Below are 144,179 nucleotides of genomic sequence, written 5' to 3' on the forward strand. Positions count from 1 at the left end.
CCTCTTTTCCTCAAAATCGTTTTTAAGAAAATTTTCTCGAGGCTATCAGTCAATATTTATATTTTTATTAAAAGTTATGGTATTGATGCACTAAATGAAGGTTTCCAGCGTTGATTTTAAACTTGAATTTTTGACCTTTTCTTCCTCAAAATCGATTGTAAGGAATTTTTCTCGAGACTTTTATCTTTAAATATATTTTTATATAGAAAATTATGGTATTGATGCACTAAGCGAAGCTTTCCAGAGTTGATTTGAAACTTGAAACTTTGACCTCTTTTCCTCAAAATCGTTTTTAAGTAACTTTTTTCGAGACTTTTATATTTTAATATTTTTATTTTCAGTAAAAATTAGGGTCTTGATGCACTAAGCGAAGTTGATTTGAAACTTTGACCTCTTTTCCTCAAAATCATTTTTAAGAAACTTTTCTCGAGACTTTATCTATTAATATCTTTATATTCATTAATACACTGAAGGAAGCTTTGCAGTGTTGATTTGAAACTTGAAACATTGAAAATCTTTTCGTCAAAATCGTTTTTAAGAAAATTTTCTCGAGCCTTTATCAGTTAATATTTTTATTTTTTTAAGTATAGTATTGTTGCGTTGACCAAATCGCGAAGGGAAGAGTTTTTCTGGAAAATTGAAGAATTTGGTTTTTTTCTCTTTGGCTAAGATCTTATAGATCACATCTCCTGAATTATCCACCTCTTTGAAGATTGCCAGATCCACAGTGAAGTCACTGTTAGAAGTTTTTAGTCCATCTTCTGGGTAGTTGTTACTACAGATTACCGACTTTTTATACTCAAATAATTTAAAAAAATTGGTGACATAATAATAAAGCGCACTAAATGAAGAAAAACGATTTCGAAAATGGTTTTAATACGGCAAATGTAATTAATATCAACTACATAAAGTTTTAATAAAAAAATAGATATATTCACGTTACTACCAATTCCACATTTTCGCTATTCTCAATATATTCACTTTTGTAAGTCTCAAAGATTTCACGTACAGCTTCGACGACTTTTGCGTGTATCTCTGCGACATATGCTGGATCCGGATTGGTAGTACGCTTGACATCAATCGGACTGCCGACTGCGTAAATAAAAATGAAAAATATTTAATTATATTTAGCGTACACTTTATAAATTACAGCACAGCTACTTCATTATGCATTAACTTACCCACAAGCGTTACACGCTTTTTGTAAGGCAAAACGAAATTGAAACGACCCTTCATTAAGACAGGTACATAGCCGAAATATTTTTTGTGAAACCTTTGTATTGGTCGAAACCAGGATTTGTCCAGTATCGTATATAAATCATTTTCGCCGAATCCAAAGGATGGCACAATTGGTGAACTACATATGAGAAAATAAATATATAATTTTGGGAAATCGCGTGATATGAATAATGACAGCTTACCCCGTTTGTATGGCCAATTTCACAAAGCCGAAACGTTTCTTCAACAGAATCGTATACTTGCCCGGTTCGGTAAGCTGCGATTCTTGTGCGCCGCCCACTGACAAGCCCACCATATACGATGTGTAACCGTCGGCGTTATCCGGATGTTCGGCATCATTTGATTTATTTAAATAGTATAGCAATGACTGCTTCGATACTGGTATATAGCCAAACCAACGCCATATTTCACGTAGCACCGGTGTCCAGAAATTAACATTCAAAGTGGCGACCTTCGGCCGTATGCCGGGGAATAAACGCAGAAATGGTTGTATATCGTGCAATAAATTTATGGATAAACCGATGCTGAAATGTGTAATAATAATAATAATGATGGATATCAAATTGTTGCTGTAGAAAATATCGTTTATATTATAGAAATATTCAAAAAAATATTTTTTTTTTTGTTTTTTGCTGTGTGCTTTATTGTTTCATAGGTAGATCAGTGTAAAATGTTCTCTAAAATATATTATGTGCTATATTTATATACTTACGTCAGCAGTCCATGCGGAAAATATGCTAGGATATAATTTCGATTTGGTGGAATCTCTGCGGTCTTCCGTATTTCTACAGGAAAATATCCACGCATGAAGCCAAAAAAGTACTTCGAACGTAAAAATACGGGACTAGCACATGGAAAAAACATAAAAATGATAAAATAACTCAAAACGGTTATAAAAACGATTTAAAAATTTGTATGAATAAAATAAAAAAATATAAACTATGTTTTATTACTTATATTAGAAAACATATATATTAATATATAAATAATATATAAAAATATATAAATTTTATTTTATTATTTTTAATAAAAAAAAATTTTTAATAAAATGTTCTAATAAAATAAAAAAACATTTTATTAGAAAAAAAAAATCATTTTTGAACAAAAAACATTCAAAACTGTTTCGATTACGGCATTCTAACCTTAAAAATGTAATTAATATTTGATAAAAATAATACTTTTAAACAAAAAAAAAATGATTCTAAAATATTTATATATTTTAAATTATATTGATTTTTGTACGTAAACCTTACCCATTGCCATCGTAGGCGCTGTGGTATACATGGTAGTTAATCAGTATATATATTATATATACACAGATCACTGTTTTAACAAGTAAACTGCCAAAGATCTGCACAAGGATATTAAAAAAAATATTTATTAATATTAAAAAATAACTAAAAATATTAAGGATTATTTATAAAAATGTATTTCTTTTCAAGCCTTAATCTTACAAAGTCTTACCAATCCTTTAATTATATACCAATAGAAAATGAATGCCGAGGAGTAAAATAGAAAGAAGCTTGCATGGATTACGATTATTTGCACTAATTCCTTTAATGACATCATTTTGAGTATATTTCCTTAATTATTTAAATTCGAATTAGGCAGCCTAGAATAGCGACTGGAACGTATGAAATCGTTAATAACACTGAAAGCAATAAACGGATATTCGCAGCTGAAAGGAAGTGGTTACATACTTTGTAAGCAATAAAAATAAAAATAAAAACAATCGTTGGCATATGTTTAAAGGTGAATATCTGTAGCCATTTTTTTATTATAATTGCATTATTTTTCTTATTAGTTCGTTTTGCTGTTAACGCAATTAACTACACTAAACTGAGTAACTGTGAAGGAGAAAAAGTTCAGCAACAATAATGTACTGAGCAATTTCTTTAATTCAATAATTGTTGAAGCTCGACCTGACTCCATTTTTTATAAGCTTTCAGTGATTCTCAGTAATAGCCGTAAAGTCTTCCAAAGGTTATTTTTCTTTAAAAGGTAACATTTTAATTGCATTTTTATATGTTTATACACATTTCTAGAGAGAACATTTTTTCAAGTGGCGCACAAAATTCTACATTGCTCCGATCTGAACCGGACCAAAGTGCATTAATATTCTTTAGAAAATAATATATATACTATATATTTAAATACACTCATACAAATATGTGGCCAGACAAAAACAGTAACGCTTGTAATACAATAATAGTAATATTCATTTAATAATTACATTTTTTCGATTGAGTTTAAGTCTTCAGTGAATTTCTATATTTATATTTTTAATACACCTTCTTTATTTACTTAGGTATACACCATTCAAATAATAGAAGAAGGTGAATTATACCTACATTTTTATATTGTTTTCATATAAACTTTCATAGTATAACTAATAATGTTGTTTTTCAATAAAAACTAAATTCGATTTTGAATGCTTATTTTGAAAAACGGTTACATTTTTTCAGATATAACTCAAAATTTTGAAAAAAAAATTGATTTGAATACTCAGAAAAAATCGATTTTGTCGTGTGGTGTATGTGCCCTCCACTTACAATTCAAGCAGCTAAATAAAATCAGATTATTCGCGCTTAAAAATTCGCTCCAAAAAATTGACTCTATTCAATAAAGTTGTGTAGTTTTCAAAGTCTTTGATAAACCCTGTTAAACACTCTCAAGCACAGGGAGAAAAACTAAATATGTATAATACCACAAACATAATTGATATTAAATTGGTTTTAATATATTTTGACTTCTACTTTTACTAACAATAAAAATAACAATATTATTAAATTTATTATTTCATAACGAAAAATAAGTTTTTGCATAAATATTTTTGTTTTCAAATGCACCACCCTCTGCCACTTTGTATTTCATTTTTAATGCAACTATTTTTAATTTCACGCAACGCAGCACTGGCTGGCAACGCTACAATTGCGCCAGTCACAAACGTCAAGTGTCAGTCATTGGATGAAAACGAAAAGTAATCGGCGGAAAAATTTAGACGGAGCAAACGAATTGTATGAATATATACAATTGTTGCAGAAAATAAAAAGAAATTTTATTTCTTAAGTGTTGTTTACTACAAATGCGGTAGTTATATTTAGTAAATAATCAGCGAAACGAATATGTGCGCCTGGTGAAAAGTGTTTTAACTGGTAAGGAGAGTTTAGCCAGTTGATTTTATATGGCACAACTTTAGAAAATTGTGTGTGTTTTGCAAGTAGTAATGTACACGTACAAATGTATGCGAAAAGCCTGGCGACCAGTCAGGTAACAAATGCAAGTGTACTATTCATTTGATCGCGCAAGGCTATCCACTTAACTTGCTAATCAGAAATCACGTTACATACCAATTGGAAATCGCTTAGCTGGCATTGTAAATGATATCAAAAATATTGTTTTTTTTGTATGTAAATGGTTAATGAAAATATTGCTTGGGTTTGTGCGCAACTTCCGGTGCGGTATTTAACAAGTGGCGAGAATTGATACTTTATGCATATTTGTAATGTGCGCTTTTGTAAAGATACAATGCATGCTGTGGTGATGGCAGATGGCTGTTTAAGAAATCAGTATTTGCGCTTATAAAGAAAACAAGTTTAAATATATGCAGTTTCTTCTAGTAAACGCCAAAATAAATAGAAATATTGTGATTACATGTGCACAAAAATGTCAATGAGGGACGCACGTCAAGCGGTATAAAGGAGATGCAATTATAACTTACAACATTTTGCACTGAATGAGGTAAGTGAGCTGTGTTGATTATATTTTAACTTAGTTGTCATCAATGGTTTTCATTTATTGCATATATTTCAGAAATTTTGGATAATTATCCTGATATTTTTATATTGTGACAGCAATATTTATTTTAACTCAGCAGTTTATAACAAAAGCTTTAAAATATCACAATTTATGTGTCAAGAAAAGTGTTTTCAAATATTTGACCAATAGTTATTTGTTAGTTTATTCGATTTTTGTTTGTTGCAATGCGCAATGTTAGGTCCGGCTAATAATTTACTTGCTACATTTATACGAAGGCACTATGCTCTTTTCGAGTTGCATGGTCAGCTAACATATCCAGTATAAACTATTTGTATTTATACGGGGTGGTAGAATGCTGTATGAGTGTATGCGATATCGCATGAGCCACAAAAAAACCGGTTAATCGGCATTACACATAAATAATAAAGCCACTTCAGCGAGTCACAGTTTTTTTTTGTTAGTAGCGTAGTTGTAATTTCTATTAGCGTTATTATATCTTATGCTTTTATTGGGTTTATTCTTTCGAAGCCTTGGCTTTGTATGATGAATTGCTAGACTTGACTTCGACTTATAAGCGCATACATATATACTTTTTTGTATACTTAGTTATGTATATACTTCCTTATCGTTGAATATTTCTTTGTGCTGTGCTTTTATAAATACAAATTGATACGCCGTATACTTTTGCCTATACATATGTACATGAATGTATGTTTTTGTACGTATTTTGGCTTCAATATATAATTTCTTCAATATTTATTTATATATGTAAGCATGTATGTAGTTATAACTCCATTTTTCTACCTCACCTTGAAATTGTGAGTTTGCTAGTTCGCAAGTTATAGCCAAGGGTCTCAGCATGTCTTCTCCGCCTACTTGTCAAGTACATACCTTTTAAATATACGCAACTGTTGGACTTGAAACAAACGAAATTCTTTTATTTCCTTAAAAAGTGCACTTCTCAATGCGAAATGCAATAAAATTGCCAGCGTCAACACGTCAAACCACTGTATCGCCATACCATATACTTATTGGTAGTTGCGAGTATCAGCAACATGTTGCTTGCTGTCTTTTGCCCCAATTGGTAGCAAGTACAAAAAAGGCTATTGCCTGCTATAAGTAAACAATGCAATGCCACTGCAACTAGAATGCCGTCGAACTGGCTTGTTGCAAGGTTAGCATCGGTAATTTATGTTGGATGCGCCTAGACTGGATGCAGTATTCCGGTTACCATGTTATTACTTATGCGGGCATGCCACACACGCAATAGTAGACGACACTGCAATTTAAGAGTTGTGTTGCGTTTAGGCTACAGTCTTGCAGAAATCGTGCAGTTATAGAACGCTTAGTATTATTCCATGAATTCTTGATCTACAACTGTATATATGTATGTGCATATGGTCTTATTATATATTTTTATGGTTTACAGAAATAGCAACTTTCGCAGCTCCATTAAAGCGTGTATTTCATTATAAAAATCACTTAATTGTTATTTTCTATTTTTTATCTTTTCTATGAATTAATTTTGTTATATACTTTTGAGTTTTTCTTTACCGCAAAGCGGCAATAATAAAGTTTCTATGACAATTCACATCATCGCGTCTTTTTACGCCAATCCCACTTGACACTTTTCCGGCTCTCCAAGCACATGGTAGACACACACTCAAACATACGCCGGTTCGTCGTAGCGCACACAACTAAAAAGTGCCGCATTTCAAGCATAAAAAATGTTGATGACTTTCGAATGATGCTGTCGGACACATGCTCAACCAACACCAAATGACCAAACAATGAACCAACCACGACCAGTCAACCAAGTAATCGTCCAACCGACTGAGTTGTTTTCATGGTGAATCTGGCTTTAACGAATGTTACATTTCACGCTGGCTTTTCTAGTTGGAAGATTTTTAGCTTTTTTTTAATTTTTTTTTTCTATTTTTGGCTTCAAAATAGATATTTATCACTGAAGCATACATTTTCAGATTTTACAGTACTATTTTAATGTTGTCATCAACATCTCCGCTGCACAGGAAATGCTTCCCATTTCTTCTCTGCTTCTACTTGTGCTTGTGCTTCGATTCTTTATTTTTATGCTTTGTTGCCTAAACTTTGTGTGTTTGTGGTGTTAGTGCTCTAGTGCTTGCTGCGCTGTGCTGTGAATGTGGTGGAGTAGTGTTAGCGCTGGGTAAGCGTTGTAAGCAGCGTTGTGCAGCGTCATTGCGGACAAGCTGCCGCAACGTAGAGAACATGGCCACTTGTACGGTCTGTCAAATAATGCAAAGTGTTAGTGGCGGTGCTGTTTTAAGCTTGAAAACTTAGCGCGCTGGACAAGAGCAATGTCATCGAAGTTGAGTACGTGTACAAGTAGCAGAGGCACTTTTTAAAATTTATAGTTTTTTCTATGATTTACTTCTTTGTTGTGCAACCGGGCAATTGTCAGTCACTTGTTGGTTACAATGTGCCGGTGTTAGTACACTAACTGCTATTTGATTTTGTGTTGCACCATTTTTATTTCATTTTTTTCTCAAATCTATTTATTCTGATTATTTAAGTGAAATCTTCTCTACTTGGTTTTATTCAACAAATTCCGCTACAAAGCATTCTTACATCCCACATTGTTGTTGTTTATTTTGTATTTTGCTTTCCAGCAGTATTTTTATATTCGTGGCATAGCATTTTGTCTGCTACTGTCTCAAATCGTCATGCGATTTAGTGTTGTTGTTGGTGTTGTTGTTGTATTTTTATTTTGTGATTTTAAATAGACTCTTCGTTTCTTTGAGTAATGCTTTCGAAATGTGTGTGCGTGTGCTTTTGTTGATTTTTATTTCCCCTCAATCGTTCTTACTTGCAATGCCAATAAGCGCACTCACTGTCTCTGTCGCCGACGCTCAACTGCCACAAAATCACCTCCTCGCCGCTTTTTTTCAATCATATTTACATTCATTTATGCGCATGTGAGCTGTCTGTCGTCTTCATGTGTCCCACATTTTTGCTGATTTCGATTTACTTAATCATAACGGCATACAATTTCGAGTTGAAATTTCGAAATCTCTCATACTTGCACGTAATTTCATACACATTACACTAGTTAACATGAAAAAATGTTCCTACCTTGTTATTATTATTATTAGAATCAAATTTTGTTGTTAATAAATTTTGTACAAAATTAAAATTTTTTTTTATAAAATTTTTCTAACTTTTATTTTTTTTTTGTCAGAAACTTGTAGTACAGTGTTATCACTCATTACACTTTGATTCCAAATGCCGTTTTTTTGTTGAATGTTTCTGTTTAGCTTCAAAATATTCATCCACAATTTGTTCATTTGTTTTTATTAAAACTGCAATCAATCGCTTGTCTGCCCTCCAACAGTGATAACCTTTTATTCCATATAATTTACAGCTAAAAACTCAGTAAAGCAAACATTTAATACTAATTATAAACACATCATAACAAATGAAATATAACAGTATTTTTCGATTATATACAAATACCCAGATTTTTCACGTTCAAGGTCACGGCAGTGGCCTTTCCTTAGCAAATCGAAATCTTTCATTCATATTTGTTCATTTCTGAACACTCACTTTTCGGCTTTAAACAAAGCAACGTCTTTCAAAAATATTCTACTTCATGCCTCTAACGAAAGCAGCAAGTCTCAGCGTCTTCACTAGTTCTCTTGTTTTCCTAAGACAAATATTTGTCGATAAACTTAAATCCAGCTTTGCGTTTGGTGTTCGAGCGCATCTTTCGGCCGCTGGCTATTGATATTAAAGATTTTGTTTTGCTTTCTATCCACGCTTAGTCGATTTTATGTATTTTACAGTTAATATTATTGTAATTATACAAAAGTCAACAGTGAAATTACTAATTTATGTGGTTTTTAACGTTAAATGCTCAATTACATGCAAAGTAAGCAATTAATTTCTGGTGGTTCGCTTTGTGTTGGAATTTTGGTGATTTCACTCTTATTCTAAGCCATAAATAAAGCTAAAGAAGTAAATTTTGGAACAAGGGATTGCATATTTGGAAGTAACTTTTTTGGAAAAGTGGGAGTGATCCCGCCCTCAAATAGGTTATTTGTATATATCTTGCAAACCAATAAAGCTATATAAACCTTTTTGTAGTAAATTCCCTTACGTACCCCATTACACACAAAAATGGGTGAAATCGGTTAATAACCACGCCCACTATGGTTATGTTGAAAATTACTTAAAGTGCGTTATCTCTAACGGAAAACACCAGAAAAACTAAATTTTACAGAAGAAATGACAAAAGGAAGCTACACTCAGTTTTTTTAATAAGAAATGGGCGTACGGTCGGACACTTATGGATCAAAAACCATATATCAGAAACTACTCGACCGATTTTAATAAAATTCGGTATATAATATTTTCTTAACACCCTGATGATACGGACGGAATATGGTTGAAGTCGGCTTACTACCACACCTACTTTCCATATAACTCAGTTTTGTATTCCATCTGATTCCTTCACTTTATAAAATATACATTAGGAACCAATGAAGATAGCGGAATAAAACTTTACACAAATACTGTATATCATCTGTTGCTTCACATATGGAAAAATTGTCGAGATCGGGCTATATCTTTTCAAGGCCTCCGGATATTGAACATGAAAACCTCAGTGCAAGGGTAATTTTTTACCTAAAATATCGGTAAATCTCTAAGAAATTTTCATGTAATTCATTACCAAAAATGATTAAAATCGGGTTATAAGTTCCCCTAGCTCACATATATCTAATTATAGGTTTTTCAAAAATACGGTGGGCTTTATTCCGCATATATCGGTTAATATGTGAGATATCTTAGCAAAATTGAGCATATAGTCTTGGATATAGTGTTCCTTGACGGTGAAAATGAGTGAAATCGGTTAAGGAATTACCTCAGCCCTCATATACTATATATGACGATTTTCGTTATTCTATGGGACTTTATGTTATGTTATAAATTACGAAAATATAAAATGCTCGGTTGCACCCGAACTTAACCTTTCCTTACTTATTTTCTTCGCGTTTTTTTTTAAATTTCTAGTCCTGAAATGAAAATAATACTGGTTAGGGTACTAATTAAAGATTTTTCTATATTCTATCAAAAATTCCCAAAAATCTATGCGAAACTCAACAAAATTGTTTCGTTATAGATTCGTGTCAAGGTTTTGTTATCTATTTCTGATATACAGAGCCACATTTTTCGAGTGAGTTATATTATATTAACTGTGTACCAATAATACAGATAATCCTCCAAAATATCCCACGCACCCCACTCACCACCCTTCAATAATTATTATTTATATTTTATCGACTAAGATAAGTAACTTATTGGATTGGCCGGTTGAAATGACATTTGCCCCAATTTGTTGCTGATTTATAGAACGGCAAATTCTAAATAAATTTCAAAAGTAAATTAAGCGGTATTTCTAATTAAAACTTATCTCAACTCAAGTGACTTTATCTACTCAATTAAGCCTACGGAAATTATTATTATTTTTTATTAAAATTAGAACTAATAATATTGGTAGATATGCTGTGTGGAACTAATTTACTCATCCCACCTGTACGAGTGTGTGTTTTCATATACGTACAGATACATTTTTTATCTACTATGTAGTAAACTATCTCACAAGTTATTTATTGCCTTGCATTAACTGTAATGAGAACTTAAGTCAGTGCAAAAGCCTTTCATGCTCACATTTTCAATTATATTTATGCAAATTAATTTTTTTTTACAAATTTTATGACTACAATTTTGTATTGTCAACTTATTGTATTGCTAATTGCAAAGAGTTACAAGCTTGTAGTTATATGACGGACGACCTACATATTAAATTGAATGGTTTTGGTTAAGTGCCGGCATTGTTTGTTTAAATATTGAATAGAAATTATTATCGGAAGATCTTAACTACTTAATTGAAATGTTGATAGTTTGCGGTTGCGGTCCAATGAAATTTCTTATTGTTTTTTACTAACTTTTGATAATATTTTATTTTATGTGATTAAAATCAGATCAAATCTGAAATTGTAAGAGTGAAAAGTACACGTTTTTTATTATAACAAAGGTTCTATCTGAATCTTATCATCGAGTATTCAATGAAATAATTTAAATATTTTTAAATACGCCAGAAACCCGAATTTCACTATCGATGAGATGCGATTTTTTTAATCGTTATAAAAATCAGCTCTCGAATTTCAGTTTTCGAACTTTAATGATAATGAGATTTTTTTAATCTGACTTAACTGGAGACAAACGCTATAAAATCAATTTTCGAACTTTCATGAAAATTAGATTTTTATATCTGGCTTAACTGGAAATCAACTTTAAAAGTTGTTGAAAATCAATTTTCTAATTTCCGTTTTCGAACTTCGATTTTCGAACTTTATGATGATGCGATTTTTCTTAATTTGACTTAACTGTAAAGAAAATTTTTAAAAATCAGTTTTTTAAACTCAGTTTTCGAACTTCGAATTTCGAGCTTTAATGATGATGAGATTTTTCTTAATTTGAGTTAACTGTAAACAAAATTTATAAAAATCAGTTTTTTAAACTCAGTTTTCGAACTTCGAATTTTAATGAGAATGAGAGTTTTTTTAATTTGGCTTGACTTGAGACATACGTTATCAAAGTCAATTTTCGAACTTCAGTTTCGAATATCAATTTTCGAGCTTCGACTTTCGAACATTATTTCAAACTGCCAGATTTGAGAGTTTGCAACGCTGTTTTTACCAAAATAAACTATCCATTATTTTAGAAACAGAAGAATAAATCGCCTTCGTGCTTAATACTGCTTTTAATCTTCTAATTCAAATTACATTTTTTCCTTAACACAATAGCTAGCACTATGACTGCTTAGTTACTCTCAACACATTGCGCAAAACCTACACTTTAATTCATTGAATAAATTACAAGCAAGCAGTCAGACAATCTTTGTGCGCTACTAATTATCAAAGTAAATGATTTGTACTATTTACATTGAAAGCATTTTGCTTGCAAATTGCAAATCCTCGAATAATTCAACAAACTCGTAATTCCCTAAATCAACATTTTCGCCATTTTTCTTTCACTGCATTGCAGCTGAAAACACTACATCCATAGATTATAGCGTAAAATTGAATTTATGGCCAAGTTGGCTGTGGGAATAATTAAATTGTATGCAGGCAATTTAACCATTTAGTTGTGAGAGCAAAACAGTGTTCAACTGGCAGACACGACGTTGCTGTTGCCCATTTCCGACATTAACTAAAATTACGATCTACATACCTATTGTATATGGTTGTATCATGTATCCGTATGTACCGTTGTACCAAACTATATGTAGATCGATATCGATAACGTGCGCCAAACAAAATGTGCCAACACAGAGATAAGTTTTGTTTAATAATAGCTAATGGTGTCAGCAACATTTCTCTAATCATTTTAAGTGAATGCCTGCGAGCGAGCGAGCTTGCGAAGTTTGCTGAAGAAGGGTTCCATTGCCTACTTTGTATATGTACCATATGTACAGTGTGGGGGAATATTGTTCGGATGCTTGGAATGTCCTTAACTTAACACCATATCGAGAGTTTTTCCTTTAAAATAATTTTTTAAATCGTGATTTTAAAGAAGACCTCCTAATTAATATATATAAATTGTAGATTAACATGGCCTATGTCGCTTTTCCATAGTTTATTAACTTTGGAGCTTATATTCACTCAAGAGAAGGGTTTCTTTTAGATTTTATAATTTCCTCTAACGTTTTTTTTTTAATTTCTTCCTCCTGTTTCTTGGATCTACTCCTTTTTACAAAAAATAATTGAAGAAAGCTATCTGGTAAACAATATTGTAATTGCTAATCAAGTGTAAGAGATCCAAAAGTAAATGCTTCGTCTAACCTGTCCTCCAAAATTGTGCTTTTTGAAATCTTTAACGAGTTCGGCAGTAGTTTACGTACCTTTTTCATCCTCCTTCCTAAATCAGTTCGTGTAGAAGTGAAAAGTGTTCAAACTAGAGAAACTTTCAACCACCTAAGGCATCTTTAACAGTTCATATGTTATCTCCAGTATTATTCTTCTCTTTATGTAAGGATTCCACTATCTTCAAGAGAAACTAGTACGAGATTTGAGTTTTCCATAACCTAAACAGTAGAACTGTTTACTGTAAAAAGACTTGAAAAAATGTAACAAGTTTCTCAGTAGAGGCCGGTTAATTATGGCTTTTCCGTACCTTTTTCGTCCTCCTTCATATTTAAGAGTCCAAATGTGATCCACAATAGTCTTCTTCATCTCTCTGTGTAGGGATCTCACCATCTTACAGAAAAATTGGTAACAGATTTGAGTTTTCCCACAATCTTTTCATGTTGTTTACTGTAAATACACTCGAAAAATCGTTATTACTTATTTCAAATAAGATCTAACCATCTTGGAATTGCCAACCCTTCCTGTTGACCAATTCGGGACGCTTCTGGTCGATCGCCATAGTTGATAATTCCCTTCCAATCCCACCAAACACACAGCAAAACTTTCCTCTTCGTCAATCCCGGCTATGCCACTATTTGGGACGATTCACCGGCCTTCGACCACGACCGTCTTCGTTTGATATTGTCATATGTGATCCACTTTTCGTCGCCAGTCGTCATCCGCTTAAAAAATGGGTCGAGTTCGTTCCGTTTCAGCAGCATATCTCAGGCGTTGATTCGGTCAAGAAGATTTTTTTGTGTCAAATCATTCGGCACCCAAACATCAAACTTTTTTATTATCCAGCCTTCTTCAGATGGTTTAAAATGGCTTGGTGACTAACTCCTGTCTCCTGGGCGATGTCACGAGATGCCATATGCCGGTCTAACTCGATATTTTCCATCATTTGATCGGTATTCGTCGTCACAGGTCTTCCGCCAGCTGGCTTATACCTGGTGTCGTTTTCACCCGCTCTGAATCATTCCTACGCAGTTCGAAGTGATACAGTACCAAGGGAGATATTTGCCAACCTAATATTAAATAGTCTGGCATATTCAAAAAGGGAAGATATTTCCCAATTTCATTATTGAATAGCTTTGCTGTTGCTTTCAAAGGTAAATTTGTTTGAAATGTGTGTGAAGCATACGAATATTATTTTGAGATACTGTACCGTACACAGTAACCAAGCATATATAATACTATTTAGTGCGTTACTAATTTCGACTCCCTTGACAACAATTAAATCGAATGCGTTCATTTAGTTGGCATATCTAAAGATGATATTTAATTGCGTACATTCGGTTGCGTGTAGAAAATATTGAATATTTATTTGGCATATCTTGTTGCCAATTTACGATGCCACCTACACCATGGGAAACGCATACACACGTGGCGATCTCTGTGTTTACAACTGTATAAACAAATATACACATTTCACAAATTGGCTGACGCCAATGGCCTTTACCGGCTGCAACACGCTTTGTCAATTTTAATTTACTGCAGTAACTATAGTGCGCTATAGCTACAAACATATTCATATGTATGTATGTATGTATGTAGATAGGCGTATATGGAAGAGTTGAATGAACATGCACACGTGGCTTGTTCACACATTGGTCTTAATTGTTGGCGGAAATCTGTGGATGCACAGAACTTCACATATGTCTATGGCTTAGTGAGAGCCTTGCTATCAAATTCAGTTTCCATGAGTGCATAAATAGACACCTCAGTATGTATGTGCGTGTAAGAATAATTGTGTAATAAGAACATAACTTCTGTTTACATATGTACATACATATCTACATACTCGTAGATAGCCTGGTAAGTGTAAAACAGCTGTCAGTAGATACAGCTACCAGCTGCTCTGCATCTAAATTACTACACAAATCCTCTGCTGACTGACTGCCAGTGTCGTCTCTACATAGTAAGGTGCCTGTGTGTATGTGGAGTAGCGCATGTAGAAGTGCGAAATTTATGCATAACCGTACGTGCATGTATTGTAAATTCTCTTTGTAGTGTACATTTTTTTCTTCATTTGCCATACCATTGTGGACCAAAACCAGCGGCAGCAAAGTTCTTCCTGCCGCCACCACCCACAAACCCAACCTGCTCGCGCACACAAAAGCACATACATAGAAGCATGTGCCTTACCTCACACTCTACTTCAAATGCTTTGAATACCATTAAAAACATCCGCACCAACAACAACAAACACTACCAGTTGTGCATGTAAAGGGTGGATTTTTAGACGAAGAGATGCGACTTAAGAGGACTATTCTGTCGGCCCGTTTGGGTGTCATTTTTTAGATGATTTTCCATAAAAAGTTGTCAAATCACATGAACTAGGTGACCTAATGCCAATCTCATTTATTGCAAAGTTTGTTTCAATACATTAAATAAAATAGGCCCTATAAAAAATAAAATACCCCTATACCCCATGAAGACTTTTCTGTCAACGGACTGTCGCATCTATTGCAAAAAAAATATCCCTCTAAAAAGTAAAATAACCCCCTAAAAAGTAAAACAACACTCTAAAAAATAAAATATCTCTAAAAACACCCTTTATATATTTTGTATTTTTCCTGCTGCCTTGCAACAAACACTATACCCAATATCCCTAAAGCTCCCTGTCACTGCCGCACTACGCATTGGCCTCAGGGGAACAAGAAATGGAACACTAATGTTTTTTCCGTGCCACCATTTTTCCCAATTTTTTTTTCTTTCGAATGCTTTTTGTTTCCTTCAACTTTAATGCTATTTGGTCGAGTCTTTGCGAGCTGAGGGATATCCCATTCCTTCAAAAGCAAATGTGCGTGGAAAAATGTGCTCGAAATGTACAAAATAAGAAATGGAATATGTGAGATACTTCGGTGTTTCGGCACATTTTTTTGTTGTATTTGAATTTTTTTCCCCTACAAATGCGTATTCAGAGCAAAAAACGAATTTGATGGCATATTTGTGCAGTTTTTCTTGAAATTTCAATACTTTTTTCGTTGTATGTCGTTCAAAAGTCAAGTAGTTTTTATTATTTTGAAGGCAATAAATAATTTTTACATTTAAAGTTGGAAGAAATAAATGTCAACTAAAAGTAAAATGAATTTTTCGAAAATTACTTTTTAATCTGTGTTCACACACGTCAACTTTTCTTGCGAAAATTGGTTGAACTGTTTGTACTTTTTCAGCTTAACTAAAAAACTATTGAAAAATTGTCTGAAAAAGATATTTTAAATTAATTTGAGTCGATACAATTTAGACATAAGTGTGTAGTGATACCTTAAGGGAACTTTTAGAACTTTTAGTAAACCAACCATTGTGGCCTTAAATATATATTTATAACAAGACTACGGCATCTAATATTTTTAATGAAGCTCTAAATGACATTCGCTTTTTCAATATTTGCTATTTCAATTTCATACTTATGACAAATGGTACTGCTGTTTAAATATTTACCTTACCTTTCATATATGATCATATGTACAAAACACATGTCCGTATTAAAAAGTTCACCAAAATAGGTTATTTATACAGTTGTGTTGCAAAAAAAAAAAAGTTCATGTTTCTCTAAGAATTTTAAAATAGCACTATAATCAACTAGTTAGTGAACTAATAAGACTTAAACTTAAGTTGGAGTCTTCTGCAATTTTTCGAAGTTTAAACTGTAGATAGATCTAAATTGTTGTAATTATAGTTATAAAATACGAAAAATTAAGTAAAATAACAGTTTGAACTATAAAGAATCTGACATATTTTCGAAGATCTCAAAAACACTTTATTTGTTAAGCTCAAACCTCCACCTCAGCCAACTTCATGTTACAGTAATTATGTACTTCCGCTGAAGTACAGCATATTTCAATCCATGACTTTCTGGCATTCTATTTTGAGCGTCTTTGATTTTTACCGCTGTGCATCGATCTTGCAGACTCTTCAATTAAATGAAAATCACAAGTACATGCATTTTGGGTGTTTCAGCATAGTTAGATGATATCAGCAATTTTCTATCTAACCTTCAACAATTTCTTCATGATAATTATCAAGAAAAAACATCAAATCACAAGACAAAATAATACAATGTGAGAGCGTCAACTTTCTTAAAATATCATTGAATGTGTTATTGTTGTTGCTACAACAGACAATGCAAAAGTAAGCAACACTTTGAAAATGCTTATTGTTGTTACGCTCTTCTTTTGACATACACACCGTATCGGAGTTGAATGAAAGCTCAAAGCAATATATTGTATAAGTATGTACATATGGATGAAGAAGTTAATGTCACGTGATGCTTTCATTAAAAAATCCAAATAATTAAAAATGAAACGTATTTAGCTTGTTTAGAGCAGAAGTGGCATAACTCAAAAATATGAAAAATTAAAAAAGTCATTATCTTTCAAGAATTTCATGCTTTTTCCATATTTAAATATTACAACGGTATTTTAAAACTAGTTTTTACTTCATTCATCATCTCATTTACTATTCACTCTCAAGTATTTTCCTTAGTTGCCATCTTTGAGTGCAATTTTCTTCATTTTTGACATTTGTGAGTTACGGCATTCTTTGTGTCAACAAACTTTTTGTTCAAATATGTATGCATCTATATATGTTCAACTTCGTGTAATCATAAGAATAATGCTAATTTTGCAGAATTTGGCTTTTGTCGTAATAAGTTTACTTTTCGCTGTCACGTCGCGCTTAATGAAATCTAAATTTTCTTTCCACATATACTTTTCTCTTATTATTAAAATGTAATCGTTCAGACTTTGCAGACATGTCACAAATAAAATAAATAATATTATTTTTGCACTAGCAATATCTTGCTACATATGTATGTATAAATATGTAACTAAGTAAATCTTTGCAGTGCAACTTGGCTCGATAACAAATACATAGCACAAGTTAAATATTTCACTATGTCATACAATAGTATAATATAATAATTTTCATATGAGAATATGATGTGCTTTATGACAGCTTACATACATATTTGCTTACTCCAGCAGAAGCGCTGAGCTGTAAGCAGTAAAGTAGAGTCATTGCTATCGTTGAATTCACTGTCAACAATGTATCTTTCGCATATCATAAATGACCACAATGCGTATGTCGTATATGGTAGATATGTAAATAGTTAACTTTGTTGGTAAATATGTATGCATTTTTATTCGAAAACAAATGGAGACTGTTGCTTGTGTATTAGGATGGATAGTTCTGTGAAAATGACAGCAAAATTTATAACTAATAATCCTTTTTTCGAAAGATTTCCGGATACTTTTTTTTTTTTTTTTAAATATAATTCATTCCTAGAACGTTTTCTGAAACCTTCACGGACATTGGCATATAATTTATTTTTCAAAATCGATGTGACTTTGTTGGATGTTAGACTAGGTTGAAGAAGGCAATGATAAAGTTTTTTCACTCATGAAATCAGCTCAAGTTCAAGTACATAGTACTTTTATGGATGTTAGACTAGGTTGAAGAAGGCAATGATAAAGTTTTTTCACTCATGAAATTAGCTCAAGTTCAAGTGCATAGTAATTTTATTGAAAATCAAGTCCCATCTTCAGTTCAATTTTTGTACGTTATTACCATTATATCGACCGTTTTCTTCTGTGTGCTGAGTCAGAGTTAGACTTCTCGTTTTCGAAGTTTAATTTCGACGGCACTTCTCTGATATTTATTTTTGATTTCGTCGAAGACTTTGAGCTTAATTCCTTGTTTCAGCGTTGTTAAACTTGACGTTGGAATTGTTCTATTTTCTTCTGCTTCTTGATTACTTAATCTCGATTTTTTCAAAAATCCAAAAAAAAAAATATTTCTCCGTTCTCGAAGTTAGATCTCAAAATCGAAAATTTTCGATTAAAAATTTTCGAAATTCGAACTAGTATTTTTGGAAATATAAAAATTTGTACTTTTTCTCGAAAATTAGACTTTGACGCTTTATACCAGGTGTCATAAAAGCTTGACTAATGGTTATACATCATTGAAATAAGAGAGAAACGTGGATGATGCCCAAATTTGTGCTTTTCAGTAACCTCCATCCAATCCAATAATTTTTAAAGTGATGTTAATTTTTTAAGATATATTTGAAGGTAATACAAGAAGCTTCATTGAATGCAGTGCAGGACTCGCTCACCTTCCACATACCTCTGTATCGATTCTTATAGAATTTCTAGGTTAATTTCTTGTTGATTTCAGTTATTGATTGTCGATTAGTATGTACGATTGACTGGAAAAATTATTCCACACTAGTATACACTTCTACAGATAAATTTTTACACATTCATATATGTACATATATTTACGCGTAAGAGTGAGTATAAGCGCTTTCATGTGCCTTAAGACCTTCGTCAGGCATTCAACAAAGGCTTTATTTTGTGCAATGAAACTTACTCTTCCTGTAAACACATTCAGAACTCATACAAAACAAAACGATTAGTGTGAAAATAATAAGAGAATAACATCTTTAATACCATTACGAATGAAGGATGACAGCAATGTATATACGCACACAATGCCAGTAATGCTGCGCTCAAATCCCTTGTAGTAATGAAAACCACAACAACAACTATAACAATAACGATGACAAACAATATTCAAGATGATTTGGTTTGTTTGTTGTTGTGTATTTAAGTATTTATTTCGTTTGCAAGCAAGCAAAAAATTATAATAATAATAATGCACAAAAGAAATGAAAGGAATAAAACGAAAATCTACAACAACAACAAAAATGAATATAATAAGCCGAAGAAGCGCCAACGACATGGATACCAATACACATTTGAACGTATGTAAATATGGATATGCACGTAACTAGCTTGTTGCATTTGTAGTTGTAGTTGTTATTGTTGTAGGTTGAATATTTGGCTGGGACCACAAACTGCGGCGAAATGAGCACAAATTGTATTGTAGTCAAGCGTAAACAGGCAGTGTAGAAGTGAGGGGTGGGGGGATGTGAGCTCTGAGCTGTGAGGAGCGTCAACGAAGTAGCTGCAAGTACGATTTACACAATGGGAAAAGTCAAACCTTAAAATGCAAACAACACCGTAAAGGCACTCACACACACACGTACTCACACCGGCGCACAAAAGTATACGTTTATTTGTATCTTTGAAGTTGCGAGAGTACATGAAATACATGAAATGTTGCCGCATAGACATACAGACATTCAAACAAACAACAACGAAGTGCAGATGATGCGAATAATCACGACGCAGATGCTGTGATGATACGTTAACGTTAAAGATGACGTTTCGTCGTCCTCAACTACTAGTTGTTTGCCCCCAGCTATTGAGGATACAGTGTATTAGTTTTCAGAATGATTTGTTGATATTTGTTTATTGCTTACTTTTGGTTAGTTGGTAGTGTTGTATTTAAGGGTTCTTCGGTTATTCTTATTTGAATCGCTTAAATTCATAATTCTAATTGGAATTTGTTATCTGTTTCAAATATGGTTTATGAATATTTTTGTAGAGATATGATATACGATATACGGTGTGTTCAAAAAATAACGGGAATTTTTAAATTTCTAATTGTCCAAAAGTCCAATTGTTGAATGGTTTAAATTATTTTTTCTTAGTTAAACTATAACACTTCGTTGCTTGAATTCTTTGCAAAAAACTACTGTAACGATGCCCCAGTATACATTTTCACCTTCATGGCTGCGTGTGACTTTTTCCTAATTTCAAAAATAAAGAGATCCTTGAAAGGGCCCTCGTTTTACAAGTATATGAGAAATCGCTGGGAGAGCCAAATGGTATCCCAAAAATCGAATTTGAGAAGTATTTCGACAGTTGAAAGAAATATTATGTTCAAAAAAGAAAATTCCCGTTATTTTTTGAACACATCTCGTATTGTAGGTTTGACTTATGGAAAAGGTATTTTAAAGATTCTGTAAAAACTAAAAAAAATCAATAATGTCATCAATTTAATCTCTATAAAATATTCAACTGCGATATCCGAGTTTCAGAAAGATTGTGACGTTATCCCAAGCAACTTCGGGGTATTGGAGAGGTTTTTAGTTTTAAAATGTACCGTTAGATGGTATATACAACTATAGATATCTATATAGAGCTCTAATATTCGATCCATATAATTAATCTGGTTAAAGTTGCTTGCTATTACTACTCAAGACCTGAGTTCAATACCAGTTCTGGCGTTCAAGCAAAAATCTGCTTCTTAATAGCAAACAACACTTAAAGTAATTGGAAAATCTCCGAGTGTATTTCTGTATTTTTAAAAAATTCTTTTGTTCGCTCGAAATCAGCTTGAAGCTGTAGGTTCATCCATTTATCGCTTAACATTAAAGCGGGCTCCGCAAAAGTTTGTTAGGTTATGTTGAAGTTGTTTTACTTCTTCATATATAATTTTCGTTTACCAACTTAATTTGTAGTTTAATCGTGTAATTACAAGCCGGCATATTTTTGAAGCCATAAAACACTGTACGTACAATGGCAACTGTCATGGCAAATAAGATGGAACCATGTAACGCTGAAGATGCGGCATTAACAGCACTCCTCTGCAAATGCCAAAGTTCAAGACTGTGGAAAAGTTGTTTTGAAATGCGGAATTCGTAAAGGAGCAGCTTGGCCAACTACTTATGTACCATGCATACATCTGTCCGTCTGTATGTATGTTTGTATGTATGCATGGTGATGTAGTAGGTGTCATTCACCAACGACGGTTGGTTTCTGCAATTTTCGGCAAATAAAATTAATGAAGCGCCAACTTTGCACTAAAATAAAATATGCACTCGACATTAAAAAGTCAAAGTTGAGACACGACATAACGACGGCGAAAGCATATAACATGTAGAAGAAGTTTAGAAGTGTAAGTGGTGGAGTGTGAAGGGTGACATAATGAAATTGAAACCGCAAAATGCCAACATTAACATTTCGCCACTTATAAATTGCCATACTTGCAAAAGTTTTTCGTAAGCAGTTTCAAGCATGTGAGTAAAAGGCCAACAAAAAAGTCTTTTAAATATATGTATGTATGTATGTATGTAGATTCTATGTGTGTGTATGTGTGTGTGTATAATGAATTATATAAAAAACAGTTTAAACTGTTGCAAATGCTGACAGTAAGCCTTATGCAGCTGACATTTAAACGTGATTAAAAAGTTAAATGCCAACTCGTATATACTATATATGTATATGTATGAGTATATATATATATGAATCAGAGTACGCACATATGTATGACAACACTTTGTGCTCATGCGAGTGTAAGATGCACCAGCTGATGTGCGCCGATCAGTTGTTGTGCTGAGGAGCAGCAAACGGATGTTGGCCAGCCGGTATAACTGCAATTGTGTTTTTTTTTTTGTTTTCTACACTGTTTCATCTTTAATTTACTTAATTTCGTAAATTATTATTGTTGTTTGTTGTTGTTTTTTCGATCTTACTTTCAAAGCAAATATGATGCTTGCTTGCTTGCTCGGAGCCGGTTGGCAGCGCGGTCATTCAACTGCCTGTGACGCAGTGACGTTGCAACTGCCCACAACTTGTGAACTCTGATAGCGTTTATTTTTTTGTTTAAATGAATAAATATACTACACATTCAACTGTGTGTATTAGTGGCGTTCGTACTAAGTGTCAATGCTTCGATAAATGCGCTCTGCCTGCCTGACTGTCAGCCTGTGCCAAGAGCGGCAAAAAACCGAAACGTGATGCGCCGTCACCGCGAGTCAGACAGTCTGTGGGCTGTGTGTGAGTACCTTACGCAGCCACACTCGCATCACAAACACAATTGTGCGGTGGTTTAGTTGATATCAATTGTAGTTGTTATTGTTGTTTGCACAATTCTATCACTTGACTTTTGCCGCGGCGGCGGCTGCTGCCAACTAGCCACGTTTTAAGCTGGCAAATGTCCAATTTCTCACATTGTGTGTGAGTTGTTGTTGTTGTGTGCGCTTGTATTACCACTACTAGAATATATACATATATATATCTAGTAACATAAGTACATGTATACCTAGCTCTGTACGTACAGACGTGTTTTTGTATAGTTAGCATTCTAATCGAAACGTGTCAACCTCGTTGCTGACTATTCTAATTAAGATTTCAAGTGCGCCGCGTAGCTGCCAACAAAAAACGCGGTTGTTATTTTTATCTTATTTATCGTAGTTTTTCATTACATTAGTTTTTGGTGCTTTGATGTCACTACTATTACCGTTTCTGTCATTTGTGCTGACTAACTTAAATTCCGTGCGCGGTTTAATACGTTAAAGTGCTGACAACTGAAATTCTGTGCAAGTAAATATTTTATTTTTTTTTACTTTATTTTATTTTATTTTAGTTTTATTTTTTCATTATATACCATGATTGCTATTCCTCACTGTTTCACTAGAATCTATTTCGTGCAATTACATTTTCTTGCCATTAAAATTCATAGCATGTCTTTATATTTATTTGCCTTACTGTTTACATTGTTGGCATTTCATTTAAAACAATTATTCTAACGATATAAAGGGTGATTTTTTAAGAGCTTGATAACTTTAAAAAAAAAAAAAACGCATAAAATTTGCAAAATCTCATCGGTTCTTTATTTGAAACGTTAGATTGGTTCATGACATTTACTTTTTGAAGATAATTTCATTTAAATGTTGACCGCGGCTGCGTCTTAGGTGGTCCATTCGGAAAGTCCAATTTTGGGCAACTTTTTCGAGCATTTCGGCCGGAATAGCCCGAATTTCTTCGGAAATATTGTCTTCCAAAGCTGGAATAGTTGCTGGCTTATTTCTGTAGACTTTAGACTTGACGTAGCCCCACAAAAAATAGTCTAAAGGCGTTAAATCGCATGATCTTGGTGGCCAACTTACGGGTCCATTTCTTGAGATGAATTGTTCTCCGAAGTTTTCCCTCAAAATGGCCATAGAATCGCGAGCTGTGTGGCATGTAGCGCCATCTTGTTGAAACCACATGTCAACCAAGTTCAGTTCTTCCATTTTTGGCAACAAAAAGTTTGTTAGCATCGAACGATAGCGATCGCCATTCACCGTAACGTTGCGTCCAACAGCATCTTTGAAAAAATACGGTCCAATGATTCCACCAGCGTACAAACCACACCAAACAGTGCATTTTTCGGGATGCATGGGCAGTTCTTGAACGGCTTCTGGTTGCTCTTCACCCCAAATGCGGCAATTTTGCTTATTTACGTAGCCATTCAACCAGAAATGAGCCTCATCGCTGAACAAAATTTGTCGATAAACACATTTCGAACCGAACACTGATTTTGGTAATAAAATTCAATGATTTGCAAGCGTTGCTCGTTAGTAAGTCTATTCATGATGAAATGTCAAAGCATACTGAGCATCTTTCTCTTTGACACCATGTCTGAAATCCCACGTGATCTGTCAAATACTAATGCATGAAAATCCTAACCTCAAAAAAATCACCCTTTATTTTAAACTAAAAGGGAGTAAAATTTTTGTATTTCTAATGTCTATGAGTTAAAAGTTTTCAAATAAATGCAGAGAAATGAAGCCGAATCGTATAAATGACTGTTGACTGCCCTGAATATGCGATGAGTGTGTAGCGAAATGCCGCAAAATGAATTGTTTGCAATAATTTGACAATGCTTACGTAGACACTGGTACAGTGGTGGGCAAAAAAATGCAGCGATACATTTTTAAAAAATATTTTTGGGGTAGTTTTGGTCCTCATGTGCATTTTTGGCACTTTCGCTGCATTACTTAAGAATTGTTGAAATTTCGGCATGTTTTGGAGAAAGAAATATAATAAATTCACAAAAAAATTTGACCTAAAAAATTCGAAAAAATGTATGTCTTTTAAAAATTTGATGTTATTTGAGCACAAATTATTGATGACATTTAGATATCTAAAAGTAATGAATTTTTAAACAGTCTGTCGAACTAACTTCGCATTTTTCATATCAATTATTTTTTCGAACAAAACTGAAAATTTCTCAAATCCAAATAATATTACTACTATATTTTCTATAAGAAGTATTGAGAATTTTTAATTTTTTTTCTGAGGAGTATTGAGTGTATTAAATTTCCGGTTCTTTTAATTCTTAAGACGCAAAACTTGGCATATGGTGCATATTTTCGTTCGCAACTGTGTAAACTCTTAGGTATGAGTACCTATGATTGCGAATGCTTTACCTTCACGCTACAAGTTTATTTATGTCAACGCGCGCACGTGCTCACCACAAGCTCTATACAATCAAAAACCGCTAAAAAAAATCTTTTAAACTTTGTATACACATACATATGTACATATGTACATTTGTATTCACCTTTTCTCAAAAACATTTTTGTTTTCACGTTAATTATGGTGGCATACAAGACTAAAAATAAAAAATAATAATTATACGTTTATATAGTACATAGCACCCATTAGAAAAACCGGATGTGGTGCTTTGGATTCGCTTTTTCGAAAATTTCTACTCTAAATGTCATTAATAGAACAATAAAGTCATCAATTATAAATTTTAATATAATATTAAATTTTGTCTTAACCCTTAATTAGGCGCATGGGGTCAGTTTTTTTATTTAATCTCGGCTATGCCAAAAAATAATTTTAAGAGAAGTTAAGTTTTTTAATTTTTTTATTAGGTATAATGTTCCAGTTATGTTTTTGTTTTTTAAAGTTAATAATATTAAAGAACTTTATTAATTACTATAAAATTTTTTTCATTTTATTTCGTTTTGACACTCATTTCTTAATATTTGTTTGGGGTCACTCAAGACCCCATGCGCCTAATTGTGTGATTTTTTCGATGCGCTTAAGTAAGGGTTAATTTAAGTGCCTCATTTTGAAGCCGAATATTTTTTCAATCTCTTCCACAAATAAAACTAATAGCTTACCCTCTTTTCCTTTGTGGTTTTAATCGACCCCAAAGCAATAATTCAAAATCACATTGATGAAACTGATTCCAAAAATCAATAGAACTAAATTTTTAATTGATTTTTGTGCTAATTTTTGTTTGCTTATGTTTCTGTGTGTCAAAGTTGAGTCTTCTCTGTTTGCATTATTCGAAAAATTTTTCTTTCAAAAGGCATTTCACAGAAAATTCATAATTTTTCCTACTGGTTAATTATTTGTCACTCATATGTCAAGCGAAAAAGCAACAAGTTGCGAGGGCAACCACAGAGTGCTGCCCAAGCATTATTCTTTCTTTGAGCTCATAACTTTGTTTGCCTCCAGTCTTTTGTGCTATTGTGGCTTTGTATTCAGCGTACGCGGCATATTTTATAAATACATAGGCTTACATATGTACATAAATGCTACTACTTACGCATAAAAGAAATAGTATTTGATATACGTATTTACATGTAAATTTTAAACTCATAGTGTGTCAAGTGAAAGTGTCAAAATATTTAGTACACTTTTATTTTTTATGTGACTTTGATAGTCAAAGAAAATGCAGTTACAATTAGCATTATTTATCGATTTCTGATTTTCGAAAATTTATTACAATATTTTAATCCATACCTATTTCTATAACTACTCTTTTACTCATACCCACGAGTATATTCCTAATGTTGAGCGATTTTATAAATACTTGTCTGCAGTAATTTAAAAATAACGCTGTCAATCATATTTTATTTCTATGCTATTAGCAACCTAACTAAAGTAAAATTTATAAAGAGCACTTGTTTATACAGTATACATACATATTTGTATGTACTAACCTGCGATGTCAGCACAAATTGCGTATCAGTAAAAATAAATATTATATTTTAGCGTTATTTTTAGCTATTATTATACATTTTAGCAAATTTTTTCTAACCTTACTTTGTCGTAACGCTTATTTAATCAGCCGTCAGCATTTTGATGTCATAACGTTTTTTACTTAAAACAAGTAAGAAAAGGCTAAGTTCGGGTGCAACCAAACACTTTATACTCTCGCAATTTATTGCTATATTTTTATTAAGAAAACACACAATTTTTTCCCATATATTCGGCACAAATATATTTCACATATTAACCGATTTATAAGCTATTATGCTCATCGTATTTTTGAAAATCCTATAATTATGTATTCTCATATATTCATATAAGTATAAGTATGACCCGATGAAATTCAAAAATTAGTTATATGGGAAGTTGTCGTGGTTGTGAACCGATTTCGCCCATTTTCCACACGTGTCGTCAGGGTGTCAAGAAAATATTATATACCGATTTTCATTGAAATCTGTCTAGTAGTTCCAGATATATGGTTTTTGACTCATAAGTGGGCGATGCCACGCCCATTTTTCATTTTGTAAAAAATCTGAGTGAAGCTTCCTTCTGCTATTATTTCTGTGAAATTTAGTGTTTCTGACGTTTTTCGTTAGTGAGTTAACACACTTTTAGTCATTTTCAACCTAACCTTTGTATGGGAGGTGGGCGTGGTCATTATCCGATTTCAACTATTTTCATGGTGTGTGGTGGGGCACGTAGGAGAACCGACTACAGAAAGTTTGGTTTATATAGCTTTATTGGTTTGTGAGATATGTGCAAATAATCTATTTGGGGGCGGGGCCACGCCCACTTCCCCAAAAAAATTACATCCAAATATGCCCCCTCCTAGTGCGATCCTTTATTCCGAATTTTACTTTTATAACTTTATTTATAACTTTATTTATGTGAGAAATTAAACTTTTTAAGTACAGTTTTACGAAAAACTTACCATATACCCGAGTGTAAAATAAAATAAAATTTAAAATAAAAGCACAAAAACCTAATTTAATAACACACTAAAGCTTAAAGCTCCTGATAAAAAATCTTCAATTTGTCTTCTTTGTTTTTTACTTAAGTTTCAAATAGTGTTTTTCGAAAATTCTAATGACTTCAACATAAATATTATCACCTGGAGCTACTTGTATGTCCAAAAAATGTTCTAAAAAGAACAAAACAATTTTATTTCAAGTATGTACTTTTGTCGAAAAATCCTTCAAAATGTGAAAAATTTCATCTGTTTTTACCAGAGCGCCATCTAGCGGCCACTTTTATTTAAAAATACACTCCGAGTTCTGATTTCTCACATCCAAACGCCATAAAATATTATTTTAAGCGCACAAATTTTAACTTTTAAAGACTCCATCTCACCTTCATTGCATTAATGTTGAAGAAACTTTCAAAAATTCTCTATACCACCCAAGGTACTCGAAAAATATTATTAATTCTACAAATTCAATGTCCATGTCGAAAAATTAAAAATATAAAACCAACAACTCTTTTATACAAATCATTTTATTACCCATTCCCTCTACACTTCATAAATAATGCGCAAATCACAAAAGCTTATGTATGAATAACTAGGAAAGCCATAAAAAGATTACCCACACCATATTTGTTGAACAATTAAATGATTCTCATAAAACAATTACAATTACAAGTGCATAACATCAACATCGGACTCTTCACTTAAATAAGTATGAAAAGTGCTCTCTAGATAAACTTGACCAACATAATAATGAAAACGAAAAGGCCTTCACGCTGGGCAAAACACGCTATAGCATAACCAAAAATGTGAATATGTTTATGAAAAAAAAGAAATGAAACTAAAACAAAAGTTAGCTTGTAAAGAGAAAACCAGTAATGCGTGCTAAAAATAATAAAGCACGAGTGAATATGTACTGCAGATGTACATACATATGTGTGTTTATTGAGTCGACTTGGGTGTAGAAAATTGCAAAAATTTCATCAAAAAATGTTCGTAATTTGGGGTATTCACTGAGTTTAGTAAACAAAATTTTAACTATTGGTTTTTTTTTGTAAATTTAAGGCTTTTTTCACTTAGGACAGCCTCACCGTACGTATCCGAAAGCATTCGATGAGCCTCAGCCGCATTCTTGGAAATAAAAAAGAAAAGAAAAATTTCCCGCAAATGTCGAAAATTCGGCTAAAAAAGTGACATTTTCAGTTGAGAATAAGTTTGGGATGCAAACAGATCTCTACAAAATTTTGTTGGGTTAATGTTGACACAAATGTCCAAGATCGATATAAAAAAAAATTTTTTTTTTTTTACAAATTTACCACTCAAATTGTTTTACAAATTTACCACTCAAGTATCTTCTAAAGTTTAAATTTTCTGTTTCCAAAATAATTTAATGTCTTCAAAAAACAGTTGAGGATTACCACAAATGCTCATATAATTGAGCAATAAATAAAGGTAACCATGACTAACCCGTTAATAATCTGCATGCTTCAACTCTTACCGCTTTGTCAATAAAAAATAACTTAACTTAACTCATCACTCAATCGCAAAATGCATTAGCAATAAATCGTGTTTTTCAACAGCCGAAGCGCATTGACCCGTTACGTTGCAGTACGCGTATTAATGGTGTGAGGCCAGTTCAAAGAAATCGCATTTGCCGACTGCACATCTGATTGAAGTTCCTTAATTATTTACTTAATGATTGTCAGTGATTGAGATGCTATCGGGAGGGTACTTTGTGGAAAATAAAAATAATTATATGCATTTTTTATGTTGTCACAATTTATATACTCGTATAAAGTAATCGTCATGCAAAACACATATCAACAACGCCCACATTTAGTGTCACTTAAAATCGTATTAATTTCCTCCTGCCTTTCCTCACAACACACTAAATAGAGGGGCGGCTGTAGTGAGTGCCTTTTGTAGCCTGCATATCCTTTATTTTTTTTCATTGTGTCGTTTGATAAATGACACTGCGTACATATTTCACAGCGTCTTATTGCTTTTTAAGACACTTATGGTATATTGAAAGTTTTTTTCTTCTTTTTTCCATTTGCAATTTCATCGTTCAGACAAACAAACTTATCCGTCGACATTGTTGTTCGTTTTTTTTTTCATTTATACGCACCTCATTTACCCTATTTTACTTTGTAGCCGGTTTTTTATTTTATTATTCTCGTATTAAATTCACATTCTGAAGTTTTTCACATCAATTTTATCGCAATAAATCACTTTGAAAAGTCTTCTTGTCAAGAAATGTACGAAATCGAATAAATATACAAGATTATTTTCGCACTCTTCAAACACAGCTGCAAAATATTGAATTTTTTCTTGAAAAAAAGAGTGATTTTCTTAAACGGAAGAATTTTAAAATTTAAAATATTTAAAATATCACCAAATTTAAATAAATCGACTGTAATCGAAACGAACTATTCGAAGGCCAACATATCTAATCTCCATGTTATCGGTTCGGAAATATAAACAGGTATTCTTGCGATCCATACATAGTAGTCTTATGGCATCACAATGGACTGGCGTCTTTAGCTATACAAGTGGAATTCATCGCGTCATTTGTTGCGAGGGTCAGCCTCTGATCCTAATAGCCTTTTCACACAGGAGCTTATTGATCAATTAACCGACCTTTGATCGATTAAAAAGTTAATTTAATCAATTTACCATACAAAATAAAAATATATTTTTCTACATTAATTGAATTTTAATTGACTTGAAAATGAAATGCAACTCTGCGAAAAAAACCGTATTTGTAACTATATATAAGTTCTTTGTCTGCGAGTTGTTGTTCACAATACACGACGGTAGATGTCGCAGCTGAAAAAAAATAAAAAAATATCAATTAACCTATTGAAACTTACCAACTTCTTATGAAAGACAAAAACAGAAATGTGTAACAGCTGATCGATTACCGAGTAGCCGGCAGTGTGAAGGGCAAAAACTTGTTTCTCAATAAAAATTTGAATTGATCAATTAATTTGGCTGTGTGATAAGGCTATAATCTCTATAAGTTTTATCATATTACCACTCTTATTCAAAAATTAAAAAAAGCTGTATCTAAGGCTGATGTTGAATGTTGAATCTTGAAGGTGTGTAATTATCTAATATTGACATTAATCAAGGTTTGATTTCGATATCTCTCAAAAACAGTGTTTTAGTGCCCCTGAACAATATAATAATATTATTCGTATGAACTCAGATCGTATATATTTGTTACGAGTGAAGTACAAGTATATTTGCTTTTTTACAAAACTTGCCCTCTAATTTAATTTGATAGAACAAACTTTTACCTTGCACTAAAAACAATTGTACAAATATTCTGAAATAAATGTATTTATTTAAACTACTGCTCTTCAATGCTTTTATAATAGCCTCGACACTCATTTTTCCAGTTTAAGTACCTGAACGAATGTTATGAATGCATTAGTTATTTTATGTTAACAAAATTTTGGTCAATAATTTAGCAATTACCGCTTTCTCATTTCCCGAATTCACTAAAAGCTTACATACATATATTTTTCATTCGTACCATTTACCACTCAACAAATGTGGAGAGCGCTAATTTCACGCCTGCAAATACAGTACTCGTACAATGCCATAAAATATATTGTTTTTTTTTTCTATCCTTGTTTAATGGGAAATTGTTCAAATGCATACAAATTTATTGCCGAGTTAATTAAGTGGCATATTTTAAGTAGTTTTTGTGGTTATCTGTTGGCGGTTTTTCGAAATGAAATTGAATAAACTCATTTTAATGAATTTCATTTTATTGGTTATTTTTTTTTTTTAATATTTTACTCGCAATAAAGCAATATAAATTAAATGGAAAATTTAATTAGTGTGTTTATATTTATACAGTATTTTATTAAATTGAAATGTATCTATTATTATTTCGGCCAGCAAAGTTTTTATAATGATCTATGTTGCAGTTGTGAACAATGAAAACGAAAAACAAAATATTTTAAAGATTTTACTTTAAAAATTATAATTGAAGCACATTTCTACTATTTTTTTATATTAATTTATAATTATTATATTAAAATAAACTAATTATGATTTGTAACATACATACAAACATTCAAGTACAAAAATATTCCTTGATCTTAAAATATAATTTTAACCAATTTGTAATCAACTTTTGGATTTCTAACAAATGTGTTTTGGATTGAATCTGACAATTTTCTTATTACCAATCGTGCCCATACCCAATGTAGAGATAACTTTCAAACTTTTTTGGTGTATTTGTTTTTTATTTTTTATCCAGAGGGTTTTTACAGCGATTGTACGGAATGGGTCAGGATGTTATATACTTGTTTCAACTTGTAGGAGGTGTGTTCAAAAAATAACGGGAATTTTAAAATTTCCAATTGTTCAAAAATCCAATACAAATTTTTATAAATGTTGATATACATATTGCTTATATTCAGCTGCTTACAGTCGGTTTCACGTAATTTTTTAATTGAAAATTAAGTTCCATTTAATTTTAATTTTTATTTAACTTTGCACTTAAGTTTCCTGACATTATTGACATTTTAAATCCAAAAAATTAAAATGCAGGGATGTTAGTAAGAATAAATGTAAACAAATAAATTGTATTTCTTGGTCAAAATGGGAACTACCTTTTCATGCCCAATATTGCCTATAGGCAACATAGTACTTACCGGCTTCTAATTCGCGTTATTTAAATATTTTTTGACCAGCGGCTTTTTCAATTATGTAGACTTATGTGTTGTGCAAGCTTACAGTTACATTTCTGTTATGAGCTGTGTACGTATTCATTCAGTAGGCGTTCTCCGCAGAGTGGAATTGTCAAAATCGGTTTCGCGAAAAAAGTTATACCAAAGTGGTTATACAAAAAGTGGTCAAAAACATTAAAAAATTGTTTTATTTTAAAACAAAATGAACTATATAAATAAATAAGGATCAGAGAGTTATTTAAAAAAAACTGTCATGAGAAAATTGTTTAGTTTATTTATAATAATTTAATTGGTGCCTATAAGCAACATCCTGTAACTATTGAACCAGAATACATAGGACTTTACAATTTTTATCATTTCATATTTGAGTTAAGACTAATTTATATCTGTCCTAAAAAACTGTTAGCTCGGCCCATTTTAATTCGGGCATGAGAGGGTTAAACATATTACAAAAATCTAGTTTGAGAAGTGATCAAACGATTGAAAAAACGCTGGCGCAAGTTATGCACTTATCGAATGGGGACTATTTTGAAGGTGACAACATTAGTGTAGACGAATGAATTTTTTTTTTTTCAAAAAACGAAAATTCCCGTTATTTTTTGAACACACTTTGTATCCTAACTTAATATTATAATCGACAAACAGATAGAAATCTCCATATTTTAGATTTAGTACAAGTTGACAGCTTATTGACCGTTGCTTAATTTAAGCTTGTTTCTATTCCATTTTCTTTTTTTTTATATTCGATGAAGCCTTTATGAACTTTTTTTAGTTTCTTCCGCTTTTTGCTATCAATATTTTCAGTAGAAGCATAGCTTAATTAAATCCACTGCTTATTTGTAAAATCAGAACTTTACAAAAGCCCCACTGACTCCGTTTTCCTGTTGTTTGAGATTTAATTTAAAATTAATTTCTGCTTATAGAATTTGCTGGGTTTTTTTAAAGTCAGTCGCAGCTGTGCAAAGATCCAACTTGTTTGAATCGAAATTGCATTCAAGAAATTCACTTTATGAAAAGCGGTCAGGGTTACATGCAACTACTCAACCGTTCAAAAAATGTATATCAGCTTGATAGCAAGCGCTCAAACGTTTGCAATATTTTTCCTAACGTTAAAATAAATTATGGAATGTACTACATACTCTACAGAGAACGTATGCTTATCAGTGAAAGTGCGCTGCTAAAGAAACTCAAATGTATAAAACTTAATAAAAGCAAAAGCACGCCTGAAAAACATTCATTTAATGAAAAAATGCTTCAATGCTCCAATGCAAGGTTACTTATGTACTTACTTAAAAACATACAAATTTAGATATCTACAAGCATACATACTTATCTGCGGCACTGTACAACATTATATTTATCAATGTACAAGCACTTGTTTGTCGGGCCAAACGCCAAAGAAACAAACACAAATTGCCGGCAGTTACGAAAATAATCAACAGAAAGGCAGTAAATGCAGAGAAAAAGAAAGAAAGAAAGAAGGAAAAAAAAAGAAATTTTACTCAATTTAGCACTCAATTTGAGGCGCAATCAAAGCGTTATTCAATTGGTAACGCGACATGGATATAAGTATGATATAAAACCAGTGCAAATTGTGTCGTACAAATAGTGTCTCATCAACATGGAAACGAAAGTGTAAAATGTAATTAATTTCAAATTAATTACTGATTTTGTACGCTTTGCCATACAATTGCCATATATTGTTTTTGTTATTGCTGTCGCCATTTATAAACACTGTGTAGTATATTTATATGTATTTATACAAATATGTATGGGTGAGACTAAAGTGAAAACACTTGTTCCAAACAACTAATTGATTGACTAACTGACTGTGACAGAAATTCAATTTTAATTTTCACAAATTAACACCGCAACAGCGACGAAATGGAGCACGCTATGGGGAAATGGCGCCATTGCTCGCACATAAACTTTGTCACTTTGTTGGGCTAAGTATATCAGTATATATAGATATATGTATGTATGTTGTTGGTGGTTGCTTACAATTACTATAAAATATTGTAAGTTTCGCAATTTAATGCGCTTTTGATATTCAATATCGTCCGGTCTGCGCATGTGGCGTTAACAAATTCTGCTGCCATTCACCGCTTATCAAGCGCTAAACGCCCACACACATGCAAGGAAGCAATAAACCCAGTTTTTTTTCTTTCCATATTTTATTAAAAATACAAACAGTATTAAATATACTGAAACGCCTATTTTCTGTCGCCTACAATGGTTACAGCACAGCTTTAAAGCAGTGTCCCCCTCAAGTTCAAGCGCCTCAGTAATACATGCAGCAATTGAGCTCATTAAGATTATTCACATATGCTTTTTGTTTATTTATGCACTGTGATGGTAATACTGTTGGTTATCGATAGAGAATACTAGGAATAATCGATAAATAAATTTTTGCGATAAATTATCGATAATTTTCATTAATCATATCAATTTTCTTGATATGATTACAAAAAAACTAATTTCTAAAAGAAAACGTTTAAAAATATTCGATTTCATTATTCAGTATAATTTATCAGACTTCTTCTTCTTCTTGACTGGCGTAGACACCGCTTACGTGGTTATAGCCGAGTCCACAACAGCGCGCCACGCGACTCTCCTTCTGACAGTTTGGCGCCAATTGGTTATACCAAGCGAAACCAGGTCCCTCTCCACCTGGTCCTTCTATCGGGAGTGGAGGGCTCCCTCTTCCTCGGCTTCCACCAGCGGGTACTGCATCGAACACTTTCAGAGCTGGAGCACTTTCGTCCATTCGAATAACATGACCTAACCAGCGTAGCCGCTGCCTTTTTATTCGCTGGACTATGTCTATGTCGTCGAATAACAGATTCAGCTCATCATTCCATCTTCTGTGGTATTCGCGGTTGCCAATGTTTAAGGAAACATAAATCTTCCGCAAAATCTTCTCTCGAAAACTCCTAGTGCCTTCTCATCGGATGTTGACATTGTCCACGCTTCTGCACCGTAAAGTAGGACGGGAATGATGAGAGACTTGTAGAGTTTGGTTTTTGTTCGTCGAGAGAGAACTTTACTTTTCAATTGTCCATAGTAGTACCTGTTGGATTTTTTAATTTATCAGACTTAAGACCTTAAATTAACTTATAAAACATTTTTCATTATCTGCAGTTATATAAAATATAATAAAATTGCACACGGAAGTTCACTTTTATCCAAATAATTACTTTAACGTCCATCAAACCCTTGAAAAACCATATCAATTCTACATAAAAAGTAAACGCCATTTATCGATTATTAGATACATTCCACTACATTCTAGACTATTATCTCTAAATTACAAGCAATCATACTTAAGTCTTAAGCACATATTTCATTTGTTATTATGCACTCTACTTGCCATACAACATCTCGTTAGTCAATCAAAGTAATCTCTAGTCTGTCGCATGGCTCGAGGCGCATGTCAATTTAATTTACTTACAATAGCGCTATCATAATAATAATTTAACTGCCAACATAGAAAGCAATATTTCTTCATTTAATGTTAGAAAATGTTGTAATTGAATTTTATAGCTGTAAATTTATCGTATACTCAATATCCACTCAATAGAAGTTACTCTCATACTTATAGTATGGTATTGATTTGTAATTTTGTGGAGTGAATAGTTTAATGATTAAATAAAATCAATCCTGTTGTTGCACTCAAATAATTCTAATAATTAATTTTGCATTAGTTTTCGATTTTTGATAAATAAAAAATTATTCAAAAATACTGTGATTTGGTTTAGCATGGTTTTCAGACAGCATTTCGATTAATTTATTCCATATTATGGTTTAAATAAATATGTTAAAATTCGATTTCAAAAAAATAAAATAATTATTATTTATAATCACTTCTAAATTTGCCAACTTATCTTCTTCCATACATGTATAATATATATTTTCTTTTTCATATATAACCTTTACCCTCTTATTGCTCTCCAATCCAAGTGCTGTCAACGTTGATAATTAAGTATCCATTTTAAAACAATACCTGCAATCAATCAAAATATAGCAATCAACTGTCAATTCGACCGCAATCGATTGAGCTGAGGTATTGTAATGGTTCTCTTGTGGCATGTAACAAATGACAATTTTAAGCCACTACAATTCCCGCCATAAATCATTGTAACAAAATGCAAAATAAAAAACAAATTGTATATGCTACATACATGAATACATAGATTTATTACTTGCAACTTGACATTCAAATAAATATGGAAATGTTAATATAAATTTGTATTATATTGAACTCAAACTGGATGTGAAAAAAATTTTCCCATATTGATTACACAAATCGAGGAGAAGTTCATATTAAAAATATTAGTCAAAAAGCAGGAATATCAACAGAATGATTCTTCTTTTTGAGTGTAAAACTCCGATAGTTTAAAAGATTTTTTTAATATTCGATATTTGTAAATCTCTCATAGGGTTTTTCTATAAGAGCGCTAAAAGTGGCGGTTTGGAATATCAATGAAATTCTTTATTCCTGTGAAAGTACATTCAATGACATTATATTTGCACTGCATATTTTTCTTATTGATGAAGCAATTCAGCCAGAAATGAGCCTCTTCGCGGAAGATGAGTTTTCGATGAAAATTCAGATCATTTTCAAGTTGTTGCTCAACCCAATTCACGAACATTCGACGATTCTGGTGGTCAAGTGGTGTCAATTTGATTTTGTAAGAATGTAGGCCAAGATCTTATCGCAAAATTCGCCACAATTACGTCACAAAGATGCCCTATATTTGGCGTGTGTGAGACTGATTTGGGTCTTCCTCAATTGATGCGCTAGCGGCAGCAATAGTCTCGACACTACGGGCTCACTGCCACGGGAACATTTTGTACTCTGCTGCCTGTGGATTCAACTTTTTCCACTAGACGTTCAATTGTTGATTTGACAGGACGATTATGACGACCATAAATTGGACGTAGCGTTCTTACAGTTGAGGCCACCGACTCCGAATTTCGGTAATAAATTTTGATTAAATGGCAAACCTTACTGAAGAGAAATAACAAAAGAGCGGGGAAAAATAAGGCGTCATTGCTGTCCCTACTGTTTTCGGTCTACTTTTGTACGTCCCTATTGAAAACCCCTTTATGTCATACACCCGTATACAAACACATATCTAAAATCTAATTTCTTTCGCATACATTATTCATATACTTTCGGTATTCTCGCGATTATTTCTCCTTTTAATCACGTTTCAAGCCGCACCTTCTTTAAGCTATATTATTTTTTAATATAAATATACATATATAGCGTAAATTATTTTAGTTCAGAAAAAATAAAAACATTTTTATCGACTGCAAGTTTAGCAAACCAGTTTATCGGTCACTTAATGCAACCAACAAATATTTCAATTCCAAGTACACCCTAAATAGTGTTTTGAGTACATTGATATGAGAGAGCGAAAGAATTTGTAGAATTTTTGCCGTTATGAACTTGATTTTTTTTTTGTGCAGGACTAATAAAAAACACAAGCAAACAAACACTCACATAAACAAAGTTAAACGCGGGAAGCATTGGATCAACTCGCATTTCACCGCATTTAACAACATTTCGTGTCCAACCGTTGGCAGCTGTTAACTATTGGTTGCTCACTGCTACTAGTAGTAGCTGCAGTCTGAACGCAAAAGTGACCATTGAGTTCAGTTTATGAAACGATCCAATGAAATGCAATGAAAATTAAGTTATTGCGAATTCATGGTGGTAGTTTACGGTATGCAAGTAAGAGTATTAAAAAACTGAAAAAATGAAACAAAATTCGGGGAATGTAAGAATTTTATTTATGTCGTTGTTTGTTTAAAACAGCAAACGTTTATTTAAGAACGCAGTATGTTGTGGATGTAGTAGTGGTGCATAAAAAATTTGAATTCATTTCGAAATTCCTTTATCTACCACTTCCTATAATAAAAAGAAAATATTTCCTTGTGGTTGAAACGTGAAACTTTGTTTTTTATTTTTAACGCAAATTAATTTAAACAAAATTCATACTTTTTAAAAGTGTTATCTTGAGCAGTTTTATAAAAAATTTAAAGAATTTTTTAACTCCAACTCTAAATGGAAGGATTTTTTCTTAATTTTAAAGGAAGTCGGAAATTTTGGTAAAATTCATAATAAAAAATATTTTTATTAACCAAACGAAATGCTTATAAAAGCATGATTCTATCATTACACTATACGACAAAATTGACTCCTTTGTCTGGGTATTGAATGAAATAAATATTTTTCGAGAGATAAATAAGTAATTTCTCCGCTTAAACGGTATACTTCCAATGTGTATATAGCTATAATTTAATAGCCTTTTCACACAGCCAAATTAATTGATCAATTAACATTTTGATTGAGAAACCATTGAGAAACTCTCCACACTGCTGGCTACTCAAAAACCGATAAATCGATCTTAATCAGCGTTTTAATCGAGCAGAGACCAATTAATTGATCAATTAGCTCCTGTGTGAAAAGGCTATAATATACTAAAAGCATTTATTTTTGGCAAATATTGTAAGTCAATTAATTACGTTAGTTATTTTATTTTTAAACAGTACATTTTAAAGCATTTAAAGCTCAAAATAAGTGAAAAGTAAATAAAAAGACATTTAAAATAATTACACGGGTAATAATAATGTGAGAAAATTTAAAATAATTGCATTTTTTAATACTTTAAATATTTTGCATTTCAAATTAAAGTATATAATTAGCCACGCTAATTAACGTTTAAATTCTTTTAAAGTGCTAGTTATCAAGTAGAAACATTAGTGGATTATTAAGGCGGATTAAAGGGGATTAACTGGATTTAATTTAATTTATTTTATATATTTTTGGAATTAGTTATTATTTTATATTCGAATTTTCATTTTTTAATCAGTAAAAACTACACAATAAATAATCTAAATTTATCCATATCTAATACCACCATTTTATAACTAAAATTACTAATACGGGCAATTTAAAACAATTGAAGAGCCAAGTCCTTACAAAAAAATATGCTGCCATAAAAAATATTTACCTGCGCAGTGTAGATTTTTGAATGTTTAATTCCCAAATAGCAAAATTCGTCAATTTTTTTACAACTTTTAGAAAAAATATTTTTGCCAGCTGTTCGTCAGGGCGTATGCGTGATATTTCATATGCAAAAATGCATGAATAATTGAAGCGGAAACAAAGTCTGCCAAATTTATTGTAAAAATATCATTTTAAATTGTACCCAAAGCGCGCGCATTCAACAGAAATCGCGTTAAAATATTTTATAACGGTAGATATTTACATCAGTTCATTTTTGGTTTGTGCCTTTTTCCAACTCATTTCCCAGTCAATCATTTAGTAATGAGTCGTGTGTGTAAACATAGCATAGCATACATAATATGCATTTAATTAATTCCAAAAACGCTTTGGCAAAAAAGTTGCAATGAGAATAACATGAATTGCAAGCAGCGAAATATACACAGAGGTGTGTAAGTATAACAGCAACACAAAGCTCAGTCGCTACAACAGTTGCAGATACAGATACAAAACGCCCAAATCAAATGCTGAAGTCAACAGCCGGCCATACAACAAGTTTAACTGTTTAATAAAAGAAAAAAAAAACAAAGCTCACAACGAATGCCAGCGAAACAATTTCCACTGCATGATTAACTGTTGCCAATGGCGGCATGTGTGGCGAGCAGCCGCACTCACAAAGGCCAAACACTTTATACACGCACCAATACAAATTAACGCCTACTTCGCTGTACATTGAGAATAAATGCTATTTAACGGTATTTATTTGCTATGAAAGTTAATTTATTTACAAATTGCAACAACACAAACAACAATAAGCACAATACATTAGTATTACAAACAATTGTAGCAGCAGCAGTAACAGCCAGCTAAAGCCATAATAAGCAAGAGCAGCAGATATTCACCATTTAATCCATGGCAAAACAAAGGCAAATAGATAAATATAAATGGCTGCATGTGTTGGTCTATGTTTGTTTGTGCTCATGAACTGCATATTTCTCTCTGGAAACCCGTTTCTGCGCGCAAAAACCAGTCTACAGCTATAAGAAATTCCATTGAGGTGAGACGACATTTACTCGGTTGTTGCAGCAACGCACCTTTTTTTCAATAGCATGCCATGAGCAGGCCCGTTAGGAAATCTTTTATATAAATACTTTGAAGAAAATTGTCATAACAGTTCAGTGTTGTTGGTAATAACCCCAATAATAACTTGTAGTGAAGTAATTGAGGAATGAAAAAATGTTTTTGAATTTGTTAAATATGCTCACAAAATTCTTTGAAGTTTTTAAAAAAATAAAAAACAAACTCTAAAGATGTGTGTTCAAAAAATAACGGGAATTTTTTTTTTAAATATTTATTAGTCTTTTGAAAAAAAATAACGAGATTTTTTAAATACACCTCTTATACATATGTAGAGGATGTCAATTTCTTCTTGATTGGAAACTGCGTATTAGTTTTCTAAAAAACATCCATTTTGTCTAAATTGATCTAAAATTAGAATTTTCATCATAACTGGAGTCTGATATGAAGAGTCTTAATAGCAGTAAAAAAAGTGGTTTCCTAGAAATCATGGCGTAATCTGCTATTTATTAATTACTACCGTCGGTTTTTCGCAGCTATCACTAAAATCGCCCAAAATACAATGACGTTATTATTTATTATTGAATTTACTAAGAAAACATTTGAAATTTTAACGATAATAAACACACAATTTTACCTTTAAAATTCATGCAAGATTAATCTTATACATACATACATATAAAAAACTTATTTTTTTTTTCATTTTGTTTTGCTTATATACAGTTTTTGGCATTATTTTACTTTATGTTTGATAAATTTGTTTTTGTATAGATAAAATATAGTGTTAGAATCAATTACCCAGTTGGAATTATTTGCTTTGTTACCGATATTAATTTCTCACCTAAAAGAAAGAGGCAGAGAGAATAGTTTTAGAAAAATGAAAAAGAGAAAGATGGAGAGGGAGAGACAACAGTTTCATGAATTTGTCATTTCCAATTTATTTATTATTATTGTTAGTTTGGGTCTTTCCCAAGTCATAGGAGTTCTAACTGGCTGAAGTCCCATCGCGATTCACGGGGTCAAACTAAAAAATTATTAAATGCTAGCTGCAGAAGCTGCTTGGAAGAGGATGAGGTAGAATTTTCCCAACATTTCCTATTGGAATGTCCCGCCTTTCGGAGATCTAGGCAAAAGTTTCATGGATCTCATTTTTTTTGGTCAGCACCGCAAATTAGCAGATATAGAAGTAAAGAAAACTCTGCAGATTTGTGGTAGGTTCTAGGCGCTTTGTCGATTTTTATATTTTAGTTAGGAGGTTGGATTTTATGGCATCACAAAGGACTGTTCATAATAGTTAAAGAAACAGCCTTCGTACTTAACCAAACGTAGTTTGGGACCAAGAGAGAGCAGGAAGAGAGAGATAATGTTTGTGTAATTTTGTGAATCTTCAATTTTTATTCATCTGTCAAATTTATTTACAACATATGGCAACTCTAACAAGAGTCATATAGTTAATTATAAATATCAGTAATCCCTTTAATTATTATATTATCTGATAGAATGCTACTACAAAACCGAATATAAAAATATTTCGGTTAAATATTTAATAATAAAATATCTTATCTACCGATTTATTTGCAAGATAAGCAGTCGATTGGTTTTTGTTTACTATCAATATATATTTGTATAAAATATAAATACCTTATATATGTATAATAGGTATATGTATGTATGTATGTATGTCTAAGGCATACTTGCAACTTCAACTGTTGACAACAAAAATTGAAATGATTAATGACTGCTCAACATTGAGGTATTGTGTTAATGAGCTGTTAAAAGCTTTCAATTTCGTTGACACTTTTGCAAAATACAAGAAAATAGATCAAGTTCACATGCAGCCGCGATCGTTTTGAATTTCTCAAGGCCGTAAAGCGATGTTAGGAAATCATTTCACCAATTATGAATATACATATTTACATGCACACATACTATTTACATACATATGTACATGACATATTTATATACACTACTGTATTCAAACTCATTCATTATTGTTTTTACCCACACCTGTTTTTTTTTTTTGTTTTCTTTTCCAGTTGAGTGACGACGACTACGTTTCAAGGCCTTCCAACAAACAACAACAACAACAGCAATCGATCTACATTGCGCCAATTCCGCTTCCCATATACAGATTGAAAATATTATTGGTCATTTGCATTTTAATACTCCGTAACATTAAGACAACCAAGCTGTTTCACGCTTAATAAATCGAGTTGAGAAAAACACGGCGAAAGAGTGGCAAAGTATGCTGTGAATATTGAAGAAGTTGTCAAAAGAGAGCAGGCAATAGATCTGTTTGCGTACATAAACCAGACGAAATACATAAAATAAACTGAAACAAAAGATAGAAAAAAAATTGTAAAGAAACCGTTCAACGACTGCTCGTATTACCCATTGACCAAGAGACCTACTGATGTGGCCAACTTGTGCTCACACAGCTGATCGGCGGCGTGTTAATCAATGAGCGCCAAATGACGTCGCTAGACTTGACTCATTCGCCGAAGACGAAGTGCTAAATATTAATTAAATAAGCTAATACGCGAAATAGTTAAAATACAAACACACAATTGGTAAAAATACAAAATATGAAATAAAAAAATAAAAAATATTAAAACAACATTAAACCGCTGCCAACGTTCGTCGCTCACCGCTCGTTCGATCGCGCAGTCAATGCCAGCGTGTTCAGTGCACTAAAACGCCACGCAAACGTAAAATTCCCATGCTTTTTTATACAACAAATAATAATAAAAAAAGTAAAATAAAAAGCCAACAAAAATACATTGCAAACACAACAACAGCAAATCAGCATTGAGCGTAAAAGTAATAAATTCTCATTTGTAGCAACCGTAAAACGCAAACTAACAAAATAAACACAGTAAAAAAACGTTGAGCTTAAATTAAAAAAAAAGACAAAAATATAAAATAATTAAATTTCAATTCATTATTACTTAGCAAAAATATCGCCAGTACTGTTATCTCAAACCGGAAGAATTCTTATATCTACATTTCGAGAGCTGATAACGATAGCTGCATCACCTACACAAAATAACGGTCTCAAAACGCGAGCACAGCCACCACCTACACATTCACACGCCACCACATCCACCGGAAAGCATGTCACAAGTGCCAACGCAATTCAAACTCACCCACACCGTACCGCCGTCAAGTTGAATGCGCCAAAACGTGTGTGTTCTTAACCATAATATACTATAATTTATAAAAATATTCACCATAATTTGTTACTTCAAACCATAATTGTACTCTACACGCGTATCTCTTTTGTTTTCCTCGTTTTAGTTCAAACACAAATTTGGTTTGTGTTGTTGCGGTGCTCATAAATTTAATTAACTATTTTAAGCTGTTATTGTAGCGATTAAGTGCAATTCAAAGAAGCAAAGGAGCTGCTAGCAAAAGTAATTTGAAACAAACACAAATTCATTTACACAAACACCACACATATACATACATACAAACATACAGAGTTGCGCGCCAATATGTCCGCCATGAATTTTACACGTAAACTGCGCGGTCGCATGCGCTCCAATACCTGCCGCATCGTCTTGCTCACCTCCCTGGTGTGGGTGATTGTGGATTTTGTACTAATCGCCCGCTATTCGGATTGCATTGGACGCGACGGTTGGCGGTGTAAACGGCCCGGAGAGTATGATGTGGAGGTGAGTTTAAAGTTGATTTTATTTTACAAATAGTGGTGTAATATTTGTACTCTACATGTGACATTGTAGATACAGATACTCATCCAAATATATGTATTTTTTACATTCGTGAAACTAGTATTAAGACGCACAATACATACTGAACAGTATTCTACAGAACTACAGACTGTTCCAGCCTTTCTTTTTTATACTCTCGCAACAAAATTGCTAGAGAGTATTATAGTTTTGTTCACATAACGGTTGTTTGTAACACCCAAAACTAAACGAGTTAGATATAAGGTTATATATACCAAAGTGATAAGGGTGAAGAGTGGAGTTCAAATCCGAATGTCTGTCTGTCCGTCCGTTCGTCTGTGCAAGCTGTAACTTGAGTAAAAATTAAGATATCTTGATGAAACTTGGCACACTTATTTCTTGGCACCATAGGAAGGTTGCTTTCGAAAATGAGTGAAATCGGACCACTCCCACAAAATGGCGAAAACCGAAAATAAATAAAGCTATGGAAATAAAATTTGGTATGAAGGATTGCACTATGAAGGGGCATATTTGGATGTAATTTTTTTGGGGAGGTGGGCGTGGCCCCGCCCCCAAATAGGTTTTTTGTACATATCTCGGAAACCAATAGAGCTGTATAAACCAAACCTTTTGCAGTCGTTTTTTTAGCCACTTCTTAATACAGTCCCAAAATGAAAGAAATCTGATAATAACCACGCCCACCTCCCATACAAAGGTTAGGTTGAAAATTACGAAAAGTGGGTTAACTCAGTAACGAAAAACGTCAGAAACACTAAATTTCACATAAGAAATGGCAGATGGAAGCTGCACTCAGATTTTTTTACAAAATGGAAAATGGGCGTGGCGTCGCCCACTTATGGGTCAAAAACCATATCTCAGGAACTACTCGACCGATTTCAATGAAACTTGGTTTGTAATAGTTTCCTTACATCCCAATGATATGTTGTGAAAACAGGCGAAATCGGTTCACAACCACGCCTACTTTCTATATACCAGAACTTTGAAGACGATCTGAATCGTTTACTTTACAATATATAAAGTAAGCACTAGTTAAAATATCGGTGCTGAAATTTGCACAAATACTATGTTTATAGTGTGGCAGCCCCATTCTAAAAATCGCCGAAATCGGACCATAGGTTTTTAAGGCCCCATATATCGAACACGAGGACCTCGGTGCTTCTAACCTCATATTATGGTTTCCAACTTTCAATGGACTTTATACAATATATATGAAGAATATGTGGGTCAAATTGCGAGAGTATAAAATGTTCGGTTACACCCGAACTTAGCCCTTCCTTACTTGTTTCTTTTAAAAATACTCCCATTAATTCCTAAATAATATTTTAAGTGTTCAATTTTTTGTCCACTTTCATTTTTATTAAAATTGCTCCTTACTAAGATTCTTATTCGGCAAAGTACTTTTTTACACTAAAGGCTTAGGTCTGCTAGGTCTTAACACACATTTCATTAATGACGTCATTATGATTTTTACGGTCTCTTATTTAAATATGGAATTGATACCAGTTTCAACTAACCTCAAAAAAATCGTGAAATTATCTGCTCATCGAAGTAATCTCTCAATAAATCCATTGATTGATGCGATGTGAGGAAAGTGGCATCGTCTTCTTGAAACCAAATGCTGCCGAGATTACGAGCTTCAATTTCAGGCATTAAATATTCGGTTATCATGGCGCGATAACGGTCGCCATTGACGGTCACGTTCTCACAGGCATCATTTCCTCTTCATCCCAAAGTCCTTAAGGGGTTATATACAGTTAGACGGCCGAAAAAAAGTGAATTTTCCAGAATTTTTTCTGAGAAAACTTTTTAATTTATTGATCCAAAAATTTATACACATATTATGGTATCTTTTAACTGTATTTTAAGACTTAGTTTTAGTAAAAATATTTATTTGAAAAAGAGCTACAGCTGATCTCCAGGAGCTCCTCTCAAAAAAGACGTTTTGCGGTGACCACTATATCTCGGAACTGGATCATCCGAAATTAAAAAACCAAACAGATTTCGTTAAAATAATGTTAAATCTAGTAATTAATCGAAGGAATAAGCAAAATAAAATTTTTTGACAAAATGGCGGTTTCTCAAAAAAAAAAATTGATTTTTCACCGAAATTTCGGCCTTAAATTTAGTGTCCGACCGATACCAAAATTTTAGCCGATGCCGATGCCGATGCCGATTAATCGGCCAGTTGGCAAAGAATCGGCCGATGCCGATGCCGATTCTTTCATCAACCACTTTATTTAATAAATTAGTATAGTAACAAAATAAAAACAAAGACAAATAACATCACAAAATAAGTAAACAACTCAATTCATGTGTAAATATGAAGTTGTTCAAAACTAAATAAATTATTATTATAAGATATATATTGATAGAACAAACAAGTTATTCGCGTTTTCTCAAAGCGAATCAGCAATCAGCAATATAGATTTTTTCCTTTAAGGGGTGTGACATTTTCAAAAAATCGATTTTTTATTTTTTGCTTATTCGATAGCGTATAGTTTCAAAAATATCCTGTGAAAGCGGTAAAATCGTATCTTGAATAATTTTTGAATGGCAGCGTCCTAAAGAGCAATCCCTCACAGGTATAAACCGCTATAGTCGAAACTTTAAACGCGTTATTCTCGACACGACTTTTCACAAAATAACTGACATCATAACTCAACGAAATATTGACCGATCAACTTGAAATTTAAACTGAATGTTCTTGAATATATTTACTATACAATGACCTACGATCTTTTTGATTTGTTGAAAACTGTCAATTTGGCATTAAAAAAAAATCAAATTTTACCTAAAAATTCGAAATTTTTGTCAGAACTACGCCATTTTATTAATGTTTGATATTTTTCAATAGCCGTAGGTCCTTGTATAGGGAATATATTCAACTTTAATAACCTTTTTAAATTTTTGTGTTTCAGTTACTCATTCGGCCGGAATCATGTCAGCAGTTGGGGAACTTTTTTTGGCCCCTTAAGGACAAATATGAGCATTAAGGCCAATATTCGAAAATAGTGGGTCTAGTAAAAAGAATCCGTTATTTTCAAAGGGATGACTTTTGTCTTTTATATTACGCATTGTGAAAGGTGGCAAATAGTGATAGTGACTTAATAGAAACTTCGGAAGCTTGTTTCGGAGATTCTTTTCCATGCACCTTATAGTCCAGGCCAGCACCAAGTGATTATTGTACTTGACCCTGTATATGGCAAACTTTTAAAAATAGATTAACCTAGTTACGGATGCTTCTATAATAGTGGCTTTATGACATTATTTTCAAAATCTCAACAACTTTAAACAAAACTGTACATATTTGGCATAAATCGAATGTTTGTAGTGCTAAATAAAACCTTTTATTAATGCAAAATTATTGAATTTCTCTATACTAGACTTAAATTATCACCATGATGAATTGTTAGTTTAGTCAAATGTGTTTTATTTGGTAAACAGAAGAATTCAAATTTTATGCTCTAAAGAAATCAAAAACATAAAAAAATGATATTTAAGTATAATCCAAAAGAAGTAGAAAGAATCGGCTAAGAATCGGCCTAATATGGCCGATGCCGATGCTTAATTTTGTGGCCGATACTGGCCGATGCCGATACCAAGGCCGATTAATCGGTCGGTCTCTACTTAAATTGCTTATAAAAAAAAAATATTTATCGGAGAGAAAAAATCTACGATTAATTACTAAAAAATATATTTAAGAAGGTCGTGTTAAAATTTGAGACTAATCGGTCTAGCCGTTTTCGAGTAATGTTGGTCACCGACTTTGAAAACACCATTTTGAGAAAAACGCGTTTAAAGTTTGGACCTTGTACTTAAAAGCACTCTAAAACGCTTTTTCAAATTTTTCATTTGCTTGTAACTTTGAATTTTCTGTGTGTATTCTTATATGTACATTAAGAAAATGAAATAAAAAAAAATAGATTTTTTGAAAATTCTAACTGTATATAACCCCTTAAAGCATTGCAAAAACGTCAGAATATTTTTTGTAAAAAAAAAAAATAATTTCGAAATTTTTTCTAGTTTTCTAAAATTTTTATTCAATTCTAATTTTGAAAATTTATTGTATTACACTGCAATTTCGTTGTCCTTCCACCATGGGAACTTTCAATACATATACACATAAATATGTAAAGTACTAATTAGTTTCCATTAATTATTTTGTTAAAAAGTTATTAACCGCACACACAGGTCGTGCCGCAGAGCACATAAATTTTAGGCAAAACTTTGAAATTATAACGATATGAAATTACTTTTGTTTTAATTAAATGACATACTATTTCACTCGGTAATATTGCAGAGCTCACACGTATTGTTCAGATATATGTATGTATGTATGTGCCAGCTAATGAAAATATGTATTTCGGCTGATGAATGTGTCTCAGCTTAAAAGTTAAATGCAGTAAGACCATAAAGTTCGCGCTGCCAGAGAATGCAGGGAAATATTTGTCCCTGTTGGTACAGATTTGCATTTGGGCACATATACATACATATGTACATACATAAGAACATGCAACTAACAGTAGTTTGTATATATGTATGTATATTTAAGCAGTGCTTGCTCATAACTTTTAGTTTGCTATTGTTTTTGCAAGCTGAGCACCAACACTTATGCCATCTACATACTATTCTGTATAATGAAGTTGTTGTTGTTGTTGTTACTACTGTTGTTGTGTTGTCTCGAAGAGGCACTAGCTCTGGAGTATAACATTTTAATTAACACGTCATGAGCGGCATTGTCGACGTCGTCGTTGTTGTTGTAGTACACCCAGCTATAGTGCGCCACTTGTTGTTTTTGTTATTATTATTGTTATTGCTGTTTCGCCGAGCTGGACATCTACAGCCGGTCTGTCGGCCATCCGTTCTTATAATTATTATTATTTTGTTGTAATTTCCTGTGGTTGTTGTTGTCGGCATGTGTGCGGTTATTGTTGTTATTGTAGCCAGTCAACCAACCAACCGACCGGCATTGCAATTAATTACACAATAAATCTTGCCTTAAATCAGAATTACAGTGTTGAACTTGGCTTGTGGCACGAACCAGCCAGCAGACACCACATAACGCATTGCTCCCGTTGTTGTTGTTGTTGCCATTGGAGCACACGCTTACGCACTGAAACATACACGCAAAAAAAAGCTGTGTGGGCTAGCATTGCCGGTCCGACATTGGACGACTTGGAAACAGCCACAGCAGCTGCCTGCCGACGTGCTTCATTTGCCTTTGTCGACTGCACATTTGCTCCGCTTTGCTCGACGATTGCTGGGGCTTTCCATTCATGAGTTCACACATCGGCCCGTGCGCCTCGCTGTCTGCTACACATTTGAGAATCTCTACTTTTACATATGAATGTATGTTTGTAGGTATATTAGGTGTGATTGCGTGGCCGCTCAGCTGCTCAGCTTTTTGCTGTCGTCACTGACACCAGTAACATTAGCAGCGTCTGTGGCGGCGACAAGAGTAGGATTTTTTGTTGTAAACGGCATGTGACCAATGACGGCAGTGTGACTTTCAAGCATATATATAGTATATGTATACATATATATATTCCGACGTTCTTTCATACGCCAGCACATGCATAATGCATACTCGTGCTATAAATATTGTAGTATTTTCATAACAAAAACGTTATTTGTTGCATGCCACTCGGTCCGTGTCGTTTGTCTGTACTCTTTAAGCTAACTGTGTGTCGTTGCGTATGAAAAAATTTATTCTTTTTACAAGGATGTTGTGGTATTTCGAGCTTCAAGCTCAACCACATTCGTATTGCCTTCTAGAAATGTATTTATTTTCTGATTACTACGCTTTCCAAGTATTGGCTGATTGAAACAGATGTAATTTTATCGTTTTCTTTAATTCTTTTTTTGTTATTCTCCTTTTTCGAAATGAGATTGAGCCAAACTCTTTGTTTCTACCGAAGTTTTGTAGTTTTATTGTAATTGTATAAGTATTAGATAGTAGATATCTGATTGTTCCTGAGAAAAACATCTATCTTCCATAATGACTTGTCTTGATGACTGTTATTTAAGTCTAATATCTTAAAAATCCACCGGTATAGGATCATTAAATTCAATGATGAATTATTGCTTGTTCGTGAATTCTTGGCCAAAAACAATATTGTAACGATGCCCTAGCCTCCATATTCGACAAGCATAATATAAAGAGTCAAAGGTTATTCCAATAGCATAATGTCGAATGATTAAATAAAGAACGAAAATTCCCGTTATTGTTTGAATATACTTCGTATTTGCTTTATCAGCATGAACCATTGATTTAATGTACCTCCAGAAAGTCCAACGAAGTTATATGGTTTTTTGCAATATTCAGGGAACAAAACTAAGCTCTTATACTATTGGTATCATCGTTAAGAACTACAAATTCGCAAACCATTTATCTATAACTTTCATTCTTGATATAACGTAACGTTGACTAAAAATTTGGTTAAGAAATTTAGCCGATTATGCTTCCCATTATCATAATCACCGTATATTTCTCTAATTGCAAGAAAACCTTCAGAGTTCATTAAGAAGTCTCTACGCAGAATGACAGCGATTTTTAAGATTCATCGGATTCAATTGAAACTCGTTATTCGGAGGTTCTTGAGGTCGCGCATTATGAATTTGACGTTAAAAATGGCGAACCAATATGGTGGACTCATTTTAAAATTTCGCCATTTTGAATTTTGGAAAATCGACACCGGATTCATAATCAGAGACCCCGAAAACGCCCGATTTTCGAGCGATTCCGATGCTTTTTCAAAATAGCGTCCGCCATATACATGGTATCCCATAATGTGGGATACATTTTCACTTTTGAAAAAAAAACGACATCGGATTCGTTTAGGCGAATTCGATGAAGTTAAAAAAATGCTGTTCGTCATATTGGTTTTCTAGGGTTATGTCAAAACCCTGATATGATAGGGTAAAATAGACCTCGGATTCTGATTCAGTGACCCCAAAAACATTGGGCACACATAGTAAAATCCCTAAGTCACGACAAACTTTTTTTTATGAGGCTGTGTTATTAAGCTTCAATGACAGCTTATTGAATGTAAAAATAAAATAAATAAAAATTTCAATGACGTACGATTTTTTTGTAATCTTGAAACACTATGCGGCTTAAATCGAAATGTTAATTTATCAATAACTGCTACATATTGTCATTGGTTTTAAAGAGAGATTTTCCATGTACTTGTGTGTCATATAGCATACGGCCAACTGTCACATATAATACAATAAACAGTATTTTTAATTTAATTCTCACCATTCAAAAAAGTAAACGCAAAAAATCACATATAAAAGTGCATGCATGCTTTATTAAATTTAATTTTTCCATTATGAAAATTGTCGCCTTTTTCCTCTAGCACACTTCTTTCATTATACATTTTCCTTTCGGCTTACCGTTTTGCAGGTGCCAGATGCACAAAGGCTTGTCGACGAACAAAATATGGTCGATGACAATGAAATTAATACAGAAAAGAGTTTGGACGGTGATGCTGGCGGTGGTAAGGGACCGGGTGGTTTTGCGGGCGGCGGTGTTTCCATGACATATCGCAGTATACTGTTGAAGAAATGGCATTCAGCGCCAACGGTGAAAGAGGAGAAGGGCAAACAAGGCGAATTGGGAAAACCAGTTAAAATACCACCGGAAATGAAGGATCTGATGAAGGAGAAATTCAAAGAGAATCAATTCAACTTGCTGGCCAGCGATATGATCTCGCTGAATCGTTCGCTGACCGATGTGCGGCATGATAAGTAAGTACAAGTGAAGAATATATGCGCATATATGCATAACCTCAAATAAATGAATTTTAATTTTGCAATGCAAAATCGTTCATTATTTACATATGAGTATCTGTAAGTTTAATTTAATTTAACTCACTACCAACAACGCACATTCGTACTCTATATTTGCAGTTGCAAGAAGAAGCTTTATCCATCGAAACTGCCAACAACCTCAATTGTGATAGTTTTCCACAATGAAGCGTGGTCAACGCTGCTCCGCACCGTTTGGAGCGTTATCAACCGTTCGCCGCGCACCCTACTCAAGGAGATTATACTCGTGGATGATGCCAGTGAGCGTGGTAAGTACGAAGATAACTGTAAAGCGTGATAAATGTAATTGAATACACATTGTAAATTATTAATTTATGCAAATAAGTAGACAATTTTCACTTAAAATTCCATTTCTTTTCACTTTAACTCTACTACTCGCTCACAGATTATTTGGGTAAAAAGCTGGAAGACTATGTGGCGAAATTACCGGTGCATACATTTGTGCTGCGCACAGAGAAACGTTCCGGTTTAATACGCGCCCGTCTGTTAGGCGCCGAGCACGTGACGGTAAAACCACTGATAATATTATTTTATTCTTCGGATGTACCCCCTTTTAACGCATTGCTTGCCTATGCCACTTGTGGCTCGTTTTTTGGTTTTGTTTCTGTTTTATGTAGGGTGAAGTCATCACATTCCTGGATGCGCATTGTGAGTGCACAGAGGGTTGGCTGGAACCGTTGTTAGCACGTATTGTGCAAAATCGTCGCACTGTGGTGTGTCCCATAATTGATGTGATCTCCGACGAGACGTTCGAATATATAACCGCTTCGGACTCAACGTGGGGCGGTTTCAATTGGAAATTAAATTTCAGATGGTAAATTGAAAATTGTAATGATTTGTGATTGCCTTGCCTCTAATGAATTATTGTTAGAGTTTATTACGGTTAGAATAACTGTCGCTCTCTAAATTATTTATGCTGCAAGAGTGAATCTTGAAGCTTTTATAATATATTCCAACTCATTTCATATAGTGTCTTGAGTATATATTTGATAATTTATATCATTTAAAATTCAATACTAATTTCAAATTTTCGAAATTCCATTCTAGGTATCGTGTTCCTCAGCGTGAAATGGAGCGTCGCAATAATGATCGTACAGCGCCATTGCGCACGCCCACCATGGCCGGTGGTCTATTCTCGATTGACAAAGATTACTTCTATGAAATTGGTTCATATGATGAGGGCATGGATATTTGGGGTGGTGAAAATCTAGAAATGTCCTTCCGGGTAAGTCACTCCACTTTGACTCACCAACTTTTTTACAAATCAATTTTTTTTATAAAAAATTTAAAGCCACATTTAATTTCCAGTCAACTAAATATTGCCGAATTATTGTCGGCAAAACATAAATGAAAAGAGTTGCTCATATTTTACTTTTAGTATTGCAACGAGCTTATGATTAATTCTTAATTTTTTGCTCGTATTTGCGGCATAGTTTTTAAAACGAATTTTAACTACTACTACTACTACACTTTAGATATGGCAATGTGGCGGCATTTTAGAAATAATACCCTGCTCTCATGTGGGTCATGTCTTCCGTGATAAGTCGCCTTATACATTCCCTGGCGGTGTGGCCAAAATTGTGCTGCACAATGCGGCGCGTGTGGCCGAAGTGTGGTTGGATGAGTGGCGTGATTTTTATTATGCAATGAGCTCAGGTTCGAAATTGTGTCTTGTTCACATTGTTTCCTACTACTACTACTACTGCTACTACTTACTACCAATAATACTACTTGAGTTACATGAATACATTTGTTCTAAACTAAAACAAAAACTACCGACACTTTTACTACCACTACATTACCACACAAATTACCCAAGTAATCTAAACAATATAAACAATATTTTTTTTAATATATTTGGTATCTTAAATCACCCACCACTTGTGTATTAACTATTTTAATCTCAACTTTAACTAACAAATTTAAAATTAATTACGAGTTTTTTGAACATCACTAAATGTAATTAAAATTTATTTTTTACATTTATTACATATTTTATTCGAATAACTATTTTATTCATCTTCTACTTATTCCTTTCGTTATTATTTATCCATACTCGAATTTGACTACTTTTGAAAAACATTATTAATATTATTATTAATAAGCGTTAATGTCGTAAACACAAAATTTTCTATATTTAAATCACTTTTCATAAATGAGAATGGGAATTTATATGCGAAATTACTAACTAAGGTTTTGATATGCATATTTTTTATTTAAAAATATTCTTCTATCGCCTCAAAGTGAAAATTATGCAGTAAACTTATGTAATTAATAGTAACAAATTAATTTTTTTCGTTAGATTTTGAGTACAGCGCAGTATTTGCAATTTAAAATTGAGGTTATGTGCTGATTAGCATTTAGAGTAATAAAAGTAACATGTATCTTTAAAAAAAATTAAAATATATAAAATAAAATATTTTAAAATATTAATTATTGCCATCAAAATATAAATTCTATTTTCATTTATGTAATATTTTTGCTATAAAAAATTTAATATACAGTTGAACTTCCATAACTCGAAATTCTCCATAACTTGAACTCTTGAATTAGCAATAAAAGTTAAATTTCATACAGATTTCCTGCCGTAACTTGGCAGTCTCTCTGTCTCGAAGTTTTTTTGTGGATTATGCTGATTCGAGTTAGGGAAGTTCAACTGTGGTTGGTTTCACATACTCGTGTGTAGTGATTTTTACTATTGGCTTGCTTCCTGTTCATTTAAATGCTGATTTTAAAAATAAACCCCATAAACTTACTTTCTTTAAGTAAATTTTAGAAAGCTGAAAATTTATTTATTTTATTTTTATATATTTATTATAACTAAAATACCGTTATTTCACCCTATTTTAACTCTATTAACCTTTTGCATACCTAAAAATTCTGGCTCATCGCAAAATATTTCAATACCATATTCTTAAAATAGTCTAAAAATGATTAAATTACTATGCGAATGTTGGAAAATCTTACAAACCGTTAACCAATACTAAACATACACACACAAAAACAACAATACATATTTGCTTAAACTATTTGTTTCACTACTTTTGGGGACAATATTTGCTAGTATAACGCTAAATATGCTAATTAATTGGAGATTCAATTATGACTTCTATGTAGAAACTTTGTGGTTAAATTGTTGTATGTGGCGTGATTCGTCGTAAAATTTTATAACTATTGATTTTCGTAAAAAAATTGAAAAAACTCCACAAGAAATATTGATTATAGTATCAATTTTAGAGAGAAAATACATATTAACCCTTTAATGCCACCCACACTTACATATGAATTAATGTATTGAGTTGTTTTACCTTTAGACTCTTGCTTAGGTTTTAGATATGTTTTTAGGGCGTATTGCTTCAAGGTTTTCGAACTCAAAACATTTAACTTCGAAAATTCAGAATTCCAAAAAAATCATGCCCAATCCTTTAATATCAAAAATTATATATACATAAATATATTTTTACAAATACCCGACTTTTATAACTGTAATAATGAAGTGCGTTGTGAAGAACATTTTCTAAATATTCTTTATCATTTGTTTTTCTCTTTTTTCCCTCGCTCACTCGCCCCCGCTCTACTGTTAATTGCTTAACAATAATATAAATAATAATAATAAAAAAACAACATGCGTAACTAATTAACGTGTATTGCTTGTGTTGGCTAACAAAACAATATCTAATATTAATTATGGTGCTAACAACATTAATGATAACTACAAAAACAACAACACATTACTGCATTCATAAAATTTGGACAAACCAAAATTGTGTAAAAACATAAATCTATCGCTCAACAAAAACTGAAACAAAAAAAATATATATCAAAATCAACCTTCGTTTGCAACAACATTGGCGTAATTATGCTTCTCTTGTAACAACTTTCTGCATTCACGCATGCGCAAACACCGCATCGCACACACACTCGTTCGTTCGTCCCTAACTAACATGCATTTCGGTTGGTTGCGTGCGCTGCGCGCTTAGGTTTGGATGTGTGGCGGTGTGCTCGAGATTGCGCCCTGTTCGCGTGTGGGTCACGTGTTTCGTAAATCGACGCCGTACACCTTCCCCGGTGGCACAACGGAAATCGTCAATCATAATAATGCGCGTTTGGTTGAAGTGTGGCTGGACGATTGGAAAGAGTTTTACTACAGTTTCTATCCAGGTTAACAACAATAACAACAACAAACAGCACTACATTGCTCAGCATCGCTCTATCCCACTATATAACTGCATACTCGTATATACATACATACAAATATCTGTCTCTCTCTCTCTCTCTCTTACGCCTTATTGCAATTTACGCACAATTCGAATAGCGAAAATTTAATTAAACTACATGCATTAATTTATTAGCATATAATTTTTTTATGTTTTTTGTTGTTGTTTTTTGTCTTCATTTTTAAATTACTAAATTTTTTTGTTTGTCTGAAATTTTTTTTTATTTTTCATGGTTGGTTTTTGCTAAGCGGAAACCGAAAGTAGTAAATTTGTAATAAAATTAATAAAATCAGTTTTAGCAAAACCAACCATAATTTACATTAAAAAAGACTCTTTCGTAAGTTCGTTTACCACCATACATACTCGTACTTACCACATGCATATTGGGAAACCGTAAAACTCATAAATACACTGTATCCGTTTGCCCATGAACCTGCGTATGCGTATACCACTCCATGCTCCATGCAGCATGTTTTTCTATCCCCTTCACTTCCCCAACACTTGTCTTGTATAGTTCACATTCCCTTTTTACCATTGATTTGTATGCGTTCCTTGTTGATTACCTTCATTTCATACCGTTATTTGTTTAATTCTCTTCATTTATTTTGTTGATTCTCTCTTCTGTGTTCTTCTGCTATTTTATTGTATGTATAAATTTACATTTTTATTTTGTTTTTGTTGTTGTGTAATGTAAAGGATATACTGAAATCCTTGTCTCGTGTTCCATGTTCTTGCAACAGCTTGTCTTGTTTGTTCAATATCTTGTTTGTTTTGTCGTCTGTTACACAACTCAGCCAACATATTTTTACAATAGTTTATTTATGTATAAAGATTTTTTTATTTTTTAGAATTTTTTTTTATTGTATATATTAATATAAAATTTTAGCTATGCTTCTCTCAAATAATATTTATGTACTAATTTTGGTCGTTTATATACTAGGTATGCTATTTTAGCTTGTTTGTAAATGCTTGTATGTCCTTATTTACTGCTTACTATCCTAATTTTACATTCTGCATTATTGGCTTTTTGTAATATAGATTATATACTTATAATTACGTATTCATATTGTAGAATTCAGCACCAAAAACTGAACATGTAAACAATTATTTCGTAAAAACACAAAATTTTATAAAAAAAATACCTTATTTTAAGAATAACCGAAAATTGAGGTTTATTACTGTAAAGTAAAACTTTAATATATTCAATAAGCTATCATACGTTGCGTTTTGGAATTTAGATTCCGTTTTCAAAATTTTTTACATTTTTTATACATAGCAACTAGAGCTCTTTGTATTCGACTAACCGGATAGGGCATTATTCGATTAATATTATTCGGTTTGCAGTATCCGAATAGTCGTTAGTCGTCGACTATTCGATTAAGCGCTCATTTCCAACTATCCGGTTAACCGTTCGATGTCGACTATTCGATTTGTGAAAGTTCACTAAATTTATATTTTTATTGAAAAAAGTGAAATTCACGAAAAATGCTGAAACTTCAACAAATTTTATATTCGTGCACAATAGTTGCAATGTTAATATTCATTCAATTGTTAATATTCATACAAACGGTTACAAACCGGATATTCGAATAATCAGTTTTCATGTTATTCGAATAATTTTAAGAGCCCTAATAGCAATCCCATTATAAATATTGTTTTTTCAAAATCGAAACTCTTCTAAAAATTAGATTTCATCACATATAAATTCCACTCACGTTTCTTTTTTAGGTAATTTAATATCCGTAGCAATATATTATAGTTAAAATCCTGTCTGAATGATTTTTTGATTTTTAAATATATATTAATTAAATATAACTCAAGATTTTATCTTCTTATAATACCTTTCCAAAAATAAAGTAATAAAAGTCTGTTATAAATACCCAATTAAGTTTATTTAAAAATATATAAATCAAAGATGTTCATTAGGGTGGTCTATAAATATATGAAAATTGTCTCTTTTATATTTTCAAACCCTAGCCTCTTAAAGCAATACCGATTCATTTCCAATATACATACATATATCTGGAACGAACTCAGATTTATATCCCACAGCATACCTTAAAATTAATTCTCTTGTTTACTTAATTCTTTTAATAACAACCCTAATGTTCACATTCTTTGCCATTTATAAAACCATGTATAAAAAGAATATTACTCATCCATAGGTATATATTTTTTGATACATATATAAACCAACTACAATATTTATGACCCCATTAAAGAACCGATAAGCTGTTTCGGTCTCGTTGAATAACTGAAAGCAATTTCCATTATCTATTAATAATCACTGAATATGGTGACGTTTAAGTAATATTTCTCAAAATTAATGGGAAAAAATATTTTTTGGCAGATTTCCAATTAAATTAAGAACAGAGGCGACAAATATTCTTGGAAACTCTCCGTCCAATTAAAAGATAACAAATTTTAATCTGAAGTTCAGCATACACGCTTTTAATAGCTGATTAAGTGTTTATAGCATGTTGAGTAATGAAACAATTAAAATAATTTCTTACTAAAATATCACACTTGTTTGTATATATAAATGTAGCTTAAACATACTACTCAATATTTAACAACAAATAGCATGCAAATCCATTAACTTTCACTCTGTACATAAATATGTATAAGCACTAATTATTAATACTACACAATTATCACAGTCACACCCACTTCTGTTCATTAATTTATTTTCCTTTTCAACTTGTTTAAAAAAAAACTAACGAAAATAACTGATTTTTATAAAAATTAATTTATTATTATTTTTTTTTATTTTGCCTATCTTCAACTCATTCCAACTGAAAATTGCAAACGCAAATTAAACAGGTGCACGCAAAGCTGTTGCCGGCGATGTGAGCGATCGACGAGCGCTGCGCGAACGTTTACAATGTAAGAGCTTCCGCTGGTATTTGGAAAATATTTATCCGGAAAGTTTAATGCCATTAGACTATTACTACTTGGGCGAGGTGAGTTGAAAAACAAATATATATAATTTAATTACAAAAATATTAATTTATTTATATTTCACTTGCAGATTCGTAACGGCGAAACGGAGACATGTCTCGACACAATGGGTCGCAAATATGGCGAAAAGATTGGCGTCAGCTATTGCCACGGCTTGGGCGGCAATCAGGTGTTCGCCTATACGAAACGGCAACAGATCATGTCCGATGATCTCTGTTTGGACGCATCGAATGCGATGGGTCCGGTGAATATGGTGCGTTGTCATAATATGGGTGGCAATCAAGAGTGGGTCTATGATGCAGAGGTGAGTAGAAATTCGTGTAAATTTATTTAGCAGATTTTTATAAAAAAGTATCGGAGATCTTTAGTGAATTCCCGATATATCTCATATACATATTTCAATGAAAGATATAGTGTTTTTTAGAAATGTAGAAATCAATCAAACAATCATTAAAATATATTTGAAAATCTTGTAGTAGATATATACATACACATTTATATAGATATTGTTTGAAGACCTTTAGTTCAGAAATCACCGTTATATCGATAATTAAATGAAAAAATATAAAGTTTAAACAGATTTAAACAGATTTTGAACGTTCAGTGCTTAAATATAATAATAAAAAAATAAAAAAATAATAATATTTATAATTAAAAAAAAAATTATTAAATTAACAGATTTATATAAAAAAATTTAAGTTCATTAGTTCAGAAATTACCGTTATATCAAAACAAACACATTTTGAACCGATTAGTGCTGAAATATAACAATATTTACAACTTTGCTTCCGCCGTTTTCCAATAGATGTCTCTAGGGTCAAGCACTGGTCGATTAAATCGATTTTTTTTAATCGATCTTGGACATTTGCGTCAACATTAACCCAACAAAATATTTGTAAAGATCTGTTTGCTTCCCAAACTTATTCTCAACTGAAAATGTCACTTTTTGAGCCGAATTCTCGACATTTGCGGGAAATTTTGCCTTTATATGTATTTTAATTCCAAGAAAAGTGCGGCTGAAGCTGTGTAACATCGACATTTGTAACCGTTTTTATACAAAAAAAAGCTTAAATTTACAAAAAAACGGCGGAAGTAAAGTTGTAGAACTAATATATATTTAGAATTTTTAAATTAAACAATCTTACCATCCCACCCGCATCACCCAGGATAAAACGATACGACACACCAATACTGGCAATTGTTTGCAACGTCCGTCACGCAGTGACCCGGTGACGCCGCTGTTACGCCCATGTGATTACTCGAAGGGTCAACAGTGGCTGATGGAATCTAAATTTAAGTGGCAAGCACATTAGTTGTTGTTGTTTCTAATCATGATATTTACAATTAGTTAGATAGATAGTTGTCATATATACATACATACATATATATATAGAAATATAAATTTTTTTACATGTTAGTTAACTTTTTATTGTTTCACACTAACATTTGCTGATACATATGTACTACTATAACTATATATACATATGCATACACAAAAGTATATGCATACAGACTTGACTTTTTTTTACAATTGTACTAAAACACATTTTGTTCTAATTACTAAGCGATGCGACTATTATAAATTATTGTAAATTTCATTTTTATTTTTTTTTTTTAATTTGTGCAAGCAACAGCGAAAATTTCTATTTCTATTTCCATTGAAATAGTGTGTGTGAAAAATATAAAAATATCAAATTAATAGTAAAAATATGTGCAACAACAAAGTAATTGATTATCTTTGTAAAGTCTTCCCTATGATTAAAGAAAATGAGATAAAAAAATATATATGTGAAACAAAATATATACTGACTGCATATTTATGTGCAGCAATAAAATATATACCAGACATACATACAAACCAGACAGACACACATGGCATTGTGTAAAAATACCACATCAAGCAGTGACAGAAAGTCGAAAGTGAAAATGTTTCAGCAAATAATATTTTTTTCTCTGTAAATACATATGTAGCGTTTCCGCCAAAAATTCAAGCGTTGAAAAGAAAATGAAATTAAATTGTATTTGTAATAACCACACATACAAAAATACTGACAAAAAAATATTTAAAACGTCCATTCCAAATGAAAAGTTAGAAAAAAAACAACAAATAAAAAAAAAAAACAAATTGTGCAAAAATTTTGAAAGCAATTTTTTGGTGGAAATTAAACTAAAAGTGTTTCTCTATTTAAATAAGTAACATAATTAAAAAGAAAAAAAATAGTAATTGTCTTAATTAAAATTATGTTTCACTTGTAGTAACGACACATTTAGTAATAAGTCTTATTATTTAGCTTAAGCTTACTTGAATAGTCGAAGAAGTGTTAAATTAAAAAACAAAACAAAAACAAAAAATATTAAAAATGTTCGTACCAACCGATTGGCATTTAATAGTACACGTCAAAGTTAATTTAAAAAAAAATTAAAAAATTATAATAGCAACATTTGTGTAAACCGATAAAATGTGTCATAAAATATTTAACTGCAAATGTATGTATGTGAATTTTATAATTTTTAGTTTTTTTTTTTCAACGGCAAGCCAAACTTTTTTGTTACACAGTATTTTTTCCACTTGTTTTTGACTATGACTACATCAAAATATTTTTTTTATTAATTTTTTGTGTTTTGTATAATTTTTTCCGGTATTTTACTTATAATTGTGAATAAGTTAAATGCAAAAGTTTGCGCTGACTATTAAATTTTTATTTAATACAAATGGGTTATATTACTTTTATTTTTAACATTCTAGTGCAAAAAAAAAAACAAATTGTTATTTTTTGTAATTTTTTTGCATAATTTGAAGCTTCAAAATTAACAAAAAAATTCCTTTATTTGGGAGAAATTTTTTACCAATCACTCATTTGTTATAGATAAAAATTTATTTGTCATGCAATAATGCTAAAAAATAATGGTTGTAAACATTTACAGTTAAACATTTTTTTTATTTTTTTTTTTGTTATTAAAATTCAAATTCTGTAATTTCAAGAGTGTTAAACAACAATATTAAATACAATTTATTAGTAGTAAAATTTTAGCAAATTTAAGCGTAAATATGCAGTGTAATAATATGTAAATTGTACAAGTTGGTAATATCATTTTTAGGCTAAAGAAATTATTATTTCTTGACTTTAAAATTAAAAAATAGTACTAAATTTAGCAAAACCAAAAAATTAAGTATCAAAATTTTCTTTCAGTTCAATTTGTGCGTATTCCGTTAAATAATTTATATTTTTTAACCAATAATTTCTATTTTTTTTATTAATAATTTCTATTTTTTTAATAAAAATTTCTATTATTTCCAAAAATTATTTCTATTTTAAAACAAAAAAATAATTTCTATTTTGTAATATTTTCTAATTTTTTTTATAAAAATTTCTAATTTTTTAAATAATAATTTCTATTTTATAATATTTTCTAATTTTTTCTATTTTTTTAATAATAATTTCTAATTTTTTTTATAAAAATTTTTAATTTTATAATATTTTCTATTTTTTTTATAATAATTTCTAATTTTTTTTCTTTTTTTTATAAAAATTTATAAATTTTTTAAATAATAATTTCTTTTTTCTATAATAATTTTTATTTTTTTTCTAATTTTTTTTTATAAAAATTTGTAATTTTTTTATAATAATTTCTATTTTATAATATTTATATTTTTTTTTAATAATAATTTCTAATTTATTTTTCTAAATTTTTTTTTATAAAAATTTCTAATTTTTTTAAATAATAATTTCTATTTTATTAATAATAATTTTTATATTTTTTTATTATTTTTTTATTAATAATTTCTATTATTTTTTTAATTATTTTTAATAATAATTGTTAATTTTTTTAACATTAATATCTGTTTTTTTTATTTATTTTTTTTATAATAATTTATACTTTTTTAATAATAATTTCTTTAGCCTAAAAGAATATATAACTTCTAAGAAGAATGGGAAAATACCAGATTTAAAAACTAATATAAAAAAACTAAAAACTGTATTTATGCAAAAACAAGAAAAAATATCATAAAAAAGTTAAACATGCGAGTATATCATATCATAAAATATGTAATTAAGAAACAGCAAGATGTTTGTAAATGCTGGGGAGCAACTAAAATGCGCAAGATATAATTGAAAATTCATAAGTAAGCGTAGCACACATACATATGTGCTACAGCTATGCAAAGCACAGCAAGTTTGTTCACAACATAACTAAGAAATAACGAAATAGTTAACTTAAAACTACTATTTTTTCTATTGAGACTGTTGTTCATTTTTGCTGTAAAATTATTATTTGTAATCTATTGCTGTACTATTTTTGCACATCACATTGCTTTTTCAATTTAATTTGGCTTAAATATTTTCAAATTCTAGTAAATTTACGAATTTTAAATTTTTCTATAAACATTTTACTAAAATACTATACTATAAAAGCATTTACTAAACAGATTTTTTGACAATTATGACTATTTATGTCTACAATTGTGTAATAACAGTTAACGTTTCTTCCATTTTCTCTTTTTATTGTGCAATGTAAGCATTTAAACACACTTTGCAATACCGTTAACACTTGAAACACTCCTTTTTATAAACTGTTCCTATTATAAGTAGTTGCAAGTATGGAAATATTATATAAAAAAAAAAAACAAAAATCAAGAATGTTTGCATCTCTCAATTTGTAACTAATCATAATAAAACTAGCAACCAATATAGTACATCAATATCATAAAACAGTCACAACAACAATAATATAAAGAAAAAGAAAACATATATAAATTATATTATAGTAATAACAAAAAAGAGAGCTAGATAAAAATATTTGCTCTGTAAGAGAAAAAAAAAACAAGAAAAAAATGCATAAAATCTACACATACAACATCAAACGATTGTATATAGTAATTAAATGAAAATTAAAAGCGTAAACAAGTTTTAAGTGATCTGCAAGTACATATGAATATATTTAAAATATTTCAAAGAATTTTGAGCATAATTTTTAAGTAAAATATTATAATAAATAATACGTAAATTTGTATTGTAAAAGTACGATAAAAATTTGTAATTTTTATAGCTCATAATTGTAAAATTAACAACACAACAAAAAAAAAGTCCAAGAAATATTTATTTCAATATTTGTATGCGAAATCAAAACATTATTTATAAGACAAATGTCTATTTCTAAGTGCAATCGACTTCAAAAGCAAATTTCATTGTAATAACTGTAATTTTATATTTAAAAAATATTTTGTACGTTAAATATTTTTCGCATGGTGCGCATTATAAAATGAACCGACTAGCAAGGTATATCCATATCAAGTGTTAAATAATTTTTTGTTTTAGCAATTTAAATACCTTTGTAATTCTTTATTTTAATTTAATTTAATTTTATTTTAATTTTAAAATGTCCATTTCTAGCTTGTGTATACATATTTTCATTTGTTTGCAGCAACCAATCAACTAATTAATTAGCTAATAATATTTTTTCTTTTTATTCCATTTATTGTAATAAGTATTTGTATAAGCGTACGTACACACATTTGTATTTTACGATTTAGAATGTGAAGAATTTTAAAAGAACTTTTGAAATGAAATAAATGAGAATAATGATAATGACCTACAACCTATAGCAATTTGTTAGAGTTTGACAAATTTAATTTTCATTCATTTGGGTCGCCCTATACATTTTGCGAGAAAAAAATAATTTTTCATTTGGACCGCCCTGTATATTTTGTAAAAATACAATTTTTATTTGGGTCGCCCTGTACATTTTGTAAGAAAAATTATTTTTTTGGACGGCCCTGTGTATTTCGCAAGAAAACCTAAACATTTTCAGTTGGGTCGCCCTGTTTTGCCAAATTTTTCTTTTGGCACGCGGCGCCTTGTGGATAGGCAACGTTTTGCCGCATATGTTTGCTGCTCGTTTATTCAGTAGTGCCTCGAGGATAGGCTACGGCTTTTTGGCGCAGTAAATGCAAATTCTGCCAGCAGGCAGCCAGGAACGTGCCGAAAGTGGCGCCCAAAAGGAAAAACGCAAAATTATGCATTGCATGCAGTATTTGTTGCTGTTCTGCTTGGTTTTCATGTAAAAACCCGTATAAATACGTGCAAATATGGATATTTACGCGTTTTGGCGCATTTTTTAGGCCAAATAAGCCATTTATTGACCATAAATATTGGGAATAGGCCATATTTAGCTAAATTAGGCCCCATATTCAGAAATTTTAGGCCTACTGGAGCTATTTACACCCATACCAGTGCATTTTTGTTGTTTTCGCGCATTAATCGCCCGTCCCCTAGCCGATTATTGCCATAAATATCGGAAATTATCGATACCCATACCTATTAATATCGAAAATTATCGATACGTACACCTAATAATATCGCAAATTATCGATATTTATACATAATATCGAGAATAATCGATATTTATGCATATTAACACCGAAAATTATAGATATTTATGCACATTAATACAGAAAAATATCGATATTTATGCACATTAATATCGAAAATTATCGATATTTATGCACATTAATATCGAAAATTATCGATATTTACACAAATTTAGAAAATGCACTTTTTCTTATGCCCACTAATGCTATTTACACACAAATCACCACACTTTTACACTATTTTTGTTTATAAAACACTTTTATTTTCCTTTTCCTTGTACAACAATGCGTGTCCATAAGCCGGCGGCCAAACAACACTACCAAACCTCAATTTGGTATAGCGCGAACCGCGCCAAATCCACGTAAATTAAGTTATTTACTAGATGAACTGAGAAAACCAGTTCGCTTTTGTAGGAATTTATTGTTCCTTGGTTTCACGCAGACGACGCACAGCCGAGCGCACGGAAGCAGCAGCGGTGGTGGAGTACACCCAGGCGCCACCAGCAACGACACGCTTGCAGCGTTTGCAGGACCAGATACCAACGCAGGCACGTTTCATCGAGTCCTATTAGAAGGGAGAAGAAAAAGAAAACCAATTAGTATTAGTATATAACAATGGAATCTCATGCAAACTTACCTTGCCGCAGAAGGTGCAGGTGTATTTTGAATGCTGGGTCACTTCCATCTTCTTGACCATCTTACGCAGGGAGGCACCATAACGGGTACCATATTTACCAACGATTCCAACCTTCTTGGTGCGTTTGGCCTGTGAAACACAAAAGAGCATATAAACACATTACAACTTGTGGCACTCGGTCAATGCAATAAATTTTCTATAAATATTTAATGAAATGCAGTAAAATAGTCACAATTCACAGCACGTTCACATAATATATTGCATTTGGTCAATGTCATATAGTTTATATAAATATTTAACGAAGTGCAGTAGCACGTTCATATTACACTCGCGTCTTTGTAACAGCCTGTATAAATTTTTTATAAAATGCAGTAAAATGTTCACAAATCACAGCATGTTCATAATATTTACATTAAATGAGTATTTAACTACATTTTGCACTTGAAAATATTTTTCTTCATTTTTTGATTGTAATTATATTATTCGATTTATTAACCCGTACCATTTTTAAGTTGTTGATCTGTCAAAAATTCAACCGGAAAGAACCACATATCACTTGAAGTTGGCTGCCTATCATTCCATGACGCTCTCAGAACAGCATTGCCAGAACTGAATGTCATTATTATATGTCGTCTACAGTGAAGGCCGAAAATAATGTGCTTGCCAACAAATTCTTTTAGGAGTCTAAAATAAAATATCAATCATTTTAAAAATGAATTAAAAATTATGAATTAATAAATAAAACGTATACTAAAAATGTATTAAATGAAAAATAATATATTTTCTTTATAGTATTTAAGCTAAAAGTTATACCTGCAATATTAATATTAATGTGTAAATAATTGATTTTTATTATGAAATATATATTGTTAGTAATATTTAGTGCAACTTCCATAACTGGAACTTCTATAAGTCGAAGATCTCCATAACTTGAATTGGAATATTTTTAAATAGGAATATTTTTAAAGGAGTCCCTATATTCGTATGGAGGCGAAATTTGAGTTTACACTTATAGATTTGATAAATCGTGTAACAAAAGCATGAGGGTCAAGAGCCAAAAAATAGCAAACTTCAACAAACAAAATTAAGAATACATGTTTTAACGCATGTACATAAAACTTTATGCGAAGTAAATAAATTAAACTGAGTATAAATCTATTTTTTACAGTTTTTTTTAAATTTATGTTTTAATGAAAATTCTATAACTCGAAGTCTCTCTAACTTGAAGTTTTTTTTGTGGATTATGGTGATTCGAGTAAGAGAAGAACCACTGTATATTGTGCTAGTAATATATTTTTATCAGCTATAACTTTACAAAATATTGTTGATATTATATTTTATTTTAATTTAAAAACCAGGCAAAATTTTCCACACACAACAACCACAAAAATGAAAAAGTTTAAGTTTCACACGCTTGAAGATACAAATTATAATAAAAAACAAAATGGTAAAAAATTATCTACTTTCAGGAACCGCAAAATATTTATTGAAATGTCAAAAGGAGATGCCGTATTTAACTATTAAACTCGTTAAACTAAATTTAATATTAATAATAATACAAAATATTTTATTTACTGCCTTATTATAATAATAAATAAATTAATATACCTCTTTATTGCTTCTAAAAAACTTAAACGTCTTTTTAATCCCACTGCAAATGACTTCCAATTGGGCTTACTTGGAATAATTGACATACATACTTCAAATTAGAATTTCTCCAATACGAAGTTATACCCATACGTATGGCAACACCGATCAGCTGGTAATCACTTGTTTTCGTTTTGTTATGTTTTATCGCAAAAATATACGACAGAGAACTATTTAAATATTGATAAAACCGTGGAAAGGTGATTACTCTTTAATTAGCGTCAAACGAGATTAACGTAAAAGTAAAAAACAGGCGAAAATTACATTAACAACCAGCAGCAACGCAATTTACTCAACATACACGAAAAGGACAATTTGGTAGCGGCGGCTGTGCAGAAAGTTGACTCTCTTCAGGAAGTTAAAGGTATTTTGTGCTTTACAATAACAGCAAAAACGAAATATTCATGTGAATAAACAAATTCTTTCTATTAAGCTACGTCAGAAGCATGGGCGAATCCAAGTGTTACACACTGCTAAGAGATCCTAACGCATATACACCAGATACAATCGACTTGAACAAGGATACAAAAGCAGCTGCATATTGGTTCCCTTGCTTTCGCGATTTAGTTGCGAAATTTGCCACACAAGCAGCGGAAAGTCAAAGCCAAACTGATGACACAGCCATACAACGGGCGGAAAACTTTCGCAAATCCTATTTGGAAAAACTGGATGAATACCAAAGAAATGCAGAAATAAATGCAGCTAATAATGTCGTGCTGGGTATACGTGAATTGCTAGAATTGAATGAGACTCAATTACGTTTATTTGGTTTTGACGATCCATGGAAACAACAAAAACAATTAGAAAACACAGCTGCCATTGCTACCTTAAAAAGTCGCCTATTGGAGTTAGATGCCATCGAAGATAATGCAGCACGTTGGACAGAGCTGGTGCGCGGTGTGCTGGCTGGTAATATGTTCGATTGGGGTGCACAAGCGGTAGCGACTATTTTGAATGAAGATTCAAATTTCGGCTTACATGCAGCACTGGAGCGTATACAAAAGCGTCCTTGGCTCATAGACAACCTGGACGCCTGGTTGCAACGGCTGCGTGGCAATGCGCATAAATGTGCGCTTATTTTCGTCGACAATAGTGGCGTAGATGTAATTTTAGGCATACTGCCATTCGTGCGTGCATTACTGCAACGTGGCACCAAAGTACTGCTATGTGCAAATACCGAACCTTCGCTGAATGATGTGACAAGTGGAGAGCTAACTGAATTGTTAGATCAATGCTGTATACACTGCAGTGTGCTCGCAAAAGCAAGACAAGAACAAAACCTACTAGTGTATGCGAACGGGCAGAGCGGTCCCTGTTTGGATATGCGTACATTGCCGAGTGAACTATGTGATGCAATACAAAAACATGAGACTGATTTGCTAGTAATCGAAGGTATGGGGCGTACGCTTCATACAAATCTCTATGCGAAATTCAAATGTGAGACACTAAAATTGGCTGTCATAAAGAATAAGTGGTTGGCGGAGCGTTTGGGCGGTGATACCTTTGCAGTTATGTGCAAATACGAAGATGCAAGCTAGTTAATACCACCTAAATTATAACTGCCGTTTAATGTGAGATTAGATTATCTATTTTGGATTACTTGTATTGGAGTGGAGATGGCGATGCGTTATTATCGAGAAATGCGCGCGTGTGTGTGTATGTGTGTTAAACAAAGAAGAATAGAAACGTTGATTAACGTCAAGTAGATATGCAAGTTAATACGTACTAATAAACTAAACTAAATACACGCATACGTCAAAGCGAAAAATGTGCAGATTTGGAGTGGAATTTGCGATGTGAAAATATTTAGTGTCAATGACCAACTGATTGATGATCTACTATAAAATATATACATATATTAATTGTTAAAGAAACACATTTTAATAATTTCTTTATAAAAGGCAAACGCGCGTTTTCGAATTTAGTCTATGTCAATTGTTGTGAACAGAATAAAATTTGTAATTTTACTAAAAAAAATACTAAATTATATGCAATCATCATTCATTATACAATGGAGTATGCAGTATATAATTTTCATTTATCAACGCTTTATCATATAATCTGCACTCGCACACTGAAATCTAACAAAATCTGCGTCTGTGTTTGTTTTAGTGTTAATTTAGTTAGCGCTGTTTACATATTTGTTGTGTTTTAACGCTTTAATGCTCCTGTGATGCTTAGTACTATTTGTATTTAATTTAATTCAAATAGTTTGAGTGCTTTAGTAGAGAGTTATTATCTCATTTTGTTGTGAAATGCTGCGCATTAGTCCCTTAAATTCTTTAATTAAGCCAAAAATTGGTGCTAGTTCATATCTACGCACATTTTATAAAGACAAAATAGTTAAAAGCTTAATCCATGCAACGAATTGCCACCTAAAACTTCTTAATCTCCAACATAAGCGCATACAAATCAAGTGGAAGGAGTGGAGCGCGCTACTGCGTGGCCACAAGACAAGCATTAGAGCGGGTTTAGATAGCACCCGACTTTGGAATTTCAAATTCCATAGTGGTTGGTCATGATTGTTCACCAATTTTAAAGTGTAATTAAAATTAACGCAAACGGATGCTACAGTCTAGCTGTGAGTCTGTCCAACTAAGGCAAAGGGTAGACAGATAGACGAATTTTGAAACTAACAAACTATTTAAGCACGTAGGAATATAAATGTATATTGTTGGTGGCATAATCCATTTCACAATGACTTTGTTCAACGATTGCATGTAAGTATGTATGAGCGGGTTGGTAGACGCTAAAAACTTTTGCCGACGCACACAAATTCCACTAAAAAACGATTCACTTCAGCGTCATCACTGCTGCAGTGCAAAGTTTGGCGTTAAAAAATCAGTTATTGTCGTCGGCGCTTTCATTGTGCTTGGTGACACACCAAGCAATGCTGCTGTTGCTCTTGTTGTTGCCGGCAAACTGATTCATGCAGAATCAACTCAAGCTGTAGTTTGACGTTGCGTTTGGCGCATGGCTGCAATTATGATTGTGGCGCATGAAACTTTTTGGCTGCGATTACACGATTTAGATTACTATATTTCATATATTATGTAATTTTGTGGCTGAACTTTTGGATATTGTAGACTTTTAGTTAAATAATAAAATACCAAAAAATTCTTAAATTAAATATTAACACATTCAACACTAAAACTAATTATCATGCAAAAGAGTTCAAGTTTTTAAAGTCAACTCTTCTTCTACTTCCACAAGTGCACTCACTGCATCTTTTCAGCTTTTCCTTGGTCACAGTCTAATGCTGATTAATTGCACTTTTTTCGCTTTTTACGCAGCAGCCGAAGCTCGAAAAGAGCAAAAGTTTTAGCCACCACTTAAGCCAGAATTAATTGATATTTATGTGGCTCATTTGAATTACTTAATACAGCGAGTGTGAGCTGCAGACTTGGCGCAAGAAAACATATAAAGTGAAAAGTTTTCGCATTAAAAACTGCAAATGAAAAGAAATGATTTGCTGATGTAGAAATAGAGTCAAAGAAGTGCTAGTAAGAAAAATATAACGATTACAATAGATTTACAATGAGCTTTGGGTTGCGTCCAGAGCAACTTTGGTTATGGAGAAGAGTTTTGAAAATCATTGAAATATTTTAATGGATCTATAGAACTGCCGAGTTTACTTCAAATATAAAAAAAAAATAATAAATATTGAATTAAAACTGTCAACTCAAAATAAAAAATGGTTCTCTATGTTGTTTTCATGTATCACAGGTTCCAAGCTAGACTTATGGAATTATAATTAGTATAAAATTGAATGCTTACCCCTGAGTGTATTTCTAACATGAAAGAATTTCTAAATTTCAATAATACCACCGCCTCAACCAATTTGTGGAAAACTCACAACCTTTCGTCATCATATGAGGGTCTTTTGATGCATAACTAAGAGTCAGAGTTTCTGACATACATATATCATAGGTTCCAGCGCCAAACTTTGTCCTGAGCTTGTTATAAGAACCTGGAATAATGAATGGAATCTTCTATTAGATTATTGTAGGTTAGATATTTTCAGAATTTCTAACCTGAAAGCAGGAAATTCAAATTTAAACAACTGATACATAATTTAATATTCATAAAAGTCTTAGAAAGCTTCAAGAATGTCTGTAATGTAAATTTTAAAATGTATATATCGATGGTGGGATTTTTAAACACGCTTCGTCGTTGGGACTTCGGCAACCATAATTAGGAAGCTCAATAACGACTTAATTATTTTATTTTTATCAGTAGGGAATACTTTTTAATGCTTTTGGGCGCTTCAATAAGAGGATATCAATCATCAATTACCAACATCAATCAACGTTTTATAGCCAATTATGATAAAATAAAAACGAATTAATAAAAGAAAACTGAATCAGAAGACAGAGCAGGAACTCTGACATCAGTCACCGTGGCTACTTAAACTCAACATTACTCAAGCTTGTGCCAACCATAAATATTGTCTCCTTCCGCAGCCAAAAAATAGAAGCAAAATAAAATAAGAAAATATAAATGAAAAAGCAAAATAATATAATAAAAGAGAAATCATACTTTCGAAAAGTCAACGACGTGCAATGATCTGCAAAAATAAGCGCTTGACGACTTTTGTGGGTAACGCTAAGAAAAAATGGCTTTTCTACCATAGAAAAAAGCAGAAGCAGCGGCCAAACAGTTTCGATGACTTTCAGTTTTGACAAATATTTTTTCTGCAGCATTTCGCTCTCTTAAATTTATTTTCATATCTCCGACTTAATCTAAAATTTTTTGTTATTACTTTCCTTGTATAGCACACACACATAAACTTCTTTTTCTGTCCAATTTATCATATAAACGCTCTTCTTACTTGACTTTCGTTAGTTATTTTTGAAAATAAGCAAAAAAGTGTGTGTGTGTGTGCGGCGTGCGCAATCTGGCGCTGAAATTGCTTTTCAATTGATGTTTTCATTCTGTGCAGAGTTTTCTATTTTCTCCTATTATGGTTTTCAGATTTTCAAATTCCTTTTTGCTTTATTTAATTTTTCATACACTTCCTCAGTTGGCCAATTACCTTAACGATTACGAGCGATTAAGCGAATTGCTGCCACACGCCACTGCAGTGGTTTCCTTCCTAGTCGTTTCCTTGGCGTTTGTTCGTTTGTGTGTGATTGCGTGCGATTGTGTGCTGTGCGACAGTAAATCAGCCAAAGCCAACGGAGCGTATGAGTGACTTATTTCCACACACACACACTTTTTACTCTCTTTCCCCCTCTCTCTCTCTCTATTTCACTCTAATCGCAGCGAATTGCTATTTGTAGTATTTACGGTTTTTATTTTCCAACAATTACTCAGCTAATAAATCTTGAACTTGTGTACTCTAACATGGACGCACACGTATTTCTGTATTTCTGTATTTATTTTATTTATTAAAAATAGTTTGAGGTATAAGTAAGGGCATAAATTGCATTATTTGTGCGGCAGTCTGTTTGATTCCAATTTGCAAATTTCAATTAAAATTGTGCGATAATAAAATTTTATGTTTACTATTTTTAATTTGAAAGGAAAATTAATTGTTTATTTTGGTCATGAAATATACGGTTGCCTTAAGGGGCTATACCAGTGTAACCCATGAAAAATTAGACTTTTTTTAAAGAAAGTACTCCATCAAATGTTTCGAAATTTTTTGCACATTATCAGATATGCTAAAATTTTTTTTTATAAAAATATTGAAAAATAAAGGGGGTAATATGGTGTCTTCGGAGGTGCAAAAAAAGGCTGCTGACATGATACCGGCAGAATAAGTAGCTGAAACAAAAGACTTCAAAAAGGTTGTTAAAGTTGAAGGTATTTTCTATACAATGACCTACGGTTTTTGAAAAATACCAAAAATTAAGAAAATGGCGTAGTTCTGAAAAAAATTTCGCTTTTTTAGGCAAAAAATGGTAGATTTTTTGAAGTCGATCGGTCTATTTCTCTATCTGTTTGAGTTATGATGTCAGCAATTTTGAGAAATGTTGTTTCGAGAAAAAAACGTTTAAAGTTTCGACTATAGGGTTTATAACTGCGAGCGGTAGCTCTTTAGAACGCTGTCATTCAAAAACTATTCAATATACGACATTGTCGATTTCACAGGATGTTTATTGAAAACTATCGAATAAGCAAAAAATAAAAAAAATTTGAAAATGTCACACTGGTATAATAGCTTAAGACATGTGTTTTTCAAGAAGAAATAAAACGCATATAGTTTAATATGTTGGACAATAATTAAGCTTTCTTACAAAAGGGAGGACTTGGGCAAGTGACTGCCGCGTCTGACTAAAATAAATTTCAGCACAGAGTCTCCATTTTCAACCTCTTTTTTCAACAATTGGGACCGTTTTTCATCAATACACGCCGTTCCTGAGTAAGTCCTTTCATTATGAAATTGCAAATCAAACTGTGAATAAAACAGGTGACAACTGCCCAAAGCCCAACTCCGAAAAAAGTATTGCCTCATTGAGAACGTCTACAAAAACCCCCTTTATTGTACATCTGATTTTGATAAATTATTCTGAAAAATTCATTAGTTGTATCTTAGATATATCATATATGTGATCTATACTACTATTATAAAGAGGAAAGATTTGTATGTATGTTTGTAACGAATAAGCTCAAAAACTACTGTGCCGATTTCAAAAAATTTTCACAATTGGACATCTACATTCACCCCGAGTAACATAGGCTTTATTTATTACTAGAATCTCAACTTTCTGGAAATAGTTCTCAGGTGAGGGTATCAAAAAAACTCCGTGATGGAGAATCTTAATCTGCAACTGAAAATCGCTTGCAAGTCATTATCTTCGTATCGCAATGGCGTGCCAGAGAGTCAAGTAACGAGTGCTCGCAGCTGCTTGCTGAACAAAATTTCAAAACCTGCCAAGTACGCACTTAGAGTGGAGTACGGAGCGTGTGCAACGGTTTGAAGAACAAAATATGAGAAATATAAATTTGAGCGTTCCCAACGCCTTCATATTCAGAGAGAAAGACAACGAACACCAAAGATCGTAATCAAGTTTTAGCTCATTGCAAATAATATAGTATATAATTTCATGTTCGAATTTTCCTCATTTTACTTTTTTAAAATGAATCCACGCAATAAACGATAAAGTACATACATATGTATGGGAGGGTGTGTAAAAGTTTATAGAAACTTATGACTTTTGAAATGTTTGTTTAAGCCCTTGCGAAGTCTGGGTGGTCCGCTAGTCTCTGATCAGAAGAAATTATATTTGAATAAATTTTGAAGTTAAAAGGTAGATTTACGATAGATAACAATAGATATGTAGATAAATAAAAATTATTCAACTTTGAATTTCTTCCAAAAATTTACATGAAAAAGCCCCCCAAAGTAAAGTTCAATAAAATAGTGTGTGTATTGACTTCGATGGGCTAGTATAACTTTCTGTTCTTCTATCGCAATTTGATTGCTATGAATTTGTATTGGTTGCTTGTTCGATTCGCTTTTATCTAAAAGTACTTCATTTGAAAGCCAATAACACACTGTAATCCGTGTAACTGTTAAATAGCCTGTCAGCAAACTCGGTACTACAAACTTCGCATGATTCAAATGCAATTTTCTAAACTGATTTGTAATCAAGTGTAAATTTATATACATAAGAACACATAAATATTTACAAACATGACCAAGAAAAAGTATTGCATGCTACGTTATTTAATATTTTCGCAAAATATATGTATAATTTACATAAAATTCGTTCGGTTGCATGATTTTAAGAATCAATAAGTGGACGAAAGTTTTTGTATGCACTCACTTAAATACAAGTATTTAATAATGCAAACAATATAATCTGCTTGTTTATTTCGTTGTTTGTCTAACAAATGACAGGTGAAAAATGTATAACAACTTCGGGGCAAAGGTAATTCATGCGAAATAACAAAATATTAAAGGATTATCAGATTTCTTACACTAAACAAATGACCGAGCTGTTCAAATTTAAGTGCATTAGAATTTTAATTAAAATAATACTTTTTAGATTTGAAAATAAGTGCGAGTGTTTATTGTCTGAGTACCACACACTCTACTGCAACAGATAATTGCGAACAGGTTTCGTGATGTTTCAGAATCAGTCTCGTTAAAGGGTGGTTTTGTGGTATAAATAATTTATTATAACAACATAAACTGAGAGTCGAGAGGACACTAGGTTTATTCAAACATAACATTTCTTAAAATCGTATTTAGAGGTATCAAGGCAACACTTTACTAATATAGGTTTATGAAATGGCAAGAGAGGGCTCTATAAGGGCTTATACTAGTGTGACATTTTCAAAAATCGATTTTTTTTAATTATCCTTAATCGGTATCTTATATTTTCAATAAATATCCTGTGAAATCGGCAAAGTCGTATCTTGAATCGTTTTTGAATAGCAGCGTTCTAAAGAGCGACCGATCGCAGGTACATATAAACCTCTATAGTTGAAACTTTAGACGCGTTTTTGTCGAAACGACATTTTTCAAAATTGGTGACATCATAACTCAAGCAGAAATTTAGAATTTTAATCGACTTCAAATTGAAACTTTGGGGAACTTTTTTAGGTACCTTCGTAGCATATAAATCCGTTATTATACTCTCGCAACCTGTTGCACAGAGTATTATAGTTTTGTTCACATAACGGTTGTTTGTGTCACCAAGAAATAAAAGAGTTAGATATGGGGTTATATATATATAAATGAGCAGGATGACGAGTGGAGTTGAAATCCGGATGTCTGTCCGTCCGTCTGTCCGTCCGTCCGCCCGTGCAAGCTGTAACTTGAGTAAAAATTGAGATATCTTAATGAAACTTGGAACACATGTTCCTTGGGACCGTGAGAGGGTTGGGCAAAATCGGTCCACTGCCACGCCCACAAAATGGCGAAAACCAAAAACACATATAGTGTCATAACTAAGCCATAAATGAAGATATAAAAGTAAAATTTGGAACAAAGGATCGCACAAGGAGGGGGCATATTTGGATGTAATTTTTTTGGGGAAGTGGGCGTGGTCCCGCCCCCAAATCGGTTATTTGTATATATCTCGCAAACCAATGAAGCTATATAAACCAAACTTTCTGCAGTCGTTTTTTTTAGCCACTTCTTAATACAGTCCAAAAATGAAAGAAATCGGATAATAACCACGCCCACCTCCCATACAAGGGTTAGTTTGAAAATTACTAAAAGTGGGTTAACTCACTAACGAAAAACGTCAGAAACACTAAATTTCACATAAGAAATGGCAGATGGAAGCTGCACTCAGATTTTTTTACAAAATGGAAAATGGGCGTGGCGTCGCCCACTTATGGGTCAAAAACCATATCTCAGGAAGTAATCGACCGATTTCAATTAAATTTGGTTTGTAATAGTTTCCTTACCTCCCAATAATATGTTGTGAAAATAGGCCAAATCGCTTCACAACCACGCCTACTTCCTATATACCAGAACTTTGAAGACAATCTGAATCGTTTACTTAACAATATATAAAGTAAGCACTAGTGAAGATATCGGTGCAAAATTTTGCACAAATACTGTATTTATAGTGTGGAAGCCCATTTCTAAAAATCGCCGAAATCGGACCATAGGTTTTCAAGGCCCCATATATCGAACATGAGGACCTCGGTGCTTCTAACCTAAATTATGGTTTCCAACTTTCAATGGACTTTATACAATATATATGACGAATATATGGGTCAAATTGAGTATTATATAATATAAATAAAGTTAAATAAATAAATTGCGAGAGTATAAAATGTTCGGTTACACCCGAACTTAGCCCTTCCTTACTTGTTTTTCAATATTTTTGTAAAAAAAAAATCTTAAAATATAGCTGAAAATATACCTTATTATGTCCACAAAACTTCGAAAAATTCGATCGAGTACTTTCTTTTAAAAAAAATACACGAAAATCGTCTAATTTTTCATGGGTTACACTAGTATAAACACCTTAAACGTCTTCGCAGTACCAGAAGATTTTACGGATATAATTTAGTTCCCTTAATGAAAATAGTTGCTGGACTACTAGGATTAACACAATTCACTTGTCTTATTTATTATTCGCGAGCAATTTATATTGTAATTCTTTAATGGGTTAGATATATTTAGATATAAGGTCACTGACTATATAATGCTTCCGTTCTTTTAGATCGGCACCTTATTGAATTTCGCGGATTAGTCCACTAAAGTCTAAGTCTACTATAGCGATATTTAGATCTAGAGTCATTTGAGCTACTCGTCTGAAAATTAAATTTTCTTCTCTCTTAGTCTACGGGTGGTTTTTGTTTCTATACTAGTGATTCCAATTCAATAAATTTTTTATAAAAATTCAAAAATTTATATAAGAGACTAGCAAATCGCTCCGGCTTCGGGTATGTCTTGCAAGCGATTTTCAGTTTCAGATAAAGATTCTCCATCACGGAGTCTTTTTGATACTCTCACTTGGGAACTATTTCCAAAAAGTTAAGATTCAAGCAATAAATATAGCCTATGTTACTCAGGGTGAACGTAGCTTTCCAATGGTGAAAGAATTTTTGAAATCGGCACAGTAGTTTTTAAGTTTATTCCTTACAAACATACATACAAATTTTGTTCTTTATAATAGTAAGTATAGATTTATTAAATCCCTCTAGAAGACGAATATATTATGTAAACGATAATCCTTTAAAAATTTTAGAAAATTTAGAGATTCAGAAAGATGAATGTTTTATAAATTTTACTTTCTACATGGACAACCGGAAGAATATAAAATACGATCCATAAAAAAATAAACCCCACAAAGTGTATTTAACAACAGTTATTTTGTAACAGATTACGTAATTTATTGCAATGTAGTTCATGTTTTGCCAGGCAGATCCCAAACCCCACAAAGTAGACAACAAGAATGTGGCAAAATTTTGCGGTAACAACCACAACTGACGCCGAGCTCACACGTCACATTATGGTTGGCAATGCCGGCATTATTGCCACATAAAATTCACGTTGAATAGCGGTACGCTTTAACACTTGCAAATAGTTGGGCAACAGACAGCAATGGACCGCGGTGAGCCAACAGTGAGGAGGTAAGCGAGATGGAGAAGAGAGGGCCGGCAGCAAGCCAAACTAGCAACCACAGTGTTAGCAAAGCTGCTGCGGCGCGCCAAGGAATTTCTAGCACCAAAGTGTACAACAATAGAATGGCACTGTGTGCTGAAGCTACGACAGTGGAGATAGCTGTGGTGGCGGCGGGGACACAGCTTAACGACAGTAACTGCAACAAATTGCTGGCAACACATACGACCCGTCACAACAACCAACATCTTGCCAGCTGGCTGTTTGAGCTGTACAGTGCACAAATACCGGGAGGAAGTGCCAGCGAGACGCTAACAGACAAATCAATTACGAAATGCAGGCAAAAACAACAAAAACAAAAAATAAAGAGAAATTAAGAAAAAATGCAAAGGAGTACGGATGAGGAGGTGTAGATCTTACGCAGAGAGAGAGAGAGAGAGTGAGAGCAAAGGAGTGTGGAGACATGTGCAACGTGGCGTATAAGCAACATGGAATGCTACTGCTTGTGCTTTTGGATGGCGCAAAAAGCCCGCCGCTCAAGGCAGACACAGGAAAAGGAAGAGGAAAATCAGCAAGCCATGTTGTACACGTGGCTTACGTGCATGCACCGTTATACTGGAATGTGTGTGTGAGGAGGAAATGTGCAACAGCAGTTGTTTTTGCAGCGCCAATGAAGGACAGGTGAGAAAAGCAGGCGTCGTCGTGCAGATCCACACAGCCAAGCAGGCGCAGAGCAGTTAGTCAGCTGGCTTGGCAGACCGACAAGGCAAGGCAGACGTTCAAATAAATTGCAATGCAGTCGCACAGCCAGGCAGACAGTCAGGTAAGCAGTCAGGCAGGCGCGCAGCCATCCACAGCCAGCGTTGATAGACACTCTGAGGTCGACACGCAGTCAACGGGCAAGCTGGTTGGCTGGCAGGCTGGCAGGCAGTTCTCGGTTATCCAATTCTATTATCGCGTGCATTAAAACGATTTTTCATGTGCGTGCCCGGCTTCTTTTTGCAACGCCTTAACATACCACTTTGCCAGGAGTTCCATTTTTATTTTTTGCTCATTCATTTTGCTGCCATTTTTTCTAGACAATCTCACTTCCATGCACCAACCGCATGCATCCGCTACGGTTTGGCATCAGCACCTTGCCTGCCGCATAATGGCAATGGCAATTTTTATTTAACTCTTATTAAAACAGGCGTGAAAGCGATAATGGTCCGCCGGGGTTGCTTGCTTGTGGAGCGAAGCTGGCATGCAATCGTGGCGCTATGTGCTTCTGCAGTCGCTGTGGCATGCAGCCGCGGTTGATACGCGTAATACAGTGTTGTTGCGCTTGTAGTTTGGAAATTGGCGAAATTAAATAAATGTCAAGATGTGTGTGTGTGTGTGTGTGTGTGTGTGTGTGTGTGTGTGTGCGTGTGTGCGCATGTGGTTAAAGGTGGATACAATGAAAAAGCGTTGTGCGCAAATTGCAAACTAAGTGATGAGTTGTATAAAATATTGCGAATTCATTGCAGGCAGAGATTTTATAGTTGGATTGCATTGCATGTGTTAAAAAATATCAAATGTATATAAGAAAAATTGATGTTCTGATTATAAAAAAATAATTTATAGAATAAAGAGAGTAGTGGATGTCGAAATAATTGATCAAATATACGACTATGGTAGACTTAGCAAATCAATTCAGCACTTAGCTGGCGAGAATACCTGCATTTTTGCAACATGTATATAACTGGATAGTGAAATTCTATCCCAAGAACCAAAATTTAAGACGATATTGATCTGAGAAAGGTTCAAAAGAAGTGTTCTTCGAGGGAATATATGCATGTTATTGTTCTGATGACGTTATTAATTTGTTGTAGCCGAGGAAGACGAATATCTATGTGTATAGCAACGACTTACTGGAGAAGAAGTTGAGGTTTTAAAGTTATTCTAAAAGAGAGATTGTTCTAAGAGTATACAGATCAGTGTTCTAAGGTCAATAAATAAAACAAAGATAGAAAAAGAATATTAATTGGACAATTTATGAACAACGTAACCTCAAAAAGTTATAAAAACAAGTAAGGAAGGTTGTGATCGAACATTTTATACTCTCGCAATTTATTTATTTAATTTTATTAAATAGTACACAATTTGACTCACATATTCGTCATATATATGGTATAAAGTCCGTTGAAAGTTGGAAACCCTAATTAGGTATATGGGATCGAAGTGAAGTTACGACCCGATTTCAACCATTTTTGGCAGGGAGACATATTATTAGAAGGAAAAAATTACCTACAAATTTCTTCAAAATATCTGAGAGACTTACCTATATTTTTGGTAAAAAATTATTAGAAGCACTGAGGTCCTCATGTTCGATACATGGTTTGGTTGATATATCTTTAGTGGTTTACAAAATATGTACATAAAACCTATTTGGGGGCGGTGCCACTACCACTTCCCCAAAAAAATTACATCCGGATATGCCCACGTTTGTACCAAATTTATTTTATAATACTTGTATAACTTTATTTATGACTTAGTTATGACACTTTATATGTTTTCGGTTTTCGCCATTTTGTGAGCGGGGCAGTGGACCATCTTCGAAAGCACCTCCTCCTCAAGTTACCAAGGAATATGTGTTCCAAGTTTCATTAAGATATCTTAATTTTTACTCAAGTTATCGCTTGCGCGGACAGACGGACGGACAGACATCCGGATTTCAAATCCACTCGTCATCCTGATCATTTATATATATATAACCCCAGATCTAACTCTTTTAGTTCTAGGTGACACAAACAACCGTTATGTGAACAAAACTATAATACTCCGTGCAACATGTTGCGAGAGTATAAAAAATGGTATTTTATTATATTATTATCGATTATGCACTTGTATGACTATTAAATAGTGATTTTTTTAGACATGTGATCTAATGTTTTAACAAAGAATTTATATTTATTAAAAAAGTAAGAGATTACAGTTATGTTTTAAAAATGATTTCGGGCAAGGGATCACCTCGGCTAGTTCGAATAAATTCCAGACCAGAGGCCCAATTGTCGACCATTTTTTATAGCATATTGGGCCGGCCTGTAAGTCTGTAAATTATAAAATGACAAACCAAACTGAGTATGAATCAAGTAACAGCTGTTAAAAAGATCGAATTGAAAAATTATTGCCTCACGTCAAAAAACAAACACCCGTTAGATAGTCAGACCAATCCGGGTTGAAACTAGGTGGTATAAATATTAGTGGACGACATGCCTAACTTTTTAAGTGGAGCAGATATTCCAACAATCCTGATAAAAAAAGCCTTAAACATGTATACTCAAGAAATCTAAAAATTAGTGAATCGAAAAAAATCGAAGTTAATATACAAAAATCTTTCTAAACTCATAATTAAAATATTAAAGATTTTTTTATTTTTTATTATTTCGATTTTTTTTATTTTTGTATTATACTATTAGGTCTACAACTTTTCTTCCACCGTTTTTTTTTGTAAATTTAAGGATTTTTTTGTATAAAAAAGGTTACAAATGTCGATGAGCCTCAGCCGTACTTTTCTTGGAATTAAAAAAGAAAAGCAAAATTCCCGCAAATGTCGAGAACTCGGCTCAAAAGTTGAGAATAAGTTTGGGATGCAAACAGTTCTCTACAAATGTTATGTTGGGTTAATGTTGACACAAATGTCCAAGATCGATATAAAACGCTTTAATCGATTTAATCGACCAGTGCTTGACCCTAAAGACATCTATTGGAAAACGGCGAAAGCGAAGTTGTAGACCTAATATAACTAACTTATAACTATAAATAATTACATTCAAAGTACTTTTCATAAATGTATGAACACCACTTAACAACTTAAGAATTACAGTTGAGCTTCCCTAACTCGAATCACCATAATCCACAAAAAAAATTCGAGTAAGAGAGGCTTCCGAGTTACGAACGTAAATTTGTATAAAATTTTACTTCTATTGCCAATTCAAGAGTTTGAGTTATGGAAGTTCAACTGTGTTATACACACAGTCAAATATATTCAATTCTGAGAAAATATGCGCAAGCAACAGTTTGCTTATCTCGGCATCCGCCAATTTTATCGGAAGATTAAGGTGGTGCTCACGTACAAGAGCACTTGAGACGACATTTGATGTCAAGAAGAGGATATATACATACATACATACATACAAACTGATATGCAAACATACTAACACATACACAAACACTTATATGCTCATATGTACATATATACAATCTTCAATATAAGAAATATATTTCGAGGAAATTATTTGCCCGCATATACCCAAATAACAACCATGGTTGCTGCAGCAAAATATGCAACTCACCGTCTGACTTTGACATTACTGCCCCCTAAAAAGTTGTTCACAATTCACTTCAATTCAAATTTCATCACCCGCCACCCAGCCAGTTAGTCGCATATCAATTCGATATTTATTATTCATGCGTGTGCCATAGACATCTCGCTATACTGTATGTTATGCCACGATGTGGGTGAATTTATGCCTTTTGCGTATTTTTATTGCAAAAAATTACGACAGACAATATTTTCATGAATATTCCTTACACATACTCGTAACACGACGCCAAATGAGTGTGTAGGCGTGACATTTGACTACAATGTCTGCGTGTTTGTGTGCTTGCTTGTGTGTGTGTCAGAGTGTCTACGTTATCGTTATGCGTTTATTTATGTGCTTATTTCCTTTGCGGCGCATTATCAGTTACAGGATGGTGCAATCAAATGTCTGTTTGGGTGTGTCGGGTTGTCGTATTAGTTTGCAGGTTCGTAGGAGTAAGTGTGCTGAAGACGTTGCTGATATTGTCGAGTTACGATATTTTCATATATTTTGTGTGTGAATATGCGAAAATAGAAAATTGTTTTTTCATACAAACCCATTAGGAAACTTTTGAAAAATTAGTATGAAATTTTTAAAAGTAAATGAAAAATATTTGATACATTTGATTGATGTTTTTGAGAATATTTGATTCAATATAATCGAGTTGCTCTGTGCGAAATACTTTACTTTTGACAGACAAGTTTTTTCTTTCGCAAAACTAAATATCCTTTACTTAGAATTCGATAGTCATTGGAATCACATAAATCCAGAATTTAAATAAAAATGTAAAAAAAAACATTTTATGCTCATAAACGTCAATGGAATAAAAAAAATTAACAGGGTTGCCACTTGTTTCAATTATTTTTCAACCAAAATAGGTGGTATGTAAAAGAAACACAACAATATGTATATCAAACTGAAGAGGTTTAAGAAATATTACAAAAGAAAATATTTTTTAAGCAGTGTTGCCACTTAATTACAATTTTCAATTTAATTTAGTTGATCAAATTAAAAAAAATATTTAAATGATTCTTTGTTTTGTGCTAGCAGGTTTACTTTACATATTATAAAAAAGCAATAGGGTTGCCACCTATTTCAAATTTTTAATTCCAAAAAGTTGCTCATACGAAGAAACACAACAATATGGGTATTATACTGAAGAGGTTTAAGAAAAATTAAAAAAACAACTTTCGAGCAGGATTGCCACTTGTTTAAATTTTTAATTGAATTAAATTTATAAAACAAAAACAAAAAAAAAATTTATGATTTTTCATACCATAATTTCCTATCAGGTTTACTTAACATATTATAAAGTCAAAAGTCTTTATTACATAGAGTATGCTGCATTTACATGTGATTTTGTCGGTTTCACAATCATGATGTCGGCATATACACTTCCATTTTCATATATTTATTCGCATATTGCTTTCCTTAGCAGCAGCCAGCTGAGGCCTGGGTCTCGCCTAAGCGGCCTTATATGTACTTCAGTTTGAGCATCAACTTATGTATGTTTGTATGTTGTATAAGCCGGAATTGCATTCACAAATTTCCTATAAAATCTTCTTATCGACGTATTGCAAGTGCATGCAAGACGCTTACGATTGCAAGCGGCAAAACGGAAGAGTTATACAAGTTCTAATCGAAAAGGATTTGCTGATATTATGCAATCTTTGTGTGAGTATGCGATTTCAGAGAGCACACATAGTCAAACATATATGGAATACCAATGGAGAGAGCGTCGGTTTATGGAAGTGCATAAAAGTTAAATAAAATTGGAAGCCAGAAAAATACAAAATTAATACTAGTACTGATAGCTTGAGTAAAGTATTGATTTAAAGCATATTTAAATATTTCGTGAATATTTTTGGAATTTTGAAAGACATTTTTTGCTTACATTTTATTATTAATTTTTAAAGTTTTTAAATTTTTAAAATTCCGTAACACCCATAGTCACACCCAAAAGTGGTCCACATTACAACAAAAAAAAAAATCTTTAGTATTAGTTTAACCTCAACAGCGTGAAATGCAACGAAGCGTGGTGTCCGTGGAGCACCACTTCATTGTCTCGCAGACAAAACTAAACAAATGTCAGCGTCAATTTGAACGTTCCTGCCAACTTTGTTGTTGCCACTGCAGTATTGGCTATTTAAAGTGCTGCTTGCACATTATGCTTCGAGGCACAATCGTGTGGCGCAGCCAACGCGCATAGCGGTTGTATTTACAGTTGCTCATTTCGCCAACCTTTCGCCGCAGTTGTTTAACTTTTTTATAAGCGAATGCACTTCAATGCAATTACCGTTGGTAGCGCGGAGGTGTGGCGTTAAATATTTGGAATGGTGTTGCTGTGGTTCTATGGGTTTTTACCGTAACGATCAGTTTTGTAATTTTTTTACACTTTTATGAACTTTTCATGTCTTTAAAGCTTAAGTGTGTTGAAAGTTTTGGAGGTAAGCTTAAAACTCAGTTTAACATGAAAGAAGTCCCATTACACGGTGAGATCTCTTTTAAAGAGTTTTTACCAAAAATTAAATTCAGTCTTTTTGAACCCTTCCCTTTGTTGAAAATGAAAAAAATCATCAGAAATGGCTTGATATCCGTCTTTATCTCTACCAAGACAACTTGATATGTTTACTTTCGGTAATCAACTGAAACGTTGAGTTCATCTCATAAAATATGATATACTAGAGGCCTCATTCTTCGTATGACCCGACAATGTTTTATTATTCTTTGCACTTCAACAGTTGTTTCAAGGTTATTCGATCGCACTCTGGTATAGTAGTTTTAGTGAGGTTAAACCGGTACTAAGTACTCTGGAACATGATTTATTGCTCGCATCTGCTCCAATTGCTGCAAAAAATGATCGAAAAATGGTCCTATCGTCTGGAGTCAGCCGCGGCGATCACTTGCCCCAAAAATTTTTTAAAACATAATGGCAAACACTTAAAGCCACATAAAACGCCATTCTTAAAACAGCGTCTCACCTAACTGATCAAGGTAGTTACTGGGTTAAAATTCAAAATCCAAACTACAAAAAGTGACAAAGGCGTTGACATTTTCAAACTGTAGCTTGTGAGCACAATCCTTTAAGAGGACGGAAATGACGAGCGCGGCCTTATCGAACGATATAAAATTGCTGAAACTCTTATCTGTTGCCCATTTTAAGCGCAGGAAGTGACACACTCGCCCTTGCAAAGAGGCAAATAAACTGCTAAGTGACCCAAAAAAAAGTTTACATTACCAGCAGCCACACACACTCGCCAACAAAGCAAAATCACAACTGCGAATGCCCGAAAAAAAGGGAAAAACTAAAAAATGAGTAATCTAAAAATCATGGCTTTGGGCCACTTCGATAAAAGCGGATGTAAATGCTGTGATGTCGCATAAAGGGCACACGATATAATAGAGATTACTTTAGCTTTTTTCAGCACACACGCGCTCACAAATATGCCAATCGATTTCAACTCAACTTTCAATAGTGGCGCAAAAAACAGCCGGACAGCAGTTGTCAAGTGTTGTGTAAGGCAAAGTAGCAACAGGATATGCGCACAACAACAACAAAAACACTGAAATGCAAAAAAAAGCAGCAAGAAACATGAAAAGTGTCCCCTTTGTACAATTACAGTACATCAAAATGCTATTATGAGCTTTTTACGGCTTAAAAGTGTGTATTTTCTTTGCAGTTTTTTTGCATTTTTTTACCATCGGCTGCTAAGAATTTCATCACGTGTTTGTGTTGAGCTACAACTTTTCGCAAAAAGTTGAAAAAGTGCTCTGCGCTCAACCTTGCCACTTTGCTATGCATAAATGTAAGCTCTCAACAGGAAATTAGAGATCTGTTATCTGAGAAAAGGCAATCTATTATATGTTTTTTGTTATTTTTATTATTACTTGACCTTCTCCGCAATGAACGGCTGCCTTGGGGTTGCTGACGTGAATGAAAAAAATGTCTTTTATTATTTACGTTTATTTCTTTATGATATGTGTTCAGCTTTTTATTTTGTTGTGACACTTATTGACAATGATAACGGTATATTCTGAAATATATGTTTCTAAAGTTCTCTCAATATATGTATTATCAATAAATTTGTAAACAAGAGACAGTCATATCTCGCAAACTGAAAGAGCTATATAGACCAAACTTTCTGCAGTCATTTTGTTTAGCCACTTCCTAATACAGTCCAAAAATGAAAGAAATCGGATAATAACCACGCCCACCTCCCATACAAAATTTATGTTGAAAACTACTAAAAGTGGGTTAACTCAATAACGAAAAACGTCAGAAACACTAAATTTCACATAAGAAATGCCAGACGAAAGCTGCACTCAGATTTTTTTACAAAATGGAAAATGGGCGTGGCGTCGCCCACTTATGGGTCAAAAACCATATCTCAGGAACTACTCGACCGATTTCAATGAAACATGGTTTGTAATAGTTTCCTTACATCCCAATGATATGTTGTGAAAATAGGCCAAATCGCTTCACAACCACGCCTACTTCCTATATACCAGAACTTTGAACACGATCCGAATCGTTTACTATGCAATATATAAAGTAAGAACTAGTGAAGATATCGGTGCAGAGCTTTGCACAAATGTTATGTTAATAGTGTGGCAGCCCCATTCTAAAAATCGCTGAAATCGGACCATAGGTTTTTAAGGCCCCATATATCGAACACGAGGACCTCGGTGCTTCTAACCTAATATTATGGTTTCCAACTTTCAATGGACTTTATACAATATATATGACGAATATGTGGGTCAAATTGTGCATTATATAATATAAATAAAGTTAAATAAATAAATTGTGAGAGTATAAAATGTTCGGTTACACCCGAACTTCGCCCTTCCTTACTTGTTTTAAATAATTTAATTTAAATTTATGTATTGCTATGGCAACAACAAAAACTACAACAACATCTCTCTAGACCTAACTAACTTTCCCAAGGATATAGATAATGTTTGAATTGAAATTGAAGGCGTAATAAGTAATAATTAGAGGGTAGTGACTAGACAAATTCTTCCAAATTAGAAAGGTTTTTCATAAACATTGAATTACTATTTTGTAACATTAATTTGGTCTTATACGAGGTATGTTCAAAAAATAACGGGAATTTTGGTTTTTTGAAAAAAATATTTCTTATTCGTCTATATTAATGTGTTTGCCTCCAAAATAGCTCCCATTCGATATTAGGCACATAAACTAGGGATTCTTTTAATTGTCGAAACATTTCTCAAACTCGATTTTTGGATAGCCTTTGACTCTCTTAATGACCACTGGTATGCTTGCAGAAATAGGAAAGTCACATGGAGTCATGTCTGGCGAATATGAAGGCTGTGGCATCGTTACTGTATTGTTTTTGGCCAAGAATTCACGAACAAACAACAAAGTGTAAGCTTTAAACAGACGAAAATCGCCAAGCTCATACAAACACGTCTAACTTTTAGGACTTATTTCACCATTGGACTCTCCAAACCCGCACAATTTTCAATTTAGCAATTTCCGTTATTTTTTGAACATACCACGTAAAATATCAATTTACAAACTAGACAATTTAAATACAATCAACTCAATCGACCGATCGGCACTAACAATAGGGGTGATAGTTGAGGTCATATGTATAAAAGACCATCAAGAGAGCAGTAATAATATTTTTTTTGGATATTTATTGTGGCTTAAAAATACTGTTTAAAGTAGTATTTCTGAAATTGTAATGATTACAACTGGATTCCTACTTTTTTTAAATTTATTTGGTTCTTGCCTCAAAGTATATATAAATCTTCTTCTAATATTCATGTTAGGCGCCTAAAAGACGGTTATTTTACGGCAGTAATTATTAGACTTTTGGAAACTATTTTACCAAAAGAAATTACAGTGGAACTTCTCTAACTCGAATCACCATAATGCACAAAAAACTTTGAGTTAGAGAGACTTCGAGTTATAGAAATTTTCATTAAACATACATTTTTCAAAAAGCTGTAAAATATAGTTTTATACAAAGTTTTATTTATTGACTTCGCATAGAGTTTTATGTTCATACGTTAAAGTATGTATTCTGTAATTTCGTTTGTTACAGTTTGCTATTGTTTGGCTCTTGACGTCTATATCCCATGCCTTTGTTAGATGATTTATGCAATCCATAAGTGTAATATCATATTTTTTGTTCGCATCCGTACAATATAGAGAGACTCTTTTAAAATTCTGCCTCGATAGTAAAATTTTAAATTTTGTATTATGTCCTATCCAAAAAGTTCGATTTATGGAAGGAAATGTGTATGAAAGTTGCACTCTATTGCCTCTTCAAAAGTTCGAGTTATGGAGAACTTCGAGTTATAGAAATTTGAGTTAGGGAAGGAAATTTGTATGAAATTTAGCTTCTAAACGCTATTGCCAATTCAAGTGTTCGAGTTATGGAGATCTTCGAGCTATAGAAGTTCTAGTTATGAAAGTTCCACTGTATAGTTCCAGTGTATTTTGCAGAATATTGGAATCTGAAAAGACGACCTAAAAATACTTATTAACCGAGAGTACACTCTTCTTTCGAATATATCTATCAATATGGAAGTTCTACTTAATTTAAAAGTAATGATCGTAGCATACACTTAGGCGCTTGTACTGCGTAAATGTTTGCATAATTAATTAGTAAACTCTGCAAGTAATTGCATTTTAAATTACCGACCAAACCGGAAATGTTGTCAATTGGTTTTATTTAAAAATGTACATTTATTGTCGGGCATTTACAAAATTCATAACCACTATTTGCCACAAGTATCGACATTTCACCGCTACTCGCGCAACCATTAACACCTTTGCATAATTAAACGAGAGTCACGTGTATTATATTATGAGCCCATTCACTGCTTAACTTCTGTCACTTGGTCAGCGCACAATTATTTATGCAATATCAATAACAATTTATTAATAATAAATTTCCGCTACAAACCATTTGGACAAAAGATTGCACGAACGCACGCACCCACACAGGCACGAAGGCATGAACAATGCAAAATACGCAAATTATGGAAATTTTGACAATTTTTGCAGAAATTTTCCGGGAGAGAGTTGAAATTGCACACACTCTGGAGCGCTTATTAAAACAATAAATATTGAAATATTGGCGATTCCATATGCAGACGAGTGAGTGTTGTTGCAGTTTTGTTTTGAATGTTGGCGTTTTGGCGCGCTTAGTTGCTTCCGCCGCTGCCAAATCGTGCGGAATTTATGCAAATCACTGGCAACAGAGACAACAGCTGTGCTGATTGTTGTAAGTGTGTAAAAGCATTGCGTTGTAGTTGGCAGCTGGACTGTCAAAATTGTTTGCGCCTGCGGTTGCAAGTATTGAAAATGCATGCAAAATGGTCAAAGCGGCGGCGTCGGTGGCGGCGGTGGCGAGCCAACAAATGTTACCACTTCATTTTATTGAAAACGAAATGGGGAAGCGTTGTTATTGTCAAAAATTGCTTGTAGCTGCAGTGGTAAGCAATGCATTAGTGAGTGCATGCATACAAACTCACACACACACACACACACATACACTTATATATATATATACATTTATTGGTTATAGAACAATAGCGAATGCTGGCAGCAGTTGCAGCTGCTGCATTTATCGCCACATTTCGGCCATATTGCCAGCCAACCAGTTGTTTTTGTGGTTGTGATTTTCAAAATGCACTAAAACAAAGTAAAAATGCATGAGTAAAACAAAAAAGCAACAACAACAAAAACAAGCCATGTTGCTGTCGAAAATTATAAAACCACTGCCAGAGGTCGAGAAAATAAGAGCATTGTTATTGGAAACAAAATAATACAAAAAAAAAAATTAAATTAAAAAAACAATGAAAATACAAAGCTATTGCTTTATATTTATGTATAAATACACACATATGCAAATATACACAAACAAAAATGTCTTACCTAACCTCTGTGGTTGCGCACTGCAGGCCAAACATGCTGGCAACTAACATTCGAAACCGGAAATTATTTTGAATGCTTTTGGCAAACTTGAAATAAATACTTTATGCAATAGAAAAAATATTTAAAGGTTTGTGTGGCGTGTGGCGAGCTTTTCACATATAAACACACACACACATACATACGCATTCGTGCAACACACGTTAAATTTAAATAATATGGCATATTGCATTTCAATTTGCGTTTCGTTGGCAACCAAAGATACATTTTTCGCTTTTATTTTCATTAAATCAAGCAATAAGTGTGTTAAAAATTGGAAAATACCAAAAATATGCGATTTTTTTTTTTAAATTCTATTTTAATAATAAAAAAATAAAATAAATTGAATAAATAAAATCAATAAAAAAAAAATCATATATTGTTATAAATGTTGTACAATCACTGTATGTAAAATGCAATTGGAATCTTTTTGGTAGAATTTAGTTGTTTGGTAATATATATACATATTTTACAATTTTTTTTATTTTCTGAAATATAAGTGGAATCAGAAATAAAACTTTGGCGGATTTAAGGTGATGACCTAAGGTTATATTTATTTTACTTTGTGAAAGAGATTTTAACTGAAATTCTCATCAACTGTTAGACAACAGCAAAACAAAACCTTTAAATGCAAGAATGAAAATATGTCTGAGTATTTAATACGTATGATATTTGGTTCTAGGAATTCATTTTGCTTAAAAGTTATATAGCTAGAGAAGCTTTGAAGACAACCACTCGAAGCTAACATTAGAGTTTTACTCACTCAAAGGTGTGCCCTTTCATTCAGTTAAAAAAACACTAGTGTAGTAGTTCAGACAAAAATATATCAAAGAGCTTTATAAATCTATTTCCGTTATGTTGTTTTCACTTCCTAAATGAGCTAAATCGCTCCTATTGCTTTCCTCTTTACATCAAATATGTCTATATTGATTTATAACCGGGACTTCATTAAATTGGCAAAAAAAAGTAAAAGGTGTTTCTGCAGAGCAAAAGGTGCTTTTGGTCAGAAGCACCGTCAGTAACATTATTTCAAATACGTGTATTATCATATCTGAGGAACTTGTTGCGAAATACGTACCTTTACTAATAGCACATAAACTGAAAAAAGTGATAGCGATCGAAATTATTAATTCTATATTTATTTGCCAATTTTATTGTTTGCCGCTCAGGCATTAACTAAAAATTAGAACAAGTTCCATTTTCGACGCTCACATGCCGCTCATTTCATAAGTTTTAATCGTAAGCTGCTCACCGTTCTGCCGTTTTACCGCTCATTGCGTGGCCAAGACCTTATGGAACGTTTGACCATCTGAAGCAGATTTTTCTCAAGACAATGAATCATGTTAAAAATTATGTTAAAATTGCTTCTATCCTCAAGAGATAGTAGAACGAATTTTAGGTAATGTAGAGACTGAGACCAATTTTCAAACAAAATAAGATCGTACCACAAAAGGCTATCGAATAGTAGTAGTCCGTCCGATGATAACTGTTTTTTATAATAAATTGCGGTTCATAGTGGCTACTGGTGTAGAGTCTAAACCGGACTGAATACTATCATCCTATTTTATTATTTGCAGTTTAGATTGATTATTGCTCTTAAGTGATATCGGTTGACTCTGAAATAGCGATTTCGAACCAGCAGGTCACCAAGCAAACCGGTGGTGAGATTTGTTTCTGAGATTTTTTTTTTCAACTTCTTCTTGTCTTATATCTCGTTTAGCACAAAATGGCTTTGAGATAATATTTTACATTTTGACTGTGTGCAGGTGTCCTTTAACCTTTTTTAAACTATTTTTTAAAGACTAAACTATATAAGATTATTAAAATATTGAATTAATTTTTTAATAACTCCATAATTTGTAGAATGTATTAAGAAAATCTCTAAAGGGGAAAAAATCGATTTTCAACAAAAATATTTTATAACAATAGACTCCTTATTAAACATTCTGGAAAACTGTAAGTGCAATTACTTTAAAAATCTAAACTCAAATCTAAAACTGCCTACACGCAAGATCAAGTCCACGTGCCTGTTAAGTGACTGCATATATTTAAACTTAACTTTTAAATATTTATATATATAAACAACCCTCATTTATTGCACTTTTATGCATTTAGTGCAAGCGTAATATAACAGGTTACGGCACTTTCATGGAGCAAATTCATAAAGCTAAGTAAGTATGCAACCGATATGCATGTACATATGCATGTTGCTAACATTGCGAGCGAGCAGTGACACGCATGCAACGGCAGAATGGCAGCGTGGCGTAAGCTTACAACGAAGGGAGTGAAGTGAAGCACAAAGTTGACACGTAATGAGTGCAGAGTAAAGTGGCTTTTTACTGTCAGCTAACAAACAAACTATGTTACTGACACATTGCTGTTGTTGTTGTTGCTGCTACACAATATTTTTTCCTCCATATTGTAGGCATTTGACACATTTATGACACAATAGAGCCAGTAAAGTGGAAATAGACGACGAGTGTGTATGTATGTATGCATGTGTGTGTGCGTGCAACATTAAGGTCTGCTGAGTGGTGTGCAAGCTCTTCGAGGTATGATGATATGGTATGTAGTAAGAGTAAGTTGGATATGCAGAATGCCTTTGTAAAGACACACACACACACACATACATAAATATTATATATTTTTGCTCTTCTTTAACAAGCATAGAAAGTTTCTTTTACAACTTAGCACGCTTCTCCAAATGTGATATATGTATGTATCTGCGTGTGTGTCTGTTCAGCATTTTGTGACCGACTTAATAAGCACTCAACGTCTGACAGCAAGTGGAAAAAACTCATGTCTCATTACCAGTGTACTAGTTACTAACGACAACGTCGGCAGCGGCAGTAGCAGAGCAGTGCCACCAACAGCAGAGTCAGTCATTGCTGACAGCAACAGCCAACGTAAAAGCATGAAACATGTATAAAGAAGTAGCAAAAATACAGTAATACTTAATATTAGTGAGTGATTATGATCTCACTGCTGTTGCTGTTGCTTCTGCTGATGATGAAGATTATGACGACATAATACTCGAAAGTATCAACATCAACGTTGACAACATAATTGGGGTCGTTGTGATGAGTCAAGTGCTGTTGGGTGAGAAGTTAGAGGGAGCATAGAGAAGCCTAAAACTAGGTGATTTATATTCACACAGATGTATCTACATAATCATATGTTTTCATTCTTATTTATAAGAAGTAACTGAGCGCGACAAGTATAAAAGTATTTAGGCAGGTGTTAACGACGAGAGAATTGAAAGAGTGAAATTAAGGCTGCCAAATGAATGCTAATTGGGTTAACGGGATAAAGGCGATTAGTTAACTAGGTCCATAGTTGACAAAGCAGTGCCATGCTTCCATAAGAGCTTTCACTAGAGCTTTTTCGTCAAGAACTTTATCTTAATATGAACATCTGAACATTGAATGTAAGAAATATAAGTTATATTTTGAACAATCGACAATGTACTATTGACAAAACGGTGTGAAAGCTTCCATTAGAGCTTTCATTCGTTGTCACGCCGAAAACTTTATTTAAACATGAGCATTTGAACATTTCTGATAATGAAATATATGTTATATATTGAGTGACCTGTTGTTAACGTTGACCAAAGCTTCCATGAGAGCTTTCACTTGTGCTTTTTCGTCAAATTACTTATCTTATTTTGAACATTTCAACGTTTTTGATAAAGAAATATGAGTTATATATTGGGTGACTAATAATGTACTGTTGACAAAGCAGAATGTGAGCTTTCACTTGTATTTTATCGTCAAAACCTTCATCTTAATATGAACATACCAAACCTGTACCAATCACTTGCATTAATATATATATTGCCATTACTATTATTAACCACTTATTGCAGCCATATAATACTGATTGTCAGTAAACATAACCCTAAATTACTCGAACAATGCATCAACCTGTAATGCGATAGCGTGTAATCAAAGCTGTAAATCAATAAAGTAATTTCCACCCATCCAATTGAAGTGTCGCTCATACGTCATGTTGGGTACAAAGTACCACAAATCGTAGCCAACAAGATGATGAAAGCATTTATATATATGCATTCATATGAGTATATGTAAGCATATCTTGCAATATCGATTTGCAGACGATGTTATGACCGCATTTATGTATGTGAAATTGTGTTTATTTGTCTAACTAATTGGCTGAGTGTCTATTTGTTTAGTAGTGCCTTAGTTATTATGAATGAATGCCGAGTGTTGGAAATAGAATTTGTCAGGTTGTTATATGACGAGGTTTATGTATGACGAGCATGCCAATCGTACTAACCCCTAGCTATTTATTAGTTTGATACAAGTAAGCAAATGTCAGTAATATATTTACAAATTGTATTTTAACTGTAGTCAATCAATTTTAAAGCAGTTATAGTTGACTAGTGTGCTGAATTCAACAATGCATGCGAAAAGTTTGCGGATAAAAGTAAGTTAAAATATAATAGTTTTTTATTAAAAAAGAAAAAAATAGTCATTCAGAGAAAGTATCAGTCTCTCTATCATAGCCAATTAATTTTAAATTTAACAGTGCTTGCAAAAAGTATGCGAACATGTAAGAAATTTTTACCACCAAGGTACGCTAATGTTACTGCTATGAAGAATCACTTTCATGACACCAAAATTATCAAAATCGGTGTTATGACTATGGTGCTCCACACTGAAGCTTTGCTCTGCTCTGCCAGGTTGTCGGAACCGGAAATGATGTTACCGGAAATATTTTCCCGGATATGGGGCACTCAAATACGAAGTTACCGGGTGTGGGGAAACCGGATATGGGTCACCGGAACCAGAAATGATGCTACCGGGAATGGATCAAACTGGATATGAGGCAGAAAATTAGAGACCGGAAATGGCGCAAACCGGAACCGGATATGGAGTGACCGGTACCGTACATATGATATTAAGCGGAACCGAAAATGGAGCAAACCGGAACCGAATATGAAAAGACAGGAAGTAACTGGTGCCTCATATGGGGAATCAGCCGGAACCGGAAATGGGTCAACAGGATGTGGAGTAATCGATGGTGTAGCCGGAACCGGATATGAGATTGCATAATTTCCATCCGTGTCATCAGGGTGTCTAGAAAGTATTATGAACCGAATTTCATTGAAATTGGGTAAGTAGTTATTGAGAAATGATTTTGACCCATTAGTTGGCGACGACACGCCCATTTTCCATTTTTTTTTAAATCTGAGTTAACACACTTTTAATAATTTTTCGTCTAACCTTTGTACGGAAGGTGGGCGTGATTATTATCCGCCCATTAATCGGATGTAATAGGGTCCGTAAGGGAAACGACTGCGGAAAGTGTGGTTTATATAGCTTTATTGGTTTCCCATATTATAAACCCAAACGATTACCCACCTCCCGCCCAACCGACGCGTGGGGCGCAATCCGCAAACGAGCGGAATTTGCCGAGTCATGAAAGGCAAGAGTTTTTAAGCGTCGAGATCTCAAACTGCTCAGCTACAGAAAGAAAAATTTCAACAGCTATGATTTAAAATTTACAAAAACAAAAGGTTAAAAATTTTTAATGTTACTTATCAAGCGAAGACAAAATAGTTTTTTAATGCTAAAGATCGAATCAGACAGGTCAAATGTGGTTCGTTTAACTCAAAATTTGTTCTCGAAGATTTTAAAAGTAATGGTCTAAACTGCCTAGATGAACGAAATGGGACATTAAACTTGATATCAGATAAAAGGAAAGAGCTACAAACATAACCATTCCGAAGTTTTACTAGAAATATTATATCTAGCATTTCCCTACGACTAGTGAGTGTGGTGAGTGAGGTAGATTTATAAGTTTTAAGCGACTAGTATACGGAGGAAGATTCAATCTTGAATCCCAGTGTAAGTGACCTGAAGCAAAAAGTATATATTCAGGAAAACTTATTTAGGAGCGTGGCCATGCCATAATTACATCCAGATATGCTTTTTCTTAGTGCGATCCTCTATACCAAATTTTACTTGTATATGTAGCTGTATTTATGGCTTAGTTATGACACTTTATAGATTTTCGAATTTCGCCATTATGTGGGCGACTCCTGACTTTAATAGTATCAGCAAAATGTATTCGGATAAAAATGTTTGAAAAAAATATAATAAAAAAGTATAAAAAGAGATTTCAATGACTAGAAATATCTTTTAAAAATAGTCTTCAAGAAGCTTTCATCGCACTATTCTCTTATAAATTCAATGTAGATCATTCTGAATGCAAGAATCTTCCATCAAACTTAAGTCTATCTACCTCATTGCCTTGCACTTGCTAATTATATAACTGCAGAGCAAACAAGTTTAAATAAAATCGAATTTCAACTACGCATCCATACAAATACCATCAATGTTGATTAGTTTTCCACACATTTGCAATACTACTCCAATGCCACATTATACTGGCTCTCTGCTTTATGTGGCAATAAACACTTGTATGAGCATTGCACAGATTTACAGCCTTGACCGAAACTTTATGTATGCCCGTGCGAGTGTATTTGCATATAAAGTTTTGCAACACAAATCTCATTTTCACATCAAATCAAATTCTCATATGTCATTCTCCATTTGCATTACAAGTACATAAGAGTATGCCAAGTACACACATACATACATTTATATCTAGAGATAGAAATTTATATATGTATTTATGTTAGGGATCGTTGCGTGGAGGAACACATGCCACTCTTAAATAAAACTTGCATATTTCCATAGCGACAATGCAGGCCAAATGAAAGATAGATGAAGACACAAGCATACATATATACATACTTTCCAGCATCTGTGAGTATTTAGAGATATGTGAGAGGGCTCATATGCAAATCATTGCACTGATTGCAGTATGAAAGATGTCAAAAGGAATGTAACTTGTATTCAAACTGAAATATAAACACAGCAAAAAAAGTCATCGTTAAGCTTAATGCAGTCGCAGGTGTCTTTACACATCTATATTCCTATGCAAGTGTATGAGTAAGTGTGTGTGTGTGCTGTGTGTGTGAAAGCATATGAAAATTGTAATAATCATAAAGACATGTGGCAAAATGCATTTGCAATTGCAACTGCAGCCACAGCGGCATGTACCAGTAATGCAATGCGCTTGTGGTTTGTTGTTGTTGTTTGGTTGCATGCAAAATGAATACCAAATTTAACTCTACATATGCCAGTGTATATGTATAAGCAGTGCTTCTAAATAAATGCATGTAGTATGCAAGCAAATGCTGTTGCCACTAAAAATTTATGACCCACAAAAATAAAACAAACAAACTGTTATAAAAGCTAGAGCAGAGCAAAAACTTTGCATAACAACCACTAGCAACAGGTGTTTGTTCCACTTCCTGTGCAGTGTGTGTGCGGTGTGCAGGTCAGGCGCTCATTTTGTATTCATTGGTGGCAGTAAGTCGAGTTGCTGCTGTCGCAATAACTATTTGCAGCATCAAATGTGGTAATTTGGAGTAAAGCAGACATGAAATATACATAAAGCGGTTTTATTATTAAGTGAAATCATTTAGCATTTTTGCACAAATAGCTATGCATTCAAATGCTGATTATATTATTGCTAATGAAGTGATTTTTGAGGGGTGAAAATTGTGTAATAATCAAGCCTATTGGGTACCGCAATTAGTCTAATGTTAGATTTTGTGTAGTCACTGAAGTTCAGAATCCCTTTCAATCAACTAACGAATCAATACTCTTGGCGAATGATATTAGCACGAATTATTTATTATCTTCAGTTTTGCCTTTACAATTATTTATATTGAAATCAAAATTAACATAGCTATCAACTACACTAAGAAAATATTGAATTTTAGATTGGGATTGAAATTTTTATGAATGTTCTATGAAGTATATCTACACAATACTCATATAGATTGATTATTCTAATAACAATTAAGTAGAACGGCAAAATATTAATGATAATATGTTACTGCAGTTAATTAAATTTATATACTCTCGCAACCTGTTGCACAGAGTATAATAGTTTTGTTCACATAACGGTTGTTTGTGTCACCAAGAAATATAAGAGTTAGATATGGGGTTATATATGCATAAATGATCAGGATGACGAGTGGATTTGAAATCCGGATGTCTGTCCGTCCGTCTGTCCGTGCAAGCGATAACTTGAGTAAAAATTAAGATATCTTAATGAAAATTGGAACACATGTTCCTTTGCACCCTGAGGAGGTTGCTTTCGAAAATGGGCAAAATCGGTCCACTGCCACGCCCACAAAATGGCGGAAACCGAAAACCTATACTGTGTCATAACTAAGCCATAAATAAAGTTATGAAAATGAAATTTGGAAAATAAGATCCCATTAGGGAGGAGCACATTTGCACATGTAATTTTTTTGGGGAGGTGGGCGTGGTCCCGCCTTCAAATTGGTTTTTTGTACATATCTCGGAAACCAACAGAGCTATATAAACCAAACTTTCTGCAGTCGTTTTGTTTTGAAAGAAATCGGATAATAACCACGCCCACCTCCCATACAAAGGTTAGGTTGAAAATTACTAAAAGTGGGTTAACTCACTAATGAAAAACAGCAGAAACACTAAATTTTACATAAGAAATAACAGATGGAAGCTGCACTCAGATTTTTTTACAAAATGGAAAATGGGCGTGGCGTCGCCCACTTATGGGTCAAAAACCATATCTCAGGAACTACTCGACCGATTTCAATGAAACTTGGTTTGTAATAGTTTCCTTACATCCCAATGATATGTTGTGAAAATAGGCCAAATCCCTTCACAACCACGCCTACTTCCTATATACCTTTGAAGACGGTCTGAATTGTTTACTTTACAATATATAAAGTAAGTACTAGTGAAGATATCGGTGCAGAACTTTGCACAAATACTATGTTCATAGCGTGGCAGCCTCATTCTACCATAGGTTTTTAAGGCCCCATATATCGAACATGAGGATCTCGGTGCTTTTAACCTAACATTAGGGTTTCCAACTTTCAATGGACTTTATACAATATATGTATATGACGAATATGTGGGTCAAATTGTGTATTATATAATATTAATTAAGTTAAATAAATAAATTGCGAGAGTATGAAATGTTCGGTTACACCCGAACTTAACCCTTCCTTACTTGTTGATTATTGTATGTGTGTACAACTATTCATATTAACTCTCTTTATATGGATATCCTCATGTTTTCTTAACAATCTAACATGGCGTATGAGTAACATCACAATCACTAGGAACGTCATATTGGCTTTGTTTTACTATTTTTTAGATAAATTTGAAATTGTAGGTACAAAAACAGTGAAAGAAGTTAATATTCTTAAAAAAAAAAATACTTTATAAAAATCTGATTACTCACATTTAACTATAAGGTGTGCTCCTGAACAAGTTCTCTTTGGACCATTATCAGTGATTTTTAATCTCAGGAATTCGGAATGAAATTAGTTGAACTGAGCGAAAATCGATTATGAAATTTCAGCGTTGGTGTAAAAATAACAAAGGTACATGGGTTGAAGGTCTTTCAGGTGACCTTTTTGATATATGGGACAATGGATGGCAGCCATATTTTGAATGATTAAATTTTGCTTTGATACTACAATTGTCAACTACAACAATGCGATCAACATACTAAAAATGAATGATTATACAGTGGAACTTCCATAACTCGAACTTCTATAAGTCGAAGATCACCATAACTTGAACTCTTGAAATGGCTATAGAAGTAAAATTTCATACAAAATTCATTCCATAAATCGAACTTTTCGACCAGGGGATAATACAAAATTAAAAATTTTACTATCGAAGCATATTTTAAAAGAGGTAATGGAGGTAAACAAAAAAAAATTATATCACACTTATGGATTGCATAAATCATTTAACAAAGGCATGAGATATAGATATCTAAAGCCAAACAAAAGCAAATTGCAACAAATAAAATTACAGAAAACATGTTAAAACGTATGTGCATTTAACTTTATGCGATGTAAATAAATAAAACTGTGTATAAATCTATATTTTAAAGCTTTTTGAACATTTTTATGTTTTAATGAACTCCTCTATAACTCGAAGTCTCTCTAACTCGAAGTTTTTTATGGATTATGGTGATTCGAGTTAGAGAAGTTCCACTGTAATTATTAATCATAATATGTAATTATTATCCATTTATTATACTTTATTATAGGCTGTTTATCTCAGTATATTAAAACACGCAGATGACAAAATTAATAGATCAATATACATTGTATATTCTATAAAAGTATTTCGCACCATAATCATGAAACGAAGTAAATATCATTTGAATAATACAATTTCTTAAAGTATTTAAAGAATAAAGATATTTTGGAGGTTAATTTCGGTAAATTATTCTATTGGAGACACTCGTAATATAAGAAACAAAGTGCACATATTTTGCTTTAAGTATATTCAAACTGCGAAGGAGAGAGACAGGTGGCGCACTATCGTCGATTCGGCTATAACCGGCTAAACGGTTGCAACGCCAATCACATACATATTCAAATTCATAAAATACTGTTGGCAACTGGTTTTGAGCTTTTACTGTTTCTGTTGAAATTGTTTTCCCATACCAAGGCATGATAATAGTAATAATAGTAATTTTTGGTCTACTATTGCCTGTCTGCAACTATACTTGGCTTAGTGTAGATAGTGCAGAATTTTAGGATTATTTGAATAAATATGAAGAGTAAATATTTCGTTTTTTACTCCTACTTAACATTTCGGAATAAATAAAATTAGTTAAGTAATTGAAATATCGTGTCCTGACTTAAATCAATTCTCCACACAACTTTCAGGCAATATCGAAAAGTTTCACAACAGTCTACCAGTCACTCACACTTCAGACATCAAAAATAATATGAATGTATGCATAAATATTAATATATCTACATATATACAGACATGCTTCTGTTATCTCATTTAATTACCGTTGCAATTGCGTGTAGCAAATAAAATTGGTTATGCGACAGTTGCTGTTGCTCTGCTGCTGCTGGCAAATTGCAAAATCAATTTTGCCAAGAAGGCAACAACCAAACGAAGGAAGGAGTGAGCGACAGACAGGCGAAGAGACAGACAAACAGACATTTAAAGGACACTTGTTTACATGTCACGGTCGAGCAAATTACTTCCAGCACTTATAGGCCTACAAATTTATACATGTGGACAACAGATGTGCGTGTCTTTTTGAGCACGTGTGTATGTATGTTACACAAGGAGTGCTACTGTAGTATGCTGCATATCTGGTTTATGTAATAAGAAATTAATTTATTCCATTTCGGATGAGTTCCAGGAGACAACTCAAGTTCGAATGTGCCGAGATCGGCACACACTTACCAACTCTTGCATGTGGGATTATGGCACTGCAAAGGCTCTAGCTGTTTTTGTGCTTGAGGAAAGATGAGAGAGTAAAGTAGCAGAAGGGATCAAGGAAAGAATCCGGTTAAAATGAATGAATGATGTAACGGAAAAATGGAAAATTCGTATTGACATGCAGCAGTGACCAGTGACCAGTGACAATAGCAACAATAACAAGAGCGGGAGTTACCAAGTTACATGATGTAGATGGAGGGTATGGAAATTACAGTATGCTTATGTATGCACCCATGGCAGTGGGATTGTACGCATTCTTGGCATACAAATGCATTTTGCCTTAAGTTTGCATTCAATATTTTCAGTTTTGCCTATTTTGGGGTGGTCAAACTGATACATATACATTAAGGTTTCACAGCTAGCGGCTGATGAGAACATACTGATGGAGAGCTAAAGTTTCTACAGGGGGATTCAATTGGGTTTTGTGGACTAAATACTAATCTGGTTACAAATTATTTGCAGAATAATATTTTTATGCTGAATATAAAGTCTTGAAGAACAACAAAGCGGCGGGGGCCGATGGATTACCGGCCGAGCTATTCAAATACGGCGGCGAAGAACTGATAAGGTGCATGCATCAGCTTCTTTGCAAAATATGGTCGGAAGAAAGCATGCCTGACGATTGGAATCTTAGTGTGCTCTGCCCAATCCATAAGAAGGGAGACCCCACAATGTGCGCCAACTACGGTGGTATAAGTCTCCTCAATATCGCATATAAGGTTTTGTCGAGCGTATTGTGTGACAGACTAAAGCTCTACAAGAGTGTACAGCTCCTGGCGAATGCCGATGGTATTGATATTATCGGAAGCAACAACCGCGCCGTTTGTTCTGTGTTTTCCAGACTGGATAAAGAAGCGAAGCGTATGGGTCTGGTGGTGAATGAGGACAAGACGAAATATCTCCTGTCATCAAACAAACAGTCAGCGCATTCGCGTCTTGGCTCCCACGTCACTGTTGACAGTCAAAACTTTGAAGTTGTAGATAATTTCGTTTATCTGGGAACCAGCATTAACAACACCAACAATGTCAGCCTTGAAATCCAACGCAGAATCACTCTTGCCAACAGGTGCTACTTTGAACTGAGTTGGCAATTGAAAAGTAAAGTCCTCTCTCGACGAACCAAAATCAAACTCTATAAGTCGCTCATTATTCCCATCCTGATGTATGGCGCTGAAGCGTGGACGATGACAACATCCGATAAGACGACTCTAGGGGTTTTCGAGAGAAAGGTTTTGCGCAAGATTTATGGTCCTCTAAACATTGGCAACGGCGAATACCGCAGACGATGGAACGATGAGCTGTACGATTTATACGACGACATTTACATAGTTCAGCGAATAAAAAGACAGCGGCCACGCTGGCTAGGTCATGTTATACGGATGGAAGAAAACACTCCAGCTCTGAAAGTATTCGATGCAGTACCCGCTGGAGGAAGCCGCGGAGAGGACGACTTCCACTCTGGTGGAAAGACCAAGTGCAAAGTGACCTGGCTTCACTTGGTGTTTCCAGTTGGCGCCAAATAGCAAAAAGGAGGAATGAGTGGCGCGCTCTGGTGGATTCGGCTATAATCGCTTAAAGCGGTTCCTACGCCAAATATATATATATATATATATATAAAGTCTTGAGAAGATTGTTCTTCTAAGATTGACTGAAGTCATTTTCACGATGGACCCGAATATTTTTTGGAAGAATTTTTTGTCACCAGAGCAACAATAAAATTTTCATGAACTTCAAAAGATTTTTTTAGGATTCAAATATAATTGTTTTAACAATAACGGTTGATCCAATGGATGAAAAAATAAAATAAATCTGAAAAAAAAATCTTCTACACAAAGTCCAACATACTCCTACTGAAACCCCCTTTTCGCCAAACGAGTGCACAAATCAATTTGACTCCTCATTTGCCTGCTATCGATACCAATCTTGTCATCAATGGCAGCAGCGACAGCTCGAAAAATTCGATAGTACGTATAACGGGGTCTGTGCGTGTGTGTGGTTTGAGGTCTAGATGCGGCATGTTGCACGTTGCACAATTGCAATTGCAATTGCAATGTCATTATGCACATGTATCTCCGCCGGGCAGCACTGGTGAATGTTGGCCATGCGAATTACCCTGACGTTGGAAGCAGTTTGCGCCGCCACCGAATGATTGGAATGAATTCTGTGGATGTTGTGGTCGTAGATCAAATTGAGTTGTTGATGTCGTTGCCGATGGTGTTGGATGGCGTATGTTGATTATGGGTGGAATTAGGTTATTTTCAATGGGGTTGCCAAGCAGTTGGAATATCAGATTAGGCATTAATGGTGGATTTAGGAATTTAAGAGGCTTTGGAAGCAGAAGCAGGTCTAATAGTGTACTAAAAATTACATTTTTTACTATTAGAGGGAAGAAATGTCTTTTAGAGATTTAGAAACCGAAACACAGCCCAGATCTAAACGTTTCATGCAGCCGAAAACTGTTACAACAAATCTTAAACACCCTGTGTTTTCCAATTTACAAAACTTCTCATTACTTTGTTGTAAAAAATTTTCAATTGTCAACGAAATTTCTTATTTGTATTCGGACATTTTTGTAACTTTCTTTGGAAAATTTGTAAATTTAGTGCATCTATATTTTTGTAACTCTAATTTTTGTTAACGAATCGCCATCTTATCATGTTGTCACAGCGATTACAGGGCGCGAAAGAGCAGGAGCACCCCACAACATCGTCAGCTGCAGTTAGCTGTCTCTCCGCGCCGCTGCAGCCGACGAAAACAACCAACACGATTGCCACACAATACTCCTACTCGAGTATGTACGACAATGTGCTGCTGACACCGCCAGATTTGCCTTCTGACGAAGACGAAGCGCTGTGCTATAATCCGAATGAGCCGCGCTACTGTATTTGTAATCAAGCCTCTTATGGCGCCATGATTGCTTGCGACAACAAGTTGTGTCCCTACGAATGGTTTCATTTTCAATGTGTGGGTGTCATACGACCGCCAAAGGGCAAATGGTATTGTCCGCTCTGTAAATCGACGATGCAACAGCGTAGAGGTTCGGCACGAAAGCGGAAAATTTCTGGGTAATAAAGTGTAGGGTTTGGTTTTTCATGAATTTGTTTAAAATTTTATGATTGTTTTGAAAAAAAGGATTTCCTATTCTTAATTATTAATGTAATTTTATGAATAAAAATTTATTAAGTAAATAAATAAGTTAAGCATATCATTATTACCACGACGACGATAACTGTGGGCGAGATCTCTTTTCTAAAAGTGTTTATACAGAATTCAGGGTTGCATTTTTAATGTGCCTAGAGAGCGCTAGACTAATGCAGAAAATCAGTTCAAGCTCTAGTCCTTCTATTTCACCTTGACTCCCTGTTAGTATAAATATGGCTCATTTCATAGTTGGTATAGATTATTAAAAAACCAACAACTTGGCGTCGGTAAGCAAGAAAATATAATATATTTAATCAAGATCTTTGCAAAGTTGGTTCTATGAAGACAGGGAACAATACAGAATTATTTTTTATTCAAAGAGAGGGAGTGATTTGATAAAAATTAATCCGTTTAAACCTTCCCTTGCCGCCTTATGGTACACCGGGATCTTAAAATGGGGCATGGGGTTTCTTTGTAACATATACAGCTACGGTCAACTAATTAACAACAATATGCACCAAAGAAATCGTTTTGCCCTAACACCAAATATTTCTTTAATCTGGTAAAATTTTTTGCCATTATTATTAATATGAGCAACGATGCGAAGTCCTATTTGGAGATTGCGCAATCTTTAAAGATCTTTAAAATAATGGGTTTCATCACTGTTCCGTATTTTAAATGACATAAATCCACAGTAAGAGTGCTAACCAAGAAGGGATGACGAGCGAATCATAAAAATACCCCTAAAAAACATCAAATGAAATTCGCGTGGATTTTTGTGGTGAAAATGATAGTGCACCATCGGAAGAAGGATTCCTCGGATGAAGCCACAACAGATTGTACTCTAAAAGAGCGGAAAAGAGTCCTATTTTTAAAATAAATACACTTTTACCAGATGGAAAAACCTCCGTTCGGCGTCCACGAAGTAAAGGGTTTGACCCCAAGTACAGTCGCCCCACGCTGCAGCACGGCGGGGGTACTATAATAATATGATGCTGTGTCATGAAGGGGTGTTGAGCCTATAACAAAAATTCAGGGTTATATGGATCAGTACTAGTATATTTCTATAATGAGAGGTGTAATCCTTCCATATTCCGACGACAATATGTCTGTTACTTGGCTTTTTCAGCAAGATAACGACCCCAAACTTACCGCGGGTCAACTAAACGATGGCTGGACGAAAATATAGTTTCTTTATTGGACTGGCTTTTGTGGAGTCTAGACCTGAACTCTATTAAGAATCTCTGGGGGCAATTAAAAACGAAGGTTCGATTGAACAAAATCAGAAATTTCATCGAACAATTAAGAAGGGTAAAGATAAAATGGGGAGCAATTTCCAAAAGCATATGTGAGAAGTTAATTGAATCAATGCCCCGCAGATCTAAAACCTTTATTCAAATAATGGGTTTTCCACAAAATATCAATTTTATTATATTTAACAAATTATCAAGCGTTGCTAATTACGTGACCGAGAGGTTTTGGTAGATACTTTTTCAAAAAATGAAAAACGTTGTAAAATAAAATAAAAATTAAAAAAACTACATATAACTTAAAAATAAACGAAATATCGCATAAATAAAATCCAAAAGTTTCAATTAGTCTAGTCAACTTTTTGAGTTATGAATAATTACATGACTTAAGCAGTAGCGTTGCTAATTAGTTGATCGTAGCTGTAAGTTGAATTTGTGACATTTTAATAAAACTGGGGGATTAAAAACCGGTCGTTTATTAATCGTTCAAAAAAATTAACTCGAGCAGTTGTTGTTGTTATTATAGCGGCACAAAATATTCCCCAAATAATTTTTAGGAATACTGCCGAGTTTACAATCCTGTGCTAGATAAAAATCGGCGTCCGTTTTGGGTATGTAGATCCGACTATCGAAGTCTAATGTATACTGAGTACTTAAGAGGTTAGAGCTAGTCAGGATTTTCAAAAAACATGTTTTTTCTTTTTTGCATTTTCGTTAAGTGCAATATCTCAAAAAATTGTTCTGAGGACGTCACTTTGTTAATTTTTGAAAAAAAAAGCTTCGATCAGGCCCAGGATTATCTACTTATAAAACTATTTTTTCTTATTCGATTGATTTTAGATGAATCTCCAAGGACTTATGATTGCTACCGCAAGGACCTTTTTTTGGAACTGGGTCAACACAAATAGCTATAACTTTGGAAATTACAATTTTTTCTGAAAAATTTCGTGACTTTAAGTAAAAAATTTGTGTAATAATGCCATATTATTACTTTTGTAATTACCGAAAAATCGATTTTTTTCGAATCTCTGACTACCTAACTCCTTAACATCTCTTAATATCCGAAACTCAAAATATTGCACTTTATGTACGTTTCAAGGACTCATCGGATTATTTCATGTACTGAACCGCCCGTTTTAAGCTGCCCAATCTACAATACACATACAGAAATGAATTCATTCAAATGTAAAATCTCTTAAGTAGAAGCAACAAACATTTTCATTAAATATGAGCACTTAAAAATTTTAATAAAACCCAAGCAACTATGAAAATAATAAAGAAAAAATTATAAATAATAAAAATGAAAGGCCATACAGTAGAAAAAGCTAACGTAGCGCAAAACTAACTTCTTTCATTTATTTAAAGGACTCTGAAATAGTATCTTCAACTTATTTTTTCAAGTATCTATGTATATATGGGTGTGTGTATGTCTATTGTGTGCGTACAACGTAAATACTTTGCCCTACATTCTTCTGCCAATTTGTTGGCATTACAATGCTACGAGCAGAGAGAGGGGGAGGGTTGAGGGTTATAAGTTATGGCAAACATTGTTTTGTCAATTTTACATATTGCCTCTACAAGCTACGCTTCAGCAATTTTTGGCAATTTGTTATTGTTGCCATAGTTATGCTGCGCTGCTTTTGCTTATTATTTGTTTGCTTTTGCTACTATTGGTTGTTGTTGTTGTTTTGCCTGCTTCGCTCGATAAGTTGTAATCCCTTGCGAAAGTTCGAGTGTTGTTATTGCTGCTTATTCTTCTTTCTTCATTCTGCTTTTGCTTCACCATCAGTTCTTTTGTAACTACTCATTGTTTACAGCATTGAAGTGCTTTTGTTGTTGTTGTTGTGTGCACTTTTAGTGTTGTTCTGCTTGTACTTTTGTTTTCAATTTGAAGCTTTCTTCTTTAGTGTCGTCACTTCAGCTCTTACGTACATTTGATAGTTTCGTGTAGCATACATGCAGGCGCAATGCCAGTTGTTTCAGCTTCTTTCGTTTTTTTTGTTTTTTTCTTTCTTTATTTCGGCTTTCTTTACACGCATTCATGCAGTGCAAGCAGAGTTTTGATCTGTTGCATGTTCCATGCAGTTGCACTGTTGCAACTTGGCAATTTGCATATCACAAACCATTTGCGATTGCTAAATTTGTGGCATCATACGATGTGGCAGGCCATGTGCGTCCGTTTGTGTGTGTGTGCTTATCGCTCTATGTTGCATGTGGTTTTGTGCATATTGGCAGTTTGCTTTGCGGCTGTGCGCAATTTGCTAGTTTGCGGTTGACGCATAAGAAAACAATTTTCCAAGAAAAGTGCACCAAATCCATTTGCCAAATTACAGTTAGTTCGCATTAATATTTAAATCTGAGGCTTAAGTAGCATAAAGCTCTTTACAAATCTGTCAGCGAGTTCAAGCGGATAAGATTTAAATTGTGAAAATCTCAAAAACTAATGAGACAACAGTACACTATTCTACAATGGAATGAAGCTGGGAACTTTGTTGATATAAGGAAATCTCTATGCTTAGAAAATACTGTGTCAAAAAATTCCAGCATTGTTCTTAATGGATTTTCTATGTTGATGTGATAGAAAATACACTATGACATAAAATGACCCGAGCTTTCGAATCGAACGCCAGCTTTCCCCGACACCAATAGATATGGAATATTGTCTGAATAATATATAAGATAAAATCTTTAGTCAGTTTTCACATAAGTTTAAAATTAGTTCGGATTTACTAACTATCTGGTTCGAAATGCCATTGCGTACTTTGGTACCTTAGAAAGTATATACATGGTTGGATAAATTATCTCTATTATTTGTTAACTAGCTCCAAAATTGGATGATTCTGTCAGTAACTAGATATTATAGGTAGTATTATATCACAGCCCCGAGTTCGATACTAAACGAGGTTTCAGATAGGGTGAATCACTATCGTGCGACCTCTTCAATCTATTGCTGGAAAAAAATAATACGATCTTCAGAGCTAAATAGAGAAAGTACAATCTTATATAAGAGTGTACAGCTGCTGACGTACGCCAATGACATTGATATCATTGGAAGCAACAATCACGCTTTTGGACTGGATAAGGATGCAACGCGAATGTGTTTGGAGGTGAATGAGGACAAGACGAAATATCTTCTGTCATCAAACAAACCGTCAGCGAATTCACGTCTTGGCTTCCACGTCACTATATATATATATATATATATATATATATATATATATATATATTTGGCGTAGGAACCGCTTTAAGCGAATATAGCCACGTCGCTGTTGACAGTCATATCTCTGCAGTCGTAGATAATTTCGTATACCTTGGGACTAGAATAAACTACACCAACAATGTCAGCCTCGAAATCCAAATCAGGATTACTCTTGTCAACAGGTGCTATACTTTGGACTGAGTAGGCAATTGAAAAGTAAAGTCCTCTCTCGACGAACCAAAATCAAATTCTACAAGTCGCTTATCATTCCCGTCCTGTTTTGTGGTGCAGAAGCGTGGACAAAGTCAACATCCGATGAGACGACACTACGAGTTTTCGAGAGGAAAATTTTGCGCAAGATTTATGGTCCTCAGAACATTGGCAACGGCGAATACCGCAGACGATGGAACGACGAGCTGTTCGAGTTATACGACGACATTGACATAGTTCAGCGAATAAAAAGACAGTGGCTACGCTGGCTAGGCTGTTGTTCGTATGGAAGAAAACACTCCAGCTTTGAAAGTGTTCGCTGCAGTACTCGTCGGTGGAAGCAGAGGAAGAGGAAGACCTCCACTCTGTTGGAAAAATCAGCTGGAGAGCGACATACATTTATCACAAACAAATCTTAATAATACCTGAGACAGACATGTAGTACATATTGTAATATGCTTCAGAAACCATATGTGTATCACCGGTTTTCCGAATATTGTTTGAAAGTAAATGGCGTTCGGTACTACAATAGAGTTCTAGAAACCATTGAAATTTTGTGGTGTTGTGAAATGTACTGCAGTGGATTGCATTGAACACACCGAAAGCTTTAAGCTCTTCTGCCACAATCATATATTTTCTGACATTTTGACGTACAGAAAATAAATTAAATTCAAAATTAATTGAAATCAAAAAACAAAATTTGAAAAAGAAAAATGATTGAAAAATATGTAATATGTAATAATTATATTGGACAATAATATTTTAAAATTGCTTGAAGTTATAACTAAGTCAGGATCAATTTTCCTGCCTGTTATTCATAATTATATTTAGCTTGAATTTATTTGAATCAGCTGATGGATGTAAACATAGTACAATACAACGTGTGTGTCACTATGCTGGTATATGGTTTCTTGAGCTTTTATTGTAGTACATATCGTAGTACAGAAACCATATGTCTGTCTTAGGCATAAGAGGCATATAATTAATCGACAAATGTAGAACTTTAAAAACACTTATTGATAATTGAATTTTCTTTTTTTAATTCAAAATTTCGTTGGAATATAAGTCTTCTAAAACAAAAAACAACAAACAAGAAATAAGAAAATAAAATAATAAAGAGCAAACAGGAGACATTAATGAAAAGGGACTCACTTAAGAAGAAGAAAAGACGGAAGTAGAATAAAAGGGATAAGTAGAAATAAGAAGATAAAATGATTGATTGCCTCTTCTTTCAAATAATCATTATCTTACATCTCATATTGCTGCCAATCTATTTGTATCTCACATGGAACTTTAATTACTGGCGTAAACGAGGACTACACAATGCATTGCCGCTAACTATATTGGGCTCGTTTCCCAGTATTATAACGAGAAATCGGAATCTGCTCTACGAAATCGATAGGCTTTATCGGTAAATTTTTAACTTATTACTGCTACTATTAAAGGTTTACATATCTGTTTCCATAGACGCTACAAGCACCGCCGACGCATGGTCGGTATATTTTTTGTGCGTCAGCCGCAAATCTTGGTGGTGGACATGCGACTGGCGCACGAAATACTCGATGCGAACTTTGGGGCTTTCGAAGTGACATCGGCCTGCAGTTGGATGCGACACCGCAGGCAAAATAAATTAGACAAATTGGCGGCATGCAGCGCGCTGTGGAGCACCGGCGAACGTTGGAAGAGCAATCGCAATGTGGCATGTGCGGCTTTGACGCAAGCACGGGTGAGTGGCAATGCGGCAAGTGCAAATTTTATTAATTTCATACGACAAAAATTGCAGCTGAAGCACTCACATGAATTGTGGCAAGCAAGTTGCAGGCGTTTAATGCAATTCGTGCAACGTAAATGTGGCGGCGATATGCCAGAAGTGTTCGATACCATTGAAGTGAGTTGGAGTAGGCTTTCATATTGCTGCTGCTGCTACTAATGTGTATATTATCTAGCTTGTTAAGCGTTTTGTTGCCGACGCGCTTTGTATCACCATTTGGGGTGTGGACGCTGGCACGCTGACGCGCTCGAAAAAACCGAATCTGTTTCTACAAATGACCGAACGCGCGGTGCGGCAAACGCGCAGTTTGCGCTGCTACTCGCTGCTCTCAGCCGTAATGCCGTCATTTTGGAAACTTTGGCCATTTCGTCTGGTCTCCAAGGCGGTCGAAAATTATTTCGTGCAATTCACCAACGATGCGCTGGAGTGCCACCGAGAGCTGCGTAATCCCAGTGGCATGCGTGATGTGCTCAGCTATTTGTACACGCAGCAGCACACGGACCGACTGAGTGACGAATCTCTGACGGGACATTGCATGGCTATGTTGTTGGATGGCTTCGAGGAGATTTGCAGTACTATGATATACAGCATTTACTATGTGAGTGTGAGAGTAAGGGAAGTAGAGTTTCATAAAAAAAAATTTTCTCACAGCTGGCAAGAGATATACGCGTGCAGTCAAAATTACGCGCCGAAGTTTTGCAAACGCGGCGACGTGAGCATTGCACAGAACTCGGCTTTGAAACGCTCAAATCGCTCAGTTATCTCAATCATTGCGTGTTCGGTAATCTAGCGCTTTACACTCTTAAAACACTTATATTTATTCCAATCCAATCTTTTTACTAAAGAAACACTTCGCCTGAGCCCCACAGTAAAATATTGTCGCCGCATTTGCAGCAGCGCCAATGTGATCAAACTCTCCAAGCGCAAGTCGGTGCTAGTGGATGAGGGCACAGTACTCTGTATACCTGTCTATTCATATCATCATGATCCCGTTATATTTTGCGAGCCTAATTCATTTATACCCGAACGTTTCGACAATACTGCGCCGAAAGAGTTGATGGAACGACGCGTCTTTCTGCCATTCGGCACTGGACCCAGAAGTTGTTTGGGTACTGTTGTATTTTCACGCAAAATATTTTTATTTGTTAAATTACTATTTTTTTGTTGTAATAATAGGTAAAGATATGTCCATGTTAATTGTTAAGGCGGCTATCGCTTCTTTGGTATCAGAGTTTAGTATAATGACCTGTTCGCAAACTCAACATGGCTGCGGTGGTGCAGTAGACTCATTTCTACTTAATTTGAATGGAAAACTGATGCTGGAGTTTAACAAATTGTAATATAATCGCAGTTATTGTATTCTAATTTATTTATATAATAATTTAAATATTTTCGATAAAATACGCTGGTTGGCTACAGTTTTATTTGTTTTTAGAAAATTACAGATTCAACAAATATGATTTGGATAATGCTGGTTAAACTGGTCTAAATGTTTTCCAGCTTTGAGTATCCATACGAGTGGCTATGTAGACCTGCTTTCAATGAGCAAAACTATACTGTATTTTATATCCCGTTTCAGGTTAGGATTTATTTGCATAGAACTGATAAAACAGTATTATGGTAGCTGCCTTCTGTTCGCCAATTCGCTTAGAGAGTAGCGAATCGAACTTACTATACTAGATGTTTGAACAAACTGGCAGTATTTGCAGTGCAACCTTGCGGTAGCTTATTCTCTAACATATGCGGATATTATATTTTTGATATTGACAATGCCATGTCACTAGTCTAAAATGTGCAAAACAAAATATGGTAGCATTAAAGACAGCGATTATACCACTTTAGTGAGCTATCTGCATACTCTCTTGTATTCAATTTAACTGAGCTATCCTCATACACTCTTCTATCCAATTGAACCTGATAACTTTTTCTTGCTTTTACACGAAAAAATTTTTGAGCTAAGCGCGAAGAGAGCCATCTGAAAAATAGCGAATCGAAGGCATTTGGTATTTGTGAAAACTCTGGTTGAAAAAAATGAAGCCAAAGACGAGTTCTGTCGATAGAAGATAAGGGAAGAAGCTTATCCATTTTTTAACTAAATCGTATACGTAAAAATGTGTCCGGTTGCCTAATTTCAAAAACTGTAATTTGACGATACTCTCGCCATTTATTAGAGTCCAAGAGATAATTTTGCTACGACTCATGCAGTTCATGGTAAAACATTTTTTCTAATAGTGGGAATATCCCTGTTAATTTATCACAAAACTTTGCTGAATGTGAAGTTTATCATGAAGTGACTTTTAAGAGGTTAGATGGGTTTCAAAATTCTCAATTTTTACACGTTTTATGGACAAAGGCCAGATTAAGGGGAACCTCCATTCTAGATTTCAAATTTGAACGATTTTCAATGGGCTGCTAAATGAACAAAAATTATTTTTTAGGGTTGTAACTTTGCATACACTTATTTGAAGACTTAAAAAATAAGAACAAAATTTTACATAATTTTTGTTGTTGTTGTTTTTTGTGATCAAACAAAATCACTTCTTTTCGGCGGTGATTTCCGCTTACTGGAACTTCTGAAACCAAAAATTCCAATAGGATTAGGAAGAGTACGTGTTTGGCTCTGGTATGAACTGGGATTATTAATTTCGCACAAAAATTAACAAAATCGCGGACCTTTGAACATTTTTTTTGAATATCGAATAACCGTAAACCGAAACTGTTTCGAGAAAAACGCGTTTAAAGTTTTAAGAAGCAAATTCTTGGGTATAAAACCTATCTACGTTCAATCTTCAATTCACTTGTGATTTTAAAGGAACACACTTGAATAAATAAGTTCGAATTAAATTAAAAAAAAAATCGATTTATTGGAACCGAGAATGGGAGGGGGGTTCCCCTTAAACGTGCAGTTACTTCAGTTACTTGTAATTCGACACGCGTCGTCATATGAAGGAAACATTCGCGAAACATCAAATAAATGCAATTTTAAATCACCACTTGCATCAATGAAATATTATTTTTACTTATTTGTATTTAATTATCATTTAAATATGCATTTGCATGCACGCTATAATCGGAGAAAATAATTCAACGAGTACACATGTAATTATTATTTGCTATTTTAAATCCCTTTAGCTGGGCAATGAAGACTACATTGTGCTATATGTGCTTACGTGAGAATACTTTATAAATACTTATGTGGAAGAGTACTATATGTGAAAATATGAAGATAGGAAGGTAATAAATGTAAACAAGTTATATTGAGCAAATATAAAACCTTTCAGTTACGCTGGTTAATAACAAGTAAGCAACCCAGTGGTGAGAAGGGAAAAGGGAAGAGATATTAAATTTGTTTGTTAGTAAAGAAAATATTGTAAAAATTTATAAGTAATATTTAATAAATAATTAATTTATTGATTGATAAAAAATTTATCAAAATTAGTTTTTTTTATAATTAAATATAAAAATTATAAATAAATGTATATCCCAGTAGAGATTTTTGTAGTTAATTTTTTTTTCGAATATATACATTTTTAATTATTAAATAATAAATTTTCAAAAAAAAACCAAAAAGATAATATTTAACCCTTCAAAAATCTCTACTGGGATATGCATATACATGCAACTACACCTGTCAGTAAGCTCTACAGCTATACAGATTGTTTTTATATCATGCCCTTTGGCCACAAATGCAGTTGCCACACGACTGATTGGCCGCTTAATTGATGCGCGTGTTGAGTGCAGGTGACACTACAAAAACAAAAATAAAGCTACAACAAACATTGTGGTCGGTTATGACTGACTGTCTATGGATGGATGTATGTATGGATATATGTGTGAATCATATTTGCATTTGCATTTACTCTCTATGGCGGCATGAGTGTGTGTGTGTTCGGTGCTGTCATTCGGCTTTTTGTCACGTGTTGCATTTAATCATATTTGACTCAAGGGAAGGCTCAATGCAGTATATTGCACACCACAAACGCATGCCGTACGTGTAATCCACTATATATACTATAAGTAAGTGCGTGTGTGTATGTGTGAAGCGCACGCATTTAAATTGAAATGCATAACAAACATTTGGTGAGGTGGTGAAGTGAAATTCACAAAGAACGTAGAAAGCCGCAAAAGGGATTACGATGGCAACAATGTTGATGTAAATGGTGGATATAGAGTATAAATATGGATATATCCTTAAATATATATGTATGCGTGAAAAAAATAATAAATATTCGCAGTACCAACCGAATGGTTGAGAAGTAATCGAAATATATTATTTATGGCTCTTTTATAGCAAACTATTTCTAAAATTTTGCATAGAAAAAAAATTACCAAAAAAAAATTACCAAAAATAATTCCAAGAACTAAATATTTTCAATTTACAAGTTATAATTATGCCACATTTACAACTCAACCATCTGGCAACACTGACAAATTGAAAATTTGAGCTTTCGATATTTGCATACAAATCGACAGCAAACGTTGGAGTGTGGCAAGCAGCCAAGTGAAATTAAAATGTAATTTTGTAGCACAACGAAGTGTTGCAACAAAGCAAAAAAAAAAAAAGAAAATCCAAAAAAAAAGAAAAAAAATGAAAATCACCGGAAATGCAACAGTTGCAGCACATTGACAATTGAAAAACTGCTGCCAAAGTGTATGCGGAAAATCGACAAATGAGATTTTGAGTTGTTGCCAAAAACTGTTGCCGACACAGTTGTCGAGTTACTGACGAGGAAATGCAAGTAATTACAGCGTGTTGGCACTGCCAAAGGCTGATTGAATGGGTGCAAAGAGAGAGAATTTGCTTTTTTTTCCTCTTCTCTTCTCTGATTGGTATTTAATTGTGGTAGTGAATTGAAAGGGGGAACATGCATATATTTAAATTAAATATGTAGATTAGCGGTATATAACTGTTTGTACTTACAGTTGCGTCGAAATTTTATTTGATTTGCTTCGAGGAGTTGTTGACTCTGGTTTCTGTAATTAGAAAGGTGGAAAAGAAGTAGAAAGAATAAATATTCGGTCTTATAAGTATGTGTGCAGAATCTTATCTTTATGGATAAACTACATTCCTATTAAAGTACAGATTTTTATCTCACTTTATGGGTTTGACCATGATTTTTTTTTCGATATATGGAAGGTTGATCAGCTCGAATGATAATATATTTAAATTCCATTTTATCAGAGTCGAAAACTGATCTCAGGGCTGTCTGGACTCTGTGGGTACTTTTGGAATTAACTATTCAGAAGCTTCGGCAACTATAGTGTAGCTACCTAAAGAGACTATTTTGTAGAGCTTAGGAGGTGAATGAGGACAAGACGAAATATCTTCTGTCATCAAGCAAACAGTCAGCGCATTCGCGTATTGGCTACCACGTCACTGTTGACAGTCATAACTTCGAAGTTGTAGAAAATTTCGTTTATCTGGGAACCAGTATCAACAACACCAACAATGTCAGCCTCGAAATCCAGCGCAGAATCACTCTTGTCAACAGGTGCTACTTTGGACTGAGTAGGCATTTGAAAAGTAAAGTCCTCTCTCGGTGAACCAAAATCAAACTTTGCGAGTCGCTTATCATTCCTGTCCTGCTTTATGGTGCAGAATCTTGGATGATGTCAACATCAGATGAGACGACACTAGGAGTTTTCGAGAGGAATATTTTGCGCAAAATTTATGGTCCTAAGAACATTGGCAATGGCGAATACCGCAGACGATGGAATGATGAGCTGTACGAGTTATACGACGACATTGACATAGTTCAGCGAATAAAAAGACAGCGACTACGCTGGCTAGGTCATGTTGTCCGAATGGGCGATAATACTCCAGCCCTAAAAGTGTTCGATGCAGTACCCGCCGGAGGAAGCCGAGGAAGGGGAAAGCCTCCACTCCGTTGGAGGGACCAGGTGGAGAGCGACCTGGTTATACTTGGAATCTCCAACTGGCGCCGAACTGCGAAGGAAAGAGAGGAGTGGCGCGTTCTCATCGATTCGGCTATAACCGGCTAAACGGTTGAACGCCAATCACATACATACATATTAATTCAGAAGCTTCGGCAACCATAGTGTAGCTACCTAAATAGACTATTTTGTAGAGCTTAGCACAGAGAAGAGAGGATAACGGACTGGTAATGCTCTGCCATTTGTTTAGTAAAGCAAGGCGATAACTTAGAAGACTATGTGTCGAACATTTCTATGCTAAAATATGACAAAGTGGATCTCAAGTTAGTGGTTCGTATACCTACTATAACTGGAAGATGCTCAATTAGTTAATCTGTGTCGACTGCTTGAAGTCGCTTTATAGTCTGAGAACCATTAACTGGACAATAAGTACTCTTTCTCATCCTCAAGAATTAAATATAAAAATACTATTTTTCGAAGGTTTAATTTTGAAGAGATGATTTCGTCTTTGGCCAGAGTTTGAACACACAAAACGACGGAATCGTGTAAAGTAGATTTGAATATATTTGACTAGTTACAACAACAACATATCATAAGACGACTGCATTGTAATAATTTTGTCAGAGATGTATGAAATTGTGATATAAAATATAATCAAACTTATACGAAATAACTGTGTACATATTTACTGAATTAAAAGTTTTTTCATTGCCATAAAAGCGCAATAATAATAAAGTGAGGAAATGTAATGCCCCTTAAAGTATTACATATTTACACAAGACACTACACTATATTGCATATCATATGCGAGTGCCTACAATTGACTTTTTATAACAAGCAAACAACAAAGTTTTGGAAAAAAGAATGTGCAATAACTGCCAGCGACAATAAAAATCATCAACAAATGATGGCAATTAAAAGTTTGCCAGCTGCACACATTTTATACACTGCCAGCTTACTGTTTTTTTGCTGCTGCTCTTCACAAGTTGACTATTCTGCGCTACTTATGAGAATTCTTATGACTTCAAGCATATCGTATATACATACTTATGTGCTTAAAAATTTTTTCTGCTTGCCATGTGGTTATGTTTCTCAATATGTATGGATGTGCGCGAGCAGCAAAGTTTTCCGGCGTTTCTTGTCTTAATCTTCGCTCATCAGCACATATAATATTTGCGAAAGTAGAAAAGTGCAAACTTTGCTATTTTTTCTTGTAAGTCAAACCATATGGATAATGTCGTAAATTATATGTACACACTACAAGATTGTCTTTAGCGCTGCTGTAAGTATTTGAAACTGTAGAAATGTTTTATAGTAGATTTGCGGTTTTGAAGCCCCATAGGAAATATTTTTTGGTAATTTGAACTAATTTTACTCATAAATTATAAATTATTATAAAAAGGTATCGAAATTTTATAAATTTTATAGCTGATATCAGTTATGTTTAGAGACGTCTATCGTTTATATAAGGTATTTTTATTGAATAAACAATATCTATATGGTTTGTAGTTAGATCTAACCTTCAAAAAAAGTTTTGGCATTTTTCAAAACAGCTTGATTAGTGCTGGACGGGTTAAGCAAATTAATCATTCTTTATTAGTTTGCTAACTCTGTACGGGTCATATGAATGTTGAATACGAAGTATCCAGTAGATATCCAAATCCACAAAATGATTTTGGATGGATATAAAATGAAGTTTATCGAGTTAACTACGCTGAGGTCAAAATCGAGACAGTGCCCTCTATGAATCAAATTAATGAAAACGATAGCAAAACTGCATTAGCTGAGCTTCGAACGACTTTCACGTAGAAATAATTCTTTGGAATACCAATTAAGGGGCACACTTAGTGTGCTGGCTTAAAAAAGAGGTGATTTTTTGGAATTTTTATTAAAAAAATACTTTATCCATTATTTCAAAATTTTAAGAATATATTTATACATGTTTCAAGAATATACAGTGAAATTTTTGAAGAAAAAAATTATATATTTTTTAAGTTATAGTCGATCTCCAACGGCGCGAAAAAAAGGTCACTGAAGGATGAAATCTAAAAAAAAAAAATTCTCCTTAAACTAGAAAATATTGTCTGTACAATGACCTAAGATAAAAAAAAAATAAAAAATTGACTATATGGCGGTGTTTAAAAAAAAAATAGTCGAATTTTACCCAAAATTTTGGTCGTTTTTGGCCTGCCAAAATTCGATTTTTTGATGAGATCAAAAATCGATAGGTCATTGTACGGAGAACTATATATAGAACATGTAAATTCGATAGTGATCGGATCATTTGTTTTTGAGTAATCACTGCAGCAAATTCGGAAAATGCTGTTTCGAGAAAAACGCGTTTAAAGATAAAATGATCGTTTTCACTGTTACGGAGCGGCTGCTCTTTAAATTGCTATAGCTCAAAAACTATTTGAGGTATCGATTTGAAATTTTATTATGTTATTTTTTAAGGTGTAATCTACCGAAATATTTTTTTGATTTTTTTGAAATTTCACACTAGGTGTGCCCCTTAAATATTTTTTACTAATTATAAGGGTTACTTATTATTTTATTGTACCCTATCGCAATAAATTTCCTACATAGATACTTCACTTTTAAGGGTACTTAGTATAAACAAGTATTATATTTTTAGTTGTGAAATGATTGTGGTAACGAGTTTGCTGTATTGTGGTTAATGATCCATGTTGTTGTTTTATACATAATACTTTTGGTGAGAATACTTGTATATGTACATGTTAAACACAAACAAATATAATCGAAAGTTGTGTTATTGCTATAATGTCATATGTAAACTGTGTTTGAACAATATTTTTTTATTTTTATTTGCGATTGAGATCACGAGAAGCATAATGTTAGCTAAATTGTTATTAATACCGTTTGCTGTCTGAGTTTTAACAATATTTTTTTAACAATATGTTGAAACAATGTTGTTTCTGGTCGAATTGTATATAGGGTTGAGTAATGAATTCAAAATGGGTGACAAAGGAAATGAAAAAATTATTTCGAAAATAGTTTCCATACAAAATCGGGGGGCTGATGAGGTACTCAGTGATTCCATTTAACTATAAGTCTAAACTAAAAATATAAAAGATATATTTCTTTGATTCTGACTTTGAAATAATGCTCCGCATTTTGGCTGTTCTTTATCCAGTTCATTTTCACAACAGCAATTGTCCTCCATTGTGTTACAAGCATACATTCTGTTGCAATAAAGCAACCTGTGAAGAAATGCGATATAAATGTAGTGCAAACGTGTCAAAGGGAGAAATGGAACGGTCGGAATTTCATTGTTGCTTTAGTGAAGTATTGCATTGTTAAAAAGCTAACGAAGTATACGAAGGAAACGAAATTTACAAAAAGAGTGAAATGCACACAGAACAATTGTTAACGTTTGTTGTTGCCAACGCTACACTTCAATTCAATACAACGAATGCCATTCATTTGTTGATTTACATTTTTTCGTTTCGAGTTAGTTGACTGAAATGTGGATGTGTTCACGTTTTTGAAAAGTGAGCGATTGCGCTTGTTGGTACAGGTGTGCGCCAAGATAGATATGCTCTTCTTAAAATTAAAAAAAAAAAATATGCATTTATTTCGCAGATATTTTTTTTCACTACAGTGTGTTGAATTAATTTTTTTTTTTCAAAATTTCATGATATAAGCGAATATCTTAAAAAACACAATTATTTGAACGATAATTTTTTATTCACCACAGTGTGGTGAATTACCTTTCGAATAACTAAAAATATAAATTTATTTCACCAATAAACTTTTTTCACCACAGTGTGGTGACTTAATTTTTTTGTTGAAAAGCATGGCGATAATAATTTAAAATGTCTAAACAAAATTGTGTTCAACCTTCTCCTCATTTCGCAACCATTAAAATTCCTTTAAATTTCATTTTAAGTTAGGCCCCCCTCTTATCACACCACAGCCAACTAATCATGTAATCATATTTCTCAAATACACCCACTATTGCCACCAATGCCAATTAAGTACTATTCATGCGCTGTTACAAATGATGACAGTGCTTTGAATACATCACACTATTTCACATTAGTTGTCATGTAAATATCGATTGTCAATTGACAGCATCATGCTTACGACACATTTGGTGTGGTGAATTACAGACGTTTGTTTCTAGTTCAAACGGATAACTATACAGTGCAGTTGAAGCTAATGAAACCCTTGTTTAACGGCATACAATAGCTTTGATTTGGCATTGTCAACAGCGTCAGCGCTGGTCATTAACCATTGGAAGATTGCCACTAACAGCAAATTGCGAGTCTGCTGAAACTGATTGCTGACTTACAATTGACTTCATATTAGTTGGTTATTTGAATTAATTGATTGTTCGCTTCAGACAATTATTGGTGTATTGAAGTTACTGAGTTTAGTGAATATGCGGGAATATTATGCAGCAAGTGTAGCCGAAGTACTAGAGAAATTAAGTGTGTGGGTAGTTGAATTAATCCATAAATACTAATGCTCGGTGATATTGACCTGAAAATTTAATATATTCTCCAAATTTGAAACTATATTTTATTATGAAGAATGAACTCATTGCGGTCAAAATAAAGAAGATTAGAGCTTTCTCTACCTAAAAGTAGAATATAAGATATCTTGTATTATAAATTTACATTTTTCACCCCTTCTTTTGCTCTCTCATTTTTCTTTTTATCTCCCTAAACACTTCTCAGCACTACTTCTAGCTGTAACAGATATATAACTTAAACCAAATTCAGTGTGGCATGCCGCAAAAGACAACGACAGCAATACAAGCCAAGGCAAGTCAGCGTTGTATGCGGCCCCCAAAGTCCCACTAAAGCAATTAAGTAATTTGAAACTACGAGTATTGTGAGAATTCGTTGACATTCGTAAAACTGCCAGCATTTAGCTGGGTCTTAAGGCGGTCAAAGTTTAAGTGTGGCACATTCACATTTTCAACTTTTCGGCTTATGTCCATTGCAAATTGTGCGGTGGCATTCAATTTACAATTTACAATTTCAACTGAAGATTTATGATGACACAGTGGACTATGAGCTATTCTAACTAACAGTCTGTAGGTTTATATACTCGTACATATAATATTCAAGAGTAGCTGATGTACGATGAAAGGTGGTAAAACAAGAAAGTGGTTAAGTATAATTGAATTGTAAGTTTGCACAATTTGTTGTAAGGAATTGTAGTGAAAATGGAAAATGAAGAGTAAATTTTTTTTTCGATTGTGAAGCTACAATTCACTTTTCTAAGTATATTTTGAAGAGTATATTAACAGTTTTTTGATTGAAAGTGAGTCGTTATTATATTATAATGGAAATTTAAACAAGAAAAAACGTTAACTTCGGATGTACCGAAGCTAATATACCCTTCACAGGTGCATTTCTTTTAGTAACTATGATTTTAAGCAAATCTGAAGACGTAAGAAAAAGTGAGTAAAAAAAAGAAAACATTTTACTAATTCTTTTTAGCCGGGTTGTTTGCTGGAAACATTAGGGTTATATAGTTAACCGATCTGAACAATTTTTTCGGAGATTATATTATTACCTTAAGCAGTAATCCATGTCAAATTTCGTGAAGATACCACGTCAAATGCGAAAGTTTTCCATACAAGCCATTGATTCCGATCGTTCGGTTTGTATGGCAGCTATATGCTATAGTGAACCGATCTGAACAATTTTTCCGGAGATTAAATTATTTCTATGAGCAATAACTTACACCAAATTTCGTGAAGATATGTAGTAAAATGCGGAAGTTTTCCATACAAGCCCTTGATTCCGATCGATCAGTTTGTATGGCAGCTATATGATATAGTGGTCCGATATCGGCAGTTCCGACAAATGAGCAGCTTCTTGAAGAGAAAATAAAATCTGCAAAATTTCAAAACGATATCTTAAAAACTGAAGGACTAGTTCGTATATATAAAGACAGACAGACGGACATGGCTAAATCGACTCAGTTCAACATACTGATCATTTATATATACACTTTATAGGGCCTCCGACGCTTCCTTCTGGGTGTTACAAACTTCGCGACAAACTTAATATATCCTGTTCAGGGTATAAAAATATAGATTTTTTACTATGTTGATATACATTCTCCTGAAGAAAGATAACATTTTCAGCTGCGTTCATTGCTTACTCATAAAGCATAGATGGAATCGTTGAAAGAGCTAAAGGCTATCCCAAAATCGAGTTTGGGAAATGTTTTGACGATTAGAAGAAGCGCTGGTGTAAGTGCAGAATATCGAATGGGGATATTAATGAATGTATAAATATTAAAAAAAAAAACGAAAATTCCCGTTATTTTTTGAACACACCTCGTAAAGTTTTCAAATGCAAATAAAAATGCTTTAAATCACTATGCAGTGAAATCCTTGTTAAAGGTTACATAATTGGCTTAAAATTGCATTCAACTCTAATAAATATTAAATTAGCGCCATAAATATCTTGCACCAGCGAACAATGGAGCACATTTTAGAACATTCTAAAACACATTAAATAAGTGAAAGTGCAAACGAAATTAACAAAATCAACACACAATTTGAGTTTGTGTAATGCAATTTTATGCTTACGCCAACACAGTGAGCAGCGAGCGAGGTGTGCTTATGTGTATTTTATATATGTATGTAGGGAACTATGAGTTATATGTATAGTTGCAGCTGTTAAGTAGCGAAAACCGCGTCATCAACACAATCGCTGCTACTGGGTGGCAAAAGCAACAACAACAATTAATGAAAGTGAAAACAAAAACAAACAACATAAACAGCCACAACAAACAAATGCAACATTTGCCAAGCCCCCTTCCACTCACACCTCACACCTCACACCACAGTCTCACCTTAGCCACGCGCCGCCAGCCGCCTGCATGTTGTGTATGCCTTCACAGCTTTGCACCGCAACAGGTGTTAAATTAATTAGGCCGCCGCTACTACTCGTTGTGCGGTGACTTAGTTGCGCGCTGCTCTCGTTGCTTGCTGCTCTCGCTGTAAACGCTTCAAGGCAACACTGCTGCAGTACCGTTATTAACACAAGCGAGAGTGTGCTGTACATAAAGCTAGCTGTAAATGTGCTGATGCACTAACCACCGCAAAAACAATATTTGAAAATGCCAGCATTTATGTGACACACACACACACATATTTATATATTGAGTATGTATGTGTGTGAGTTGGTGTTGTTGTATTACATTGTTTTAAGCGAAATTGACAAGTTTAATCAGCTGTTTGTTTATCAACTGGACGTTGTGCTAGGTGCTCTGTGCACATGGATTAGCAGCAGCGCGCTGGCGGCGAACGTAGGTGTCAAATGATTGTGTGGCTGCAATGTAAGCGGTTTTAAGATAGCGCTTAGGGTGAACTACTAACTTAGTTGCTGGCTAATGAATTATGTTGTTATTGTTGTCGTGTTGTTGTTGTTGTTACAAAGTGTATATAACGTTGTTTTAACGCGTTTTTAGCGCTCTTCATACTTGAATTTGCATTTTTGATTGTTTTATAAAGTTCTTCTATAGTAAGTGTAGTATACTTTTAGGCACAACTTGGTGTAATTAATTGTGGCAGCGTGATTTATCGGACTGCTTGATAAATTCTCGTTTTTATTTCGAAATCAGCATAAAACATATTCTGGTTAACAGCTGTGAATGCATGTTTTATGCAAATATATTCATTACCATTTTTATTTGTAGTCAAGTTGAGCGATTTTGCTAAAAGCATTGCGTTTCTATGCACTCTAGCAAATAATAGATTCATTTTACACCTACAATTTTCTTATACGTTTTTTAATGATTTACATAACGATAACAATTGCCGCAAATTATTCGAAAAATATTATTTTTTTTCTGTTCTACGCATGAATTAGTTGAAAATTGTTGACTGGAGAATTTTTTTGTGGATTTTAAAGCATTTTTCATAGCATATTTGTAGGTATATTTTATATAATATTTTAATATTGAATATATTTAATTTTATTTTGATATTTTAGGAAGTCATTTTTTAATAAAATAAAAAAATTAACAAAAAAAAAAAATTATAAAAAATTAATAAAAAAATATATGAAAATTAAATAATTTTTTTTTATAATTTCAAAAATATTTAAAAATTTAAAAAATTATATAAAGAAGCACGCTTTCTTAAAGAATTTATGTAAAAATCGACTTTTAAACGAAATAAACTATTGTAGACTAATAATTATGTCTGAATTTATTTTAATTCAAACTCCTTACGAGAAAAATAGAATTTGCAATAAAAAATATATTTAAAACAAGAAAAAACGTTAACTTCGGCTGTACCGAAGCTAATATACCCTTCAGAGGTGCATTTCTTTTAGTAACTATATGTTTAAGCAAATCTAAAGACGTAAGAAAAAGTAAGTAAAAGAAAAAGAAAAAAATTTTATACTCTCGCAACAAAGTTGCTACGAGAGTATTATAGTTTTGTTCACATAACGGTTGTTTGTAACACCTAAAACTAAAAGAGTTAGATATAGAGTCATATATACCAAAGTGATCAGGGTGAAGGGTAGATTTGAAATCCGGATGTCTGTCCGTCCGTCTGTGCAAGCTGTAACTTGAGTAAAAATTAAGATATCTTGAGGAAACTTGGCACAAATATTCCTTGGGATCGTGAGAGGGTTGCTTTTTGTGCCACGCCCACAAAATGGTGAAAACCGAAAACACATAAAGCGTCATAACTAAGCCATAAATAAAGCTATGGAAATAAAATTTGGTACAAAGGATCGCACTATGAAGGGGCATATTTGGATGTAATTTTTTTGGGGAAGTGGGCATGGCCCCGCCCCCAAATCGGTTATTTGTATATATCTCGCAAACCAATTAAGCTATATAAACCTAACTTTCTGCAGTCGGTTCTCTTACGTACCCCACCACACACCATAAAATCAGTTGAAATCGGATAATAACTACGCCCACCCATACAAAGGTTAGGTTGAAAATTACTAAAAGTGGGCTATCTCACTAACGAAAAACTTCAGAAACACTAAATTTTACAGAAGAAATAGCAGAAAGAAGCTGCACTCAGATTTGTTTATGAAATGGAAAATGGGCGTGGCAACGCCCACTTATGGGTCAAAAACAATATCTCAGGAACTACTCGACCGATTCTAATGAAATTCGGTAAATAATATTTTTTTGACACTCTGATAAAACGGATAAAAAAGGGCGAAATCGGTTCACAACCACGAATCCTTCCCTTATAACTCAATTTGGAATTCCATCTCATTCCTTCACTTTATAATGTAAACATAAGGAACCAATGAAGATAGCGGAATAAAACTTTACATAAATAGTGCATATCATCTCTGGCTTCACTTGTGAAAAAATTGTCGAAAACGGACTATAACTTTTCATAGCCCCAGATATCGAACATGTAGAACTCACCCCATAATGGTAAATTTTTACAGAAAAATTAGTAAATCTTTCAGATAATTTAATGTAATTCAGAGGAAATTTTTTTCTCCTAATTGTGTGTCTCTGTTCCAAAAATTATTAAAATCGGATCAGAACTTCCCCGAGCTCACATATACCTAACTATATACTAATATGACGATTTTCGTTATTCTATTAAACTTTATGCCGAATTTATGGGTAAATTTGTATGTTATCTTAATAAAATTTCTTCAATAAATTGCGAGAGTATAAAATGTTCGGTAACACCCGAACTTAGCCATTCCTTACTTGCTCTACTTCTTTTTAGCCGGGCTGTTTGCTAGAAACATTAAGGTTATTTAATAAAGAAAATAGATCATTTAACTCACACCAAATTTCGTGAAGATATGTAGTAAAATGCGGAAGTTTTCCATACAAGCCCTTGATTCGGATCGTTCAGTTTGTTTGGCAGCTATATGATATAGTGGTCCGATAACGGTAGTTCCGACAAATGAGCAGTTTCTTGAAGAGAAAATAACATCTGCAAAATTTCAAAAGCATATCTTAAAAACTGAAGGACTAGTTCGTATATATACAGACAGACAGACGGACGGACGGACAGACAGACTGGCATGGCTAAATCGACTCAGTTCAACATACTGATCATTTATATATACACTTTATAGGGCCTCCGACGCTTCCTTCTGGGTGTTACAAACTTCGTGACAAACTTAATATACCGTGTTCAGGGTATAAAAATAAAATTCATCACAATAAACTCACACCATTTACACCATTTTATTTGAATTCTAAAATTACTTTGCTAAAAAATCGTCAAAAACGCCTGAAAAGTAACAAATAGCAACGACATTCATTGCAGCGCCTATATGTATGCTATGCTACAGCGTTAGTTTGCCTCAGTATGCCTATGCATACGTGTGTGTATGTGTTTTGAAATTGAAAAGTTGCAATAAAGCTTTTGCTTTTGTCTTCGAACAAACACAAATGCTGGAACTTTTCAAATAAAAACACACACACACACACACAAACATATGTAGCAAGTTCACAAACGCCTCGCCCGACGTCGCTGTAAGCGCCTTATATGCGTATGCATCTGCTAGTTGAGTGCAAGTTTTCAATTAGAGTTGCATTTTAAACTACAGTTGGTAAAAAGTTTGCAGTTTTGTGGCGCTCTTTGTGCCGACGACGACGACTAGATGTGTGCGTATGTGTGTGTGTTGGCATGTGAAAGCCTTTCAAATGCATTGTGTTTCGACGTGGCTGTGTGTGTGTGCCGGCATTCGTCATAAAGTGAAATTGTTTCGAGCTCAACTAGTGCTTAAAGTGCTAGCCTACTTTTAGGGGTTACTTTGTGCAGACAAATTGATTTATAAGCGCATTGTTAGGAAAAAGGATTTGGTCGAATTTTTGAATGCTACAAGACTTTTGATGCGGTATTACTGCCGTAGTAGTTAGTAGGTATGCGCAAGAGTACACTATTGCAGAAGTAAGTAAATAGAGACATGTTGCTGAAATTTGATAACTTGCCATATTTTACTTTGAACTATTTTGAATGTAAAAACTCCCAATTAGTATAATGTTAAATTATAACATGTCAATTAATTAATAAAGAAAAAATAGTTTTTAAACAGGTGGCAACTCTTTTCATAATTTTTTTTTTTAATTAATATGCTCATATATTGTATATCAATTCTTTTTTGGTTTTCAAAATTTTTCCCATACAATTTTCAAACAGGTGGCAACCTTATAAGACTATTAACATTTCCAAAAATATACTAAACAAGTCAATAAAGGTTTTTAAAATTGTTTTTGCTACTACTACAGTATAGTCCTATAAAAAACGAGCGTGACGCACTTTTGTTGCGTAACACAATTTCGTTGCACTCGTTTGAATTCAAAGAGCTTCTCTAAAACCATTTATATTTCTAGTTGTTTTCAGCAAACCGACAAATTTCCACTTTAATATAAATTAAGCGTTGTTGCCACACTACAACATACATAAATACAACTCCATAAATACTCATAGCAATGTCAGCTTTAAAGCTGAAGTAGCAAAACTGGAGCGATAACTTTGTATTTAGCGTATGGGTGCTGCGGCAAAGGACAAAGTTAGTCCTGTTTGCACCACAGTCGAACATAAGTTAGACATTACAAATGCGGCGAGTTAAAATTTAATTGTAATTTATTCGAGTAATTACGCTGGCATAGAGTGCATGGTAAAGGTCACAAGCAAAATGAGAGTAAAAAACAAAGTTGGTGATATGCGCCTCAAATTGCAAAAGCAAATGAAACAGAAACTCGGGAATTAATATAAATGACTTTTTAAAGTCCAGCGGAGAGTGAGGGGAGAGAGAGAGAGATAGTGAGAGAGAGAGTTAACATTAAGACTTCCCATTTTTTTGAATAAATATAATTCTTTAACAAAAAAATATTCTTCCTCGAAACAACCAGATAGTGACTTGTTGAGATCGCGAGATGTGATTAAAAATATATACGATTGAAGATGAACCAATCCTACAAATTATTTCCGTCTTATGGATACCCTGGGTCAATATCGATTTAAGTGTTAAATGGTTTCCGAAGTACGGTGTAGCAAAGTTATTGTCGACTCAATGGAATGGATAAAGCTCGGCAAAACCTATATATGTAATATCAAATCATTCTTTAAAGGGTTCTGAAGAGAATAACTAGACTCTGATAACCTCTTAGGGTTAAAGAAGAGTATAGTTGAAATACTAGCTAATTACCTTTTTTTCTAATTTTTTAATATTTCTCTCCCGGAAAGCTTTTTTTTCAAAGCTGCAAGTTGAGCTCTGTGAGGTCATTGATGATTTTAATTATAAATAAGCGAAAGTTGTCAAGTGGTAGGTATTAACTAGTTCCATTAAAGTCATATTCCGTGAGACTCACGCCTATACAAATATATCACACAAACAACTCGCATATCCTATGATATTCGCCAGTATATTTAAAGAGCCATGTTCGTTCCATGAACTCAACACCCGCTTCTGTCGTCGGTTGTCGGTCTTGTGGTCAAAAATAAATCTTTCTGTTCAGTGCGCGTAAACCACTCAACTCCAATTTTTTGCCAAAGCTAACTAACATAGTTGTGATTTTTTTAAACTCTCATGTTTTTCGCTTTTTTCCCCTCTTTTCGACAGCAGCGAAACTGTAAAAAGTTGCGTGGGTCGGCGAAATTTTAAGTCCAGGTACGCTTGCTCGGCAATAATCGCAAAGCGAAATGTCGGATTTGTGGTACTTTTTTCGGCGCGCATTTTCGAGACTTTTTCGCTTTACATGTTCCGAGTTTGCTGTGCCACGGCGTGAGTATTTTTTTCGGTTTGCTTGTTCTTCTACGATTTTTTCTATTTTTGTTATCAACGCAATAATCGCATTTGGTCAGCGCTCGTCGCTTAACATGCTGCATCCTGTTGCATGTGTCGGGTTGGTGGGGCGTTGAAAATTGAGGGTGGTACACGACTACACGACGCAACGTGTAACCACAATCAGCTTAGCGGTGGTAACTAGAGTATAAATTCGGTTTCGTTACGGTGGCGATACAAGCGTTTAGTGAGGTTATGTTGTTGATATAAGGAGAAAAAATTTATATATATTTTTTTAAATATTTTTTTGTCATATTACCGGGAAGATATTCACTTATATAGTTGGAAAATTTTTATCCGATGAAATTATTGATCGCAGTAGAACCATTGAAATTGCTTAAATTAAAAATTATTTCTGAAAATAACCGTTAATAACAGTCTGAGATGTGCTTAACACCCGAGTCCATTTTCGAAATAAATCACTGAAACATTTTTGGAAAAAAATAAAATCTATCAAATTTCAAATCCGCATTAATTCCTCAACTCTTCGTCTGTTCTTTCAGCGCGCCACCTACCATTTATAAAGGGTGATTTTTTAAGAGCTTGATAACTTTTTTAAAAAAAAAACGCATAAAATTTGCAAAATCTCATCGGTTCTTTATTTGAAACGTTAGATTGGTTCATGACATTTACTTTTTGAAGATAATTTCATTTAAATGTTGACCGCGGCTGCGTCTTAGGTGGTCCATTCGGAAAGTCCAATTTTGGGCAACTTTTTCGAGCATTTCGGCCGGAATAGCCCGAATTTCTTCGGAAATGTTGTCTTCCAAAGCTGGAATAGTTGCTGGCTTATTTCTGTAGACTTTAGACTTGACGTAGCCCCACAAAAAATAGTCTAAAGGCGTTAAATCGCATGATCTTGGTGGCCAACTTACGGGTCCATTTCTTGAGATGAATTGTTCTCCGAAGTTTTCCCTCAAAATGGCCATAGAATCGCGAGCTGTGTGGCATGTAGCGCCATCTTGTTGAAACCACATGTCAACCAAGTTCAGTTCTTCCATTTTTGGCAACAAAAAGTTTGTTAGCATCGAACGATAGCGATCGCCATTCACCGTAACGTTGCGTCCAACAGCATCTTTGAAAAAATACGGTCCAATGATTCCACCAGCGTACAAACCACACCAAACAGTGCATTTTTCGGGATGCATGGGCAGTTCTTGAACGGCTTCTGGTTGCTCTTCACCCCAAATGCGGCAATTTTGCTTATTTACGTAGCCATTCAACCAGAAATGAGCCTCATCGCTGAACAAAATTTGTCGATAAAAAAGCGGATTTTCTGCCAACTTTTCTAGGGCCCATTCACTGAAAATTCGACGTTGTGGCAGATCGTTCGGCTTCAGTTCTTGCACGAGCTGTATTTTATACGGTTTTACACCAAGATCCTTGCGTAAAATCTTCCATGTGGTCGAATAACACAAACCCAATTGCTGCGAACGGCGACGAATCGACATTTCACGGTCTTCAGCCACACTCTCAGAAACAGACGCAATATTCTCTTCTGTACGCACTGTACGCATTCGTGTGGTTGGTTTAATGTCCAATAAAGTAAACTGAGTGCGAAACTTGGTCACAATCGCATTAATTGTTTGCTCACTTGGTCGATTATGTAGACCATAAATCGGACGTAAAGCGCGAAACACATTTCGAACCGAACACTGATTTTGGTAATAAAATTCAATGATTTGCAAGCGTTGCTCGTTAGTAAGTCTATTCATGATGAAATGTCAAAGCATACTGAGCATCTTTCTCTTTGACACCATGTCTGAAATCCCACGTGATCTGTCAAATACTAATGCATGAAAATCCTAACCTCAAAAAAATCACCCGTTACCTTAACGATAAAAGTTTAAGTGTTAAATTGCTACCGCCTACAATGGAGTAATCACAAGAGCTTTAACTCACATGAGAGCACCCCAACTCTCCCGCCGCACCTAGGCAAGCAGCATATTACTTTGAGCAATCAAGGAGTAACTGCGCTCCTCAAGTCGTGCTCTACCAGGACTACACACATACATATATCTATCTATATGTATATACACACTTAAAATTTTTTACCGCTTCTTTCAAGTTTTTTAGCTTTTCTTCACTCGCTTTGTTAAATTTATGTATTTGCGTGCACTTGTGAGTTTTCATCAGCTTCTTATCGCCGGATAAGGAAGTTGCTAACAAAGTCTCTGCGACGTGTTTTCGTCGGAAATGTGCCGTAATGGCTTCTACATGGAGTTGAAAGCGTAGAAAGGTAAAGGAGAATAAAAAAAAATAATAAAAATGAAATAAATAATAGGCAAAGTAGGAGGGGAATATACGACTGGCGTTAAACAGGTGATTATGTGGGCTTTAATGTGACAATGAATTGTTAAATGTTGAAAACAATAATCTGATAAACACGAAATTTTTTCTTGTATATACTTATACATACAGACATTCCTTTAATACAATTTTAAATGTTTTTTTATTTTCTTTTTTGTTTTATAGTTGTAAATTAATTGCGTGGCTTTGGTGTGAGGCAATTTGTTGATTGAGCTAAAATTACTTTCAAAAATCAATAAAAAATTGTGAAAAGTTTCTGTGATAATTTTCCTCGATTTGAGATACCTAATTCGATGTTATCATAGCAAGGAGAGCATGGTTATACTTTCAATGTCGAAACATTAACTGTTCACCACTAACAAGCTCTTTAAGTTGGAGCTTTTCCCTCTTGTAAAAATAATCCACATCTGAAAGAAATATTAAAGTCATATAGTTGAAGAGAATGTAAAACAAGTAAGGTAAGCTAAGTTCGGGTGCAATCGAACATTTTATACTCTCGCAATTTATTGAAGAAATTTTATTTACATGACACACAAATTTACCTATAAATTCTACATAAAGAATAACGAAAATTGTCCTATATAGTGTATGAGGGCTGGGGTACATAATTCCTGAACCGATTTCATTAATTTTCACCAGCAAGGTACACTATATCCAAGACTATACACTCACTTAATTTCGCTAAGATATCTCACATATTAACCAATACATATATGCAGATTAAAGCCCACCGTATTTTTGAAAAACCTAAAATTAGGTATATGAGAGCTAGGAGATGATATTATCCGATTTTTTCCTCTGAATTACATTAAATTATCAGAGAGCTTTATCCATATTTTCGGTTAAAATTTACCCTTAGGCGCGGAGTTCAACATGTTCGATAACAGGGGCCTTGAAAAGTTATTGTCCGTTTTCGACAATTTTTTCTCAAGTGAAGCCAGAGATGATATGCACTATTTGTGTAAAGTTTTATTCCGCTATCTTCATTGGTTTCTTATATTTACATTACAAAGTGAAGGAATCAGATGGAATTCACAATTGAGTTATATGGGAAGTTGTCGTGGTTATGAACCGATTTCATCCATTTTTTACATGTGTCATCAGGGTGTCAAGAAGGTATTATGTACCGAATTTCATTGAAATCTGTCGAGTAGTTCCTGAGATATGGTTTTTGACCCATAAGTGGGCGATGCCACGCCCATTTTTCATTTTTTAAAAAAATCTGAGTGCAGCTTCCTTCTGCTACTTCTTCTGTAAAATTTAGTGTTTCTGACGTTTCTCGTTAGTGAGTTAACCCACTTTTAGTAATTTTCAACCTAACCTTTGTATGGGAGGTGGGCGTGGTTATTATCCGATTTCTTTCATTTTTGGACTGTATAAGGAAAAAAGAAACGACTGCAGAAAGTTCGGTTTATATAGCTTTATTGGTTTGCGAGTTATATACAAAAAACCTATTTGAGGGCGGGGTCACGCCCACTTTTCCAAAAAAATTACATCCGAATGTGCCCCTCCCTAATACGATCCTATGTTCCAAATTTTATTTTCATAACTTTATTTATGGCTTAGTTATGACACTTTATAGGTTTTTGGTTTTCCCCATTTTGTGGGCGTGGCAATGGTCCGATTTTGCCCATTTTCGAAAGCTCAGGGTGCCAAGTAATACGTGTTCCAAGTTTCGTTAAGAAATCTCAATTTTTACTCAAGTTATCCGTTGCACCGACAGACGGACGGACGGACAGACAGACATCCGGATTTCAATTCGTCTCGTCATCCTGATCATTTTGATATATATAACCCTATATCTAACTCGTTTAGTTTTATGACTTACAAACAACCATTATGTGAACAAAACTATAATACTCTCTTAGCAACTTTTGTTGCGAGAGTATAAAAATCGTTCAAGTGGTAGAAACACCAGACAATCTATCTACAGTTGGCTATCTTAATCTACTAGACAATTTCATTTATACCAGCTTTTGTTCGATTCGCCACTCTGACAAGTGTGGTGAATATAACAGCTATTCTTACCAAATTTATTTCAGCTATACTTTACAACTACATGTATCTATTAGGGCTCTTAAAATTATTCGAATAACCCGAAAACCGATTATTCGAATCCGGTTTGTAACTGTTCCTATAAATATTAACCGATTAATACTATTAAAATAGTCGTTCTACTACGATTATTCGAATAATTGCTCTACTGCGAGTATTTGAATAAATGAAAATTGTTTGAAATCCAAGCAGCCTTTGATTTTTGTTCGTTTTAATTTCACTTTTCAATAAAAATAGAAATTTAATGAACTTCCACTATACGAATAGTCGACAACGAACAGTTAACCGGATAGTCGGAAATGAGCGGTTTAGCGAATAGTCGACAACTTACGACTATCCGGATACTGCAAACCGAATACTATTATTCGAACAATGCCCTATCCGGTTAATTCGGTTAGTCGATTAGTCGAAAACCAAGAGCTCTAATATATATGCAACTTGTATGTTTCTATAATATATCCTATATTACCACATGTCTCTACTTCACTCGCATTAACGCTTCTCTCTTACTTAAATACACTTCTACTGTATACTATTCGCTCACATAACAGTGTTATTAATTGCTAAGTGGCTGTTGGCCAGTTGCTTGTTGTTTGCCAAACGCTCTGTCTGCATTCCGGCCGGCCTGCCTATCTATTTGTCTTCGGCGCCCGCTGTCCTGCCGTGTCCTGTCCAGTTCCATTTGTATGTACTGTGTCAGCGTTAATTGCTGTTAACATTTTACGCTCAATTAATTTGCTTTTTCCCAACATTGTTTAAGCGATTTCTTTTTTTCCGCACACACAAATGTTATTTTTGCTGGCGCTTGGCGTTGGTTATTTGCGCTGGTCTAAGGGGTATAATTAATGAACGGCTGTAGGCCATTTAAATTAATGTCATTCGCATAGCATGTCAGCAACAGTGCATATGTTGGTTGGTTGTAATAAAATATATATACTTTTACGATAGCACATGTAAAGGAAATACATTGCGTTTGTATAGTGTTGTAAAATATTGCAGATAAAGAAGATCTCAGCGAAGGATATCGGTAATTAAATATTTCAAGCCTCAGGACTTGGTAAAAATATATGATACTATAAAGACTACGGCAGATAAATAATAAAGTTAGTCCGCAACAAGCAGGTCGGAAAGTTTAAATAATATAATGCCGTCACAGTTTAGTCTCATATGGATATAAAACCACTCAATTTGAAATGTGACTTAGAACCTTTACACACAGGAGTTAATTTATCGATTAAAACGCTGATTAAGATCGATTTACCATAGAAAATAAAAATCTACATTCATTTTTAAATGAATTTTCATCGACTTGAAAATGAAATGCAACTCTGCGACAAATACAGTATTTGTAATTATATATACGTTCTTTGTTTGCGATATGTTGTTCACGCCACACGACGGTAGATGTCGCTGCTAAAAATAGCAATCAGCTGATGAAACTTACCAACTTCTTATGAAGAGCAAAACAAGAATTTATAACAGCTGATCGATTATCGAGTAGCCAGCAGTGTGAAGGAAAAAAACTGGTTTCTCAATCAAAATTTTAATTGATCAATTAATTAATTAATTAATTTGGCTGTGTGAAAAGGCTATTACAGTAAGAGCGATCGTCTATTCCAGCAGGTGGCGCAAGTTTGAAGACCAAATCGAATTAAAAGAAGTGAGGACAACTAACAGATTAAAAAATAAAAACAATAAAACGGATGTAATATACTTCAAAATTAATTTATAAAATATGAGATGAAGCCAATTCTCCAATCGCACAAGATGTAATGCGATTATGCGACTTATTCGTGTAGTGAAAAATCGTTCGAAAATCAAGCTTCAGTAGGTAGAATTGTATAATATGGTGTATGAATTAGATCTTCAGTATTCTCTTCCCAATTCCTCAATGAAAATCTTCACCAGCAACACTGTAGAAAGTAATTTTACATATTCACAACTCATTAAGGGGTTAGGGGTAGACGAAAAATTAGAATTTTCAGTTTTTTTCCTTTTCTACTAAACCATGTTTTGGTTTGACCAAGTTCCAAAAAAGATCCTTGCGGTGACAATTATAAGCCATAGGAGATTTATCTAAAATCAATCGAATAAGAAAAATTAGTTTTATAAATAGATAATCCTGGCCTGGATCGAAGCTTTTTTCTTTTCTTCGCAAATTAACAAAATGGCGGCCTCAGGAAATTTTTTTCTAGATTTTGGGGAAAAATCGACAGTTAATTGGCCTTAAAAATCGAATTAAAAAAAAAACGAAAAAAGCTTCGATCAGGTCCAGGATTATTATGAGCACTACTGAGTGGTTTTCGAGTTACAGTTGTCATCAGTTCAAAACACATAGTTTTGAGAAAAACGCATTTAAAGTTCCACGTTTTAGAGTGCCCGAACACTCTACGTCATTTGTCAAATAACTCGAAAAGTAAATTTCTAATATAAATTGCATGAATTCTTATATTTGTCATAAATTTTTTCAAAACAGTATTCAAAAATTATAGAATTTGAAAGTTATACAATTCATTTATTTCAATGAATATAGTGATTTTGCAATTCTCTATGTCACAGTAACTAAAATATCATTGAAAACAAATGGATAAGAGTATGAATTGGATTGGAATAGAAGTCAGACTTTTCTGTACTATTTTTCTTTTCTTTTTCAATAATCTTTAGTTATATACACGATATATACAAATGTATTTCTCATAATCTCGGTACTAGCAGACCCGGCAACACGTTGTTGTGGCTAAGGTATACATTAAATTAAGTTGGTCCAATCTTGGCTTCGGCGACGATATTGATTACTCGAGGTCGATTTATGTTACGCAGCATGATGACAACTCACACTACTTTTAATTGCAAAGTGAGTGGTGATAGTACAGGCAATTTTAAATGGTTTGTAGCTGTGTCAAGTCTCCTGGACCGAAATTCTAAATTGTCGCATTAAGATCATCGATATCTTTGTTTTTTTACCACCAATATATGTCATTCAATCAATCATTTATGGTTATCATATTGAGGTTTCATGTCAGGAAAACTTCTCTTTCAAGCCAATGAAGTGACAGAAATATGTTGGAAATGTTATTAATCCATCGAGGTGTCAGCTGCGACCCTACCATTTCCAACTGCTTCTACAATAGCAATTTCATATTGTTGCAAAAACACTCATATGTTAGTTGTTAATTGGCGATACTTTATGTGTCGCCACAAATTAAATGACTTTAAGCATGTGATTAGCCCGTCAATAACAGTTGATCTAGGAATAATTGGAAGAGTCTGGCGAAAATCACCTGTTAACAGAATCCTGGATCCACCAAAAACGTTTATCGACAATCAAGATCTTTTAAAGCCCTGTGCAGTACCTCCAGCGACTTCTTAAATATTTGGAAAATCTTCGTTAAAGCGCTATTTTTGCCGATTTTGCCGACTGGTGGTTCGTTCATTTGCAATTTAGGAGTAATTTCAAGGCCGAATGTGCCGTTTGTTTGCTTACTAACAGGTGCCTATTCCCGTTAACCTTGGAACCTTGGTGAAAATGAGTGAAATTGGTTCTGGAATTACATCAGCCCTCATATACTATATATGATGATTTTCTATTGGACTTTATGCCGAATATATAGGTCATATGTATTGCGTGTTATCTTAATAAAATTGCATCAATAAATTGCGAGAGTGTAAAATGTTCGGTTGGACGTGAACTTAGCCTTTCCTTATTTTTTACAAATTGTTTTGGGCTATCGACACAACCTTATACAATTGAACAATAACAAAAATATTTTAACAAAGCAACAATGACAACCTTCCAAATAATGTTTTTTTGTTTTCTCTTTTTATATTTTTTTTTTCAAGATTCTCTTATTATTATCTTCCTCGCAATTTTTCCATATTTACTCACTTTCTAATCTTTTTCTGGCCTTCCACGAATATTTCAAGACTAAAATTAGCCAGATCGGTTTGAACTTCAACAACCAATAACTTCCCGATTTTAGAAAAATTTTAATTTTCTTCGCGGAAAGTTAAAAAAAGGGGTGGACCACCCTTAACATTTAGGAGGATGAAAAATAGATGTTGTCCGATTCTCCACCCTAGCCGATATGCACGCTAAGATTCACGAAAATCGGTCGAGCGGTTTCTGAGGAGTTCAATAACGTACACCGTGACACGAGTATTTTATATATTAGATGTATATATACCCGCATATAGATATATGCATTTGCTAGTAAGTGCTGACATAAGTGTAAGTGTAACTCATCTTTTATACATTTTTATTCATCATTTCTTTTTGGCTGCCAAATCGTTGTGTGCCACTCAACTTGAATGCTAGCAATAAAATCTACATATTTTGATTTGCAACAAGATGTGGCAGCCACAGCATATGCATAACAGTGATGTTGATTACCAGCGGCAGCGGTAAAAAACTCCAAAAGTACAACAAAACCCGCTGTGGGAAAGTGATAAAAATTACTATAAAAAATATAAAAAATAAAGAGGGGGATATATATAATATATGTATGTATATAAAAAATACATATATGCATCTACAAGCAAGCAGAGTAATGAAAATGTAATTTATGAATTCCTTGTTTTGTCATTATTTTACGTTTCTCTTCACTTCTTCAAAGCACAAAGCCAACTGCGTTAATAACCATAACGACATATGAAATTCATTTCCATGAATATTTCCACATATTTTCATATAATTTTCTTACTCAGCATGTACTCCTTCCTTTGTATTCTATATACATATTTTCTCAACGGGTATAAACACTCGGCGTTGTGCGGCATTGCAACATGACCGCAGAGAGAACGTTAAAGAAAAAGTAACAACAACAACGACGGCAACAAGAAAAGTGCACAACTTGCAACAGGTGCTTAAGTAAAATTGTGGCAAACTGATTTGATATTCATTACATTACAGTTGCAAAGCGTACAGTAGCGTGGAATGAAGGTGAAATGGGTTTGAAGGTGATGGTTTGTATGTATGCAAGCAGTGAGTTGAGCGACGTTAAGCGCAAAAGGTGGCTAGGCAACGCGGCGCTGATATGATACGAAGCCTGTGTACGCATAAAATTGCACTGTAGATATGCAGTTAAACGGTGGAAAGCGAAAAGGAAAGCGCATTTAAAGAGAATAAAAAATTACGCTTCACAAAATTGGATATTAAGGAAACCGCGCAATCTTCTGTGCAGCAAAACTGGTAGACAGATAAAAATGCAAATAAATGTGTTACCTTGAGAGGAGAGCCTGAGTCAGCAACTTGCAAGGAGAGCGAGATAGAGAGGGGATATATGAGAGAGAGATATTGCGTGCACTGTCATAGAGTGAAATTACTTTGATGCAATCCAATCTCAAAACCGAAAGCCCAGAGCTCATAAGCTTTAACAAGATTGTCTCTCTCCGTACAAAACTGAAGGGTATTACATATTTTTTCGTTAATAGCAAGATGTCTAAATATCTTCAAAGGATTGGACATGGGTATTGAGAGGAGAACTTTGATTGAAGCTTCTCTTTTGGAGTTTCTGCAAAAATTATGACAGCTCTTACTTCAGAGAGGGTACCCTAACAACATTGACGCAAGAGTGAAATCTTGTGGGTCTGGTCCGCTTTCGCTAGAGCGCTGGAAACACTATCTTCGAGTGAGCTCCCCAAATGCTGGAGAGCAACCAGCACCTGCGCAGTAGCGAGGTCTTTCTGGCCCACAGTGTATCGAAAACGGTCTTTACAGCTACTGTCGCTTGGTAAGACTCATCTCTCCGCGAGTATTGACGTGCTCTGGTCATTGCCTCCATAGTCACACACGCGGTAAAACTAGCGATCAAGTCAGACGCTAGTTGCCAAAGATGTTTGGATGAAGGCGAGCATCCAAGCCCTTCCTTCTTCAGTTTCCAGCTTTCGCCAGACTTAGGTTAAAGCAACTCAGTAGGCATATCTTCGGCGAATCCAGCGAAGTGACTTGAATCGACATTAATAGACTTAAGAACTTTATTACAGAGTCCCAGCGCTTTGTCGAATCATAAGGGTCTTAGTGATCGGTTAGGAGTTTTCCGGATGTCACAATGGACAGTCGAATCTGTCGAAGTGAGGTTCTCTGCATCTGCGGAGATCTACCCCTTAACCTATCCTACTCCAACTGCTCCTCAGCCATGGCTTGATGCTTTTGTAAGACTTTTGGACTTTATTACAGAGTCCCAGCGCTTTGTCGAATCCTGAGAGTCTTAGAGCTCCTTCAGGAGTTTTCTGGGTTTCATAATGAACATTCGAATCTGTCTAAGTGAGATTCGCTGCATCTGCGGAGATCTACCCCTTAACCTATCCTACTTTAACTCCTCCTCAGACATGGACTGATGTTTTTGTAAGTAATTTGTCGCATAATTTAATATAACACATGGGGTATGTTCAAAAAATAACGGGAATTTTCGTTTTTTGAGAACATTTTATTCATTCCATTATGTTGTCATCTTCAATGAATTCTACCCTAAGCATGGGTTTCTGAAAAATGTGTGAAACATTTTACTTTAACCTATCCTCACAAATATTTGGATGCTTTTTCGTCAACAATTTGTCGCATAAAATAACTTTTTAATATAATAAATTGAGTATAATTAAAGTGAAGTATGCTCACTAACAACGCTTTAAGTAATATAGCTAAAATGTGTGATTAAAAGCACTTAGCCACAGCATTACAATGAAAACCACACACACTCCAACTTCAGCTATTTCAACTTTAACGATAGTTTCTTGCCAAAAAAGGATACAAAACCTGGCATTAATATACAGAGAAACACACATGTGAGTAGAAAGAGTTGTGGAGCCAGCAACAGAGCTGCTGCCAATAGCAACTATAACCATATACGTCATCATAATCGCTAACATAAAAACTTTCTGGACAAAAAAAAAAATAAAGCAAAAGTATATAACAAAGTGGGCAACCATCAAGCGGGGAGCAACGAAAAGCAAAAACAAAAAATGAGTGTGGCGTCCGAAAACTTTTGATCAACCAACCGTTGGTGGGTGTAAAGTCTCGCAAACCATTTTTGGCTAGTCAACAAAAAAGTTCTACAACAACTATACGCTATAACGCTGCAACACGCTGCTGCTTGTCGTGATTTTTCCAAACTTTTTTTTTTGTGCCGCTAAAACTAAAACTACAGTGAGGGTTGGTGCTTATATACACAGAGTCTGCGTTCAATATGTACGTGTATAATTGCCACTTTGTTGCTTATACTATATAAACGAGCATAGTTGTTGTATTTGTAGTTGTATTGAACGACCACTTACTACACCACTTAATGACGCCCAGTTAATGATGCTGCTAATATTAATACACATCATTGGTGTTCACCGAAAAGGTGGTGGCTGACTCAGAGCGTTTGGATTTTTTTGTTTAGTGTATAAAGGTTTTAGATTTTATGTTGCAGTTAGAGATTAATTGGTGCTTAAAACTTTCGCTCTTTTTTGTTATGTAAAGTGGTTGGGAAAATATCGAAAAATGTTAATGTATAAAATTATTTGAAGTGGCTTAAAATCGTTAAAGATATTATAAATAAAGCGATTAGTATTTTCACTTTGAGCAATTTTTATTTCAGACTTCTATGCATTATCCCACAATCTGCGCCAATTACCGTGGGATCAGCCTTCTAAATATCGCATACAAGGTTCTATCGAGCGTACTGTGTGAAAGACTAAAGCCCACCGTCAACAAACTGATTGGACCTTATCAGTGTGGCTTTAGACCTGGAAAATCGACAACTGACCAGATATTCACCATGCGCCAAATCTTGGAGAAGACCCGTGAAAAGAGGATCGACACACCCCACCTTTTTGTCGATTTTAAAGCTGCTTTCGACAGCACGAAAAGGAGCTGCCTTTATGCCGCGATGTCTGAATTTGGTATCCCCGCAAAGCTAATACGGCTGTGTAAGTTGACGTTGAGCAACACCAAAAGCTCCGTCATGGTTGGGAAGGACCTCTCCGAGCCGTTCGATACCAAACGAGGTTTCAGACAAGGTGACTCACTATCGTGCGACTTCTTTAACCTGATGCTGGAAAAAATTATAAGAGCTGCAGAGCTAAACCGAGAAGGTACAATCTTCTACAAGAGTGTACAGCTTCTGGCGTACGCCGATGATATTGATATCATCGGAAGCAACAACCGCGCCGTTTGTTCTGCTTTTTCCCGCATGGATAAGGAGGCGAAGCGAATGGGTCTGGAGGTGAATGAGGACAAGACGAAATATCTCCTGTCATCAAACAAACAGTCGGCGCATTCGCGTCTTGGCTCCCACGTCACTGTTGACAGTCATAACTTCGAGGTCGTAGATAATTTCGTATACCTGGGAACCAGCATCAACAACACGAACAATGTCAGCCTCGAAATCCAGCGCAGAATAACTCTTGCCAACAGGTGCTACTTTGGACTGAGTAGGCAATTGAACAGTAAAGTCCTCTCTGGACGAACCAAAATCAAGCTCTACAAGTCACTTATCATTCCCGTCCTGCTTTACGGTGCAGAAGCTTGGACGATGTCAACATCAGATGAGACGACACTAGGAGTTTTCGAGAGGAAAATTTTGCGCAAGATTTATGGTCCTCAGAACATTGGCAACGGCGAATACCGCAGACGATGGAACGATGAGCTGTACGAGTTATACGACGACATTGACATAGTTCAGCGAATAAAAAGACAGCGGCTACGCTGGCTAGGTCATGTTGTCCGAATGGACGAAAACACTCCAGCCCTGAAAGTGTTCGATGCAGTACCCGCCGGAGGAAGCCGAGGAAGGGGAAGGCCTCCACTCCGTTGGAGTGACCAGGTGGAGAGCGACCTGGTTACACTTGGGATCTCCAACTGGCGCCGAACTGCAAAGGAGAGAGACAGGTGGCGCACTATCGTCGATTCGGCTATAACCGGCTAAACGGTTGCAACGCCAATCACATACATACATGCATGAAATTAAAATGCGATAATCGTATTTGATTAAGCAATATTATTTCAATTGAACTTGCTTACCAAAAAAATCGAAATATTGCAATATAAATTATTTTAACTCCTTGAAACAAGCACGAAAACGCTGCTTGCTAACTTAATTATCGGTTAGATCTCATTTTGCA

General features: G+C 33.8%; 6 protein-coding genes and 1 long non-coding RNA gene across 11 annotated transcripts; 5 read left to right on the top strand and 2 right to left on the bottom strand.

Annotated features, from left to right (window-relative positions):
- Nucleotides 1–842: 842 nt before the first annotated feature.
- Nucleotides 843–2,901, bottom strand: LOC105215277 (diacylglycerol O-acyltransferase 2). 2 transcript variants are annotated; one of them, XM_054228046.1, is made up of 7 exons: nucleotides 2,704–2,901; nucleotides 2,493–2,590; nucleotides 1,952–2,083; nucleotides 1,509–1,763; nucleotides 1,422–1,472; nucleotides 1,182–1,357; nucleotides 843–1,092 (listed from the first exon to the last, which is right to left on the bottom strand). In XM_054228046.1, exons 1-7 carry the CDS (start codon nucleotides 2,806–2,808, stop codon nucleotides 935–937), a joined length of 975 nt encoding a protein of 324 aa, XP_054084021.1. In that variant the 5' UTR covers nucleotides 2,809–2,901; the 3' UTR covers nucleotides 843–934. The 2 variants fall into 2 exon arrangements, with proteins under 2 accessions (XP_054084021.1, XP_011187408.1); XM_011189106.3 differs by having other exon boundaries at nucleotides 1,422–1,763; nucleotides 2,704–2,899.
- A 1,269-nt stretch (nucleotides 2,902–4,170) lies between these two features.
- Nucleotides 4,171–60,834, top strand: LOC105215278 (polypeptide N-acetylgalactosaminyltransferase 5). 4 transcript variants are annotated; one of them, XM_054226649.1, is made up of 12 exons: nucleotides 4,174–4,980; nucleotides 42,440–43,111; nucleotides 43,356–44,077; nucleotides 51,522–51,865; nucleotides 52,028–52,194; nucleotides 52,332–52,453; nucleotides 52,564–52,760; nucleotides 52,994–53,171; nucleotides 53,422–53,602; nucleotides 58,987–59,126; nucleotides 59,195–59,428; nucleotides 60,291–60,834. In XM_054226649.1, the coding sequence occupies exons 3-12, from the start codon at nucleotides 43,898–43,900 to the stop codon at nucleotides 60,435–60,437; spliced, it is 1,890 nt and encodes a 629-aa protein (XP_054082624.1). In that variant the 5' UTR covers nucleotides 4,174–4,980; nucleotides 42,440–43,111; nucleotides 43,356–43,897; the 3' UTR covers nucleotides 60,438–60,834. The 4 variants fall into 4 exon arrangements, with proteins under 4 accessions (XP_054082623.1, XP_054082624.1, XP_054082626.1 ...); XM_054226648.1 differs by lacking the exon at nucleotides 53,422–53,602 and adding an exon at nucleotides 55,927–56,107 and having other exon boundaries at nucleotides 4,171–4,980; nucleotides 42,440–44,077; XM_054226651.1 differs by lacking the exon at nucleotides 42,440–43,111 and having other exon boundaries at nucleotides 4,174–4,394.
- On the top strand, nucleotides 44,084–46,075 carry LOC128920132 (uncharacterized). The gene is made up of 2 exons (XR_008470256.1): nucleotides 44,084–44,316; nucleotides 44,601–46,075. It is a non-coding gene; the product is annotated as an uncharacterized LOC128920132 (long non-coding RNA).
- A 4,900-nt stretch (nucleotides 60,835–65,734) lies between the features above and the next one.
- On the bottom strand, nucleotides 65,735–66,793 carry LOC105215279 (60S ribosomal protein L37a). The gene is made up of 3 exons (XM_011189109.3): nucleotides 66,634–66,793; nucleotides 66,132–66,260; nucleotides 65,735–66,059 (listed from the first exon to the last, which is right to left on the bottom strand). The coding sequence occupies exons 1-3, from the start codon at nucleotides 66,634–66,636 to the stop codon at nucleotides 65,913–65,915; spliced, it is 279 nt and encodes a 92-aa protein (XP_011187411.1). The 5' UTR covers nucleotides 66,637–66,793; the 3' UTR covers nucleotides 65,735–65,912.
- Nucleotides 66,794–67,877: 1,084 nt separating this feature from the next.
- On the top strand, nucleotides 67,878–69,656 carry LOC105215280 (4'-phosphopantetheine phosphatase). The gene is made up of 2 exons (XM_011189110.3): nucleotides 67,878–68,142; nucleotides 68,212–69,656. Exon 2 carries the CDS (start codon nucleotides 68,225–68,227, stop codon nucleotides 69,314–69,316), a length of 1,092 nt encoding a protein of 363 aa, XP_011187412.1. The 5' UTR covers nucleotides 67,878–68,142; nucleotides 68,212–68,224; the 3' UTR covers nucleotides 69,317–69,656.
- Nucleotides 69,657–104,963: 35,307 nt separating this feature from the next.
- LOC105215282 (inhibitor of growth protein 3-like) lies at nucleotides 104,964–105,612 on the top strand. The gene has a single exon (XM_054228279.1). The coding sequence runs from the start codon at nucleotides 105,111–105,113 to the stop codon at nucleotides 105,522–105,524; it is 414 nt and encodes a 137-aa protein (XP_054084254.1). The 5' UTR covers nucleotides 104,964–105,110; the 3' UTR covers nucleotides 105,525–105,612.
- Nucleotides 105,613–111,293: 5,681 nt separating this feature from the next.
- On the top strand, nucleotides 111,294–113,398 carry Cyp309a2_1 (probable cytochrome P450 309a2). The gene is made up of 7 exons (XM_011189111.3): nucleotides 111,294–111,666; nucleotides 111,723–111,981; nucleotides 112,039–112,143; nucleotides 112,202–112,624; nucleotides 112,678–112,807; nucleotides 112,872–113,135; nucleotides 113,203–113,398. The coding sequence occupies exons 1-7, from the start codon at nucleotides 111,467–111,469 to the stop codon at nucleotides 113,364–113,366; spliced, it is 1,545 nt and encodes a 514-aa protein (XP_011187413.2). The 5' UTR covers nucleotides 111,294–111,466; the 3' UTR covers nucleotides 113,367–113,398.
- The last annotated feature ends 30,781 nt before the right edge of the window (nucleotides 113,399–144,179 follow it).

The sequence above is a fragment of the Zeugodacus cucurbitae genome, chromosome 3, assembly GCF_028554725.1.
Source record: "Zeugodacus cucurbitae isolate PBARC_wt_2022May chromosome 3, idZeuCucr1.2, whole genome shotgun sequence".
Classification (NCBI taxonomy): domain Eukaryota; kingdom Metazoa; phylum Arthropoda; class Insecta; order Diptera; family Tephritidae; genus Zeugodacus; species Zeugodacus cucurbitae.

Coding starts and splice junctions, on each gene's coding strand:
- LOC105215277 (XM_011189106.3), bottom strand. CDS start 2,808: ATGATGTCATTAAAGGAATTAGTGCAAATAATCGTAATCCATGCAAGC. Junction 2,084..2,492: donor AGCGCCTACGATGGCAATGG/GTAAGGTTTACG, acceptor TCCATGTGCTAG/TCCCGTATTTTTACGTTCGA. Junction 1,093..1,181: donor AAAGCGTGTAACGCTTGTGG/GTAAGTTAATGC, acceptor TTATTTACGCAG/TCGGCAGTCCGATTGATGTC.
- LOC105215278 (XM_054226648.1), top strand. CDS start 43,898: ATGTCCGCCATGAATTTTACACGTAAACTGCGCGGTCGCATGCGCTCC. Junction 52,195..52,331: donor GGATGATGCCAGTGAGCGTG/GTAAGTACGAAG, acceptor ACTCGCTCACAG/ATTATTTGGGTAAAAAGCTG. Junction 59,429..60,290: donor AGTGGGTCTATGATGCAGAG/GTGAGTAGAAAT, acceptor CGCATCACCCAG/GATAAAACGATACGACACAC.
- LOC105215279 (XM_011189109.3), bottom strand. Junction 66,060..66,131: donor CCTGCACCTTCTGCGGCAAG/GTAAGTTTGCAT, acceptor CCCTTCTAATAG/GACTCGATGAAACGTGCCTG.
- LOC105215280 (XM_011189110.3), top strand. CDS start 68,225: ATGGGCGAATCCAAGTGTTACACACTGCTAAGAGATCCTAACGCATAT.
- LOC105215282 (XM_054228279.1), top strand. CDS start 105,111: ATGTTGTCACAGCGATTACAGGGCGCGAAAGAGCAGGAGCACCCCACA.
- Cyp309a2_1 (XM_011189111.3), top strand. CDS start 111,467: ATGATTGATTGCCTCTTCTTTCAAATAATCATTATCTTACATCTCATA. Junction 111,667..111,722: donor GAAATCGATAGGCTTTATCG/GTAAATTTTTAA, acceptor CTGTTTCCATAG/ACGCTACAAGCACCGCCGAC. Junction 112,144..112,201: donor AAGTGTTCGATACCATTGAA/GTGAGTTGGAGT, acceptor TATATTATCTAG/CTTGTTAAGCGTTTTGTTGC.